General features: G+C 47.9%; 23 protein-coding genes across 23 annotated transcripts; 8 read left to right on the top strand and 15 right to left on the bottom strand.

Moving 5' to 3' along the window:
- Positions 1-5,025: 5,025 nt before the first annotated feature.
- On the bottom strand, positions 5,026-5,448 carry PtA15_7A285 (uncharacterized protein; the record flags this gene model as incomplete). Its single annotated transcript, XM_053170876.1, has 1 exon — positions 5,026-5,448. One exon carries the CDS (start codon positions 5,446-5,448, stop codon positions 5,026-5,028), a length of 423 nt encoding a protein of 140 aa, XP_053022114.1.
- A 138-nt stretch (positions 5,449-5,586) lies between these two features.
- PtA15_7A284 (uncharacterized protein) lies at positions 5,587-7,957 on the top strand (the record flags this gene model as incomplete). Its single annotated transcript, XM_053170875.1, has 3 exons — positions 5,587-5,772; positions 5,871-5,923; positions 7,558-7,957. 3 exons carry the CDS (start codon positions 5,587-5,589, stop codon positions 7,955-7,957), a joined length of 639 nt encoding a protein of 212 aa, XP_053022113.1.
- A 4,073-nt stretch (positions 7,958-12,030) lies between these two features.
- On the bottom strand, positions 12,031-12,249 carry PtA15_7A283 (uncharacterized protein; the record flags this gene model as incomplete). Its single annotated transcript, XM_053170874.1, has 1 exon — positions 12,031-12,249. One exon carries the CDS (start codon positions 12,247-12,249, stop codon positions 12,031-12,033), a length of 219 nt encoding a protein of 72 aa, XP_053022112.1.
- A 6,936-nt stretch (positions 12,250-19,185) lies between these two features.
- PtA15_7A282 (uncharacterized protein) lies at positions 19,186-19,812 on the bottom strand (the record flags this gene model as incomplete). Its single annotated transcript, XM_053170873.1, has 3 exons — positions 19,186-19,286; positions 19,339-19,570; positions 19,621-19,812. The coding sequence occupies 3 exons, from the start codon at positions 19,810-19,812 to the stop codon at positions 19,186-19,188; spliced, it is 525 nt and encodes a 174-aa protein (XP_053022111.1).
- Positions 19,813-22,422: 2,610 nt separating this feature from the next.
- On the bottom strand, positions 22,423-22,785 carry PtA15_7A281 (uncharacterized protein; the record flags this gene model as incomplete). Its single annotated transcript, XM_053170872.1, has 3 exons — positions 22,423-22,553; positions 22,625-22,666; positions 22,743-22,785. 3 exons carry the CDS (start codon positions 22,783-22,785, stop codon positions 22,423-22,425), a joined length of 216 nt encoding a protein of 71 aa, XP_053022110.1.
- Positions 22,786-23,142: 357 nt separating this feature from the next.
- PtA15_7A280 (uncharacterized protein) lies at positions 23,143-28,484 on the top strand (the record flags this gene model as incomplete). The annotated part of the gene is made up of 9 exons (XM_053170871.1): positions 23,143-23,478; positions 23,552-23,706; positions 23,791-24,091; positions 24,266-24,429; positions 24,500-24,599; positions 24,676-25,632; positions 25,706-25,871; positions 25,946-26,993; positions 28,319-28,484. 9 exons carry the CDS (start codon positions 23,143-23,145, stop codon positions 28,482-28,484), a joined length of 3,393 nt encoding a protein of 1,130 aa, XP_053022109.1.
- Positions 28,485-29,403: 919 nt separating this feature from the next.
- Positions 29,404-30,660, bottom strand: PtA15_7A279 (uncharacterized protein; the record flags this gene model as incomplete). Its single annotated transcript, XM_053170869.1, has 9 exons — positions 29,404-29,446; positions 29,524-29,594; positions 29,674-29,735; positions 29,819-29,874; positions 29,946-29,975; positions 30,041-30,141; positions 30,215-30,241; positions 30,343-30,396; positions 30,475-30,660. 9 exons carry the CDS (start codon positions 30,658-30,660, stop codon positions 29,404-29,406), a joined length of 630 nt encoding a protein of 209 aa, XP_053022108.1.
- A 387-nt stretch (positions 30,661-31,047) lies between these two features.
- Positions 31,048-31,913, top strand: PtA15_7A278 (uncharacterized protein; the record flags this gene model as incomplete). The annotated part of the gene is made up of 3 exons (XM_053170868.1): positions 31,048-31,064; positions 31,303-31,372; positions 31,575-31,913. 3 exons carry the CDS (start codon positions 31,048-31,050, stop codon positions 31,911-31,913), a joined length of 426 nt encoding a protein of 141 aa, XP_053022107.1.
- A 7,126-nt stretch (positions 31,914-39,039) lies between these two features.
- On the bottom strand, positions 39,040-40,584 carry PtA15_7A277 (uncharacterized protein; the record flags this gene model as incomplete). The annotated part of the gene is made up of 2 exons (XM_053170867.1): positions 39,040-39,111; positions 40,303-40,584. The coding sequence occupies 2 exons, from the start codon at positions 40,582-40,584 to the stop codon at positions 39,040-39,042; spliced, it is 354 nt and encodes a 117-aa protein (XP_053022106.1).
- Positions 40,585-42,091: 1,507 nt separating this feature from the next.
- PtA15_7A276 (uncharacterized protein) lies at positions 42,092-42,445 on the top strand (the record flags this gene model as incomplete). The annotated part of the gene is made up of 3 exons (XM_053170866.1): positions 42,092-42,096; positions 42,202-42,316; positions 42,395-42,445. The coding sequence occupies 3 exons, from the start codon at positions 42,092-42,094 to the stop codon at positions 42,443-42,445; spliced, it is 171 nt and encodes a 56-aa protein (XP_053022105.1).
- Positions 42,446-45,272: 2,827 nt separating this feature from the next.
- Positions 45,273-46,104, bottom strand: PtA15_7A275 (uncharacterized protein; the record flags this gene model as incomplete). The annotated part of the gene is made up of 4 exons (XM_053170865.1): positions 45,273-45,379; positions 45,479-45,607; positions 45,678-45,738; positions 45,811-46,104. The coding sequence occupies 4 exons, from the start codon at positions 46,102-46,104 to the stop codon at positions 45,273-45,275; spliced, it is 591 nt and encodes a 196-aa protein (XP_053022104.1).
- A 460-nt stretch (positions 46,105-46,564) lies between these two features.
- PtA15_7A274 (uncharacterized protein) lies at positions 46,565-47,399 on the top strand (the record flags this gene model as incomplete). The annotated part of the gene is made up of 5 exons (XM_053170864.1): positions 46,565-46,567; positions 46,656-46,710; positions 46,791-46,837; positions 46,925-47,181; positions 47,243-47,399. 5 exons carry the CDS (start codon positions 46,565-46,567, stop codon positions 47,397-47,399), a joined length of 519 nt encoding a protein of 172 aa, XP_053022103.1.
- A 7,338-nt stretch (positions 47,400-54,737) lies between these two features.
- PtA15_7A273 (uncharacterized protein) lies at positions 54,738-55,094 on the top strand (the record flags this gene model as incomplete). The annotated part of the gene is made up of 1 exon (XM_053170863.1): positions 54,738-55,094. One exon carries the CDS (start codon positions 54,738-54,740, stop codon positions 55,092-55,094), a length of 357 nt encoding a protein of 118 aa, XP_053022102.1.
- A 7,608-nt stretch (positions 55,095-62,702) lies between these two features.
- PtA15_7A272 (uncharacterized protein) lies at positions 62,703-65,016 on the bottom strand (the record flags this gene model as incomplete). The annotated part of the gene is made up of 2 exons (XM_053170862.1): positions 62,703-62,855; positions 64,786-65,016. 2 exons carry the CDS (start codon positions 65,014-65,016, stop codon positions 62,703-62,705), a joined length of 384 nt encoding a protein of 127 aa, XP_053022101.1.
- Positions 65,017-74,029: 9,013 nt separating this feature from the next.
- PtA15_7A271 (uncharacterized protein) lies at positions 74,030-81,289 on the bottom strand (the record flags this gene model as incomplete). Its single annotated transcript, XM_053170861.1, has 7 exons — positions 74,030-74,034; positions 76,507-77,052; positions 77,146-78,106; positions 78,185-78,534; positions 78,618-79,585; positions 79,666-81,121; positions 81,184-81,289. 7 exons carry the CDS (start codon positions 81,287-81,289, stop codon positions 74,030-74,032), a joined length of 4,392 nt encoding a protein of 1,463 aa, XP_053022100.1.
- A 2,489-nt stretch (positions 81,290-83,778) lies between these two features.
- PtA15_7A270 (uncharacterized protein) lies at positions 83,779-85,491 on the bottom strand (the record flags this gene model as incomplete). Its single annotated transcript, XM_053170860.1, has 6 exons — positions 83,779-83,789; positions 83,881-84,561; positions 84,625-84,846; positions 84,968-84,991; positions 85,073-85,213; positions 85,305-85,491. The coding sequence occupies 6 exons, from the start codon at positions 85,489-85,491 to the stop codon at positions 83,779-83,781; spliced, it is 1,266 nt and encodes a 421-aa protein (XP_053022099.1).
- A 4,598-nt stretch (positions 85,492-90,089) lies between these two features.
- PtA15_7A269 (uncharacterized protein) lies at positions 90,090-91,997 on the bottom strand (the record flags this gene model as incomplete). The annotated part of the gene is made up of 9 exons (XM_053170858.1): positions 90,090-90,167; positions 90,269-90,398; positions 90,492-90,778; positions 90,857-91,009; positions 91,091-91,418; positions 91,493-91,557; positions 91,657-91,701; positions 91,829-91,902; positions 91,994-91,997. 9 exons carry the CDS (start codon positions 91,995-91,997, stop codon positions 90,090-90,092), a joined length of 1,164 nt encoding a protein of 387 aa, XP_053022098.1.
- A 342-nt stretch (positions 91,998-92,339) lies between these two features.
- On the top strand, positions 92,340-93,999 carry PtA15_7A268 (uncharacterized protein; the record flags this gene model as incomplete). The annotated part of the gene is made up of 7 exons (XM_053170857.1): positions 92,340-92,531; positions 92,598-92,759; positions 92,902-92,954; positions 93,033-93,082; positions 93,159-93,366; positions 93,455-93,640; positions 93,747-93,999. 7 exons carry the CDS (start codon positions 92,340-92,342, stop codon positions 93,997-93,999), a joined length of 1,104 nt encoding a protein of 367 aa, XP_053022097.1.
- Positions 94,000-94,685: 686 nt separating this feature from the next.
- On the bottom strand, positions 94,686-95,920 carry PtA15_7A267 (uncharacterized protein; the record flags this gene model as incomplete). Its single annotated transcript, XM_053170856.1, has 5 exons — positions 94,686-94,955; positions 95,056-95,228; positions 95,306-95,385; positions 95,462-95,575; positions 95,682-95,920. 5 exons carry the CDS (start codon positions 95,918-95,920, stop codon positions 94,686-94,688), a joined length of 876 nt encoding a protein of 291 aa, XP_053022096.1.
- A 5,375-nt stretch (positions 95,921-101,295) lies between these two features.
- On the bottom strand, positions 101,296-102,611 carry PtA15_7A266 (uncharacterized protein; the record flags this gene model as incomplete). Its single annotated transcript, XM_053170855.1, has 4 exons — positions 101,296-101,483; positions 101,564-102,173; positions 102,355-102,426; positions 102,504-102,611. The coding sequence occupies 4 exons, from the start codon at positions 102,609-102,611 to the stop codon at positions 101,296-101,298; spliced, it is 978 nt and encodes a 325-aa protein (XP_053022095.1).
- Positions 102,612-102,978: 367 nt separating this feature from the next.
- On the top strand, positions 102,979-103,725 carry PtA15_7A265 (uncharacterized protein; the record flags this gene model as incomplete). The annotated part of the gene is made up of 1 exon (XM_053170854.1): positions 102,979-103,725. One exon carries the CDS (start codon positions 102,979-102,981, stop codon positions 103,723-103,725), a length of 747 nt encoding a protein of 248 aa, XP_053022094.1.
- Positions 103,726-104,715: 990 nt separating this feature from the next.
- Positions 104,716-110,327, bottom strand: PtA15_7A264 (uncharacterized protein; the record flags this gene model as incomplete). The annotated part of the gene is made up of 12 exons (XM_053170853.1): positions 104,716-105,521; positions 105,590-105,708; positions 105,804-106,087; positions 106,163-106,419; positions 106,501-106,792; positions 106,879-107,127; positions 107,208-107,609; positions 107,676-108,860; positions 108,926-109,070; positions 109,144-109,383; positions 109,531-109,950; positions 110,032-110,327. 12 exons carry the CDS (start codon positions 110,325-110,327, stop codon positions 104,716-104,718), a joined length of 4,695 nt encoding a protein of 1,564 aa, XP_053022093.1.
- A 1,070-nt stretch (positions 110,328-111,397) lies between these two features.
- PtA15_7A263 (uncharacterized protein) lies at positions 111,398-113,337 on the bottom strand (the record flags this gene model as incomplete). Its single annotated transcript, XM_053170852.1, has 5 exons — positions 111,398-112,108; positions 112,199-112,337; positions 112,403-112,538; positions 112,604-112,750; positions 113,310-113,337. The coding sequence occupies 5 exons, from the start codon at positions 113,335-113,337 to the stop codon at positions 111,398-111,400; spliced, it is 1,161 nt and encodes a 386-aa protein (XP_053022092.1).
- Positions 113,338-121,896: the final 8,559 nt, after the last annotated feature.

Raw genomic sequence — 121,896 nt, 5'->3', positions numbered from 1 at the left:
CAGAACCGGTCTGCTTCAGCGCTCGGAGGGCTCGTTCCGCCTTTGCCTTCTTTTCCGGGTCGAAAAACATGCCCCGGAAGGCCGCCGTGAACTCCGCGTAGGTCAGGGTGGGTGGGTCCACTGCTGCCTGGTCAAGAAACGGGGCTGCCCACACGCCCGCGGGTCCGTTCATGTACGAGGACACAAAGAGGATTCATGTCGTGTCGTTCGGGAACAAGTGCTTGTTCACAGTCATATAGATGCCAACCTGGCGGGCAAACGTCTCCGCCACCGCTCTGCGTTCTCCATTGAACTTGTCGGGTTGAGCGATCTTGGGGGTCTTGGTTGCGGTTGGGGGAGGGGGTGGATTTGGAGTGCGGAGTGCGTCCTCCAACTTGGCCTCGGCCTGGCGGCGTTTTTCCTCCTCGTTGTTGGCCTTCTTAGTAATGTCCGCCAGTTGTTGTCGGAGTTTGGCGGCTTCGGAGGCATCCATCGTATTGCTGTGTGATGTCGGAGCGGGATATTCAAGGTTTCTAGGAGTGGATTACGGGATATTCAAGGTTTCGGAGTCGGGATGTTCAAGGTTTCGGAGTCGGAGCGATCTGGCTCTTGTTGGTCTGTTGGGTTCTTGGTCTTCGTCTCCGTTAAGTAGATCCTGCAATATGTTAAGGTCTGTTCTGTGGAGAGGAAGATGGAGTCTGGGTTCTGGGGTTCTGGGGGTTCTGGATCCAAGATGGTAGATTGCAGGATGAGGAAGAGGCTTGGATCTCCAGCCTTTCAAACCTTGAGTATGGTCCGTGACATGTACGTGTAGTCTATGTACATGTGAGTCTGCGCTGCGGAGCCCGCGCTATGGCTCATAACAGAGTTGATTTATTAATTCCTGGGAGTCGATTTTTCAACTCCCAAAATTTATGCAAGGATGAGCAAAATGAGCAGGGAAATGAACCTCAATGACCAGAATCCTTCAAGTGAAAAAAACACAAGTAAAAAAGTGGGACCAAAATGAAGTCACCAAAGATTGAATAATTCTAGTCCAAGGGTACCCATCAACAGAAGCTTTCTGCTGTTAATTTATGAGCAAGCTAAATTAGATACATACTACAGTCCCGCTGCCTTGCAGTTTGAAGTCACACAGAAAAACTATATTGTGTTGGCGCAAGAGGGTGAGAGGCACAATTTTTGACTGAAAAATAAAGAGCATGGCTCAGGTAACACTTAGTCAGTGCCTCTTCTGTGAGCCTGTGTCTCCAAAGTGACAAAAGGACATAAGAAAAATGGGAGGAAACTTCTAAGTTTGATTTCTGGGATAAGAAATACAGCTAGAGGTAGAGAGAAAAAGGAAGAGAGAAATAGAGAATGATCTGGTCTGAGAATTTAAAGTCTTTTGATTTAAATATCAGGGCCATGGTTAGGCTAGGAAAGTTTGCTGCCAGCTGTGCTAGACCAATGAGTGCAACAGCCTTCACTCACACCAAGGAAACAGTGTCAGGACAACAGAATTAGTAGAACTAATCTCCCCTAGTTTTCAGACTAAGTCTAGGTTGAAGAGGGTAAAATTTGATCTTTTGATTTTGTTTGAGAAACAGAGATTTGGGAGAGAAAAAATCAAGAGACACAGAGTTTCACTCTGATATCAATGGTGAAACTGCTGTGCTGCACTGACATCAGTGGCACCTTTAGCGCAGCGCAACGGTCTACTGCTGATCCTCCAGCCCAATCAGTGTTAGTGCAGTGGTTAGAGCGCTGTGCAAACACTGAATTCAGCGGTTTGGCTTGGATGCCTGCTGTTGATCAGCGTTAGCGCAGCGCCGCTGAAGGGCGCTAACACTGAAAATCAGTGCAGCGCAGCGGAATGAACACTGAATGACCGATTTTTCAGCGTCAGCACACTGATTTTGCTGCGCCCCACTAGGCGCTGAACATGGCTGCAGTGACAGCGGCGCTGCCAGCGCGTTACCTACATAGTTTCATTCACTCAATCAACCTCCCCACCACCTGTTCGCCCCCCATTGGGCCTCACCTGTTCCTTATGACCATGTTGGGGCACCACAAAATTAGTGCACTGACGCTGAAAAAGTGGTCAGCGGTTGTCAGTGGTCATTCAGCGGTCATTCCGCTGCGCTGTGCTGATTTTCAGAGGTTTTCCGCTGAAAACAGTGTCAGCGCAGCGGTTGACCGCTGATTCAGCGGCACTAGAATCTGCAGGTTTTTGTGGTGAAAATATTCAGCGGTTAGTGCAGTGCTTGTCCCACTGATTTTCAGCGCAGCACAGCACTCCCAAAAACCGCTGCGCTGTTTGCAGAGCGGTGGTTTCCCCGTTGCTGATATAGACAAGCTTCAGTGAAAGAGTTAACTTACTGTCAATATCCTAAATGCCTGTGATGGTAGGTACAGCACGGGGTGCATATCTGGAAATTTGCTGCATCCCGTTAGGGATGCCAATCAGGCGGGTCAGCTGGTGGGCCGCCCGAACCCGGCCGGGTTCAGGCCGGGCTTGGGTCGGCTTATTGAGGAAATTTGTGAAGTCGGCCCCACCCAACAGACCCGCGACTGAAGCCCGGCGGGTTCGGTTAGCCCGCCGGGCGCCTGTTGGGCCGATCCCCGGTCAGCCCCGGCAGCCCCCCGCTCAGCGTTCAGCCATGAGGGGCTGATTTTTTGACCCTGTAGCACCCTCTGGCATCCTCAATTTGAATTCAATGTCTTTGGCGGCCTGTGGACAGGCCACATTCCAATGCCGGGGATATTGGCATTGGTATTAATCCTCAGATATCTGAGTTTATAGGTCATTTGGCGGCGACCCGCGGGCCGCCCGTGGGCTACCCGTGGGCTGCCCGCGGGCAAATTGGGTTCAGGGGCCCGCGGGCTGCCCGCGAGCTAAACAGGTTCGGAGCGGGCGGCAATTTGAGACAAATTGACCCGGCCCGACCCGCCCGTTTATTCTGCGGCCCGACACGGGCTGCCCGTGGGCGGCCCGAACCCGCCCGATTGCCATGCCTACATCCCGTGGACAATTTTGATTGAGAAGCATCCAGAGGATGCCTCGGGAGCATCCAGGAAACGTAAGGTGTGCTGCAAATCACTTGGACACTTCTGCAAGCCTCCAAGTGATGCTTGGCACTCAAAACTGTCTTTTGGACATCAAAAATTTCTGTCCATTCGACAATCCTAATTGAGAGTGTCCAATGGACATCTCGACAGTGCAAAAAGTTCAACATCCATTGTAAACCCCAGCCAGAGTGTCTGATGGAAACCAGACAAAGCTTTCCACCAGAAAACCTTGGTTGGGAGTGTCTGATGGACACCAAATAACCCTGTCACACGGGCATCTGAGCAAGAGTGTCCAAGTTTGGTCAAGTTATGGGGGTGCACACTCGGCCATAGAAGAAGAAGGCTACACGGAAACCACTGTAAAAATCACAATTCTTGATAGAATTTCTTAAAGGGTCAGGCTTTAGGTATGCCAAAAAAATCCCAGATGCACACCACAAATGGAGTGAACACGCGTTCACTCCATCTTTATTGGAATGAACACTAGTTCACTCCAACTTTACTGGAGTGGAAACTAGTTCACTCAAAAACCTGGTCTTTTTTGGAGTGCACAGCCCTGCACTCCAGGTTGGTTTGGAGTGAACAGCTTGGCACTCCAATTACTCCCCTCAATGGCCAGTCTGCGCCGGCCATACCCGCCCAATTGCCTACCCAGATGCGGCAGGGGCTGGAGCCCGTGCCAAATACATAACACCCGGCGAGCTGGACTTTGACCAGCTCGCCGAGAGGAATACACACCTCTCGGCGAGATGGATTTGTACCAGCTCGCCAAGAAGAATACATCCCTCCCGGCGAGCTGGACTTGCCAAAAGAAATATGCACCTCTCGGCCAGATGGATTCGTACTAGCTCGCCAAGAGGAATACATCCCTCCCGGCCAATTGGACTTTGATCAGCTTGCCTAAAGGAATATGCACCTCCCGGCGAGATCGGTTCGCACCAGCTCGCCGAGAAGAATACATGTCTCCCGGAGAGCTGGACTTTGACCAGCTTCCGAGAGCAATATATACCTCTCGGCGAGCTGGTAGCTCGGCGCGAGGGATGTATTCCTATTGGCGAGCTGGTGCAAATCCATCTCGCCGAGAGGTATGTCTCTTGGCGAGCTGGTCAAAGTCCATCTTGTTGAGAGGAATACACGCCTCCTGGCAAGCTGAATTTTTACACCAGCTCGCCAAGGGTATTCTTCCTGTTGAGCTGTCAAAGCCCAGCCCGCCAAGAGGTGTGTCACTCAATTTTAGGTAGAACTTTGGCCAAACTCCAGGTCCTATTGGTACAAGGTAAAAATGACTCACAGGGATGCCATGAAGATGGTAGACCGGTCCCTAAAACATCTCTGTGACTCAGACAAACCGTTGGCGGAATTTAGGTTGTATTTGGGGGCAATTTCCGGCAAATGTTGCCTGTGCTTTGCGGGGGCAACATACATATTTCAAGGTTCAACTTCTGCCAGTCTCATTGTGACATATTTGTAGCCAATGGTCAATTGGTACAGTTTGACGGGTAACATGCGCCTGAATCATTGGCAAATGAGCTTCTGCTTCAATTCAATTCACGCGGCGCAGCCGCGATTTCCCAGCTACATACTGTTTTAGATAAATGCACGACTTTCAGCAAAGGAGATGGAACAACCAGATTGATTTTCGGATCATTTGAAACCCTAACTAAAAGAATGAGGAAGGTATAATACTGGTCGTAGTCAAGATAGAAAAAAAATCGGGTCTGGACATGCTAAAGCCATGATAATTTTCTAGGCAGTAAGTAGGGAGAGCTATGACAAGATCAAAAAATTAATGAACATGACTTGTTATTATCTACAAAGTGATCCCTATTACGCTCGACGATAGTGAGAAAAGTAGGAAATTGGGCTGAAGAGAGGTAAATGTGGATGTAGATATATGTCTAAGATCCGGTTCTGTCCGCAAGAAAACTTGATAAGAAAGTAACAGTAATTCCATAACGATTTTGCGGAGCGGGCCGTTGTAGTATGCGCCCCAGTTTAACGGTTTGATGATGATGCTACCGGTTCCGATGGGAAAAGGTCGAATCCTACCGGTTGTTTTCTCTTCCCTGGGGGTACGTACCATCCGCGTTCGACGAATTGTGTGTGGCCGCCGTGACACCCGTGCCCGTTTGTGTTGAATGCGAAAACGTGGTTTAGATCGTCCGGCTCCGAGTATCTGCAGCACGGGCAGGCATAATACGCTTTCTGCCTGTCCTTTTTACATTTTTTTCTTAATTTACCGGTTTCGTGTCCACATTGGTCTACCTGTGGGAGCTGGAGTTTCTCCGTGTAGTCCGTAAAGTCTATAACAATGCCATCGTTTCTACACCTAGGACATTTCGGGAAGCGCTGGGCGAGGATCATGGTAGATAGGATGAGAGCCATCAAGGGGCCGTAAAAAAGAATTGAGATTTTCATCTGGCAGATGCTGCAAATTTAGCCGGTTGAGCAGGTTTGGACTGGCGTCAGGGTAGAATGCTGATGTGTGCGATGGTGTCTTGCTGATGTAGACAGTGATCCCTGGGAGCTAGGCAGCTGGCTTTATACCCTGCCGCCATGACTAGCAACAGACAAGAGAACAGCGATACAGCCTCAGAAGAGAAACCAGGAGAAACCCTGCTGAGGTGTCTGAGACAAGTAGGAACACACGATCAAGGCCCACTACCCACCGTTACGGAACAACCAAACGGGCTTAGCTTCAACCCGAAGAAATTGAAGCTATGTACCCACCAGTACCCACCGGTACGGAACGTACTAGCTTCAAACCGACGTATGGCGAGGTGCTGACAGTGAAGATTGTGGGCGAGTGCACGTGGCTGTACTCATCGGCAACTACATAGGAATTACTCCTACACATGAGCATGTCCCTCGTCACAGCCTCCACCACCTACCGGTACAGAACAGCCCAACGGACTTAGCCCCAAACTGAAGGTTTCTGAGACAAGCAGCAACAGACGGGCAAGGCCAAAACAAACGTGCTTAGCTTCAAACCAAAGATAAAAAGAGGGTTTCAACCCACCTCCAGGTTTTCTAGGTCGGACTTTCTAGGAAAAATTCCCCCTGCCACAAAAAAAAACTCCTGGGACCTGGAGTTTTAATTCCCCCTTGAAATGCTCAAGAACAGGAAATTAATTGGACCCAGGAATCACTCCCATGACCGTGCGGTGGGAAGATGGCAAGAAAAAAGCCCCGGGGGTTCAGTTCTGTGTGGGGCTAAGGTCCATGATGGGTTTGCTTCCTTGTTTTGGACTGGTTTTTCCTGATTTCCTGGACCTCCTGGAGGGTCTTGCCGGTCAGGAATCCAGGTGCGCAGGAGACGTTCCAGGAGGTGTTTTTTTCCTGGAAAGTCCGACCTGGAAGACTGGAGGTGGTTTGAAACCCTCTTTTTATCTTTGGTTTGAAGCTAAGTGCGTTTGTTTCGGCCTTGCCCATCTGTTGCTGCTTGTCTCAGAAACCTTCAGTTTGGGGCTAATTCCGTTGGGTTGTTCTGTACCGGCAGGTGGTGCACCTGACCGGTCCGCATATTCCCTCCTTGAAGGATCGTTCCCGCTGCGGACCGGTCAGGTGTCGCATGCACCCCCGGCAGTCCCGGACGAACTTAACACAACGCTCGGGGGGGCCCGAGGGGCCCGCCTCCCGAGGCTGTGACAAGGGAGAGGCTTCTAATCAACCAAGTCCCACCCTCCTACCCGTGGAGTGGCAAAACACAGCCAAGCTCAACAACGCCCTCTCCCCACTCACCATCCTCTAAGGTTCCGATCCGGAACCCGCAGATCCGGAGAAATCCGGAAACCCCGCAGGCCGGATCAGGGTTCGGGACTGAGCTCGAGAGATCCGGAATCCGGTCGGATAGCGAAAAGCGCTCCAAAAGCAAGATTTATGCGGGTAAACCTCAGAAAACACCCGAAAATACGGGTTTTTCTCGGAATACCCGTCAAACCCGCATGAGTCGGGATCTCTGCCGGGGATTCCCCGGCATACCCAATCAAATTGGCACTTTTTTTGGGAAATGCCCCTTGCTTTCAGATCCGGGAAAATCCGGCCGGATTCTGGATAAGACCAGGGTCAGGGTGCGGGATGGGTGATATCCGGCTCCGGGGCACCGGATTGGAACCTTACCATCCTCAGCCGCTCGTCGAACTTGCCCGACACGCCCAGCGCTGGGACTGTTGAGGAGTGTTGAAGACTATGTAGTTAGCTGTACAAACCTTGCATAGAAGGTTATGGAACCTTGTAGGGTGATATCCGGCTCCGGGGCACCGGATTGGAACCTTACCATCCTCAGCCGCTCGTCGAACTTGCCCGACACGCCCAGCGCTGGGACTGTTGAGGAGTGTTGAAGACTATGTAGTTAGCTGTACAAACCTTGCATAGAAGGTTATGGAACCTTGTAGTAGTTTCTGCCAGTCATGTACATATATACCATAGTTTTTGCCCATGCAATATCATTAAGGTTGTTTTCTCTTTCTCTTTCTCAATAGGGACCTCGCCCGCCATCTTCCTCGACATTGAACCCTTGATCATCAGCCACCCATCCTGCCACCGCTTGGGCCAGCTCACACCGCCCTGCTCAACTTCCTCCAACACCACCATCCGCCCTTGGAGCCCATCCTCAACCCTGATCCTCAGCGGTGGTCGATCCACGTCATCTGCCAGAGTATCGAATCCAAAATCAGTTCTGCTCCTCATCACTCACAACACCAGTGGAGGCAACCGACTCAACTTGGACTTCCTGGCCCACATCGCCTCCATGTCCATCGGACTTGATCGCCGGCTGAAGCACCAACACCCAAAAACAACACCACAAACTTACCCCTGCCTTGATCTCAAACACTACCGGCCGGCGAACCCAAATCTACCCTCCAAAAGCGCGCAGAACACTTCAAGCAACTACCCAGTAAACTTGCCCGGGTCACCATCCCACTGACCCCATCAAGCCAGCCGTGGACAACATGCAGTGCGCCCTAGCTGCGACTGATGCTTGCGGTCTACACCGTAATTTTTATTGCGCTGCCACTCGAAACTTTGAGTAATTGAAACAATCAGTTGTGTCAGTTTAAGCTAGTGTCACCTCCTAGCAGGAAGAGTACTTACAGAGCGGTATTAAACCTGATGATCCTGTTGATTTGTGCACTGGTTGAGTTCCATCTGGTGCATACGTCTCTTTTGATGTTATGTGGGGTATCACACCCTTTCTCCCGACAAATCTTGCCAAAATGTGCCTTGGAATTCGGAGAGAACCACAATTTCTTAGCGATTGATCAAAACTGAATCAAAATCATCTTCAAGAGACAACACAGCTCAAAAGTAACAAGACAAAATAGGCTTACTTTGGCCAAAGTCAGCCTGCAAGATGCCAAAGTGTAGCAATCAGTGTCGTCTTCTTTGCTCGCATTTTCAATATCTGCCTTGCTGAGTGATTCAGCGTCTCTGTCTGATCCGAAAAGCGATTTGATATCACTTGAATCTTCCACTTCTGAGGGTGGATCATTATTGCTGTGTGTAAGTCTAGAAAAATTGGTTGAATCAATGTCAAGGTATCAAAAAACAGAGGTCTGAAAGAATGCCAATCCAGCTTACATTCTGATTTGCGCCTCAGCATCAACTTCTGAATCTGACTTGTCCAAATACAACCTATTGGTATCAAACATTGATCTAGTATTGGACATTGGCCTTGTCTTCTTTTGACTTCCAAATGGACGGAGGATTGCCTGGACAATCAAATTGAGGATGTGGGCGAAGCAACGGATCCATTGTGGCTCGCCTTTAAATTGGAGCCACTTGAGCTTCTTGAGCTTGCGTACCATCACCTTGTTATTCTTTGCGTTGTTGCTCACGATACCGCATATCTTATCTTGAACTTGAAACTTCTCAACAACCAAGTGGACTGTATCAGCCAAATACTCACCAGTATGCCTTTTAGAGAGGCATATGAAGTCAAGTGGTATAGCCTCAAGAGTTATATCTGCCGTCTGGCTTTCTACTAGTCAATATATGACTACGCCCAAGATATCAAACCCATTGGGAGACTGCCATGCGTCCATGCCTAGATATAATGCGCCCTGGTGATCGTTCAACAAAACTTGGTATTTGCTTTGTATAGCGGAGTACAGACGCTGGATGTCCTTCGAAACTGCCGTCAGAGTTGGTAAGTTTTTGATAATTGTTTGGTGGAGGAGTGCTTTGTGGCTGGCATCAACAAGCGCCAAAAAAGGCCTTGCGGCTTCTGCGCACCATATAGCGCATAGTTGAGGAACCTACAATGATGTAATTTTCATTAATTTTCACTTTGTTGATCTCAAATCTGAAGGAAAGGGAAAGAACAAATGTAACTTACCTCGCTTGGGAGCACATCCCTAGTTCCCATTATTCCAAATGAAGCCAAAGTTTGGTTATTCGCTTCCACGTGTTTGCGGGAGCAGATATATACATGTTTGACAAGGTTACTGCAAGATGATTCGGAGGTTGGCCTATTTATCTTGGTGCAACATCTAGGAACATATATTGATGTCAGCTAAAAAGGAGATCTGAGAAAAAATAATCAGATTGGAACAAAATCTGACTTACACTTTGCAAGGGTAAGCAATCATGCGCCTACCGTGCTTGTCTGTTTGATTCGAAAGCTCCAGTGGTTGGTCCGATTGATAGCTTGAACTGACGGCGGCTTGGGCAACTTTTTGAGCTCTCACTATAAAGAAATTTGTGTTCAGAACAAAGACAGGAATAACTAACGAAATAAACAAAGATAACACTCACATAGCTCCTGATCATCTGTCAATCCTCTGGGCTGAGTGCTTCTTGGGGTGCTTGATTCAGTTGCTCTGGTCGGTTCTTGACTGCCGGGATCATCTGGGGGTGAAGATGCACGATAAGACTGAGTTCTGTGGTGCTTGCAAAACCGAGGCATTGTAGTGGGGCAGTTTTGCAGGAGGGAGTGGATATGATAGGAGCCAACCCAGCAGGGATATCAATCTGGCTGGTGCGGGAGTCCGGGATTTGGGAGCCCCTATGGGGTGTGGGGAAGGAGCCCCGGCCCAACCCCCGCCCGTCTCATGCAGAGCTGGGGCGGTACCTGGGAGGGTACCCGGGTGCCGCACCGCTTTTTTCCAAAAAACAGGCACCCGGCACCGCATCCGGCACCCTCCGGCAGGTGCGAGGCGGGTGCGGGGGGTACCCCCCAACCGGTGCCAGGTACCTGCCCCGGGTGCGCCGGCAGATTCTCTAGTTGCAGTGTCTGTTGGATTTTCATTTCTTCCCTCTGCCCTTTTTCTCCCCAGAAGTTCTTGGTTGTCATCTTCACATCTTATGCTTGTCTCCACCTGTGTTTTCTCATGTTATGTGGTCATATTAGCTTGTCTTGACAGCCTTGTGACATTTATCCCTGCCTGTACTTGCCTGATTAGTTTTCCATTGTGTTTGACTTCTCTTGTGCGCACGCTCTGCTTGTGATATCCTGCATGTCACCTGATCTCTCCATGAGTTCCATCTGGTTCCATCTCCTTCTATTCACTTTGCCTTCTTATTCAATTTGCTCCCTACCACAACTTGATCCTGTGTACATAGTCTATACTAACCCAGCCTAGACACAGAAATCAAAACTTCATTGGTTCCTCTTCTTTATTATCCGCGCCTCCAATCCAAGCCAATCCAGTGAGCTCTCATCCCCTCACTGTCCCTTCTTGAGCCCAAAGGCTCATCTCTGTGCTTTCTTCGTGCGGCGGTCTTCAATTGAAATCCCTTCAGTGTCTCTGTAATTGAAACAAAGTTTTAACATTCATTGCATTAATCTCTTTTCACCATTTCTACAATGTGGGCAACTTATCCCAGAAACATTGGTGCACGGGAGTGGCAGGACGTCTGCTGGCCTGCACTACATGCACAATTCATCTTGGTAATGGTGTGCGTTGGATTGGTAGCTCACACTCATAGGTGTTGAAACTGCAACCACCCAGGGTCCATTTCTCTCCCTGTCACAAATCTGTCACTCTTTTTTTTCCCTCCAGATGAATATACTTGTTTACCTTCCGCCCACAACTTTTCCCTCAGTTGTAATAGCTACAAAGTCTGCTCATCTGGATAATCAAAACATCATCAGTCTTCTGTGCCTTTTCCCTGAGACCCTTTGAGTCTCTTGTAGTGAGGATCCTTTTTCCTCCTTGCAGGCTAGCAGCTTTAGCCCTCAATTCTCCACCTCTGAGTTTTTTTCCTCAAGGCCTTTTTCTCACATCCTCGCCACATTTCATTGCAGCTTCAAAAACAGGAATGATGATTTTATTACTATGGCCCCGTTTGGCTGCCGTGTTATACTTCATAAATGGTTGAATTTATGACACGCAACCCCCGGGGGTTTCAAAGTTTTGGTGGCAACGGGGGGCAAACTTTGGGTCGCGGCGTCATAAATTCAACCATTTATGACGTATAACACGGCAGCCAAACAGGGCCTATGTAATAAAACCATAACTTATACTATCTCCAAAGAAGTCTGTGACAGTTTTTGCTGTCAAGGTCAAGAACTACATACATGTCACAACTGTGTGCAAAAAAATGGAGTATGAGTTTTGGAAAAGAAATATATTAAGAAGATAAAGAAAAGTACAAAGGTGAATAGGAAGAGGAAGCAGAGGGAGAAGCAGAACAAGAAGTGTTGCAGTTGAGCACAAACACATGGGCCCAAGAGCAACTACAAGTGCCGAATTTGCTAGGTCTGGCCCTCCCATCCAGAGCCTCCAGCCGCCCTCCAGCCTGTCAAAGATGGGGGACAAGGCACGGAAGGAGAGGATGTGAATAACAGAGGCAGGTGATCAGGCTGCCTTGAGCATTCTTCCAGTGGAACAGGAAGCAGAAGAAGCTGTGTTGGAGGGCAATGTTGTCAAGCATCCGCCTCACCCACCAATTATCAGAGCTCTGTGCGGCAGTGCAGTTGATGTTGTTGTTGTGATGGTGGTGGTGGCAGTGGAGGAAAGTGCTTTGAGATGGGCCAGGCAAAGCAAGAGGATGATCTCAAGGTGTTCTTGGAGAGGAGGGATGAGAGGACAGCCTCAGAGCCGTTGAGGTCTCTGTGTGGCCTAACAAAGCTGTGTTTGAGTGCGCGGCGTATAGCGCGTACTGGGTGGAGGTCTTCTTGTGCCCGGGGAGCCAAGGGGGCTCAATCTTGAGATGGAGGACGAGATGGGTGCGCGCGTTGGCTGACCATGATGAGACTGCATCTGCGTTTGTCATTGGGCCAGATCAGTTCGGGGTTAATCCGCCAGACTGCTGAACCTGCGCACACCGGGCAGGCTTGGGAGTGGATGGGTGCTGGCTAGGGGGGGGGGGGGGGGGGGGGGGGGCTGTAGGAGACTGTGCGGAACTGTTCCTGGAGGCCCTGCAGGGCAAGATATGCAAGCACTTGGATAAGTCGGAAATGGTCTTGGCTCGCGATTTGGCTGAAGTCCTGAACATTTTTCACGAAATCACTCTTCAGCTATCAACAGCAGGCTCGGCTCGCATATTGAACATAGTCTTGTACATCGACCAAATTACGGAGCACTTATCAACCATTATCAGCGAGCACAAATATGCACCGGCATTGAGGAATGCCTGCCGTGCAGGATTGATAATAACCAACAAATACTACAGCTTGACCAACACCTCACCCCTTTACCGGATAGCTATATGTTTGTTTATTTCATTTTAATCTGCTTTTACCATCTTTGCTGACACATTTATGTTTTTTAGTGCTTCACCCGTCTTTCAAAGATGAGTACTTCAAGTTGGCAAAATGGGAAGATGATTGGATAGCGGAGGCAATTTGACTGGCCCGCGACATGTGGGTATCACATTACAAGCCACGCCCAATAACTCCTGCTTCTTCCGCACAAACTTCTAGCTCAAAGGTCAGTTAATCCCGCCAATCTACCTGCTGACCTTGGCTAATTTGATTTCTTCAATCTTTGCGCAGCCCAAGACTGGTATGCTTGCCAGCCTCGGAAGTGCTGCTGCTGCCCGAGGCGGAGATTGCTCATCCAACCCTTTAGACATGTGGCTAGCCGGAGGAATTGTGCTCAACGGTAACGACCCTGTCAACCCTCTTGCATTGTGGATTCAACAGAAACGTGCTGGTAACATGCACAGGGGCCTTGTACACATGGCTCTAGATGTTTTAGGATGCCCAGGTAAGTTGAATATTCTCATCAAGATGAACTCAACTGTATCTGACAGACATATCTTTCATTACACTCTGTAGCAACATCTGTTGATGTTGAACAAGCTTTTAGCTTTGGTCAAGATTACGTTTCAGAAAAAAGGCACCAACTAGCGCCTCAGTCAATCAGTAGAGGTATGACAGTTGCGTTCTACTCGAAGAAAGATAAGATCAACGGAGGCGCCTTGAACAAATGGAAGCAGGCTCTCAAAGACCAGAAGAAGTCCCGCGTGAAGTCCAAAAGGCAAGTTATCAAACTGGGCGATGATGACGAGTCGTCCTGATGGGTAATAGCATGTGTAACTAGTTAAAGTAGATCAATTATTAGGGGGGTTCACAATAGGATAAAAATAAAACTTTAGAGCTAATTTTGAGGCCTTTATGATCCACTTTTTAAAAAATGAAGAATTTGCTTTGATTCTCAGGGGACAACCAGTCCTGTACAACTTGCCAGATTTAAAAAAAAATCTTGATAAAGGCCTTAAAATTGACTCTAAAGTTTTATTTTTATCCTATTGTGAACCCCCCTATTATATATAAATACATATGCCTTAGTTTCCGTAGTACAGGGATTGATCTGACGCGCAAAACTAGGCAAAGTACCGCTGGTACACCACCGGTACACCGCCGGCACCCGCCAGGCGGTGCCAGATGCGGTGCCGGGTGCCACTTTTTCTGAAAAAAGCGGTGCGGTACCTGGGTACCTCTTGCACCCGGGTGACGCGGCAGATTCTCTAACTGCAACTATCTCTGAAAGATTTAATCATAAGCAACAAGTTACTTTTTTTTGCTTCTTGAGTTTAGGTTGCTACATGGTGACAAAGGTAGCTGAATTTGTTTGGCAACTGGAAGCACAGATGGTTTTCAAGCTGAGCTTTGGGGTAATTCTGGTCTGTAGTCTTGTAAAGGCTTCAAGACTTGGCAAGTGAGGCCCCACGCGTCTGTAGGAGGCAGCATGAAGCAGCTCTTCATATTGAGAATAATTTTCACATGGACATCAGCAGCTTTTTTGAGCTTGCAAAGAGTGTGATTTGTAATGAATGACATGAAGCAGAATAACGAGTACATAAGGAAGAAAGAAGAATAAAATATGTACAGGGAAAAGTGGGGAAGTATAAATGAAGAAAGTAGCGGAATGTCAAAGGGCAAGGAAAGGAAGAAGAAGAATGTAATATGTACAGGGAAAAGGGAACAAGTTCAAGATAGAAATAATTGAAGTGGATTCTAGTATTTTAATTTCTGCTTGGTGAGCGCAGTCTAAAGATGGCAATGTGGATGAGGGTACTACTACAAGTACCCTCTTTTTTCAGCAATTACTTGATACCCATACCTGGACACAGACACGCGGTGGCGGGCACTGGCAGTACCACCCAAGTCGTTTTTTGTAGGTACTATGTACCTTCTTGCTGAGAGGGATCTCTCTCTGCCCTCGGGGAGCTGGTATCAGTATACCTGCCGCTGTGTTGGTTATAGGTACTATGTACCTGCTTGCCAAGAGGGATCCCTCTCTGCCATTGGCAAGCTGGTATCAGTATACCTGCCGCCAAGAGGGGATTTGTCTTGGTGAGCAAGTATACATTTGTTGAGAGGGATTCCTCTTGGAGAGCACTGGTATACACACACCAGCTTGCCAAGAGGGATTACTCCCGGCAAGCACTGGTATACACAACAGTACTATCCTACAGGCCAATGGAGCATCCTGCTTTCCAGGGTTGATTACTGAACAGCCAGGAACGGTTTCTCATCACAAATTTAGCTAGCAAATTCACTCAATTGATTTGCAGGCACACGGGCGGTGCCGCAAAGCAACACTTTGAAGGAGGGACTGAGGCTTACCCGCTCCATTGCATGTGTTGACAGGGTATCACTGGAGGGTACCCTGACAAAAAATCATGAAATCCAGATACCCATACCTGTACTTGGTACATGTGGAGCGGGTACCCATCAGAGCAATGAGTACCTGGTACCCACTAACGGGTACCCATGTGCCATCTTTAGCGCAGTCAATTGTGCCTTCAGTTCCAAGTTGTTGGACTTGAATTGCAAGTTGTGATACTTAAATTCAAAAATTTAAGCTTGCAATTTATTAAATTTACTTATCAGTTTTGGATCATCTACAAAAGAAAAGAAAAAAGTAAAATTAAACAAATGTGCTGCATCCAAATCAAGCACAACCACAAACTAGATGATTGAGGTCCTTGATGAATGAAAAGCTTTTTTTAAATGTTTTTTATTGTATCCCCCTTTCTGTTGTGGTTAGGTTTGCAGCCCTGGTGCTGAGCTTGCTTTCTGGATCTACACTCAGCTGTAATCCCAATAGGAGAATTGTAAGGCACATCAAACATGTGTGGGAGGAAATTGTTATTCTGGCCATGGTGCCCATTTGGTATGGAAAACACATACGAATGCTACTCATGTTAAGACCAATAATCCCAATAGGAGAATTGTAAGGTACATCAACTGTGTGCGGGAGGAAATTGTTATGGTGGCCATGGTGCCCATTTGGTATGGAAAACACATGCGGATGCTACCCATGTTAAGACCAACAATTATGTCGGATAGTGAATTTATTGGACAGCCTTTCCACCAGGGGGTCAGTTCCCCCTGGGGTTAAATTCCTTTCCCAAAAAGAAGGTAGTTTGCCGTAATATTAGAACAGAGAATTCAGTGGAGCAGTGAATTTTTTTGGACAGCATTTGCTGCCCAGGGGTGAATATCCTGTCTCAAAAAATAGCCAAAAATGCTAAGAATTGCCAAAAGGGATTCTTGATAGAAGGTGTGCAGGAGCAGGGAGCAAGGGAAAGCAAGTTATGGCGCCCTAAACCAAACTATGATACATGAATGTATACAGTGTGAGGATGAACAGCTCAGTACAAGGTGTACTGGTGGGGAAGAAAAATAGAGAGTATTAAATTATGGGCGGGTTTGTAAATATTAGAAAGGAAAGTGGATGAATAAATCAAGAAAAGTAAATCCAGGCAGTGTGAAACTGTGAGCAGGATAGTGGGTTTATTTAGCAGTAGTGGCAGCCTTTTGAAGTTTTTTCTAAATCCTGAGGCATTTCTGGAGGTCAACATGGATATCCCTGGTGGAGAGCTTGATGTGGATAGAGCAATGGACGGCAAAGGGGGGCCAGTGAGGTGGGTGGTCAGTGTTAAAACTCAACGTCAATCCCCGTCAACTGCACGTATCTGTCCGTGAAACCTATAGCTGCGGACCACTTGAGATCTGAATATCACCTACTCAAACCTAGACAATCAGGATCAAAAAGCTCACCTGAAGACACTCTCCACCGCTTCTCCAGTCATCCCTTCCTTCTCAACCCGCCAACAAAAAACCATCCCCCTATTCCTTTTCTTTTTTCCCTTCAAAATAAAACCTCAACTCAATCTCCACAATAATCCTTGCCTAAAGACATCATTGGTCTTCTTCGATTCTCTCAAATCGCTCTTTGGCAACTCAATGCCAATCTCTTCTTCTCTTGGACGTCTCGTCCTTGCTCCACCTTGGTGAGAAGAAAACTTGACCATCTTTCGGCCTCTTTCTTTATCTCTTCATCCCTTCTCTATCAATCACTAACCCTGTCTCATCTCACTCTCAGTCCATCCCTCTTTTGGTGTCCTGTCCTTTGTCTACATGGTCTAGTTGTTTGCTATCTCTACATCTCAATCATTGGGTATGCTATTTCTGTTTTCTTTATTGCTATAGTTCTTAATCTCATCTCATCTAACTCCTTGTTGTCTTCCAGATTTGGCTTTTGTTTCTCAGTAATAAAATCTTTAGGGTTCTTTATGCAGCGGGCTGGAGACAAAGAGGTTGTTCCAATACTCCAGCTGGACTTTGCCCAGATCAAGGAAAACCTGGTTCCACCCGTCTTGAGGAACGTCTGCACACTCAGTGTTGGCTGGGATTGGGCATGTTTTTGTGAGAATTCCAGCTCAGGGGAGCAGTGCCGACCTCATAAAATGAGAAAGGTGCCGGGAACCAAACCAGCTGCGGAAATTGGTAAGCAAACGCGAACCACTTCTGCAGTCCAAATCAGCGTAGTGGGAGTTGTGAAACTTAACTCATTTTCTGATGTTACAGTTCCAGCGAAAGTGAGCAACAATATTAGGCTCAAGGAAAATCGTGGCCCACAATCACTCTTCAAGAGAATCTCAGTTAGCGCCAAAGGTAAGCAACTGTAGGGATCTCAAGATAAGCTGACCAGATAGACACTAACGTGCTATTGCTTCTTTTAGACAGAACTGTCAAGAGCAACCAGACCAATCAACCCAATACTGCTCAAAGAGCAGGAGAAACTATTGGTAAGAGTATCAAGTCCTTAGCCAGGCAAAGCGGTAAAAAAAAGGCAGTGGCTGACAAAATGGTGTTCTATAAACAGACAATGTTGCATTGCTTCTTAGCTGTTTCGCCGAAGCCACATGAGGAAACCCTCAGTTCAAAAGACCACCTTGAGTAAGGAGATGCTGCACCTTGAGAGAAGAGAAAAGAAAGGTGGGGAACTAAGGCCGAGATGATGTTTGTCTAGATAAGAACGAGTCGACCACTACTTGACCTATCTCCTCATTTACTATTCCCATCTATATATTCTTAATTATCAGTAGAGTGCGGCCTTTTTCCTGCTCTTAGGTAATTCTATCTTACATCAAGATTTCTTTCATTTCTATTCATCAGTCAGTTGTAGTCACTAGAGTAGAAAGTCTGATGAAGGAACAATTCTTAGTTCTTTGGAGTTTTTCAGTTTTCTGGCAGCTGTGGGACCATTTTGGCCTTCAGGGCTTTGTGCTCAACTGCCTTGTTCTTCTGGCTTGCCGATCACCTTGGTTTCTGGTCCACTGCTGGTCCGGGAAAGCTTTGGGAATGCAGATGGGCCATAAGGTTCATGAATGTAACCCAGAAGTCAAAGACAAACGTGTCTGATTACATGAGCTGGTTTTCAATAGGAAGAGGTCAGCTCAAATCTTTGGCTCAACAAACACCGTTGCAAGATAAACTCACACGTGTGTTTCAGCTACTCTCCATATTTCATCAACATCAGGCTTGGTGGATGGGTCCAAAAATGCATCATAATCCAGCCAATATCTGCGCAAATTAACATTTAGATAGACAGCAATTGTTGGGAAGAGTCTGGTCTACTCGGTTCAGGTATTGTAGAAGTACAGACTCGCCAAAACATTGACGCCTTTGTCATGCGCTACAAGCTAATTCTGGCGAACTGATCTTTTAACCAGCAAGTGGTCAATCTCAATAGTCAGAGTTAAACACAATTGACTGATGGACGCCGTGTTTCTTTCATAAAACTACAGTCTGAATTGTACAAAAACTTTCTTTGAGAATCAAACACAGAAGGGGAAGTAGGAAGAATGATGTGATCATTTATCCATAGGGTGAGAGGTGTGAGACCAAGGTGAAACAAGGGCACTGTGAAAATCAGCTTGAGCGGGATCAGCGAGGTTGGAGGTGTCCAGCTTGACCTGGTTAGGCACCTGTTCCTTGCTGAAATAGAGCGGATCAGGATGATTGTGGCATAGCTGAAGAATGGGAGGCCAAAGGGTCCCGGGCAATGGGAGGGAAGAGCCGGTGGATAAAAATGGCATGGTGCAAGAGAGCAACTTGTTCTAAAATTTCCGCCGGTGTGTCTCCAAGAACTTGTAGAGACTGTAAAATGAAGATGTGTCTGGTGAGAGTCAAAATCACGACCTCAGCTATGCTGAGAGAGATCCTAGAGTGCTGCCTTTACCAACTAGGCTACTGATGCTTGTGGCTGCCAGCTGAGTGGTTGGTTGGTAGTGCTCATGGGTCAATCCAACAGCCCTCCATACTGTGGTGATACATCATGGTAGTAGACTAACAGACAACTCAACAGAACTTGCGCGGCGTGGACGGCCAGGTAGAAGAGTCTGTCTGATGGATGCAAGTGGGCCGCCTTGTTGGAGGGCTGGGCTATCAGGCGTTAGAAAAAACACCTATCAATTGACTTGGTTGCGTGGTAAGAGGATGGACTCAATATTTGTGGTGGTTTTCTTGGAGAGGAGGAGGGATGAGAGGGCAGCCTCAGGGGTATTGAGGTCTCTGTGTGGGCCGAGAAAGGTGTGTTAGAGTGCGCAGAGGATAGCACATACTTGGTGGAGGTCTTCTTGTGCCCGGGGAGCCAAGGGGGCTCTTCCTAGAGGCTGAGTGCAAGGGGAGTTGGGGGTAGCAGAAGAGCAGGAGCATGTAGATGTGAATCTGACTGTGGTGGTCGCCGGTCAGACTGGCGAGATGGATGTCAAGAATGGTCTGGAGGGTGTTGAGGGGCTGGCGGGGACAGAGAGTGCAGTAGATGATTGGATGCGGTTTGGCCTCCTGGTTGAGCTGGGAGGATGAGCTTGGGTTTAAGCTGCCAGACTTCCAAACCTGCGCACACCAAGCAGGATGATCCGGGCCAGCTTGTGATGATGAGCAGAGGTGATTTTGGATTCAATACTCTGGTAGATAAAGTGGATCAAGCAGGGTGGTGTGAGCTGGCCTGAGCAGTGGCAGGAGAGCCACGGGTTGCTGATGATCAAGGGTTTGATGTCAAGGAAGATGGCAGGCAAGGTCCCAGCGCTGGGCATGTCGGGAAAGTTTGATGAGCGGTTGAGGATGGTGAGTGGGGAGAGGGCATTGTTGAGCTTGGCTGCAAAGAGGCTGGGGGTGAATGAGGTTTGGTGTTTGGACTGTGTAAGTTTGAGGGGCACTTGGCTAGAATATGCTTACATTATCTTTGGTTTGAAGCTATGTAAGCACATTTTTTTGTTCCATAACATTGGGTAGTGAAGCCGGCCTTTCCCATCTGTTTCTGTTTGTCTCAGAAGCCTTCAGTTTGGGCTAGTCCTTTGGGTTGTTCTGTACCATCAGTTGGTGGATGTGTAGGAGTAATTCCTATGGAGTTGCCAATGAGTACAGCCAGGTGCACTCACCCACAATCTCAGCCGCAATGTCTTCAGTTTGAAGCTACTTGTATATTTTTTTACGGACTTACTTCGCGCACTGCGGAAAACTCTTCGCGCACTGTAGGGGTCGTCTTCTTGACGTCCCGCCCCCAGTGCGCGCTTTCGCCACAGCTCTTTTGTAAATAAAAAAACGGACTTACTTTGCGCACTGCGGAAAACTCTTTGCGCACTGTGGGGGTCGTCTTCTCGACGTCCCGCCCCCAGTGCGCGCTTTCACCACGGCTCTTTGCGCACTGTGCATTCCCCCAAAAAAACGGCATGCATTTCTTGAGATATTTTTTGATGAATCAATAGAATAACTTTTTATGATCCCCCTAAAAAATAATCAAGTCATTTAGGGGTCTCCTTGAGCCTAGAGAAAATTGACATGAAAAAATCATATTTTAACGCGGCAGGGACCTGTAATATCGCTTCCTGTGCCCCAGCAGCCCCAAAAATTTCACATTATCATGGTAAATGTGCAAATTCATGACCTTATGATTTTCAGAATTTTCACTAGCTTTTCTGTAGCCCAAATAGGTATTGCGTTTATTATTTTGCGTATATGTATAACTTTTTTGTTACACACACCAAAGGCACAAAATTTTGAGAGCACAGAGAGATATGCTTCAAATTAATTGCCTGAAATTTCTAGCAATAGTGTGTCATTATAAAATGAGATATAAGGGGTGCGCAGCAGGCTTAGTAGGAAAATTACTGCTAACTTTATAGCTTTTTTGTTTCACACCCAAACAGTCCCAAAATTTCAGAAATGTTTTCATTGTGGATATTCTCCGCGCCATAAATTTCTTGGCAATATTGTGTCATGATAACATGAGATATAAGGGGTGCGCGGCGGGCTTAGTAGGAAAATGGCTGCTACATGTATAGATTTTTTGTTACACACTGAAACAGTCTGAAATTTTCAGGAATGTTTCAATTTTGCATATTCTCCGCGCCATAAAGCTCTTAGCAATATTGTGTCATTAAAACATGAGATAAGTTAGCAGTAATTTTCCAACTAAGCCCGCCGCACTACATCTCATGTTATCATGACACACCATTGCCAAGAAATTTATGGCGCGGAGAATATTCACAATGCAAACATTTCTTAAATTTTGGGACTGTTTGGGTGTGTAACAAAAAAGCTATACAGTTAGCAGTAATTTTCCTACTAAGCCTGCCGCGCACCCCTTATATCTCTGGGAAAAATTGTGAAAACTATCAGGTCATGAATTTGCACATGTGCCATGATACTGTGAAATTTTTGGGGCTACTGGGGCACAGGAAGCGATATTACAGGTCTCTGCCGCGTTAAAATATGATTTTTTCATGTCAGTTTTCTCTAGGCTCAAGGAGACCCCTAAATGACTTGATTATTTTTTAGGGGGATCATAAAAAGTTATTCTATTGATTCATCAAAAAATATCTCAAGAAATGCATGCCGTTTTTTTGGGGGAATGCACAGTGCGCAAAGAGCCGTGGTGAAAGCGCGCACTGGGGGCGGGACGTCGAGAAGACGACCCCCACAGTGCGCAAAGAGTTTTCCGCAGTGCGCAAAGTAAGTCCGTTTTTTTATTTACATTCCGCACCAGTTGGTACATAGCTTCAATTTCTTTGGGTTGAAGCAAGGCAGTGTGAAAAAGCTTTTCATGTTGAGATGAGACTAAGGCCCTGTTTGGCACTGATATAAATATAGGTGATATAATCACTGGTTAATTCAATAAGAAATACAAAATTCAACATAAAGCCTCCAAAATTTTCTTGTAGGCAACCTACGGTGCTGGTCTCTTCAACTGTGAACCCATAATCAACTTATTCAGCCATCTTCAGCACCATCATACCATTATATCACTTCATATTGGTCAAAAGCGATATAATGGTATTATGGTGCTGAAGATGGCTGAATTAGTTGAATCTGATTTGAAAGTCAAAGAGACCAGCACTGTAGGTTGCCTACAAAAAAAATTTGGAGGCTTTATGATGAATTTTCTATTTTTCATTGAATTAATCAGCAATTATATCACCTAGAATTATATTGGTGCCAAACGGGGCCTTAAGTACATTTTCACGCAGACATGAGCGGGTTTGAGGAGAGTGTGAAGTGTGAGATGTGTAATGAACAACATGAAGCAGAATGGGAAACAGGAAGAAAGAAGAAAAAAATATGTACAGGGCAAAGAAAGGAAGAAGGTGAATGTATGTACAGGGAAAAGGGAAAGTCGAGTTGAAGAGAGGAATAAGCAAAGAGGTCTAGTTTTGTTGCTTGGAGATCTCAGTCAATTTTGCCTTCAGTTCCATGTTGTCCAACTTGAATTGCAGGTTGTCCAACTTCAATTCAAGAACTTCGGCTCGCAATTTCTGATTTTTGGTTATCAGATCATCTAAAAAAAAGGAAAGAAAAAAGGATAAGTATGTACACAAATGTGCTGCATTGAAATCAAGCACAACAAACCTGCAGGTGATTGAGGTCCTGGACGGCTGAAAAGCTTCTCGACTTTTCCAAATGTTGAGTTAGGATGTTAGTGTTATACAATGGATCGACTTGCAAAGGATCAACCAAAAAAACTAACTGAGTAACGCCAGGATAAACGAGCCAGCAAAATCAAAAAGCATGGTATCTTGAAAGAATAAAAAAGAATGATACATAATCAGCACTTACATACTCGAAGGTCTTGGGTTTTGGAAAGACTAACCTGGGTTACTCCGCTTCAGGATTTCTTTTAAGAAAGTGGTGATCTTCTCAAGGTTTTGGTCAGACAATGGGTAGTTTGTCTGGGAGAGAAAAGAGCAAGCCTTAAATGATAAGATTTTTTATTTCCAACCAGCCAAAGAAAGAGAGCCAACTGGAGAAAACTGTTGCTAACATAACCTTCACCCAGCCCAGGCCTTGGTTGTTACAAGCAGCCATGGCTTTAAGGATGTAAAGGGGAAAAAAATATACAGATTGTTGACAGTGGGAAGAAGCTGGGGATGCGAAAGAGGATTATTGGCTTCCTTCATTGCTCTCATTGCTCTCATGAAGGAGGACGAGTCGAGTGCACAGACTACCATCTCTATCTTGCTGGTGGTCTGGCAATCAAGAAGTACGGCCAGCCCTGCAAAAGAGCATCAGGCTCGACGAGTGCTTGGACTGCCCTCGTCCGTCGGACTTGGCTGTCCGCTGGGTGGCGTTCATTTCGCGCCAGCATTATGACTCCCTCGAACTTAACACAAGTTCACCCCGCGAGCACCCTCCCGCCAGCAGCTTGCTTGCATGAGCTGAGGAGATCGGCAAGTCTGCAGTTTCGCCTCAGCGTATACTGGCTGGTGAGCCATGGTGCTTTAGGGGGTCGCCACCCCAACAGTGAGTTGATCTCCCCTGGTGGTGGTCGCCCGGAAGGAGCATCCACCGGGGATCGCTTCCGATCATCGGCACAGGCTCATCTGTCGTGCGCGAGTGCCCTTGGCAGTCCAGCTCACTGCCCGTCTCTCCTTCAAAAGCCAGCCAGCTCGGGCGGGGCCAAGCCGAGGCACCCAGCGTCCTGTCCATGAACAGTGCGTGCTCGTTGGCAGCTTGGCCGTGTCAATAAACAGGGCTGTTTTTTCCCGTCCTTTTGTTTCTCATAACCCCATACTCAGCCCGGCTCTCTATCTCCATACCCGCAAGCACCCATCCTCCCTCCGATATCCTCCCCTCTACCACCTCACCCACAGCAGCACGGCAAGACTCGAGCAGAAGGACAACGGGCGACGACAAGCGACTCAGCCGGCGCAGATGGCTGAAACCTACCAGACCTCGCGACTCACCGGCAAACAGCTCCCCCACTTCTACATCCACTCAGACACCCGCCACTTCAAGGACACCTCAGGAAGGACCCTGATTCTCCGAGGCGTCAACCTCTCCGGCTCGGCCAAAATACCCCGAGACCATCCCCAGCACGTGCTCCACAACTTCTGGGAGTCTGCCGAGCAGGACGGCCAGCCCATCCAGCCGGGCCGCTCCAACTCATACACCCAGGCCCACTCCGACTCCTCCAACACCTCCGACTCCTCCTCCTTCAACTTCGAGACCCAGAACCTGACCCCCTCCACCCATGACACCCCCCTCTCTCAGCACAACCCCTCTGCCAGTAAGAACTCCGCCGGGATCAGCTACATCGGCCAGAACTTGAACCTCCAGGACGGCTCCGCGGATGTCCACCTCACTCGGCTGCGCCAATGGGGCTTCAACTGCTTGCGCTTTGTCACCGTCTGGGAAGCTCTTGAGCACCAAGGCCCGTGAGTATCGATCTAACTCAAAAATCGGAACAAAACATTTGTAATGACTTTCCCCTTCGCCCTCTTCCAGTGGTCAATATGACGACGATTACATGGAATACGTCGTTGCCATGCTGCGGAAATGTAAGGAATACGGCTTCCGTGTCTACATGGATCCTCATCAAGACCTGGTAAGCTGAACCGTCTCTTCTTGGCCAAATGGGACACGAAGGCCTCTGACACGAGCTTGTATGTGTGTTTGTGAAGTTTTCGCGATTCTGTGGAGGGTCGGGTGCGCCTCTATGGACGCTGTACGCCTGCGGGCTGAATCCACGGAACTTCACGGTGACGGGGGCGGCGTATCTCCAGTCAGAATGGCCGCACCCGGACAGCCCGGACCCGTCGACGTTTCCGGCGATGATCTGGGCGACGAACTACAACCGGCTAGCGTGTCAGACGGTCAACACGATGTTCTGGGCGGGGCGGGACTACGCGCCGAAGTGTGTGATCGACGGGGTGAACATCCAGGACTATCTGCAGTACCATTTCCTGGAGGCGTATCGGCGCTTGGCGATGAAGCTGGCGAGCGCGGGCGACCTGCTCGACGAGACGGTGATCGGCTGGGACAGTCTCAACGAGCCCAACCACGGCTATCTAGGACTCCACAACCTCACGGCCATCCCGGACGAGGTGCCCCTGCGGATCGGGCCCACCCCGACCGGCTTCCAGGGGCTCAAGATGGGCATGGGCGGCGCATGCAAGCTGGAGAACTACAAGTTCGGGCCCCTTGGGCCCCAGCGCGACGGCAGTGTGGTCGTGGACCCCAAGGGGAAGAGGGCCTGGCTCCATCCGAGCGCCGAGCCTAACGGCCTGTCCGGCTACGGCTGGCGCAGAGATCCCGGCTGGCGATTGGGCACCTGCATCTGGGCCCAACACGGCATCTGGGACCCCGACACCGACACCGTCCTCAAGCCGCACTACTTCAATCAGTCCCGCCAGGACCCCACCAAGCCTGCCGACTTCGCTGGGCTCTACTGGCGCCCCCACCTTAACGCTTATTGTCACATGATCCGCCAGATCCATCCCGAGGCTATCCTCTTCGTCCACCCCCCCGTCTTCGAAATCCCCCCCAACCTTAGCCCCTCCGTCTTGCCTATCCTCCAACATCGCTCCGTCTTCAGCAGTCATTTCTATGACGGCTTGACTTTGGTCACCAAACATTGGGTACCTTCTTCTCCCCTCGGCAAATATCTTTTTTTTTTTCAGTACACTAACTGATCTTTCCCTTTTCTTATAGAATTGGTTCAATGCAGATGCCCTGGGAATCCTTCGTGGTAAATATCCCTCGGTCGTTTTTGGCCTGAAGATCGGTGAAACAGCTATCAGGAAATGCATGCGAGCGCAATTGGGAATGCTCAAGCAAGATGGACTCGAGAAGATGGGAGAGTTTCCGACGATGATGGGTAAACAAACTCTCATCTCGCTTGCTTCTCTCAGCGCACTGCTCACGAAAAATGTTTCCCTTTCTCTGGACTAGGTGAGATCGGAATTCCGTACGATTTGGACAAGTCGAAAGCGTACAAAGACGGCGATTACAGCAACCAAATCAAGGCGATGGATGCCTCATTGAACGCCTGCGATGGCGAGAATATGTTGAACTACACGCTGTGGACGTACTGCCCCTCGAACACGCACCAATGGGGCGATCTCTGGAACGGGGAGGATTTGAGTCTGTGGAGCGCGGACGACGCGATGTATCAAGGCTCGACGTACGCGGAGAAGTCGAGCCGACACGGGAAGGTTCTCGGGCGGCCGTTCCAGTACAACTACGGAGCGCAATCGGCAGGGCCGACGCCGAATGCCTCAGCAGTGACGTTGAACCATCGGACGCCGGAAGTGTCGGAGACCGATCTAGTGCGCAAAGGGATGTACACGTCTGTAGGAGGAGGAGGGGGAGGCTCGGGCTCGGAGACGAGTCTGGAGCTAGGAATGATGAACTTGAACGACGGCGCGCGGGCCCTGCCGGCCTTTTGTCGCCCGTTCCCCGTGGCCACGGTCGGTGTGCCGAGCTACTTCAACTTCGACATCCACACCGCCAGCTTCGAGATGACGGTGGAGGTAGATACGGAGAAGGATGGCGGGACGGGGTGGGGCAACGAGGAGCTCCCGACGGAGATCTATGTCCCGGCGGTCCACTTCGGATCCGCGTCTGCTGATCCGGGCGGGCTCAAGCGTCGCGTGGCCTCGGAAAACGATGCCCGCGAGCCGCAGAATTGGCCCGTCGGCCGCTCCTCAGACGCGTCCCTTCCTCTCCCCGTCTCCAATCGTCACCAACATCAGCATCAAGACCACACCCTCCTCAACCCCGACTCCGCTCAGGGCCTCGCCTTCGACCCGAATCGGTTCAAGGACACCCTCCAATTAGACGTCTCTGTCTCCGCAGGCAGATGGGAAACTGACGGCCAGATCCTCCGTTGGTATTACCCTCGAAAACCCCTCAATGGTAACCAAACCGCGACGTACACCCTCAAGGTTCGCCGGAAATTCGGGCCCATCCTATGGACTGATGGCCATTCCAACCTCTGGTTAGTCCTACATTCCCTCTCTTCCTAATCTTCGGCTCTTTTCTCCCCTCTCTCTTCTCTTCTCTTTCTCTTTCTCTTTCTCTGCGTGCTTTTTCTTTTTTCCGTCTCGGTGTTTCGTTTGCAACAGAGATTTTGGAGACGTGATACGGGTTGATTTATTTGATGTCAACTCGATATGTCTGGTCCCGAAATAGGCATTGGTGTTGCTTTTCCGGACCGCTATCCTAACCATACACCCCTCTTGGAAATATTTCCGCTGAAATCGGTACCACTACTGCTGCGAGATTTCAATTCCTTATTCTTGTTTTAAAAACGCGTATTTATGAGACTCACCACAATCCTTCTCCTTCTCTCTCCTGCTTCTCCCTGATCGTCTCATCTTTCATTCTCCCTCTTTTTCCACCTGGTCATCATCGATGGCACGTTTCTCCCGTGTGTCTTTCCTTGCCATATCAACTCACCTCGACACTGTTGATTGATATGCACATATCCACGTATCTCCCCGTCCGCCACCTGTGCTGGCTCAATGAACCCGGCCCCGCCGCACATTTTTCTATCCCATATATATGCACACAACCCCTAAAACGGTCGATCTACACTATAGTCACAGTGAGCTATCTGGACAGGCCAAGATAAGCACCAGTGGCGGGAGTAGACTCGGCGTCGGCTACCAACACCCTGACCGAAAGAGTAAGAGCGCCGAGAGCTTCGGGCGCACCAAGAAAGCCCTCAGCTCCCTCGAACAACATGCCCGTCTACGCGCGCTTTGGAAAGAACATGTCGCCGCTAATCCTTCCTCGACCAACCTTCCCCCCGCAGTCTCTTCCTATCCTCAATCCTCCTCTTCCAGATCTTCTTCTAGACCCGTCTTCTTTTGATCCTCTTCCGTCTCTCCGTCCTTTTTCTCCGTGACGCCGATTGTTGTATAAAGATCTGGCCTCATCGAACTGGACAATCTTCTTTTATTCTCTTTCAATCGTTCCTATCTTTTTCTTTTGGCTTCTTCTGTCGCTTTGCTTCGGGCTCACTTTTTCTTCCGGAGACGAAAATCGCTTGGCTTGAATTCCTCTGCCCCCTATCGGGTCCAGAATTTCTTCCTAATCGACCCACTCCTCTTATGCTTTATCTTTTTTTTTGTATCTGTGTATGTCATTCAAGGATGACAATGATGATCAAATACTAACCTGGGTTCTTCTTTTCCTTTTGTTCTGGGCAATTGCTTTTGAACGTGTGGCGATGATAAATCAATATTCTAACAAAACCTGTTTTTTTAATGATTGCTTGGGCGGATGCGTGCTTGGATTTCGGGTTGAAAACAAAAACAGGATGCGAATGTGGCAAAGCATTATCAACTTCGTCGTCTTCTTTGCCAACCTCTCTTGGCCTTCCTCCTCTACTCCTTCAACCTCGGCAGACTCTTCTTTCTCTTCTTCTCCTTACATGAGAAATCCTAAGGAAAACAATCATCCTACCCAATTCAAAAAACTCTAGCATGTCCATACTAACACCCTCCTATTGTATTCTTTTGGCTGGTTTGTTGTTATTTATTATTGGGCCTCGTTCATGTTGTTTTACTCTCGTTCCTGAATTAGATAGCTTGTCTTATCATCCTCGTTCAACCAGCAGATACTGTTTTTCTCTCCTGATTCCAATGATTGATTCATACTTCTACTAGTGCTATCGTACCGCAATCAGTCACTCGACCATCCGACATCTTGTTTGGTTCTCTTTATTCTTTACTCGTTGTTTTTCTTTCATATTCAGATCGCTTGGTCGGTTCCTATATTCCCATCTCTCTCTTTCTCTCTCCAGCTGCACAATAACGTGACATGTATGAAACCATACTCATTTCCTCTTGAGTGGCGGGAGTCAGCATAGCAATGTGAGGTGTTCAATCACACTTATCCGCTTTGGAGTCGTTCTCATGGACCTCTCCCCTGATGGGGCACCGTATCGCTGGCTAATTCCGCGCGAGCTAAAGGACTTGGCCTTTAGGCACCCAACTCAACCCCACCGGTTCAAGGTGACTCGGAGATAAGTGGGAACGATCTTGGCTAACAGCTCATGAATCTACCTGCGCGCACGAGTCGGCACCGCGCAAGTCACACCGATAAGAACTCACCTGACCGATTAAAGATCCTTACACTTAAATTTGGGAAAGTTGCAAGTTTTTCAGTGAACTGGTCCATGACGTTGATGTATTTCTTATAAATATAAATGTTATCTGGTCCAAAGAGATTTAGACTGTACTCGAAGGTCCACAGATTGAAACAAAAACATGATAATAGCTGACTCGGAAACTATTTTTTTTGTTTATTTTAATCAAATCGCGTGGAGAACGGGATTGCGAAAAAATGGGGCTGAAGATCGGAAGCGAGAGGGATTCGAGCTCAAGCATGCGAGAATGCACTCAGAACGCTGCATTCTCTGGTTTGTCAAACTTGAGGTTGTTGCTGTTCGTTCCACAAAAAAAAACTAGCATTAGCAAAGCAAAAGCGAAAGAGATCAGACAGAGATTTCTCGGACGCACAAGTCCCAGGACACTTCGGCAATTTCTTGGCTGGCCCTCTCGGGAGCTGTGGGGTTGAATAATTCGAAGAGCTGGTAGAATGCAATCAGTCAGTCAGTCTTGCTCATAACTACCGCTCTGAATTTGGGGTCAATCAAGCTATTCATTTACCGGCTGGTTCATCGCAATCTGGAAGCATCCTACGGAGGCGTCCGAATTTCCGAAATCACAGCCTACGGTAAAGCGGAATAAGGGACAATGATTAAGAACCCGACGGAATTGGTTGGGCAGAAGATTACGAAAGCGATTGACGTACCACCAGTAATAATGGCATACTTGGCTTGCCCAGGTTGACGTTGTCTTTGGATGTAACTAGATTGTAGTTTGGATTGATCGCATGGATTAGTCGCGGCAGACAGATATATGGTTAAATTGCCACTCACACTTGTTTCCCGCAGTTATTTTGGTTGGTCCTGTTGGATTCAAGGCACGTTAGTTGGGGTGTGGATTAAGTATTTAAGCTCGTAGCAGCACCCACACGTCGAGCCAACCAGTTTTGCTGCGCCCAAAGGCATCTCCAGCCCAGACACACACTTCAGGCCTCCTACCCGTAGGGTCGGGTTTGATCTTGGGACAACTCTGAAAGTCCGGCAGTTATTTTGTAAGTCAAAATCCGGCTGGGTTTGGGCGCGCTTCATAGAATCCGACTTACCCAGACTAAGCGGGCTTGCGTGATGACCTGCCAGAAACAACAACAAAAAGGAACAAAACAAAGAGCAAGCAGTATAAATTAATTGCTGCTCACGGCCATAGAAAACCAAGCAAGTTAATGTGACAAACCCTGGCCGGCCCATCGTAACGGCGCTCCAAGCGCGACCCCTGCTGTATAGTCATCTACGAAAGGGACACATGAAGATGAGTGGATACCAAGATGCTATCAAGTGATTCCATCATAATCAAGGCTCGACTTACCAGTCGGGCTGATTTTGGGTGGTGCGACGGCTTCCGAGCTGGACATCTGTCGTACTTGTGGCCGGTAGCCTGGACACAACCGTCTTTGTACATGAAGTAATTGTAACATTGTGTGTTGTCAACGGCAGCCATTACGCCAGAAAGGGCAAAGGCAGCCATAAGGATAACAACTGCGGTAGCTTGCATTTTGGTAACGATTTGAGGATTGATGAGTGATAACCGAGTTTAGACGCTAGACAGAGTGGATGGATTGGAGGATGAGGCGTTGCTCAACCTTCGATGGACTCTTTATACATAAAATTAATTGGAGCTGGTCTGAAGGTCTTGTCTGCGGATTGCACCGACAGCTTCATACAGCTCCGCCACATATTTCAATCAGCTTCCATGGGGCAGTGGTCCATACAGCAGCCGGGTAATCCCAACCGCCAGTGGGTCTTCATTCACAGCTCAAAGCTATGTATGTATGTACAATGCACGCCATGAACGCCGGCTCGGGAAGGCCAAGGCCGAAAGAGGCTCATGAATACATAAGACAAACATACCTGTACATCTCATTCGCCGCAGCCCACCGCCATGGTCGTCAAGCCCAAGTAAGCCGGACAACTGTGAGCCCATGGGTATTCCGTGATTCACAGACAGCGGCTATGGGGCGTGACGCGCGGCCGAGCAGAAGATGTGACGCCAAGACACGAGTCTAACCAAGCCTCTCCATGTATGTACCACAAGGAGCACTGCCAGCCATCTCTGCCAATAAAAAAAACATCCAAGTGGTACAAAATTCCTGGTTTGGTTTGTTGAGAGTCATATGTAAATCATGCTGGTACACAGCGGGACGAATCGAGAAGGGGCGGTGCGCCCCGCCGGCGTCCCAGCCCCAAAGCGCCCCCTGCACGCCACAGTAACCACACTACACCCGGGAGTTAGCGCTCCCTTAACGCACCCAGGGCTAACCAGGGTGGCCCACGGGGCCGGTGGCGACACATGCACGCCCTGACGACCGCTCAGGTACCCGTGGCGGCCAGGGGGCGCCACCGGTCGCTACCCCGGAGACGCTTCGGGTGTGTCGCCCTCAGGGCCCTATGCTCGCCGAGCCCCCCCAGGGCGCCACCGGCCCCCGGGGCGGGTCTAGCTCTGACGCCGACCGGTACGGTCCAGAGGGGCCCCTGGGTCGTCACAAACCATCCCACAAGCATGGATTCCCACCCACGGACACGCGCGGACTTGTTCAGCGGACTAACCCTAACCATATTTCAACCCTCTGGGCAAAAGGAGGCTGGGGCAAACCCGCAGGTGGGCCACCAGCTTGCTTGCCAGGATCTAGCCGAGGTCTCGCACGGTGCCGGACAGTCAAACTCTCCCGCCTCGGGTCGGAAATGTTTGGCAACACTGGGGACAAGACCCCTGGAGGTCCAGTAGTGCCCGCCAAGCCGAGGGCTTGACCCAATCTTCCCGCCGCCGCCGAAGAGCATCCAGTGAACCAGATAACTTTGTAGAATTCTCATAAACCATCATTGCAACCCAACCCTATCCAATAGTCTAAATACGTCTGCTGCATATTTTTGATAGAATCCGCCTCAGGACACCGACATGGGACCCGGGAATCACACGGTAACTTTTTAGATTCTACTCCACTCCTCATGCACCTTGTCTTGGCTTATCTGAATCACAGCTCACCATGTTGGAACAAAGTGAAGCCACAAGCAGCCACAATCACAATGATCAGGGCTACAAGACCAAGTGCCAATGTTCCAGGGAACCCTCCGGCTGTGCCAACTCCAGCTGTGCGTCCCCCCCCCCCCCCCACTGGTCAAGTGGAAGCTCGCCACCGCAGGACCCTTTTTGTTTACGGCCTACCTCCGGTTGGCTACCCTATTCAACTACTTCAATCCGGTGTCTCAAAACATGTCCCTGTGGCATCAAAGCATCTCCCATTCCCAATGGGAGGCTTATGAGTTCCCGGCATTTTCCGTGTGAGAGCCTTGGCAAAATTGTGGCTTTTGGCCAACTTTTTGAATCAAAGTGACATTACACTTATGGTTATGGTATTCAAAATTTATGGTGTTCAAAGTTGGTTTGCATAATTTTATGCATGCATAAATCATAAAATCATAAAATATTTTTTGCAGGGGATATGACTGTCTGATTATGTAATACAAAATTTCCTCACCAAAATATTTCTATGATTTTATGATTTATGCATGCATAAAATTATGCAAACCAACTTTGAACACCATAATTGCATAAGATTCTTTTACATAAAATCATAAACTGCAATTTTGGCTGGGAGATGTCACTTTAGGTTTTATGCATGCTGACATCTCCCAGCCAAAATTCTTTATGATTTTATGTAAACAGTGACATATGCATATTATGCAATTTTGAATACCATAGGTGTTCAAAGTTGGTTTGCATAATTTTATGCATGCATAAATCATAAAATCATAAAAATGTTTTGGTGAGGAAATTTTGTATTACATAATCAGACAGTCATATCCCCTGCAAAATTATTTTTATGATTTTATGATTTATGCATGCATAAAATTATGCAAACCAACTTTGAACACCATAATTGCATAAGATTCTTTTACATAAAATCATAAACTGCAATTTTGGCTGGGAGATGTCACTTTAGGTTTTATGCATGCTGACATCTCCCAGCCAAAATTCTTTATGATTTTATGTAAACAGTGACATATGCATATTATGCAATTTTGAATACCATAGGTGTTCAAAGTTGGTTTGCATAATTTTATGCATGCATAAATCATAAAATCATAAAAATGTTTTGGTGAGGAAATTTTGTATTACATAATCAGACAGTCATATCCCCTGCAAAATTATTTTTATGATTTTATGATTTATGCATGCATAAAATTATGCAAACCAACTTTGAACACCATAACTGCGCGCACTCATTTTGAGACAGAGGAAGGAAAATGTTCTGATTGACTCCAAAAGGAAGAGAAATTTTGAGGCCTTCCATCTGGTACCACAGGCATGAAGTATTTGTTGGGGGAAGACACTGGAAAGGGGGACAGAAAAAAACTCACACCAAAAGAGCAGATGTCAGCTAGCTACTGTATCAGAGCCAGCTGAACAATAAAACATAAAAAGTGCTTCACTTGAGCGTACAAAAAATCTAATTATAAATAAGAAAAACTACTTAAAATAAGAAAGGGTGCGCCTCCTTAACAAAAAATCAATAAAGGAGGCGCAACTACAAATTGAAAGAATCCATACGCCAAAATTTAAAAGTCTGCGACTATGACCGCACATTATGAACACACTGCGACTAAGACCACAAACTAATGCTAAACTGTAGCTTGAAAGACTAAAAATATGACCCTGAATTAATATCGCAACTATGTTTGCGATATTGCGAGTGCTCATCCTAGTTTAAAGTAAGTAGCACTCATCTTAGGGACAAGAATTATGTTGAAAAGATGAGAAGAGAAGCGCTCATCTTTGTGACAAATGTGATGACGGGAATATGAGCTCCCAGACTAGCCTTAGAGACTTATATCTCTACGGTAAAGAAGGCTCTGACCTTAGACTACAAAAGGACAAACCTTTTTTGCTAAGAAAGGGCTCCCCATCTTCATCCACCCCGACTCCTGACACAGTACCATCTTTTCCTCAACCCTTTCCTTGAAAAACCTATACAGTTTCAGAAGCCCGTATCAGATCAAAGTTCAAAAACTTCACAACACCTCTCAGTGCGCACCCTTTCGACATGTCTCTTTTCTTTACTCTAAGAAAGAGGACTTGGGTATTACGAGTGAGTTCCCCTTTCCTTAGTTATCCTCAGGAATCTTCCTAGATTCCAGACGGGGTTATCCCAGAGAACTACACCTGTTCAGGCCCCCGCTGCTTCAGTCAATTCAAAACACCCCTGCCCTGCAGGCCCTAAAATTCTAACGGAGGGCACTTAAATACCCTTGAATTTTCACCAAGTCAAGCCCCTCCGTAATAAAATATATAAAAATTATTTCACTCTTGAAGCTTCCATTGGTGTTAGTATCTACCAACCACCGCACTCTTTCCTATCTAGTTATCATCATAACTACTCTTTGCAGCTGGCGTAGCTAGAAGACAGTAGTCTTGGTATTGCCGCGGCTGACAGCAGAAGCCCCCACGTCAAAATTTTGGGATTACCTGCAAGTCCCTCCTTCAAAGGTCGCGCTTTGCGCCAGCCCAGGCCACCAGGGCCCTCCAAAGCAAGGGACTTATGCTAAGTCAGATGCAAAGAATCTCCAATTCCCATTGGGAGGCTTATGGGTGATGGTGTCTACCCTAACTTAGCTAACTTCAGAGGGTCCTTGGAGGACAGCGTCCCCCCCTTGACTTAGTCAAGTTAGGCGTCTAGCCAGTTTGGGTCTTCTGGTCCAACTTTGAAACAAAATAAGATTGCAAACTGTGCACTTATTTGGCCAAAATGAAAATTCCCGGACCCTGGTGGAGGACTTTCTGCTGCCTAAATGGCTTGATTTATGTAGTGGGAGGTGCTAAAACTTGTTTGCTGGTGAAAACTTTCTTGATCAATTAGAGCATCTCCACCGCAGGTACCAAACCGGGTTGCTAAACCAAATACAGCACCCCAAACCCCTTTAGCAACACCACCATGAGTGCCAAAGCCTGGTCAAATTGGCAAATTTGCATTCTGTAATTTGCAACTCACCTTCTCCCCCAGCAACAGGCCCAAACTAAACATTTCACAACTGCAAGCTGCCAATTATGGCAACTCATGGTGCAAAGCTGCCTTGCTGCAGGTGGCTAAAACTGCACCCCAGTTGCCAAACTCAAAGATTTGGCAACGCATTTTACCACCTGCAGTGGAGATGCTCTTAGGGGGTTTACGCATAGCGGATTTGGAAATTGGTCATCAAAACTTATTGGCTGCAGCTTTTACTTATCCTGAGAAAGCAACAAGTTGTTGGTAGGCATCTCCCCTTTGGAAGCAGCTTACATACCAATACCACCCATTCTCTGTTCCACCTTAAACAACAAACTGCCACCCACAATTTACAAACAAACACAAAACCACAGGGGTTTGACTGCAAGACCACCATCAACAATGGGAAATTGCATTATCCATAACAAAAAGTAATGGATAACGTAACTGAATTGGTGCCGTTATTGTTGCGCTAACGGCGTGGAACTCCGACCGGTGCTGGGCCGTTGGCAGTTACTGGAAGGGAATGTTGCGGTGCGCGCTGCCTTCGTGGTGGTCCGGGGAAGATTCTAGGATTCGAGTGATAGCGGAAATTTGAGGGGGGGGATTTTGGTTTGAGATAACGGGGGGTAGATTCCCGTCGGCGGTGGTTTGTTTGCTGAGAATCTGGGGAAAAGGGCCGGCGAACTGGACCGGGGACAGTGATCTTAAAGGACAGGAATCTGGAAGAGGATCAGCGCGGGGGCTGAGAGGAGAAACTCAGAAGCTCCCGCAAGTATATCGGCGAACAAAGATCAATAAACTTTTGATTCGAGTTGATGAGATGATCTGACAAACAAAATTTTGGTTCAGACGAAATCCCATGCCGCCCCATCATCTGAGTTCGAGCTGAACTCAGACTCCGGGGCTGTGACATGCTGTGGACAAGTCATCATACACCCGCGCGCGCAAGCGCGCCACAACAACAAGAGGAGGGGAGAAAAGAACAGAAAAGAAACAACACCAAAGAAAGAAAACCAACCCTCCGCATACAAAACCATCCAACACGCGCATTTAAGAAACAGAAGAACATCAGACTGGGAGAGAAAAGAAGGAAAAAGCAACAAAAACAAGCACAAAGAGAACCGGGGACCTGCTCCTGAAACATCTTGATGATCCCGCCGCGCGCGTCGCGCGCTGATTGATCTTGATGCCCTGTGATTTGTTGTCTTGATGGCTGAAAAAAAAACTCGAGGAATCCTCCGCGCCATGAGCGCCACGAAAAAGGCCACCACAACGGCAGCGTTGTTTTAGTTACGTTATTTTTTGTCTTTTTTTCTAGACACGTTATGTTATTCCCCGCAATCTGAGGAGGATAACGTGCAGATAACACGGTTTTTTTTGGCAATTTTACTGTGCTTGTAGGCCAGATAACGCGGTTAACGCGTTATCGGCGTTATTTTTTTGCGGCATCAAGGCGGAAAGTCCCCTCTGTTACGTTATCCAAACAAGCGCAGGAATGTTTCACCAGATAACAATAACAGGTTATCTGGTAACGGTGGGAAGTTACGTTACGAAAATACCGCTGGATAACGTAACGTAAGTAACTTCCCATTGTTGCCACCATGTGAGAGACATTTAATCCTCACTGGATCTGCGGTGAGCTGTTCCAGTCAGAAAATAAGGGCAAGGGCAAGTGTAACTTAAAGCCATGATGAGATGGTAGCCCCATGGAAAGATGCACAAAAATTGGAGCTTTCACCTGGTTGCACAGGGGCAATAAGGTTTTTGGGGGCAGAGACCGGATAGAGGGGAGGAAAAAAATCCCACCTAAAATGCTGAAAGCTCTCACCCCAAACATGAAGGTTGTGCCAGCCCAGGCTGAACAAGGAGCCTCCAATCTGAGACTGAGAGCATCTGCATCAGGTGCTAGGATTAGGCTAGGTTAAACCTCCAGGTTTAGCCCGGACTAGCACTAATCCAGATGGTCAACCGCATTGGCTGAGATCATCTCTGCAAATCAAACAGCTAATCTAGTCTAACACTTGCACCCGCATCAATCAATTCCACTGGCTCCCTACCTCCATGGACAAAAGAGAAGAAAGCTCATTAATACAACATCATCTCCAGGTTGGTTGGCAGATGATTCAAGATCTCCTCAATGATGCAGAAACAGTCCAAACCCTCATCGATGAACTTGATTCTGACTCAGATGGAGAAGTTGAAGAAACCACCAGACAAAGGCCAAACATTGACCGTGACCAATATGATTTCCACAATAAGCTCATGGCTGATTACCTTAACGAGAATGCAAGGTATGATAGTGAATTTTTTTTCATGTTCATTGTATGGAAGACAATGCTGATCATTATTGACACTGCTGCTAGGTATAGCAACAAGGACTTTTTGTGACGGTTTTGACTTGACAAGGAAGTCTTCAGGCAGATTCTTCACGACCTGACCTCAAATTACCTGTACTTTGTCCAGAAAGCAGACTGTACCGGAAAGCTCGGACTCAGCCCAGAAAAGAAAATAACTGCTTTCCTCCAACAGTTAGGCTATGTGATGCCATTTGATGCAACCAACAAATATTGCTGCCTGGGCAAAACGACGGCTTGACAAAATATGTCTGTCTTCTGCGGTGCAATCCAAGAACTCTACGGCCTGGTATACTTGCGAAGCCCAACAGAGGAGGATCTGGAGAGGATTCTCAGTCAAAATGCTGCACAAGGATTTCCAGGATGCCTGGGAAGCCTTGATTGCATGCATTGGGGTTGGAAGAACTGTCCAACCGCGCATGCTGGGCAGTTTAAAGGAAAAGAGAAGGGGCCGACACTGGTTTTGGAGGCAGTTGCAACGAAAGACACCTGGATATGGCATTCCTTTTTTGGAACACCAGGCGCACTTAACAATATCAATGTTCTCAACCGATCACCCCTTTTTCAATCATCACTAGCCGGCACATCCTGGAATGTTCAATTTGAGGTTCAAGGACAGAAATACAAAAATGCGTACTATCTAGTTGATGGGATTTATCACCGCTGGTCAACGCTGATTGAGTCAAAATGCTTGTTGGCCCGCAATCAAGCAACAAAATACTATACCAAGAGTCAGGAAGCTGCTTGGAAAGATGTTGAACGCGCTTTTGGGATCTTGAAGGGTAGATGGAAAATCTTCACAAAGCCAGCGCTCCAGTGGTATCCAGGCGACATTGCCGCCATCATGAGCACGTGCATAATTCTGCACAATATGTTGGTTGAACATTGCTATCCACCCAGGCCATACAAGCTTGATCACTTGTTCCAACTTATTCCACCTTGCGCAAATCCTTTCCCTCTTTGACAGCAGCTCATTTGAACGATTGAAATGAAGTCGCTAGCAATCCATGACAACCTCCTCAGGGACCTCATTGCACATACTTGGAGTCTCAGTGGTAGATCCAAGGACGAGGAAACCAGCAATTATGAATTTGACTCAGATGAATTCAGCAAGTCTGATGCAGACTCCGATTCCAAATAACCATTTAGTTTTCCTTTTTTCTAATACATTGATTGGTTTTAGAAGAAATGAATGGTTTATTTGCAATTTTTTTTTGCATTGCCAGAGTGAGCTCTGTAATAATAATATGAAGTGAGATAAAAAATAGTAAGGAAACATGCATGAAGATAAATTGAGATGAAATGCATGAAGAAAATTGTTTTTAAAATAAGTAAGGGTTGATATTTGGGTTGCGTCCGGCCAAAGGGGACAAAAGCTCAAGGCTCCCCTTGCAAAAGGGATCTTGGGAACTTTCATTGCCAGCTTTGCCAAGAGGAAGTTGTTGTCGGTGTTGTGAAGGAATTGGAGTACCCAGTGTATTGTTGTCCTGAGTCTGGGCTGGATCGTTCAGTTGATCTTCTCTTTCGTTTGTACCATTAGCCGAAGTCAATACCAAAGCATTTGAGGCGGAGGGGCGGGGATTTCTGATCTTCTCCATAATATCCTTCCTGCGAGCACAGAGATATTCTCGAAGCTCTTCATCTGCACAGGAACACCAGGATAAAAAAATAGTCACTTGATGACAAGTGACATCATGCCAGCTCCAGCGGGCTACCCACCATCTACCCATCATCTACCCATCATCTACCCACCATCTACCCACCATGTAAACAGTTTAAGAATTTCCACAGGAGATCCTCAGTTTTTGCTGGGCACCACTGATCCCCATTTCTGGTCAGCTGATACTCAGCTTTAGCTCCCAGCTTATGCTCAGCTTTGGTGCCCAGCTCATGCTCAGCTTTGTTGCCCAGATCAGAACCAGTCCTGGCCCAGCTTATTTTCAGCTTTATTCCATTCATGGCTCAGCTTAGACTCCGATTAGGACTATCATTGGCCCAGCCAATGCTCAGCTTTGGACCAGTATTGGCTCAGCTGATTTTCAGCTTTGGATAAATCTTGGCCCAGCCTATGCTCAGATTCTGAGTCTAACCACTCCTGTAACAGCTTATGCTCATCTGTGGACCAGCCTTGGCTCAGCTGATGCTCAGCTGTGGACCAACCTTGGCTAAGACAATGCTCAGCTGTGGACCAGCCTTGGCTCAGCTGATGCTCAGCTGATGCTCAGCTGTGGACCAGCCTTGGCTCAGCTGATGCTCAGCTGATGCTCAGCTGTGGACCAGCCTTGGCTCAGCTGATGCTCAGCTGTGGACCAGCCTTGGCTCAGCTGATGCTCAGCTGTGGAACAGCCTTGGCTCAGGTGATATTAATCTTTTGAATAGTCTCAAAACGTCTGATACTCAGCTTTAGAACAGCCTTGGCTCAGCCAATGCTCAGCTTTGGACCATTGTTGGCTAAGCTGATGCTCAGATTTGGAATATTCTTGGTCCAGCTGACACTTGGATTTGTTTCAGGCTTGGAATATCCAATGCTCAGCTGTGGCCCAGGCTCAGCCAATGCTCAGCTTTGGCCCAGGCTCAGTCAATGCCTACTGCTCAGCTGTTCCTGGGAAAAAATTAGGATCAGCTGACTGTGCCACATTGAGTGCTCTGGTGCAGTCCGGCAAGCTCTACAAGTGCTGGTGGAGCAGACTTGGAGCAGCGCTGGAGTAGCTCTGGAGCAGAAACCAAAGCTGCATCATGTCACTTGCCATCAAGTGAATATTTTTTTTTCCTGGTGGAAGCAACATTCTGTAACATCACCCTGAGCTCAGCGTTCTGCTCTTCGGTGGCTGCAAGTCGCTCTTGAATGTCATTCAGACGCATTGCTGCTGTGATTCTTTGGTCGGCATCCTTTGTGGCTTTCTCGAGGAGTTTCAACTTTTGACGCCGGAATTCGCTTTCCTCAACCCGTTGTTTCTCTTTCTTGATGCCATCGGGCCGTTTATACTGAGAAAGAGGAGAAGCAGTAGTCTGACTGGCTTCTTGCAATGCTATGTTGGAGTCTCCAGGCGGTGAGAATTGTGAGTCAAGATGATTGGACATCGGCGCTGGCGCGGGGTTTACCAAAGAGGTTGCCGAGGGTCGGGCGCCGTTTTTTGCTTTTCCGTCAAGGATTGTCCGCCACTTTGGTGACACCTTGAGGAGATTCCACTTTCATAAATGAAAAGCTTCTTTTCCGTGCGGAAAAACATCTCCTTCGTGTCCTTTAACCAATCAGCGGGCGCGGATCCGGACGCAGGATTCTTGGAGATTTGATCATGGATTGCCCCGAATTGCAGGATTGCAGGTTGAATGATCTTCCACCTAGATAGATCTGCCAGCCCAAAAGATGTCAGGACATGAATGAATCAACAAGAAGAGACAAAAAAAACACCTCGACTGCAGCTGATTAGCATCTCTCTGAGCTCCCGAAGTGTAGGTGTTGTAATCTTCGGCAATCCGAGCAAAGAATTTGTCTTTGCTCTGTTGATTTGATCAAATAGCATCCTCGGAGATGACAACCCAGCTCTTTGCAAGTTGGACATCCTCTTTGGAAGTGAAATTTGGCGCCCGTTTTTTTTTCGATGAGTCTTGCTCGTTGTTGTTGCCAGACATCGATTGTTCTTGGATGTGATTGAGGAGTATGGTTGATTTTTTCAAATGCAATATTTTGAAGATACAGGGTGTATGGACTTGGAGGAGGATAATCTGCCTTTATCCTGCCGGTGTTCAATATTCATTTTGATTTAAGTCCCAGGATTACCTGGGGCTAGATTTATACCTGGCTAGCTCCACAGGGAGCTCTGGGTCAAGTTGATCCTGTCTTAATCTGGCCCAATGCGGTTGCCGGGTTGGGCTAAGTGCCCTAATCCGGGCTAACTTAGCGCCCGGTGCGGATGGTCTGAGGTACTTGAAGTTGCGGTAGGTCAGATAAACCCTAGCTTATCTGAGCCTCTTCAAGCTCTGGGGGGAGCGGTGCATCAAAGAGACTCTCCGTTGGAGAGGCCCATAACTTTAAGTATGTACATGTGTGGTACTACATTAAAACCACTAACAGGGAGTCTTATCCTGTCAATTAGAGTTGGCTGCGTTGATTTCCACGAGCTCCAACAGGCATAGTGCCTGCTTGGATACACGGCAGTTGCACGGATTAGGGTTTTGGCCGTCAAAACTGCCGTCAGAGCCAAGTGACAGTCAGGTTGACCGCTCACCTAACGGCCTCCCATCAGCCGTCAAACTGCCAGCCGAATTAACAGCCGAACCGCCGGCACTTGACTCCAGGCAAGTTTAACATAACTTGCCTGGGGCCGGTTTGCTGACAAACGCGCTTGACCCGGTGGGAACAGTGGCAAGCTCCAGGCTAACCCCAAAAAAAGGGCAGAGGGGGCCAAGACAAAGTCCGCCCATCAGAGGGACACGTCACCCTTGGCCCTCATCCATCCACCCGCCTCATTTTTTCTAAGTCGGCTCATTGGATCACCGCCACCCTCCATCTCCCCCACCCTACTCTTCTCTTTCCCACAGAAAACGCTCAGTGCCGAAGATGAATCAAAAGCTTTCGTGTGCCACGATGCAGTGTGTGGGAAGCCATACAAAGAGTGCGTATTCACCGAGATTCACCGCCTCCAAGCCCCTTCCGATCGATCGCGTGTCTCTGACCTGCTGTTGTGTGTGGTGCAGTATCAACGGATTACGATACCATTACCAGCACACGGGGCCGCATGGCCGGACGGGTCTCCACCTGCTCTCCCTCGGCCACCACCCCTCCGGCCCCGCCCTCAACCTCTCCTCTCTCGTTGGCACCAACAACCACCCTCATCGCCACCCTCTGCTCACCAGCAGCACCGCCAGTAGCTGCATCAGCAGCAGCCAGGACGGCGGGAGCATCGACGGCCTGGCTTCCACCGACTCCATGGACGATTAACTTCTCCCCTAACACCTCACAAAACCCTGCCGCTTCTCAACTCTCGTCTATTTATGTCTATCGCTCTCGGCCTGCCCCCGCACCCGGGAACCCCCACCACTTGTTGTCCACCACCACCATCCACCACCCCAAAAAAAGCCATGCGCACCCAACCAAACACACCCTTAATTTAAACATCCAAAAAAAACACGGCCTTGTCGGTTCCCGGACCGGCGCCTGTTGTCCTTGCACCCTCTCTACTGCATCCACAAAAAAAGCCCACTTCCGGCCCAAAAGAAGGCGCCCGCCGACCCCGACTGTTTTGGGCGGCTCGACCGTACTTACATATATCTTGGGGCTCAATGTCCAGCCCGCGTCCGTCTCTTTCCTTCTTCATCTGATATTCCGCGCCGCCAGGGGGCCCCGGCCCTCGCGTATCTCCATCGTCGGGCGTCGTTAGTTTCCTTCTTCTTCATTATGTGTACTTGTGTCTCGCCGTCGCTTTCATCCCCCTCCCTCCAGCCCTCGCTACTTCTTTCCTGATTCCCTCCTGTCACACACACACATATACACACAAACCACCACTCCACGTCCGAGTTGTCAAGCGAGGCCTTGGGCAGCTCGATTGTCGCTGTCTCCAACTAATGGTTTGCACCCGCTGAATCCCTGCTCAAGCCTCTCTTTTCATTATCTCTCCTTCCCTCCCTAGCATGTATTCAGAAAAAGAAAAGATTAAAAAAACAATAAAAGATCAAAAAAAAAAACCAATATATAAAAAAACGATTTAAAATGCAATAAAATACAAAAAAAGTGCCCTGGTGGCCGTTAAACCAAAACTGAAAGTGCCCGTGAGTAATGTGATCGGCCGGCAAATTGCTGGTGGTGTGTGGTTGAATGGTGGTCGAACGGTGGGCAAGCGGCCCTGACCGCTTTTGTAGGGGGGCTCGGGTTGGACGGCGTGTTGCCGGACGGGTCGATGTGCCCTTACATTTGCCAGCGGGTTGTCCGCTTGCGCATTGGCGGGGGTGAGACTACACTCAGTGGTTCCACATCGCCGCCAATCCGGCCAAAGTTTGGCCGTCAATTTGACGGTTCCCCCCCAGCCAGTGTTGACCGTTCGCATGCCGGCCTCCCGTCAACCATCAAGCGGACCGCCGAACTTGACGGCACCCCCGCCAATGCGCAAGCGGACAACCCGCTGGCAAATGTAAGGGCACATCGACCCGTCCGGCAACACGCCGTCCAACCCAAGCCCCCCTACAAAAGCGGTCAGGGCCGTTTACCCACTGTTTGACCACAAAAAGCCCTCGTTCTCCGATAGCTTTTGGCACACCTCTTGGGCCAACTCACAAGACACACTCAATTAGGTTTTAGGGCCACCTGGGCACTTTTTTTGTTTTTTTATTGCATGGTACAGTGTTTTTTGGTTTTGTTTTTCATCTCTTTTTTTCTTCGTTTGGTCTGCTTTTATGGCTGGCTAGAGAAGAGAAGAGGGGAGAGAGGAAGAGAGGGAATTTATCTACCAGAGCTTTGACACTCCGGGTCTCGTCTCGCAACTTGATCTCGGCAGGTGTCGGCTTACGTTTGGACTGCCGCCTTTCACTTGGTACACTGGAATGACGTCGGTCGACGCTCGAGCTTGTTGACAAGGCGCCTCCGGATGCAGAGTAGCTGGGCGAGGCGATGGAGACGGCCAATGAGGAGTTAGTCAAATGATGAAAATGAGGAAGATCATCAGTCGACGGGTTGACAGGCTGCTCAATTCAAGCCTCTTTCATTCTTTTTCCCATCAGGAGATGCCAGGTGTCAGCCTTTGCAATTTGGTGAGCCCCTCTTCCCATTGAACTAGAACTTACCAGTTCTGCCAAGTTCGTGGGCTTTGAAGGCCTTTCTACCTTCGGGCGCGCCGATCGGAGCACGTTGCTTGTGAGATACGGAATGAGAGGATAAAGTTGAAGGTCTGGCTGAGGTTGTGGGTTGGTGAGGGTGGGGGAGATGGAGGGTGAAGTGTCCTCCGATGAGGGGACTTGGGAAAAAATGAGGAGTGCGGATGGGTGAGCCCTGAGGGCCAAGGCCCCAAGGGTGATGTATCTCCGATAAGCGGAGTTGTCTTGGGCCCCTTTTGGGTTAGGGCTGTTCTGACAGCATTTTGTGTTCCAGCTGGCGGGTGTCTGGTCAACCATGTTCGTCGGCAAACCGACCCCAGGCAAGTTACATATGTTAAACTTGCCTGGAGTCAAGTGCCGGCGGTTCGGCTGTTAATTCGGCTGGCAGTTTGACGGCTGACGGGAGGCCGTTAGGTGAGCGGTCAATCTGACTGTCACTTGGCTCTGACGGCAGTTTTGACGGCCGAAACCCTAATCCGTGCAACTGCCGTGTAAGTGACAAATGTGACTTTTTCTTTTCCCCGCATCAACGGGTTTACTTTTGTTAAGGGTTTCACCATCTTGAACATGGCCTTCTCTATTCCTCTATGGTTTAAAGTTAAGATCGGGATCGCTTTCTTGTTTCATTTTCCAGTTCTATCAGAAGGCTACTTCAGACTAGCACTCAGTTTACATCGTATATCAACCAGAAAAAAGAAAAAAAGGCTTTTCATTTTCCTCTTTTTGATTTTCTTTTTCATCCTTCAACTTATTTTCAGACGGAAAGCGTTTTGCCATTGTTTTTTTTGCTCCAGGATTTAAGGGAGAAACGCGTTGGTCATCCAAATCATTGGATTACCTCCTGACAACCTTGCAAAAAGATCATAGCAGTTTAACATCCTTACATTACAGTTTTTTTGCCCCCGTCCTGAAAGAAACGAGCGCCGACAGCGACAGAACTTTCAACCAGTCTTCAAATTCTTCTACTGGAAAGATTGTCCACCGTGGAAGCCGGGAGGGGGAGCTTGACCGGGAGGGCCGAAGCCTGGGGGCGCATTACCCATGAAAGGTGGGCCCCTTGGATTGAAACCTGCAGATAACCAAAAATGAAAATAGGAACGAAAACGGAACCCATCAGTTACAATCAAGTCAAAATAGTCAAAGGCACGATTGATGTTATGAGAAAGACCTGGTGGGGGTGGCATGCCCATGCCAGGTGGTGGCATTCCCATGCCAGGTGGAGGCATGCCAGGAGGCGGACCACCTGGACGAGGGAAAGACATTGGTTGTCCTCGCATCATTGGGGGTGGGGCACCGGCTGTTAAAACAAGACAACTTTGTTATGATCATCCCTCTGAAGAAAAAAGCCGATGTACAGGGTGCCTTACGCGGTGGGGCAAGACCAACTCCACGTCCAGCGGGAACGCCAGCTCCTCGACCAGGGGCGATCTAAGGACGGAGACAAGAATATTTAATCAACGTGTTCCCCACGATTCGCGTTCCATCTCCGCAGAAACCCACCGTCGGTCCTTTCTCGTCGGCAACTGCTGGCGGAGGGCCTTCGACGCTGAGACTGACGATAGTTTCTCCCCGAAGGATAACCAAGCCGAGTGCCCTCTTCATCTCTAGTTCTTCATTCTCGTCGGCATTTGAATTGGCTGGAAGACCTTTCTTCTTCTTCTGTTTGATGAATCGAAACTCTTCGCAATCAGCTAGGACTAGGTTGAGATGTCGATCGAATGCTAGCATCTGTCCGGTCAAAGTTCGCGAGTCATTCAGGGTCACTCGTAGCCGATAGTTGATGAGAGCAAGCATCTTGCTTTGTTTGGGCGCCTGTCAGTCATCGATCGGTCACACATTCCAATCGAGAAAGATATCAGTTCGTGATTCCGAATTTTAGCTGTCGACTGAGACGACGAGAAAGATGCAAAAGCCACAGACCATCGTGAAGGGTGTTGAATGGGTTAAGTTGACCAAGCGAGACGTTGATGCTTGATGATCGGGGCAGCCACGTTACCTGGCTGCGGGGGTCGCGCGACCGGCCGGCGCGGACTGAGCACTGGCGCCACCTGCGCACGGCGCGGGTTGTAAATAGATACATGAACCCCCAAAAAGTCTTCTAGGGGGGCACGCCTTGGGGCACTGAAACCTAACCCTACGCTGGTGAGACCACCCCCATAGCCAAACCGCTCGGCGGCCCGGCAGGCAGCTCCGTTAGACTGGCACGAGCACACCCGACCAGCACCTCAAGACACGACGAGTTCGGCCAACGAAGATGGTAAATTCCCTCTCGAGCTCCCATGGCCCGCCCCACATTTCCATCAATAATATGCCTCTGACTGACTTCGACCGCCGTTGGTATCCAGGCTGACACCAAGACAAACCCCATGCGCGAGCTCCGGATCGAAAAGCTGGTCATCAGTGAGCCACAGCTTGTCAAACCCAGGCACGCAGGACAAATAGTTTTACTCATTCAAGTTTTCCCCTCCTTGCGCCGAAAGACATCTCGGTCGGTGAATCTGGTGATCGTCTCACCCGAGCTTCCAAGGTATTAAATCATTCATAGCAAATCCAAAAGGTGCTGTTTCATGATTTTTGACTGCCTTATGGATAACTTCTTTGCACATCGACATAGGTCTTGGAACAACTCACCGGACAAACCCCGGTCACTTCCAAGGCTCGTTACACTGTCCGTCACTTCGGAATCCGAAGGAACGAGAAGATCGCCTGCCATGTGACCATCCGTGGACCCAAGGCCGAAGAAATCCTGGAGCGTGGCCTCAAGGTCAAGGAGTACGAACTCCGCAAGCGAAACTTCTCCGAGACCGGTAACTTCGGCTTCGGTATCACTGAACACATCGACTTGGGCATCAAATACGACCCCGGAATTGGGTACGCGAAACCCTTCCTGGTTATCTATCCTGAGACTGATGATCTCATGCCTAGTAATTAGTATTTTCGGTATGGACTTCTTCGTCGTCATGGGCCGACCTGGCTACCGAGTTTCTCGACGAAAGCACGCCACCAACCGTGTAGGCTTTAAGCACCGTGTCAAGAAGGAGGAGACTATGACATGGTTCCGATCACGTTTCGATGGTATGCTCGTCTAAACTGCCTCTCCAACAAACTCCGCACAATACTGATAGCCTCCATAACCGCAGGTATCCTTTCACGATGAGCTGTATAATGCAAATGATGATAATATGGGGCCGGAGTAGGGAAGCAGCTCGCCAGTGAATGGTCAATCTACTCGGTAGCTCTTGTTAGATCTCGGCTCCATGTCCAAAAGGGGGCTCATCTTCATGTTCCATTTCTACCCCAGATAAGGGTAGCCTCCGCTTTAGGCTTCTAGTTGTAGTATTTCATTCCCTACCCCCATGGAATACATTCCGCACTGTTCCTGAACCCTATCTTGACACAGTCTCCCCCCAGGAGTTTTTTTTTGGGCTTAGTTGTCAAGGCAAGATGAATGGTTGAGTCCGCTGGTGGATCTTGAGGGCTGTGCCAGGTGGTGCCGAGTTGAATATAAAAAGAGGTGTCAGCTTTCTTGCTTGTGTCTCCCAGGGCGGTCTCTGCTGCTGTACTTCCAGTCGTCCTCAACCCCCTCCGCTGTTGCACTTGCGCAGTTTGAGGGGCTAAACTCGTTGGCCCCCCTTTGGATAATGCCTTCAATGCGGCGCGCTGGGGGCCATCCACCCACTATTTTAAACCCTGCTAGACAGGGATGGATAGTGGGTCCAGTTTGTGGTGTTTGTATTTGGTCCTAAGAAGGCTTATTTTTGTGATTTGCTTTTTTTTGAGAGGGGGAACCCTTGCATTTTTTTTTGTGATTTGTTTAATTTGTAGGGGGAACCCTTGATCTTTGTTTCTGTGTTTCTCTGTCTTTAATAAACTTGGATAAGATATTACCTCTCTTGATCAAATGTTACTAGACACATATAACCAAGTTGTACAGATTCTAACTAAGCAATAAATCTTAGTCGTCTGAAATCTTTCAATCACCATTATAAAAATGGGGTGATAGAACGTTTCAACAGGACTATCGCTGACACGGGCAGGACAATCCTGATTGACAGTCCTCTGGGCAAGGAATTCTGGCCGTACGCTGTTCTTTGGGCGGCTTGTTCTCAATCAGTTGCCAAACAAGGCGTGTGGAGACGTCACACCCTATGAAGCTCTTTTTCAACAGAAGCCACAGTACAACAGTTTTTGAGTTTTTGGAAGTACAGCTTACATTCACATTCCGCCGGAAAAATGCAAGAAGCCAGACAAGCAAGCAGTCAGAGGTCTCGTCATTGCGCATCTAGAACAAAGTAAGGGGTGGCTGTTCTACATCCCAGAAACTTAGAAGTTTTTGACTTCAGCCATGGTTTGATTTCCGGCGGATCTGTCAGATGTCCCAGTGGCGCCCAGGGACTCGAAGCAGACCAAAGAGAAATCTACGACATCAGAGGTACAAGCATCAAAACTCTCTGTTGACTACATAATGAACCTTCTGCAGTTAGGCAACTTCTCACAGGAAATTGAATTCACCAACCAGGAGCTTATAGTTGATAAGATCCTGGATCTATGTCAATTTTATGCCATCTTGGTGCCAAAATCTTTCAAACAAGCTATGAACTTGCCGGATAAAGAAGCCTGGTTGAAAGCTATAGCAATTAAATTGAGCAATCTGGAACAGATGCGGGTTTGGATCCTTCAACTGAAGCCACAAGACAAGAAAGCTTTAGGGGGGCGCTGGGTTTTTGCAACAAAACCGGAGGCAAATGGCAACGGTCTACGTTTCAAGGCAAGATATGTTGCAAAGGGTTTCACTCAGATCAAAGGGGAGGATTTCAACACCACTTTTGCACCAACGGCGACTTTTGTCTCATTACGTCTCCTTCTTGTGGTTGCGGCAGCACATGGATGGCCGGTTCAGAGCTTTGATCTCGTGGCGGCTTACCTCAACTCACTACCAAGATGGATGAATTTGTGATGTTGTATATTGATCAATATAGCGTATATTGATCAATTTATATTGATCAATATAGCGTATATTGATCAATTTATATTGATCAATATAGCATATATTGATCAATTTATATTGATCAATATAGCATATATTGATCAATTTATATTGATCAATATAGCGTATATTGATCAATTTATATTGATCAATTTTTTTTATTCCTCTGGATACATTTGTCTGTGTTCCATGTCTCCTTAATACTCTTCTATAATCTCTCTCCTTCCCCCTGCATTTGCTTCAAGCCACAGGAATTTTTTTTTTTTTGCCTGATAACATTCATAAATTTCTACATACACCATTCAATTCTTCATGAAAAAAAAAATTGCAAGTTTCAGGATTAATCCAGGGTGGCTGAGGGGTCTCAATTTTTTCTTTCTTTTTTTTACTTCAACAATTGATGTTATCAGAAGTCTCCAAATCTACTTTTTTTCAAAAAAGGAAAAACATTGACCCCTGACCTCTCTCATGATACCATCCTGCACACATTGTTAATTTGGTTGGTTTAACTTCCTCAAGATATTGCATATCCAAGTTTATTAAAGCCTTGGAATCACAAAACAAAAATTCAAGGGTTTCCCCTACAAATCTCCAAAAATCACAAAAAAAAAATCAAGGGTTTCCCCTCCACAACTTCCAGAAAAAAAAACTTAAAGGGTTTCCCCTCTACAAATGCCAAAAAAAAAACAAAAAAAACAATGAAAACCAAAAACAAAACAATAATCTGCACCAACATCAGCAAGCTGATGCACCGTGGCCCACCATCCATCCCTGTCTAGCAGGGTTAAAAAATGGTGAGAGGATGACCCCCAGCGCGCCGCATTGAAGGCATTATGCAAAGGGGGGGCCACCGAGTAGAGCCCCTCAAACTGCGCAAGTGCAACAGCGGAGGGGGTGAGGACAAACCACACGCTGGAATTACAGCGGCAGAGGACGTCCTGGGGATTAATCAAACCCATAATGACCGGCTTTTATATCCAACTCTGGTTAGCCTTGCCCTTCCCCTCGCCTCCGCCTATCGTTGAAGACCATCTGCAACCGCCCCACCGCTACTGTATGTTTGACCTGCATGGCACTGACTATGTACATGTACATCAAACCCTGACAGCAGATCGTGTCACAGTGAGGCGTATGTACTCACTCATCATCATCTTGCTCTACGAGACCCTTGGTCCAATGGTAGTGAAGTAAATCTTTACTTGGAAGGTGACTGCCACCGGGGAAGTCACCAAAGCCCAAGCACACCTAACTCGTTGCTGGTAGCTACCACTCAACACTGCCTGCCCCTCACCGTGTCTCCACCGCCTCGCCTGTGGCCAGTCGCTATTTCCACCATTCATTCAGCCTTTCTTCCTGCCCAGCTAAGGCCTCCCATATGTACATATCACCTTGGCGATAACACTCAGCGCCCCCATCCGAATACCATGACAAGCTCTCCTGAATATCGCGCGAAAAAATCAAAACAGTTGGCCACTGCGTTCCCCATCCAGTATTGCCAATGAAGGGTCCAGCGGTTCTCATCCGCGTTTGTGTGGCCATGGGGGGTGGCCAAGCCCTGAACTGTCAAAGTATTCCAGCTTGTTATGCAACCTCATCAATCTTGTCTTTGTGAATTCTGTCTTCCAAAAACAAACGCTGATTTCTATGTTTTTGGGGTTTGATAGATAGTCGAATTACTTGTTGTCACCACCCTGCTCATCACCAAACAACACTGCTGATGAGGTCGCTACAACATTCATGTTCCAGATGCGAGCGGCACCGGCCTCATGCCTCTTGGCTCCGTACGTCTCTCCCTGCCCCGACCTGCTTGATGTCTTTGGTCAGCCACCATGACCCTTTCAAACCAGCTGACGCTTACCAACCTTTACTAACCCGCACAGTGCAAAAATTCCCCGATTTGATCTACACCATGATCTACACCACAGGAGAACGCCGAGTTCAGCTTGTCCGTCGTTTTTGCCGGTAATATGACCCTCCCCAACCTCCGCTAAACTTTGATGGTGGCCGCCCTTGTGCTGTTGAGGTTTGCAGCCAGTATGTCGGCCAGTCAACAAACGCTGCCGCATGTCCGACGCCAGCAGGGGCAGGCCGTCGACAGTGTCTCAGCAACTCTTCAAGGTCCTGTGATTATGTTTTTGTGCAGCCAAGATCAGGCCGTCGGCAAACAGCCGTCGAACCACCCGTACAGCGGTCATGTGATGGGTGCGTGAGATCATGAACGTGCATGACCTCAGCCGTGAGAGCCCAGTCTTGAGACACTTGGCACATTATAAATTGCACCCATTAAGATGTGCCCGCAAGCAGGCATCCAATCAAACTGTGGAGCTCGGGATTGAACCCACACCTGCGACGGGTCAGGACTCCCAGTCGCTGTGCGTGCCAACTCGGCCACAGGCAAATCCCTTTGTACTGAGCGCCATGTGTCACAACCGGTGTAACCTGCTCAAGATGGGCCAATCCATTTTTTTGCAAAGTCATTTCTTGTCAAAAAAAAGCATGTTCATTTTTTTTCTCGAGCTCTCAAAGGAACACATGAGCTCTGAGATGAGTGGGAAAAACTGTGCTGGGCCGGGAGGCCTCGACGGCAAGCCGGCGGCAAAAACCGATCATGAGATCATCCCGACCCGGGTGAGCCTTGGCGAGACAGCTTCCGGGTTAGTTTGACAGCCCTGCCAGCTCAAGTCTCCAGCGAGTGGCTGGAGGTGCAGGTTTCCCAGGGTTTTCTTGAGTTGCAGCCATCATGCTATCAGATGTTTAGGAACAACTCTCACCCATCTGAAAGCGCGATGGGGCAGCTGACAGACAGCCCAAGGTAGGTCCAGCCACAGAGTGGCTGCCCGGCAACAGACCGGCAGACTGAACGTCGCGAGACCCCAACGATGTGCTGCCCTACATCCGCACGGCAGCCCGACAGGGTGGCATCTGTCGTCGGATTGTCGGTCCGAGGGAGCCCAGGACAAGGTCAGCGATTGGGCGGCGGACAGTCAGCCCAAGGTGGGTCGAGCCATCGACTGTCCGCACGGCAACAGACCGGGAGACCTGCGATGGATCGACCAGGGTCATGCCACCGAGTGTCCGCCCGGCAACAGAGCGGTAGGCCTGCGATGGATCAACCATGGTCCTGCCGCCGCGCTGGAGTCTTGGCCACTGTTCATTAGAGATTGGTGTATGTTGTCACCCATTGACAAGAGGAGAGCTGGCCTCCAGCCTTGATTCCTTGGGGCAGAGACCATCCATCTTGCACAGTAAGGCCAGGTCCTGTCTGATGCTCCCATCAGAACCTCCTGATGGCACCAGAAAATCTTACACTGTTTTCTTTGCCCAAAAATCATCAGGCAAAGTTTTCTAGACTTTCTCCTGTCTCAAAAATCCTCAGTTATTTACAAATAAATTTCTCTTTTGAACACAAGAATGCTGCAGTGATACTGGGCGCTCAGCTGGAGGGTGATCCTTGATAAGGTCCAGGGAGGGTTTTCAAGTTTGAATCTTATCTGAAAGGCCAGGTTGAAGGATGTGGCCAAACATTTACTGGAGCTTAAGCATAGGGTTTGCAGCGGCGAAGCCGCCTTGGCCTCTAGTTTGTAAACTAATTTCAAAAAGGCCTTCTATGCATGTAGCACTTCAAGTATGACTAGAGGCCAAGGCGGCTTTGGGGGCCTCTAAAAATTTTGATAACCATCAGTCAAAAGGATTCCCACCCTGGGATGAGATATTGTGGCAAAAACACCAAGAAACTACCAAAGTAGTGATATTTGGGAACTGATCAGACTGTAGCTGCTACATTTGGGGGTTGTGTGGTCATTAAAGGTACATAATGAATTTTTGGGGGCCTCTCAACATTTTGGTAACCATATGGCAGAAGGATTCCCACGCTGGGATGAGACATAGTGGCAGAAACACCAAGAAACTACCAAAGTAGTGATATTTGGGAACTGATCAGACTGTAGCTGCTGCATAACAGATGTGAACCCAAATACAATATTTCTGGATTTTATATGCAGAACAATTTTCGGATGAAAATTTTATGTGGAAATATCCAAGTATATTAAAGTCTCAGGTTTGTAGAAAAAAAATTCAAGGGTTCTCCCTACAATTTGCCAAAATGCAAAAAAAAGATTAAAGGTTCTGCCTTTTATAAAACATGCTCCAAAAGGCCGTGAGTTGGCACCCAAACAGACTAAATAAATAAAAAAGCGCCCACAAAAGCCCCAAAGAACCCCCCCAGCCACCTAGCCCAGCAAGCTGACACACCGTGGCCCAACGCCCATCCCTGTCTAGCAGGGTTAGAAAGTGTTGGGAAGAGGACCCCCAGCCCTAAAGCACAAGGGGAGCCCCCAAATATCCCCCGCTGGGCTGCGCAATTGCAACAGCGGACGGGGGTGAGACGACCCAGGGGCTGGAATTACAGCTCGTGAGTCGTCTGAAGTAAACCTACTCCTAAATCAACCCCCCTTTTATAGTCAACTCCCTAGCTCGCACCCAACAATAACCACCTCAAACCACGACCCCCCACATCACCTGCTACCGCGGTCCTGATTCAGACAAGCGTTGCCCCACCAACCGCCAGAACGCCATCACCCTCCAATCGCCACTGGCCCCCGCCGCCGTTACCGTTCAGACGACCGCGGCCTCACCTACACCGCGGGGCGAATTCAAAAAGGCCGTGGCGCCACAATTGCGCGGCCGTATTCTTCAGTCCCCACGACGCCACAAGGACTACAATTTGCGCCACCATGGCGAAGAGGTGACCCATGATGAGGTGGCGCCACAACGGTCGCCTCCTGGGCGCCACGGCCGTCTGGGCGGCACCGAGTCGCCGGCGAGACCATTGAATGACTCAGCGTCACAGGGGCGGCCCCGGGGTCGCCCACCTTGCGCCCCCATCCAAGGCGGCTGTGAGACCATCACGCCCCGGAGACTTCATGGCTGTCCGCCGCCGCGGCGTCCCGGAAGCGACCCCCGGCGGCCACCAAGATGCACTCAGGCCACGCCCCCAAGACACCATGGCTGCCTGTGCCTGTGGCAGCCCGGAGGCGACACCTGGCGGCCACCATGCTGCCCTCGGGCCCTAGAGAGCCTGGGCTAAAGTGATGGCTCACTGGGATCCGGCCATGCCGGCCGTCATTGCTTACCCCTCCAGGAGTTATTATGACTGATGGTGAAGCCATCTCGGTCACATTATACATGGGGCTGTTACAATGACCCCATGTTTCATGTTCCAGCCCAGAGGAGCAATCTGATCCAAGCCACGGACGCCCCTCCCCCCCCCCCCCCGCAAAAGCGTGGCTGCATTCATAACCAACCCAATCGTATCATGGAGGAGGGCAACCAGCGCATCGAGACAGATGGTAAGGTTGCATCAGTGAATCACACTACCAGTCGTCCTCACGCCCTTTCGGCTGGCGCCGTGGGCGACCTGCATCCCCCATCGTCGTGCACGATGTCGCAGCAGCTGGCGCCCGGCGGCCAGCCAGGCCCCACATGGCCAGCTCACCCGCGCCCTTGGCCCCGCCCTCTATCGGGCCCGCCTACGTCCTACCCAACGGGACTAAGCCAGGCATCAGGCGGCAAGGCAAGCGTTGATGGGAAGCCAATTGGTCAGCCCAGAGGCCGCCCAAATGATACCCTAACCGACGACCCCCAGGCCCTGGGAGAGCTGCCCGCCACCCGCCCCCAAGAGGTCAGAGCCCATGTCATCATGCGGCCAGCCACCCGCCATGCAGGCATCATCCGAACGACCTCAGCGGGCGTGCGCCCGTCGTGGATTTGCCACATGCCTCTGCGTTGCAAGTTCTAGGTGTCGCCCAATGGCTGTATGGGGGGCGCCTGACCTGTACCACATATGAACGGTGGGTGGCGACGCCCAGCCTACATGTGGCAAAATCACGCCATGCAGGCGTAAATCTATTGCAGAGGCAGCCGGGCGCCACGGAGGACGATTGGTGGGCGACCCACTTGTCCCGGTGTGTAAATAACCGGCATCGCTGCCGCCTCTTGTTGGAAGGACTGGTGATGCCCGAGTAACCTGAGCCGAGTCCGGGTTGTCAATCCCATGCAGCTTCATCCAATGGCGCAGCGTGCTCAAAAGTCTTCCCCGCGGGCTAAATTTCATCGAGAGGGGCATTGGTCCGGATGATGAATCATCACACCTGCCCCAAAACTCACCAAGCGGAAACCACTTGTCAAGATCTGCGGGATCAAAACTGTAAAGGCAGCTGTTCACGCAGCCGGAATTGCTAGGTTTGAGCCATTGTTTTAAGGTGATCACTCAAAAAATTGGACGGCCTTGTCACCTTGCCAGTCTTATTCCGTATTAAAACTTAACCCAAGGTGAGCATAATTATGATAAATTGGATAAGACAACTTAAACAATTGGTGTTGGCTAATGAAGCTCACATAAATCGGCCTTAACTATAAGGCGGAAGGCTCCTGACAAAATAATTTTAACCCCGATTTTTCATTGAGGCAGGCTTGCCAGGACGGGAAGAGTCTCACCCAACGGCAAAGATGAAGTACAGCCTCTCCACTTTATACAACTTTCCTCTTGACTCAAGCTTGTCGTTGGCGCTTACGCTTTATGGATTCACATTTGAATGATCATGTTTAAATTCCTACAGTCCGCCAACCGTTCAAGCAACAGTAAAATAAACAGAAACACAATCAACACGCGCGCAAGCAATTCTCCATGTGGGGCCGGAGGTAGTGGGGTGATAAATTGTATTTATGAAAAATCCCTACGCGACGTGGTCAATTATAGCGTTCCTGGAACTCTCTGGTTGTCCGCGGACAAGTGCAGTGGCTGCGGTTCAGTTCACTGGAAAGACAAGGTGGGGGTTGGTGGCGGGCATCAAGGCTTGCATCAGGATAGATTGTGCTTGCAGAAGACCCAGGCTGTGATAGGCTTGGCTCACGCTTGATTTCATAACTATGGGGGTGGAGTCAATGTTTTACTTGATATGAAGGATAAAGGTTAGGTCCCCCTGGGCTCTTATTTGTAGCGTGTATTGACATGTGTCAAATAAATAGAAGCAATTAAGGTCAAGACTTTGCCCTGGTTGGTTGAATGGTGGTCCACTGGCATCTTCGGGGGCAGGGTTGGGTAGTCCAAAGATGGTGCGCAAGGTTTGACAGATGGTTTCTTGTTCATGTGCTGGAAGATGAACTGGCTGCAACCAAGTGTATGAGCTTGGCTTGGCCTGTGTTATTGATAGCTCAATCATATTCTGATAGCCTGGATTGGGAAGGAAAATAGTTGTGTGATTATTGGGCATATTTTTAGTCAAATATATTTACAAGAATGTTAATTATTGCAGGAGGATTGACAAAATAATTTGCAGGATTTGTGGTTGAAAGTATGTGTCATTGCGGCTTTCTGTGGATGTGGGGTACTCTTGGTATCATCCTAGGTTGACCATCAGGGTGACTGGGTTCTAGCAATGTAAATAAAAATTCAGGTCATGTCAATGGTCTGGGTGATGTACAAGCGCCTGCCTGCTGGGTTGATGCTGAGGGCGTCCCTGCAGCGTCGAAGCCGCTTGGCCTCTAGTTCCTCATTAATCTGTGGTTGATAACAAAAGTAGATAAAAAAAAGAACCTGACAAAAATATGCTAAACCATGGTAAACTAATTTCAAAAAGGCCTTCTATGCATGTTGCACTTCAAGTATGATGTGCAATATCTTCAGGAAGTTCAATCAACCAAATTAAAAATGTTTGCAGGATGGTATCATGAGAGAGGTCAGGGGTCAATGTTTTTCCTTTTTTGGAAAAAAGTAGATTTGGAGACTTCTGTTAACATCAATTGTTGAAGTAAAAAAAAAAAGAAACAAACTTTGAGACCCCTTAGCCACCCTGGATTAATCCTAAAAATTGCAATGTCTTTTTTTCATGAAGAATTGAATGGTGTATGTAGAAATTTATGAATGTTATCAGGCAAAAAAAAAAAAAAAAATCCTGTGGCTTGAAGCTAACACAGGGGGAAGGAGAGAGATTTTTGAAGAGTATTAAGGAGAAATGGAACACAGACAAAGGTTATATCAAGAGGAATAAAAAAAATGATCAATATAAATTGATCAATATATGCTATATTGATCAATATGCGACATCACAAACTCATCCATCTTGGTAGTGATTCTCCCATAGACAAAGAGGTGTGGGTCAAACCTCCTGAAGGTATGAAGACTCCGCCCGGGCACGCCTTCCTGCTAAATAAGGCGCTGTATGGAACTAGGCAGGCTTCCCGGTGTTGGTGGCTGCACCTCATGGACAAGTTTGGATACTCGCCCTTGCAATACGACAACAGCCTCTACGTCCTCCAACATCCCAATGAGAACAGAGTGGTTTGGCTCCATGTAGATGATGGTGTTGTGACAGCTTCCAGCCTGGCACTTCTCAAGAGACTAGAAGGCGATCTGAAGGACATTCTCAAGATCAAGTGGTCTGACAGACTTGACTCAATTGTAGGGCTGAATGTTTCCCGCTCAGAAAAAGGCTTTCAACTTTTTCAACTGGAATTGGTCAACGGCATTCTGGAAGAGCACTGGGATGGAGTCAGGACAGCAACTACTCCGCTTCCTGTGTGTTTCAATGCGGTCACGGATGAAAATGGAGTAACAGCGGACTTGGGAAAGTTTCTCTCTGTCATAGGGTCCCTCAGCTACTTGGCAGTGGGGACACGACCTGACATCTGCCATGCGGTGAATTTCTTGGCCCGCTTTGCAGCCAAACCAGGTGTCAACCACTGGAAAGGAGTGAGACACCTGTTAAATTATGTGGCTGGCAGCAGAGATCTACAGCTCTCTTTATTCCTGAGTACTGACAGTAAACCTTTGAAGACATTCGCAGATGCCTTGTGGGGTGGAGAATTCTCCAGATTGTCATATGGGGTCCTAATTACCTTTCTCAACTGCCCTGTTCTGTGGATTTCGCGTAGGCAGCAGTCGGTAGCTTCCTTGACTTGCCACGCGGAATACATGGCACTCGGGGCAGCTACCAGGCAGACATTGTGGGTTCGCCATCTCCTGCGCGCTGTCCTGAAAAAGGATTTTGTAGGTTTCCTTTTCTGTGACAACCAATCTGCTATAAAATTTTCCACTGACAATGTGTTGAATAAGAGGACGCGTCATACTGATCAAGATTTTTATATTACTAATGAATCACTATTTCAGAAGAAAGCACAGCTGGAATGGGTGTGCACAAGAGACCAGCTTGCTGACATCTTCACCAAGTGCATGCCCCCAGGTAGTTTTGCAGATTTAAGGCGAAGGATAATGGATTGTTAATGTCTAGATATTTTTTCCAAAAGCTTTATCATGTTTTTTTTTTCTTTCTTTTGCTTTTTACTGTTTTTCTTGTTTTCTGTATCTTGTTATACCGGGTCTGCAGCGAGAGGGGGGGTGTTGTAGCCCAGAGTGGCTACGCGCTCTGAGACTCGCCGCAGTCGCGGTATCACTCCCATCCCGGACCTGAGTCCGGGCTGAGTTTTGATGGAATGGAACTATCATCTTGTTCCCAAACCTTGTGTCCCATTCTGGTCACTTCACAAACCAGTATCTAACTGAGATCCAACAAAATCTATAACTGAGTTCAGAGATGGCACTTGCACACAAGTGCTGAGCAAACTCCCATGGTGTGAGGATGAGAAAAATAGTAGAAAGAAGGGGACAGCTTAAGCCATGCCAGAAATGTAAAGGGAGTTGAAAAATTGACTCCCAAGAATTAATAAATCCACTCCCAAAAGTCTTTTATGTTGCGCAGACCACCTCAGGACGTCTTTCCCCGGTCCGCGGGACCAAATTTTGACCCGCGCGCATTTTGGGAGTCGGAAAATTAATTCTGCTATCCAGAATGGGAGTTGGAATTTTAATTTCACAAAAAAATGTCGGAAAATAAAGAAAAATTTATACCTCTAGTGTGGGGCACCTAAAGCCCCCCAAAATTTTACAGCGGCCATAAAGCACTCTGAATAGCACCTGATGAGCTTCACAGCATTGGCACACCCCAGGAAAGGGGTGTGCCACTGTGGGTCTAATTTGGTGGATTTCCTACTAAGGAAATCCCCCAAAGCCCCCCAAAATTTCACAGTGGGAATATAAGCCTCTAAAAGGCAAATGGTGAAATTCTTGGCCGTAGGAAACCCCAGGAAAGGGATGTGCTACTGTGGGTCTAATTTGGCCAATTTCCTACTAAGGAAATCTGCCAAAGCCTTTGCCACAGTGCCCCAAAGTGCACCAAAGTTTTGGATCATGAAATAAAATACTCTTTACCCAAATGAATAGCTGCAATGCAGTAGAACACCAGCATAAAATAGTTTTGAGGCAGCTGGGGCTTTTGGTCATATCTGCTACTAATTGCCTCCGCGACAGATAATAGTGCCTCCGCCACAGTTGATAGTGCCTCCGCCACAGTTGATAGTGCCTCCGCCACAGTTGATAGTGCCTCCGCCACAGTTGATAGCGCCTCTGCAAGAGTTAATAGTGCCTCCATGAAAGTTAATAGTGCCTCTGCCACAGTTAATAGTGCCTCTGCCACAGTTAATAGTGCCTCTGCCACAGTTAATAGTGCCTCCGCCATGGTTAATAGTGCCTCCGCCACAGTTATAAATAGTGCCTCCGCCACAGTTAATAGTGCCTCCGCCACAGTTATTAGTCCCTCTGCCACAGTTAATAGTTCCTCTGCCACAGTTATGTGGCAGAAGCATTATTAACCGTGGCAGAGGGACTAATAACTGTGGTATTAACTGTGGCGGAGGCACTATTAACTGTGGCGGAGGCACTATTAACTGTGGCGGAGGCACTATTAACTGTGGCGGAGGCACTATTAACTGTGGCGGAGGCACTATTAACTGTGGCGGAGGCACTATTAACTGTGGCGGAGGCACTATTAACTGTGGCGGAGGCACTATTAACTGTGGCGGAGGCACTATTAACTGTGGCGGAGGCACTATTAACTGTGGTTGAGGCACTATTAACTTTCATGGAGGCACTATTTGTCGGAATACTGCTTCTGATGCGCAAAACGCCAAGAGGCGCAGGGGAGAAACTGACTTCGATGCACTGCCTCGTAAGCCAGTCAGTTTCATCCCTCCAGACAACAAGCCACAGCTAACCCCATCGTCTCGTTGCCTCTACAACAGGTGAAACGTGCAACAAGTCCCCGAGGGCGCAGAAATTGGCACAAGAACTTAGCAACACCAGGGCAGCTCCAGGATCCGGATTCCCAACCCTGTTAGTATTTAAGGAGCAGCTGAAGCTAGGAGTCGGTTCATCAGACTAATCATCATCTGACTTCCATAGCTCGCTTTCCCAAAGAATAACAAACAGCCCCAACAGTCTCACTACTCGCATCAGTCAATCGACCAACGAGTAAGCTCTTCCAAATCTCAGTTGTGTAGATGGTCAAGCGCACAGACGCTGACATAGGTGTTTTGCAATTCCAGTCTTAACAGGACCAGTCTGCCTTTATCCTAATTGAAACCGTCAACGCCAGTGCGCAGAACAAAAGAGGTATTTAGCCTTCATCCAGTCGTATCAACAATCACACCATCATGCTAACATGATGTGCGAATTGCATCTTCAGTTTCAACTCTCACCGTGTTCTTAGCCGATCCCATATTCTTCCATCCTCTCTTCATCATCAAGACTCTTTGTCTCCTTCTCTTATTTCATCCACTAGACTCAGAAGTACGGCTAAGTTGCCTGCTCTTAGGTGAATAAGATGTTTCACTCCAAGCTGTTAACAATCAATTGTAAATAGTCTTCGATCTAACATGAAAAAAATAAATCTTAGTTGTCCATAATTTTATACTATTAACTCTTGTAGAGGCGCTATCAACTGTGGCAGAGGCACTATTATCTGTTGCGGAGGCAATTAGTAGCAGATATGACCAAAAGCCCCAGCTGCCTCAAAATTATTTTATGCTGGTGTTCTACTGCATTGCAGTAGACCAATTGGGTAAAGATTATTTTATTTCATGATCCAAAACTTTGGTGCACTTTGGGGAACTGTGGCAAAGGCTTTGGCGGATTTCCTTAGTAGGAAATTGGCCAAATTAGACCCACAGTAGCACACCCCTTTCCTGGGATTTCCTACGGCCAAGAAGTTCACCATTTGCCTTTCAGAGGATTATATTCCCACTGTGAAATTTTGGGGGGCTTTGGATCACTGTAGCTAAGGCTTTGGGGGATTTCCTTAGTAGGAAATCCACCAAATTAGACCCACAGTAGCACACCCCTTTCCTGGGGTGTGCCGATGCTGTGAAGCTCATCAGGTGCTATTCAGAGTGCTTTATGGCCGCTGTAAAATTTTGGGGGGCTTTAGGTGCCCCACACTATGAAAAAACTCAGGAAAGTGCTGTCAGTTGACATGCAGCACAGCTGAGTTCATTCCTAGATGAGACCAGGCCCATACAAATGAATCCCAGGGTGGTACACCCTGGAAAGTTTGGAATTTCCTCAGCTTAAGTCCATAGTGCAAAATGCACTAGACTGAGGTACAGGAAGCTTGGTCTGAGGTGCACAGACTCAGTCCTGAGGCAAATGCTCAGCTGCCCCTGAACAACGCTGAAAAAGATACAATACAATACAGTATTGCCCAATACTTTTGTATTGTATTGCTTTTCAGATATATTGTATATTCAGGAAATGTATTGTATTGGTAAATCAGATACAATGTATCTGTTCTGAATGTATTGTATCTGAGTCCCAATACAATACTGAGAGGGTCCCACAGGTATCTATTTTTGCGGGTATTATTTCTAATTAAATATCACCTTTTTTGTGTTTGATGAGGGGAGGAAGTTACATGGTGAGGGAGAAATACAAATAGAGTATTTGAGTGTATCAATACTGCTTAAATAAGCCTCTATTGAGCTCAGCAATATGACTAGATAGAACAAGAGAAATTAAAAAAAAATGGGATAGGGAACATTCACCCCTTCAAGTGATCAGGGATACCTTTCTCTTCTTCATGAGCCTTGTTTTTGGCAGCCTGGGTGATGACACTCTGTGCAGCTTTGAAAGCGCCATCGGGCTCAACTTGTTGAACCAACCACTGGTGTGAGCTTACACACCTTTCAATTGTCTTTGCGGCTAGACTTCCTTGATCGTAACCACAAGTATCTGCTGCTGCTGAAAAACACCTCTCCACGCTGGCAGAGGTGGCCGAACACGCCAGGTAGTCCCTAGCCAGAAGCGCTAAGACTGGGAATTCTTCCGCATGATCCTTTCAAAAGAAAAAAATTAAAACCTCATAATAACTCACATGAAGCACAAGAGAAAGAACACATACCTTCCATCCCAAGCACTCACTAGCTTTAGAAGAAGGGAGCTTGTGCTGACCCCCAATATAAATAGTGAGCTCTTCTTCCAATGGTGCCTTGACTTCTTCAAAAAGTAGTCAATGTCCACTCAATTCATGTTGCTTGATTTAGATTTATTTCCGACGGGTGTGGTGTGTTCCTCCAGCGAGGTTGAAGAAGCCGCAATAACTTGAGCTTTCCTGGTGTTGAAGAGTCCGGGGATTAAATCGTGGGCATACTTGTAGTGACTGGGAAACATGACCTGGAATATCAAGAGGCGGAAACTGGGATTGATTTGGTTAGCATGGCCAAAAGCATCTTCTTGAATTCCGGTTCAGTCAACATGGTGATGTTCTTCTTGATGAACGTCATGATATGCTGGTACTCGGATATCATCAAGTACACTGAGGAGTTGTTGCCTTCCATCTTCTTGGTGAAATAGTAGAACTCCTGCGCAAAATAATCACAAAACACTTGGTCTTTAGTGGAAATAAAATGGACATGGTGAAGAAATTATTGGCGGACTTACACCTATAATTTTGTTTAATTGATTGACGACTTCCCACTCATCTCGACTTATCTGAGTGTTGTTATAGTAGTTCTTTCCCCCCTCTACTTCCTGTCAATCTTTTTTGTTTTCAATAAGTTTTTGAATGATTGTCCGAGCTCAATACTCTCGATTGCGGCTCTGGAACTTTATGTTCCAGCAAATACCATACCCAGCAATGAGGCTGGGTCCATTGATCTCCAGTTTTTTTGACCATGTGTTGTACTCCGCGCGTTTTGCTGCTGAGGATGTAATTCTCTGAATAACAAAGTCAACCTAAATAGGATTATTTGAGATTAGTAACAATTGATTTTTGTTGTATATCAGAAAAAATCAAAATTATGCAGTGATTAATCTACCTTTTTTAAGATTGCATCAAGTGGATTTTTCCCTTCTTCAGGTTCTTCCCAGGAATCCGGATCATCACTATTGATCTCATTGATAACCTCATCTTTGTTTATCTCATGCCCAACTTGATCTTTGTCTTGCGCTCCTAAAATAACATCTTTGACGGTAAACTGCAGATCCTCTTTGATCTCTTCCGATTCTTCAAGGACTGGTGTAAGTCCAGGGATAAATCCGAGTGTTTCAACTTGACAAGGCACTAATCCCTTTGATGATAGTTGAACCGCCTTAAGACCTGCATTGAGGATGAGTGCTATTTTGTGGCAAAAACAGCGAATGTGGTTCTCGGAAAGGTTTGGATTGATGCCAGTATTCTTAATCATGAGCCGGTCAACCTCGGATGCCATTGTAAAGTTGTTTGATCCCAAGTCGGTGGTCTGGGCCAATATGTATTGGAATAAACAGAATATTGTGTTATTTCATCTTATGAAAGAATGAAAAGTAAAACAACCCATCTTTTCTTGGAGTTTTGATTTCTTTAGGATGTTTGCAAATGGGATCGGTAAGAGCTTTCCCTTGTGGCTGGATGCAATGTATTTCATACCAAGATGTGATATTTTGAATGTCCAATTGTGGGTGATGTAGCCAACCAATATCCCAAGGAATGCATGGTGATTGCCTCGAGTTGTCCAGACATCATGGATCAACAAAATTTTAGAGCTGAGTTGCTAGAAAATAAAATTTGCACAAGATCAGCTGTACAGTTGAAAATCAAAACATGTGAAACAAGTTACCAACCTGTAAGTTTAAAATTACTTGACTCTGCAAGTTGAGATAGAGTCAATGGGCCTCAGTGGCTGCCCAAATTTGCAAATAAATTTTGATACTGTGTTGGACATAATTGAAAGTTACACTTAGTAAAAGTTGTCAAAGCGGCTCCACGGCAGAGAGAACCAAATCAGCCATATGACTAAGAGCTGATTGAATATTTGGTTGTCAAAAGTGGCATGCTAAAGAGAGCCCCGGACGTTGCCTTGGTTCCGGTGATCGTCTTTTTCTTTTATTTCTTGCTTGCTCAGCGGTAATTTACACCCTGCCTTGATGGCTTCTGATTGGCCTGGACAGTGTGCGCGCGCAGAATTTCTGTCGCAATGCTTGTAGAGGTTTGAGTTTGTCCCAAGACCCTTCTTGTAAACGCTTGAGCACCACTTGCAAGTGAACATCAGTTCCTCTCCCTAATAAAGGAGGAATTAATCGTGAGTACATTCATTTAAAAATTTGATTAGAAAGAAAAACTTACTGTATCAGTTGGTTTGGCATGAAATGGGGCCTTGAAGTAATCTCGGATCGTATCAAATGGAGATGTTTTCTTCTTGGTTGGTTTCTGGACCTTTGAGTTTTCTGCATCTGAGTCTTGAGTATGATTGATGATAGCATCCACTTCTTCGTAATTGTCCTCCGCATTTAATTTGATGCCTGTTTTCTTTTTCTTGCGCTGCGAATTCTTCTGGTTTTGACGAGGATGGTACATGCACTTATGGTTGGAGGGCCGACTGCGTTGGCTTTGGAAAAGGGATTTGGTTTCGCTATTGGGATCAATACTGTTTTCTGTGTTTTGAGTGTGACTGATCTGTGTATCCAATCTTTGAACGGATTTTTGCGAGTCACGGCTGGGCCTGATATAGTTCAAATGGGATCTTACCGTAGTGGTAATCCGAGTAGACTGAAGAGAGGGTGGTTGAGAGGGGCTTTGGGGAGTCGCAGAGAATGTTGCCATTTCCACAAGACCCGAGCAATATGACCAGTACTTGACCGACTTGAAAAGATCAACCAACTGCAAGCTCAGAAGAACAAAAAAGAGAAGAGGACCCCTGATCAGCAAGGTGGAAGAAGCTCACAAAGCAGATTTTAGATGAAAGACAGATCAATCAATCAGGATAGAAAAGAGACCAACCAGAAGACCGGAGATGTGTGTCTGGGTTGATTGATCAATCAATCAGGAAAAATTTCAGCCGTGCAGTTGATAATGAGAGAAACGGTTGTTGTGTCAGTTGGAGAGGCGGGTCGGGGTGGTTTTGGTTGTTTGAGCAGAAGAGGGATTGCCGGTTGTTTTTTGAGGGTTGAACACCAATAGGCCCCAATCCAATCAGCTTGAAAGACTGTATTGTATTGGAAGGGCCAATACAGCCAGCCAAAATACTGTGTACTGTATTGCCTGCACCAATTACACAGGGCTGTCAATATTATGTATTGTGACGGGGCCCAATAAGATACTGGGACGGGATATTGAGTATTATTTCAGGGCAATACCTGTCACAGATTGGTTTCGCCATTGCCCTGACTCATCCAAAGTCCCTTGCAGTGGAGGTCACAGGTATATGCTTGACCTCCCCATCCCTCCGGGTCAACAAGAGTAAGCGCCCTTGTTGACAAAGAGGAATCCCACGTGGTCAAAAGCTATATACAACAACTTTGACTGGGAGGAATCCCTCCCAGTCGATAATGTTACCGGGAGGAGGGGAGGAGTCCCTCCCGGTCAACTGCCATATTGAGCAGTTGACTGGGAGGAGGGGAGTAGTCCCTCCCGGTTGACTGCCATATTGAGCAGTTGACTGGGAGGAGGGGAGGAGTCCCTCCCGGTTGACTGCCATATCAAGCAGTCCCTCCCGGTCAACTGCCATATCAAGCAGTTGGCTGGGAGGAGTCCCTCCCGACCGGGATTCCTCCCGGTGGAATGCTGTGTATGGCAGTCAACCGGGAGGGACTCCTCCCAGTCAACTGTGAGGGACTCCTCCCAGTCAACTGTGAGGGACTCCTCCCAGTCAACTGTGAGGGACTCCTCCCAGTCAGCTGTGAGGGACTCCTCCCAGTTGACTGCAAGGGACTCCTCCCAGTTGACTGCAAGGGACTCCTCCCAGTTGACTGCAAGGGACTACTCCCAGTTGACTGCAAGGGACTCCTCCCAGTCGACTGCTTGATATGGCAGTCGACTGGGAGGGACTTCTCCCCTCCTCCCAGTTGACTGCTTGATATGGCAGTTGACCGGGAGGGACTCCTCCCAGTCGACTGCTGTGTATGGCAGTCAAACAGGAGGGACTCCTCCCAGTAATGTTATTGAACAGGAGGGATTCCTCCCAGTCAAAGTTGTTTTATAGCAGTAGACTGCAAGGGATTACTCCCAGTAAACTGTTGTATCATGTTGTGGACTGGTCTCCCTTGCAGTTAACATGGGCCCCAAGTATGACCTTGTTGACCACAAGGCATTCCTCCTAGTTGACATAGGCACTTATTCTTGTTGATGGGGAGGAATCCTTCCCAAGGCTGGTCAACAAGGAGTAAACACCCTTGTTGATGATCAATGAGCACCAGTACTGTGCAGGTGTTGAGCAGATGGCTCAGGGACCCTAGGCAGATGCAAAGACTGTGTGCCAAGTCCAACACTGAGCTACAGTCTTAAACCATACTCACTATCTTCTTTTGATGCTGAGCTACTCCGTGATATATCATGGAATGAACATGGATGAACTTAGGGCCTGTACCATATGGCATGAAAATTGAAATTTTCCAAATTTATTTGCCTCAAAATTTCTTGGGACAAAAACTGAGCCTGGCCAAAATGTAGGCTTGAGCCCAAATGTGAAGAATTTCAACATTTGAACCCTCCGCTAGTTTTCAATTTTTGTGTACAGGGCAAAAAAAGTTGAAATTTTTCAAAATTGGGGCCCATGGTACAGGCCCTTACAGTCTCACCCTGGATTGCGCATGTCAACTGACAGCAACTGCTTGATTTTTTTTCAGTGCCAGTGCGGAGGTATAATTTTTTTTATTTTCCGTCATTTTTTGTGAAATTAAAATTCCGACTGCCATTCTGGATAGCGGAATTAGTTTTCCGACTCCCAGAATGCGCTCGGGTTGAAATTTGGTCCCGCGGACTGGGGAGGGACGTCCTGAGGTGGTCCGCGCAACGTAAACAACTTTTGGGAGTCAATTAATTAATTTATGGGAGCCTATTTTTCAACTCCCAATGTAAATTAGAGCCAAAAAGGTTCAGCAACTCATGTGGGAGATTGGTTTTAAAAAGTTACCAACCAAAATGCCTAATTCTCTACTGCCGCGGGGTGGACATAGCGCGTAAGTCCCTCCTTTGGAGGTTGCTTTGCTCCCCCAAGGAGGCAATTAGCCAAGTTAGAGGCCAAACCTTCCAACAACCTGGCACGAGTTGGATTGGTTTGCTTGAAAGGCCAGATTGCTACCAACCACTTCACCTGCAGCACAACCTCTCCAGCTTTGCGACGTTACCACCTGCTATCACCAAACACAAACGAAATCGACATGCCGGCCCAAAAGACCTTGTTTGCTTTGATCTTAGTTATCTCGGCGCTTGCTGGACTTGCGTCGGCCGCCCCAACCCCCGACACTCCCAACGATACAGATGTAGGCCCTCTTAACAGGCCAGGCGTCGCCGCCCATGTCTCCAAGCCCCTTGCGCATCCAAAACTGACCAGAATTCCTAATTTTCAGGCTAAGCACCATGCCGTGAATTAATGGAAACCAAGCCGGTGGACCTTTGAGGACAGCAGAAGTGCTGTGAGCAATGCAAACGGCACGGAAGTGGACTTAGGTGGAGGCACACCTGCGGACGACCGAGTGGAGGAATGGATTGAATTTTAATTATTAATGAATTAAACAATGATGAATGAGAAGGAAACATGAAGACTATAATACCAACCTTTGAGGACAGCAGAAGTGCTGTGAGCAATGCGAACGGCACGGAAGTGGACTTAGGTGGAGGCACACCTGACAACAATGAACACAATAGTGAGATGAGGAATAATACACAGGAATGAGAGAAATGAGTAGAGGCATACCTGCAGACGACCGAGTGGAGGAATGGATTGAATGTTAATGATTAATGAATTAAACAATGATGAATAAGGTACAACGGTGTGGAAGAGAGTTGAACTAAGTACATCAGTGTTAGGTTTCGAGTATCATTAACTAGGTTTCAGTCCGCAGCGGGATGCTCCGGCGGCCGTGTCGATATGGGCCTCAATCCCCCTCTCTCATTGCCGGTGGATTTTGAGATCGGCAATGACCTTCAGGTGCTTTTGTCTTCCGAGTGCCTTTGTGCACATGTCAGCCTTCATTCTTTGATTTGGTACGTAGTTGATGTGAATGAAGCCCGTATTGTGAATTTCGCGAAGCCAGTGATATATGATGTCAATGTGTTTTGACCGTTGTTGGAAGATTGGATTAGTTGCAAGTGCAATAGCGCTTTGATTGTCAACATGTATTTCAAATTGTTTGTCTGGTTTTACCGATAAGCTTGTGAATAGATATTTTAGCCAGACTGATTCTTGAACCCCTTCAAAGAGCGCGTGATATTCAGCTTCGGTGGTTGACATCAAAACTGTTTGCTGTTTTTTAGAACGCCAGGAAAGTAGATTTCCACCAAGCAGTGTGACGTAACCAGAGTATGAACGGCGATCGTCTGTGCAGTTGGCAAAGTCTTCATCAGTGTAGACTGATATGTCATTGAGATTTTCGGTGCCTTCAAGAAGGATTCCATGAGATTTGGTCCCCGCTAAGTACCGGAGGAGGTGCTGAACTGCCTTCCAGTGTGCGATGCCGGGTTTTTCCAAGTGTTGTGATAATTGTGACACCGTAAAGGAGATGCCAGGACGGGTCAAAACTGAGAGGTAGTTGAGGAGGCCAAGCGCCTCACAATAGTTGATCTTGAGTTGAAGAAAAGCCTGATGCTCCTGATCCAAACATTTGACAAGCCGTGTGTTTTGGACCATTGGAGTTGATGCCGTGCAACAGTCTGCAAAACCATAATTGTCCAGAATCTATTGTGTGTAGACCTCTTGGCTTAGTAGAATACTGGAGGTCAATGGTCTAGTCAATTTGATACCCAGGATATGTGAGGCTTCTCCTAGATCTTCCATGTGGAATTTCGCCGAAATGAGTTTCTTGAAGCGGTTGATGTCATGGCTTATTATGATCATGTCATCAACATAGACGTGCACAAAGCATTCCCAGCCCTTGACCAGGGATGTGAAGAGACAAGGATCGGCGGGACATGGTTTGAAGTTGATTGAGATAAAGAAAGCTTTTAATTCCGCGTACCAGACCCTCGGAGCCTGTTTCAGGCCGTAGATGGCTTTGTGGAGTTTAAGGCAGTAGCCTTTAGGAACTTCAAGGCCCGGCGGAGGGCGAAGATATACGGACTCTTGCAATTTGCCGTTAAGAAAGGCATTTTTAGCGTCCATTTGATGGATAGAATAGCCACAAGATAAACCAACTATCAAGGCTGCTCTCAGGCTGGTAGACCTGCCGGTTGGGGCGTAAGTGAATCCGTATCCATCCTTTTGCTGAGATCCTTGAGCGCAAAGTCGAGCTTTGAATTTTACGACAACACCTTCAGAATCTCTTTTCTTGCGAAATACCCAGACGGTGCCTAGCAGCGACTCATCGCCAGGCATGATCTCGAGGGATCAGACTTTGAGGTCTTTCATAGCTGAGAGCTCTGATTCAACGGTATGGAGCTCCGCTTGGTGCTAGGCCGGCGGCAGCGCTGGGAGGGGAATGGTGTCAAGTGACTGCCCTCACGGATGGTCCGGATGAGTCGTAGGGATTCGAATTGATAGCTGGGGGGGGGAAGTGGTTTTGATTTGTTTCGCCGGGGTTTGGATCCTCGGCGGCGGTTGGTTTTGTTGATAGGATTCTTGATGGTTGCAAGGGACTCAGGGATCAGGACTCTTCGGACTCGGATTCGGAAAAAAAAAGATCAATAGATTGATAACCCCTGACTTGGATCAGAACAGGTGCTATGGCCTCCCATCCTCCAAGTTCGCCGGGAACTTGGATTCCTGGAGGCCTTTCACAAGCATGTCATCCTCTCCTCGCGCGCCGTGCGCGCGCACACACCAAAGACAACAGAAAAGAAGAAAAGAAACACAACACAAAAATGAAGCAGAAAACAGACAAATATGTGAGACATGATAAATGAAAGAGTGAGAGAAGAAAATAATCCAGAAATAAGAAACCTGACAGAGAGGAAAAGAGAGGGAAACAGAACCAGAAGAAACAAAACAAGCAAATCAAAATAACAAAATAAACCCACAGATAATCTGTGTTAGGACCAAGAAATGTGAAAATAAGTGAGTGGGAAAGGGGGAAGAAAGAGGATCTGAGAGAAATTAAGGAAATCTTGAGGGTTGGAACTTGAAGCTTGAGTCATCTTGAGAGCTGATCTTGAGGATTGAAAATGAACTTGGCTACCATTTTGACCACCACAACGGCCTGTGTCCAAGAGGATGCTTCCAATGAAAGCATTGCTTCCCGGTGAGTTTTGGGAATGTCGGAAGCAGCAAGAGCCATTGCCAAGTTGGCCCTACGCTTGGTGTGCAGAATGTGCGAGGGATTGATGTCAGAACTAATGTTCTTTGGAGCAATGTTTGACGTTAGGAGTATGTCATAGCCAGGACGAGGAAGAGCTGCCGATGTTGGTGAGTCAGACGCTGAAGTGATTGCATTCAATGACGGCTGGGGATCAATCCTGTGATTTGAGTTTCTTTCATTGAAGAAAGACGTGGCATCAATGAGGGAAGAGTCAGGAACCAGTTCGTCCTCGGCAGATCTCCAGTCAAGTACGTCCTGCATTGAGTCAGACAATTGGGAAAGTTTGTCGGAGGGCGAATCAATGATTTCGTCAAATTCCGATGGGGTGAGAGGATCAAATTGGAATGACGGATCAGCTGGGGAGAAGGTGGAGACTCCTGGGAAGTCTGTCACGTTGAAGGTTACGTCGTGACAGTGCTCCACTTTCCCCCCTGGGAGGAGGAAGCGCCAGTTGTGCGTCCCCAGCTGATAACCAACGAGCAGACCTTTCTTTGCTGTGTCTCCGAACTTGCCGTCGCGGAGCTGCTTGGGGATGTTGTTGTAGGCTTGACATCCGAAAGGTTTTAGGCGTGACACATTGAAGGGTGATCCAAACCACTTGTTGTGGGGAGTGTCCCATTTCAGTTTGCACATGGGGGTGATGTTTTCAAGAAGGACTGCTGTGGAGACCGCTTCCGCCCAGTATTCCGACGGTAGTTTTGCTTGCTTGAGGAGGCATCGAGCTTTTTCGGAGGTGGATTGGTTTCCTTGTTCGGCAACAGAGTTCTGTTGAGGAGTGTAAGGAGCTGTTACTTGGAACGTAATGCCTTTATCTCTCAGAAAATCGAGAAATTCGTTTGAGTTGAACTCCTCCCCCGTCAAATATAACAGTTTTGATGGTGGTGTAATGATGATTGGTGACTTCATTATAGTATTGCAGAAAAAATGAAAAAGTCTTGGATTTCTTAGAAAGTAGGTACACGTGACGATATCGGGTGTAGTAATCAGTGATTTTGAAATAATATTCCTTGCCGCCGAATGATTTTGGGTTGATTCGAGCGCTGAGGTCCATAAAGACGTACTCAAGCGGCCGAGTAGCTTCAGGAAGTGATCCGGGAAAGGGTAGCCAATGAGATTTGGATAGTGAGCACGCCTCGCAGTTGATCTTTGAGGCACAGATCCCAGGAAAAATTTTCTTTAGAGCCTTGAGGTTGCAGTGGCCTGCGGATCTGTGAAGTGAGTCAATGTCAGTTGAGATAGCTTGCTTGGCGAGAACAGTGGGAGACTGACCTTGAGAACCAGTGGCTAGCTTGATGTTGCAAACTCCGCCGATGATTGCGGCTGACAAGATTGTTGCGTTGTTTCGGACTAGATTGAATGTAGTAGGTCCTGTCCTGGAAACGTCACAGCCTTCCATAGCTTATGAGTGTACCAGCTAGGTCGGGTACGTGGAGAGCTTTCAGTTTGAGCGAGGAGCCGTTGTTGGCAATAATAGCTACATAGCCTTCTCCAGTCGATTCGAGGGTGTTTCCGTTGGCTAGTGAGATGAGGGTGGATCTTGGTTGATAGTCGGAGAATTGTGAGCAATCGCTGAACATATGGTGACTTGCGCCACTGTCCAGAAAGCAGACGTCGTTGGATTTGACTGCCCCGAGAGCTTGACGGATGCAAAGTAATCCGCTGCTAGTGGTGCTGACGGAGGAAGATTCCTTGTTGTCGTGAGGAGTTGTCGAAGTTGCTGCGTTGGCTGCCGGCTTCTTTTTCTTGAGTTGAAGACACTTGGAGGCTGAATGTTTGGTCTTTGGATTGTGATAACCAGGAGAACAGACTGGCCAGGAGGGAGCCTTTCCAGACGATGCGGAAGGGGGTTTTCTGGTTGATGATGCTGCAAGGGCTGATTCCTGCTTGATGACTGGAGCTGTGGATGAAGATGAAATTGGTGCTTGATCTTGTTGTTTGCCTTCTAGTAGATCTTGAAGAATGTCGAGAGTGAGAGGACACTTGGTGATGAGGATGTCTCTAAGGTTAAGTGACAAGGGAAGTCGAGAAAGCAGAAATTCGGACATCCACGTTTCATGGAGAGTAAATTCTACAGGAGCTTTTACAATTTTGACTCTGACTGCTTCGATGCTGCTGAGACGATCATTGAGGTCGGTGAGGAAGCCAGCGACGTCATCGCGTTTGAACGTGATCAAGAAGATCTTGTACCACCTTGGCTTGGTTGTCACCTGTCTTCGCTTCAAAGTGCGCTTCGATGAGGAGCCAGATATCTCTAGGATCATTCTCGTTAGCGGGTTTGACAAACTGAGTGCAATACTTGGTCCCGAGATAGAGAGATAGGATTCCGGCGGCTTTTCCCATCTCTTTGCTGTGAGTGAGTGCGGCAGAGGCATCGGTAGGTGCGGCAATTGTGCTGTCAATGTACATTTTGAGACCTTGTACTTGAAGATACGCCTTAATCTGTCCCTTCCAGGTAGAGAATGGGACATTGTCAAGGGATTGCAGGGCACTCTTGTGTTCAGACATGATGAAGATCTCGTTCTGTCGTTGTTTGTGGTAGGTCCGGTTACGCTTCTGGGCTCATAACCTAATGGAAACCAAGCCGGTGGACCTTTGAGGACAGCAGAAGTGCTGTGAGCAACGCGAACGGCACGGAAGTGGACTTAGGTGGAGGCACACCTTTGAGGACAGCAGAAGTGCTGTGAGCAACGCGAACGGCACGGAAGTGGACTTAGGTGTAGGCACACCTGACAACAATGAACACAATAGTGAGATGAGGAAGAATACACAGGAATGAGAGAAATGAGTAGAGGCATACCTGCGGACGACCGAGTGGAGGAATGGATTGAATGTTAATGATTAATGAATTAAACAATGATGAATAAGGTACAACGGTGTGGAAGAGAGTTGAACTAAGTACATCAGTGTTAGGTTTCGAGTATCATTAACTAGGTTTCAGTCCGCAGCGGGATGCTCCGGCGGCCGTGTCGATATGTGCCTCAATATGAATCAGCTCCAGTGCGGAGATAAGCCACCTCCCAATAAGCGAAGTGAGGAAACTCCTCCTGAAGTACGCCATCTCTTCAATGACACCCTAGGCGTCGCCGCGCATGTCTCCAGGTCCTTCATGCCAACCCGAGACTTACCAGAATTTCATATTTTCAGGCTAAGCCCCATGCCGTGAATCAGCTTGCCTGTGGCGGTGATGCCAACGCCGCCGCTCCCACCACCAACCCTTAGACCCCTGTGATCCCTAGCAGCCTCCAAGAGAGTGCTCCTCAGATCCCACAATTCAGTCTCAGAAACAGTCACATTGTGTATATTCACGATGTACCACAATATTTCCTGTTTATCTATTCCTCTCTTTATGTTTCCCATGATCTGTCTGAAGAAGTTGTAAATTGGTTTCAACACAAGTTATTTATTTATCCTTCAGAGGATGTCTCATATTTTACTTGAGTCGCTCAAGGGACCCTGAGAGAGAGAGAAAAAAAAAGAGTGCTGTTGGAGGAAACCAGCCATGGGGCACCGAACCGAAGTTTACACGCCTTCGAACTTCAATAAACCGTCTCATCCATTCCATGCCTAATCAAGCTGCGAATGACCTCTTCGTTTTCTCTTTCCAAGATTTATATGCCTGAAACCTTTGCTTCGATCTTATCCCGAGAGTCTTTTTGGGGTGCCGCCGGCTTAATGAGAAAGAGATTGCCGGGGTTCTTCGATTCCAATGGCGAGCCCAGCTCAATCAGCTTTAAGGGCCTTTTTAATTGTTGTACATACTTTATTTGACGAGTAGGAGGGCGATCTTTAGATAAATGTCCAAACTTAGTACAGTTGTAGCAGCGCGCTTTGATAGCGTGCACAGGGGCTTGTCCGGAAAACTGGTAGATGATGTTGATTGGTCGGCGATGATGGTGAGAAGGGAAGTCCATGTAGCCGGAGCTGGGAGCGCGCCTTAGCCTTAGGGAGGCTGGACCTCTGCGATGTTTCCTGCTCCTGGCCGATCCGGGCGAGTTATAAAGACTGGCACAAGTCGTCCAGCGTCTCGCATTTGTCGCCAAGAATCGTGTTTCGGAGATGGTCGGGAAGTGAAAGGTCTTATCTTCTTTGCACATTGTACTAGCGGAAAGTCTGAGAGTTGCGGTTTCTTCGCTTAGTATGCCTCAAGAACTGCATCTCACGTCGAGCGTCATACTGTCTGCGGGTGTGATCGAAGTATTTGGTTAATTTTTGCTTGAAGGTCGGCCAGGGGATATCGGTGGTTCCTAAGTCACAGGTTAGGTTGTACCAGAAAGCCTCGGCATGATCTTGGAGACACATGACGATCGTACCCATCCAACTTTCCATTGGATGGTTAAGAGCAGTGAGGATGCACTCGATTTTTTTGATCCAAATATCTACATTGCTTTCGCCTGCAAAGTCTGGTAATTGGATGGTGATGGGTTCGACACAGGGTTGCGCCTGCTGATTCAACGTGTTAGTCAATTGCTGGACTTGTTGTTGGAGGTTGATGATCATCTCATCTCGGGTGGCATCTCGGGCCGCCTTGACCTGCGCTTCGGTCATTTGAGCATCCATTTTTTCAGTATGGTCTGGTTCAACGAGTCGCGGATTATCTAAAATTAAAATACCTTATATCTTTTTGGTTCACGGATAGCTGTTTGGAGGAAGAGAACTTGTTTTTAAAAAGGAAAAATAGGGCACACTTAACGGTTCGCAACGCCGGCCGGTGAGATTATATGAGTAAGGAAGTTTTGTTGGAGCGGGGTTTGTGTTGGGGTGGTTTAAAGAACACGCATGCAAGGTTTGTTTTAAGGCTTCATAAGAATTGAGGGATATGAGTGTTCGGAATTCTCTGATCTACTAGGGTCTTATATAAAAATGAGCCACGAAATTTATCGATGATGTTCGCCGGTTTCAGTTTCAAAAGAGGAGAGAGCAACTACGAGCAAACTATTAACTGCCGTCTCATTGCAGGGAGAGAGTGGTCTATTTATAGACAGCGGGAGAACCACGAACATGCGATAAGGAAATCAGGATACATGAAAGCATGAAAGGATTGGTCTCATGGGATACCGGACTTGGAGAAGTCCAGCCCAATTGAGGGAAACTGATTTATCCCGAGAGTGGCGAGCATAGAAGATACAAGACAAGCCGGGAGCGGCATCAGCCGGGAGCGGCGCACAAAAGGGACAATAGGTGGCGAGAATTACCTCAAGTGGAAGTGGAGGACTTGGCAACAGTGGTGCACTCCCAATATGGAGTGCATTGAGCCAGCCCCATTTTGTTCTATTGTTGTTTTTCTCTTTTGTCCTCCAGACATCAACATCACTGTTTCCTTAACCTCAGAGCTTATGTGGTTGTTGCAGGTATGCATCTCTTCTAGACAAGGTTAGCACAGCCTGCAGTGTCCCCCTTTGGGCCTTTCCGCGCTTGTTCAGTCATGCCCGCCGAGCGATTCATTAACCTGCCGAGTGAGTGTACTTGGACACAAAAATGGATGCCGGGTATGCCGGTTACTAAGCACAAAAAGAGACAAGGAAAAGAGACATATGTCACAAGGAGAGGGAACAGACAGAGAGAAAGAGTGAGAGTAAGAGAGAAGGGAAAGGCAGAGAGGACTAAGAAGAGTTCTGACTTCCTCTGCGATTAGAAGTAAGCGCAGCCAGCCGTTCATTGAGCGGGATCTTCCGGGGCTCGTTCGAGGCCTGAGCGTTCATCTCTGGAGCAGCCGTGCCACCATTTGGGGCCGACACTTCCTCAGGTGTAGTAGCAGCAGCGGCGGTATCGGTAGATGTCTCGGCGGGTGTCTCAGTGGATGTCTCGGCAGGTGCATCGGCGGATATCTCGGCGGGTATCTCAGTGGATGTCTCGACGGGTGCATCGGCGGATGTTTCGTCGGGTGTCTCGGTGGATGCCTCGGTGGATGCCTCGGTGAATGCCTCGGTGGATATCTCGGTGGATGCCTCGGCGGATGTCTCGGCAGGTGCATCGGCTGGTGCATCGGCTGGTGTCTCGACTGGTGCGTCGGCGGTTTTCTCGCCGGGTGTATCGGCCGGTGTCTTGGTGGATGTCTCGACGAGTGCATCGGCAGGTGCATCGGCGCCCGCATCATTCTCATCCCCCGCCTCCGCCGGCACGGCCACAGACCCCACCGCGTCAACCACCGGCGACCCTTCTTCTTCTTCTTCAACATCAGCAACAGCAACAGCAACAACAACAGGCGCCGCAGCGGACCCACAGTTGGCCTCAGAAGACACAGATGCCGACCCCCTACGCTTCGACGCCAGTGCAGCGAGCCGTTCACTGAGCGAGATCTTGCGCGGCTCGGGCGTCGTTACTGAGGGGGCCATTTCTGTGGATTCTGTGTTGTTAACCAGGGGTGGGTCTTCTGGAGGTGCAGCCGCGGCGGCGGGTATCTCGGTGGATGTATCGACGAGTGCATCGGCCCCCGCGTCATCCTCAGCCGCCGCCGCAACGCCTGCAGACCCAGCCGGATCTACCGGCGGGCCTTCCTCTTCTTCAGGAACAGCGACGGGCGACCTTACGGCTGGGTTGTTAGCCTCGGAAGATACGGATGCCGACGCCCTGCGACTAGAAGCGAGCGCCGCGAGCCGTTCAGAGAGCGAGATCTTGCGCGGCTCGGTCGTCGATACTTCTGCTTTCATCTCTGGTGCTGGCGATATAACTTGTGGAGAAATAGTCGTGCCGGGATCGATGGGGGTAGCAGCGGATCCTTCAGCCTCGGTGTCCACGACTACAGTGCCCGCGGGAGACAGCGCACCGGCCGACGGGGGTTGGTCGTCAGCAGCGACAGGCGATGGGATGGCGGCAGCAGCGTTGACGACTTCGGATACCAAGGACGGCGGGGGCTCGACGGCGCGTCCTCTGGGAGATAGGAACCTGAACTTATTGCGGAAGCTGGTACTTCGTTCGGTCAAGGGGGAGGGGGGGAGAGGGCACTCAGTGGCATCGGGACTCTTCTTCGCATCACTTCCACTCTCCTTAGTCGACGCCCCCCCCGTCTCGTTCGCGAAAAACCGCGTCTGAACAAGCGCTTCCAAAGCTTTTCCTTGGGCTTGACACGCGTCAGAGGCGTTCAACTCGGCCAACTTCGTCGAGAAGTGTTGCGCATCCCGTAGCACGCGCTGTTTTGCCGCGACAGACTTCAGGTCTACGCGGCTAAACTCGTCGTGCAGGACGCCGTGGATGGCCCCGAACACTTGCGATAAGATGTCCTACAGAAAGCGAAGAGAAAAGATGAATTAGATGTGCGAAGTTCAACGGCGAGTAGCGTGTAGATCGGAGGGTCTGACCTGGAGAGTGGAAGATGAGAGATATCGACCAAGGACGCGATGCAGAGTGCCGACTTCTTTAAGCAAGCTTTCGAGATACGGATTAGGATTGGGAGGTTGCTCGGTCGACTTGTTATCATCAGCCTTCTCCCAGTCGATGTTCTGCAACGTCTGTTGATGGACGGCGAGTCGTTCAGCCATGATCGAGACCAGCTTCGCATGCACCTCGTTCTGATGCTCCTGGTAATCGCGCTTCAGTTTATCGAAATCGACGAGCATCACCGCTTGTTTCATGTTCAGATGTCGGCGCAGACATTCGCGGATGTATGGGATCAGACTGATCATCGTCGACAGCGTCTGTGACGCAAGAGCTAAATAAACAGAAAATACACCCGAGCAAAAAACAGTCAGCATTTGGTTATTTCTCCACGAGTTGAATAAAAAAAAGACTTACCGAGATGTTTGGCGGTGATGTTTTTCAGCCCGGCCGACCGGATCGCCCCGGCGCCGAGGACGACCTGACAAGTCCTGGAGTTAAAAGCCTTCAAGAACTCGATGATCCTGCCCATAAGGTCGGTTGTCAAGAGCGAGCAATTGACGACGACCTGCACGTACTCTGCAATGGTCTTCATGGTCTGCAAGCTAGCGCCAACGGGATGATAGAGGGTACCTTCAATCTCCAGCATCTTGGACGATGGACCACCACCAGTAGTAGTAGTAGTAGCGTTGTCTTCACCAAGCCGGGGTGAGGACTGGTTCCGATTGATGACCAGTGATGCTGGGTCTTCCATTGCACTCCTAATGATCGAGTTGACAGTCTCTTGGATCTGGCGGGGCACCTCGACCGGGCTCCATTGTTCCTGCTCGACGATCCTCGCACTTTGTGTGATTTTCTCCTGGTGGAAGCTTTGGAGGAACGCCTTGGCCTGGTTAACCATGACCCCTCTGAGGGCGATGATCATCCGTCGACTGATCGTCTCGCATTCGACCACAAATCGCCAGCTCGAATCGAAGATCCCGAAGAATTCGCTAAAGCTCAGCTGGGCATGCACTTCCGTTCTCACGCCGATCACTTTCGCAAACCGCGCATTCGCTAGCTCGGCTGATGCTTGAACCACTTCGACCAGCTTTAGAGTAACTGCCTCGACATCGATCACCGATACCGTGCTTGATTGATCGGCTTCAGCAATCGGCTCCAGATCGGATGAATTATTTGTAGTCCCTGAATTCGACCCTGAAGGTGGATCTTCTGGGTGCGTTGCTGGGCTACTTCGGTCTTTGAATTCTTCGGTTAGTTCGAGTAGTGCTTGTGATTGAGTGTCGACCAGTTCGATGCATCCTAGCAGATCCCGATACGTTGTTTCAGCTATCTTCAAAAACGCATCGTGTTTGAGAGCCTTGAGGTTGCGGGCCAAACTCATTCTAAAACCCTACCACGAGGTTTGAGGTGCGTTAGCGCAATCGACAATGAACATATCCAGAGAGAGAGGCAAAACACGTACGTCTTGTCAGACAGCGCATTCCGTTTTTCTTTTGAGCTGAACTGTGAAATATCAGATGAATCATCCCTATCATCCAGATCGCCCTCGATCACGTCGGATAGAGCGTTCTTGACGATTTCTCTGATTTGTTTGACCACGCCTTCTCTCCAAGCAGCCAAAGCTTTGTCTATCCCGCCCGCCCTGATCAGTCCATCAAGCGTAGAGCGGACCCGTTCTTTCAGTCTTTCTCGGGCCAGGCCTTTCAGTTGATCATGCGTTTGTGATCCATCTGACACCAGGGGGCTGGATGAAGGAGATTTGCGCGGTTGATCTGGGTGGTGATGACTTGCGAATTCCGCAAGATGAGTTTTGAGGTCATGAGAGAGAATCGAGCTCAATTCAGCCACCAAGGCTTTCGAGATCGTGCTACGAAAGACCGAGAGGCGTTTGGGGAGAGCTGCGAGGGCTTTGATCTTGCTTAGCCGGAGCTTGATCGGCCGAGCGGGTGATGGGGCGAAAGACTGGGTGTTGGAATCAACAGGGTTAAGTGGCAATGGTGGTGAAAGCAGAGTGGAAGAATGCCATAGCTGTTCTAATTCTTGGATGAGCCCCAGTGCTGATTGCCACTCGCCACTCTGGATGAGTTGCTCTATTCCGTGTACGGTTTGCCAGACATCGTTGAGTTTGGTGAGGGCTAGTTCGATGCTGGTGATATTCCTACGCCGGATGCCAAATCTGATGATTTGTAAGGCTTTGTCAGAGACGGTCAGTTTGAGTTGATCGAGTTGGTTTTTGAGAGATTCGATCTGGGCCACCGAGGATGAAGTCTGTGCGTGTAGGGATTGGAGGTTGCCGAGGGCAGAGAAGAAGTCTGAACTGCGCAGGCTGATTTCCTGGACTAGATGGAGTTCGACCAGATCAAGATAGTGAGACAGTTTGTCGAGCAGGATGTGGTCGGTGGTCAGATCAGGCTTGGTAGATGATGTGCTAGGCTTGGGATGAGTTTCTGATTTGGTGGGGCTGGTTGGTATTGTTGATGACTGAGGAGGCTGTTGTTGGGTGAGCAGGTCGAATGTGAGAGGATCGTTGAGGGAGAATTTCTGATCGAAGAAGACATCTGGGACGGAGGAGAGTGCGGGGAGGGTGAGCGGTTGTGAGGGTGATTGGCTGGTTTGATCGATGGGATGAGTTGAGTGGATATTTGTCTGCTGCCAGCGCTCGTATTGAACCTGGACCTGTTCGAGATAGGAGTCGAAGTCTGAGAGTGGGATGGCTGGGGGACGTGAGAGCTTGATGGGTGAGGGGGCCGATCGCTTGTTGGATGGGGCGAGTACGGAGTGCTGCTGGGTGTAGGGTAGTTTGACGAATGAGGATAGTGGGGGCGGTTTGAGGTTGATGGGGATTGATGAGCGGATGGCGTTGAGTGCAGTGAGGGTGATATTCTGGGATGAGACCTGGTTCATGACGGTTGAGATGGCTGTTGGGGAGTTTGTTAGTATGGGTTATTGGGATCGGATGGGGGATGGGATGGCTGCTTACGGTAGTTTGGCTGGTAGTGTGCATCTGGTCTGAGTCTCAGTGCTTCGTTCTGCTTGCTGCTGCTGTTCGCGCGTGGGTTGGGGTTGCCTGGTGGGGGTGTTGCCATCGTCGTTGTTCGTGGTTGGTGGCTGGTTTTTGTTTTGGTTTTCGTTTTCGGGATGGTCAACAGCAGATTGAGAGATTGTGGATGTATGCTCCGATCGATCGACTTGTGAACTCCGGGTGACCAGTGACGAGTGACGAGTGACGTCAGAGTCTCCGCTCAGACCAATTCTCATGCCAGTGACACCCAAGTGACACCCTCCAATATGCTACCTGTCTCAGAAGTATAAAAAAAAGTGAAAGATGGTGGTGCAAGGCTTGTTTTATAAGCTGGTAAATAAAAAACCCTGTATTCTCTCGGCCCCCAGTGTGAGGGGCCCCCTATTACTCTTACTTCTTGAATGGCTATGAATAAACTCAAGAGAGAGTATTGCCTATGTTCAGATGTAATAATGGTAGTTTATCCTTGAAGAGGAATAAACTCTTGAAGTGGATTGAGTTGAGAAAGCTTTAAGATACGATTTCTTTTGGATAATGATAATGATGAAAACAAAAATATCGCGATGAGGAAAAAGAAAGAAGAGGGGAGAAAGGAAACAATCTCTAATAACTATCCTCGAAAGAAAATTACATGCGCATAACAAACAATATAATAAAATAAGAACGTAACAATCAAAATTAATAAGTCAAAACGGCATACAAAACCACCTAGCGTCGTAACATCAGCCAAATGAATGAAAAACGTTACACCCAGGCTCAAACATGCTTGTTGAAACTTCCTCCCTCTGGTTGGCACAATCCAACAAGTGTTTTGCCAATCTGGCCAGTAAAATCCAAGTACTGCAAGTGCAAGTGTTTTGGCAGTCTGCATGAGGAGGAGGGGTAATTGGGTAAGTTGGTCCCAACCAGGCTTCTCTAGTAGAGAACTTCCACTGAAGCTATTGATAGGTATGTTCAAGTAGTTTTTTTTCTTCTTCAAAATTGGCAGGCAGGAAATTCAGGACTTTATAGAGCAGAATCACATTTTTAAACAAGTTGATGGAAACTTGAAGAGAAGAAACCTTTCAATCAAGATTCAAATGTAAAAAAGAAAAAAAGACAGGAACTCAGGCAAAAGATTGACTTGAAATTTGGTTAACATTAGGACAAAACATGCTAATCATACAAACTAAGAGATATTAAAATAAGCAAGAGACACAGAAAGAGAAGTAAAGAGGCAGGAGATAAACTGTTGTATTGGTTGTTATGAGTTGATAATGATATTCAATTAAATTAGCTATTATTCTTTGTTTGAATAAAGAGAAGTTGAGGCTACCAAGCAAAAAATATTGAGCTGAGTAAATTTGACTAGAAAATAGTCTTAATGAGGAGCTTATGGGAATGATTCATATGTCAGCTATGTATGTACTGTTACCCATGAATCTATTTTCAAGGTATCAGACTTCTTGTAGAGATATTCTTCTACTTTTTCTGAAAGACTATTTCTGTGATACACTAATTGGTTATCCCATGGGAATAGAGATACTGATTTGAAGTCCGGAAGAATTGAGGTCTTGTAGAGATCAATTTTTTTAGAAAATTCTTCCTCTCTCAATCGGATCAAAAATCCAAAGAGTTCTTCATCATCTCTGAAAAGGAAGTGCCATTTGAAATAGTTCCTTTGCTTGTAAAGATTTCCAAAGATATAGACGGCAAGCTGTGTCATAACCAATTCTTCCTTTGTTACATATGTGAAGCCATCCAATATATCAATTGAGTTTTGAATACGAAAAAGTTTTCTGTTTAGATCTTTGGAAAGGAAGAACTGTGACAGTAACTTATCTATTTGAAAGACTCCTGGCATGTTATATTGAATCTTGTTAATGTTCTTTCCCCTGGTCTGGGAAGAAATTAAAGCAGAAAAGAATCTTTCAAATACTATCTGCTCCTTCATCATCACTTCTCCAGTAACTTCACATCCAAGAGCTTCAACAATTGAAAAATGAAACACCAAGAGATGATGTATTAACCTATCCAGTTTTCCTGGAAATTCATTTTGATGGGTGAATATATAGGTATTCAATTGATTGCTTAGCGGGAATTTCCTGCCTAAACTTGTGAGATATTCTATAATAATCCTCAAAGTTTCAGAACTTCCTGACCTAGAAAATTGCTGCGGAATCTCATCATTTGGTTTCATCTTTGATAAGAAAGCCCATTGGTTTTCACTTTTTTCTCCCAGAAGAAACATTTCTTCATTTCCGAATTGAACACGTTCAATTTGGGGTTTCAAAGCAATTTTTTTTATAAAACGTTGGAAATCAAAATGTACCTTTCTAGGAAGGAGATTCATGTATCTGAGATCTTTCTCCTCACCACTCGCCAAGGGTATAATGACATCATGAGTCATTTGGTGTGGCCTTTTATCCCACCTATGGCCAACCTTTGATAGTGTGATTGGAAAGTATTTATCTATTTTATAAAGATACATCCACTTTTTACGAAACCTGGTTTTATAGTAAGATCCTATGAAATAAACGGCCGCTTCCATCATCAATGATTCTCTTTCTAGAACTAAGATTGGTCTTTTGGTTATGTTTTCCCAAGATGTTTCGTAGAAAAAACCGTCTTCCTTGAAGTGAAGAGCTCGCATGGTTTTTTCATAAACCAATTTACCCTGAGACCCAAAGGTTGAGGGATCCTCACGAGACTTCAACATGAACAGTATAAACGATCGGATTAATTTTTTTTGTTCTTCAATGTAACGCGCGCCTGAAGAAGGTTGAACGCCCAATGTTTCCAAATTTCTGCAATTCAAGGCCCACATTGCCACCATGAATTGTTTCCCCTGTTTTTGCAATGAGAATTTTCCTTGAGGGTCTTGGTATAGCTCAATTCTTTGATGGCTTTTATGCTTCGGAATGCATGCAGCCATCAAAGTTAGTACGAATGGATCGATGTGTTCTTTCACCTCATTCGCTACAGCTTTGTAAAGCTTCTCCGTGATGATCGGAATCCAAGCCCATACCAGTGGGTTCATATCGTCCACCTGAAACGTTGCGAGAGAGTTTGCTTTTTCCGATCGAACAAGATTGGATGGACTGCCGAGACCGGCTTGTCGAGAGGAACCAACTCGCTCGCTGGAGTTAATCGGCACATTTTTACACTCATAACCCCTAATTGGCAAAGGTTTGACAACCCCATGGTGTTCAGGCACATTGAATCCGTTGCTTCCTGAGACTCCTTCTGACTTGACTGTGATTGGCTTTTTAACACTTGGGGGATTATAATTCTCCAATGCGTTTTTCTTCCCATTTCTTTGGGGGTTTCCCGGCTGTAGATGGTTTTGACCTATCGCTTGGAGAGTAAAAGAATATCAGGAAGCTGAACCCTCTTGGATCAAGACTAATTTTTGCTTACCATCAATTTCCTCTTTTGGAAATCGGGGAAGAGGGAAAAGATAATATGGGTCATCTTTTCGGCCCGGTGAACGCAGTCCTACATTCAGACTCAAATCCAGATCCAGCTTCGCTTTTTTTGAGTTTGACTGATCGATTCCACTTGCTTCTTTCAAGTCATGACTTGAGGAGGAAGTGTATGCTGCATTTCCGCTCCTGTTACCATCTCCCAATACAGGATGTCCTGGAAAATGTGACGTCTCAGTCCGCTATATCTAAGTTCGAAGCACAGAAGACTAGACACACTCATAAGAAGATCCAGTTTCACTTCACGGTTTTGACCATTCCCTTTCAATGTTACAAACCTATCAGATTTTGAACATTATAGCCTATAGGTCGAGAAAAAGAGATATATGATTTACATTTTATTTGGCCAGCGGGAGATCCTGCCAGCGGAGAACTGGACGAACATGCCAGATCATTTCCCCGCTCCGGCAAACCTAAGGAAAGATTCAATGCCAAATCGGATTGCTTTGAACCTTGATGATCCATTCCAACATCTTGATCAAAGTTGTGCTCTACATTATCAAATTTCCTTTTGGCGGCATGGTCTGGACATTTGGTTAATGTCCGTTGTTTTGATCCGTCAACTTCTGAATCATCCGTTACATCCTAAGCTTCAAACGGGCGAAGTAGACTGACCGACAAAATCCATCGTTTGACTCTGAGGAACCCCTTGTGATATTTCCATTGGGTCCATTAATGGATGTGAACTGCTGCTTGGTGCCAGCGGATCATTTGAAAAAGTGCGAAACCGGTGAGCCATGGACGCATGGCTAGAGGCCAGTCCCAGACTCAACTCATCTGATGGCTCTTCTTTGATTGACATTGCAAATGACGTTGGTGATGCTGAGAGGAAGCGGAAGTAAGGCCATATTATGAGCACAAATCTCACCAAAAAAAACATTGTTGAAGCGCAGAAGACGGGTTCAGATTTTCAGATGGTGGCAAAGAGTCACACAAGTCTGTCCTTTTTATGCTGTTATTCTCTATGACAAACCTATCTAATCCCAGTATTATAAAGTATCAATACCAAACTTTCATTTCTTTGTTTCCCTGGATGATAAAACTGGGTAAAACGGGAGACTCCAGTCAAGGAACCGCTGAGACATGTCATGAATAACATTCATCTGCTACCACCATGATCATTTGCCCTTACTTTTGTGTAAGTTTACAGCTGGTGTATGATTTTTTTAATTGAATACAAATTTTCTGCTTCTGTACAACTTGAAAGGCCACTGATTTGCTTTTGGATGTCACAACTAAGGTTCTGATCTGGACTCCGAAGATCTGGCAATACACAACCAGATACCGGGTTGGTTTGGGTCACGGGATGGGTCCAGAGATACAGGGATCAGTGGGTATCATTGTCTGGTTGAACATGCTTTCTGCAAGTCTTGACTGGAGTGACCATTTGGTTAGTGTCAGCCTTAGAGCCAGCACAACTGACCTAAAGTCTGCCTTTTATGCACTTTTGCACCTAAATCTTCATCTTAAGAGCTACCTTTGTTTTGACTTCAGATTCTGTTTCCTCATGCAATTTTAACCCTAGTTACAACTCACCACTTCTTTGTAACTCTACTCCTTCCCTGAGTTCTTGGGTTATGGCACGCATGCACAGCTGTGATGTGGCAGCGCTACCAGGCGCGCCAACCACTTGTACATATGTAATTATGTAAGCAAACTCTGAAGGTTTTCAAATTCAGGATCCCCCATGCCTGAGGAGGATCTAGGGATGCCAATCGGGCGGGCTTGGGGCGCCCGTGGGCCAGCCCGAGTTGGGCCGACTTTTTATCGGGCGGGCCAGGCCGGGTCATTTTCTGCCAAATGGCTGCCCGCCCCAAACCCGTTCAGCTCCCGGGCAGGTCACGGGCCCCAGCCAAAAATTTGAAAATTTGAAAATATTTATTTTTTTCTTCAGGGTGGTGTGCAGATAAACAAAATAAAAGAATATACTTATTAGCCTCATAGGCATAAAAAAAAGAAATACATGTAGTGAATCATTCCTTGCGAGCTTGCTTGTGTGCCTTGGACCAATCTTGAGTGCAGATGAACGCCTCAACAGAATCCTTGCTTAAGCGCATTGCTTTGGGGTTGCCCAGTGTTAGAAGCCGCCATGTCCACTTTGACCAGCAAAAATGGTGACTGATTTGACTGTGTGATAGTCGAACCGGTGGGAAACCAGCTGGCAATCGGGATGGTGACCGGCTCCGGTCCGGAGTTGAACTACATCCTGGCACTGGTCACAACTGCCCCCCCCCCCCCCGGGGCGGGGACCGGGGAAGCCCATCGGGCGCCCAACAGGCTGCCCGCGCCGGCCCGATTTCTCTCACGGGTCTGCCAGGCCGGGCTGACATCCGTATTTTCTATGAAAAGGCGGCCCACACCCGGCCCAAACCCGGCCGGGTTTGGGCGGCCTGTTGGCAAGCCCGCCCAATTGGCATCCCTAGGAGGATCCACAGACTTCAGCATACTAGAACCACACCCCAGAGACACCCAGGATCACTAACCAGAGGCCAATTCACTCCCAGTATCACCACAGGATATTGAAATTAAGTACCCTATTTCACTGAACTTGTTTATCTCATAGGAAACACTGTTGCTCTTCACTTCTCTCTCTCTTTCTCTCTTCCTCTCTTCAAACATCAAAATATCTATAGGTTATCTCTTGTTAAGACCTTAAGAACCAGAGCAGAGAAGTAACCCTACTTCTGATTCCCACCACTGTTTCCTTGGTGTGAGTGGAGAATGTTGCACTCCTTCAGCACATTTGGAAGCCTAATTTTCCAGGTAGAGCTTGGCCCATATTAAATCATAACATAACAAATCTCTTTTCTCTCTCTCTACTGCTTGTATTCCTTTATCCCAAGAAATTCAATTGGTGTACCCCCAAATTCCTTGTGTCCTGCTGTCACATAAGAGACTCAGGCTCACAGTTAGACTGATGGGACAGAGGCTGGGATGTGTTGTGGTGTGGTGAAGGAGAATTCCAAGCTGGATGTAGAGAAGGTCACTTCAAAACCACTGCAGTTATCCGCTATCCACTGGCGGGTACCCACCAAGGCTGGCAGGTACCTGACAGTGTATGCAGATTTCTGAGATCCTGGGTAAAATCCAGCGGATACCTGGGTATATGGCTGGGTATTCAATCACCCTAGGGTATGTGAGCTGCAGCTGTGCAACACACAATCTCTGCACTGGCTTACCCTTGGCCCCAAAACCCTTGCTCCCCCTTCACATGACACAAGGGGTGCCTGGGAGGCTTTGTGAATCACAGTGCACACACCGTAAGCAGCTGGCAAAAAGCAGAGCTTGCTGTGCTGATGTTTTATTCCAGCGCAACTGTGCACTGCTATTCAAGATTCTCTGGACTCTGGAAGAGGCCCCCAGCACACCTTTCTGGAAAATAATTGTTATGTATACCCCGTCAATCACCGGAGTGTTGTTAATCAGAATCTAAAACACTAAATCCGCCACTTTGCCTGAGAATTCTGCAGCGTCATGTGGTGCATGGGCTCCAGGCAGCTTCAGACCAAATGGTCTTGCTATCTGTATGTACTAGCAGAGATAAGGACTGGTTATTATCCAGTTTTGAGTCTTGTTCACAATGGTATCCTCTATTATGTTTCTTATTAAATTAAATATTTTGTGTCTTGATCTTGTTTTGAGGGGCGGGTATCTGCAGATGCCCGCCAAGGCCAGCGGGTATCCATCCGCCTTTGGATGAGGATGTGGATGTGGATGTTGGGGATTGGCAAAAATATGTGGAAGGTATCCAAACACGTGCAGGTACCCAGATGTGAAGTGACAATCTCTAGCTGGATGTGTAAGAGCCATTGTAATTGGATCTTGGGACTTGGACAGAGTCTGACTACAGATTGAGGGATACAAGACACATCTAAGGAGATGTGGAGTATCCGGGATTCAATATGTATATGTATGATATCCAGTAATATCTGGAATTGAAAAAATATGACCCCATAGTAGGGTTAGATTATGAATATTTGGGGTGAATCCATAGGTATGCCTTTAACCTCCCCTAACCCAATACAATCTGATAGGATCTGGTATAGGTACTGTATAGGATTGGGGAACACTATACATGATTCCAAAATATAATGTATTTCATTGGGTACCTCAATACAATATTCTCCAAAACCAAGGGATTGGAGTGCTCCAGTCCAAAGATTGCCTGGTCTCTTCCTCTGAGCTATTTCCCAATAAAATTACATGGATTGTATTAGTTGCAGTGTTGGTGGAGGCCTAGTAGTTGTGGTTACCGATACCCAGCTCGTGTGAGTTTATCTGTAGATAATGGTGAAGAACACCTACATAGCAATTCTAGTAACATGATTTTACTATTTTGTATGACTTTCTGCGTAGTCATGGCCTGTGCTGAACCTTTGAGTGTCAATATCTCCTAAAATAACAGAGCTAGCCGGGTGGTTAAAGTGGGTGACTGGGGTTAAATTTGTATTTAAATTAGGGTGTAAGATGAGGGTTTAAAATTTTTGTTGCATGCAACATATGTTTTCAAAGAAAATCACATGACCCTAACCCAACCCAACCCAACTTGTAAATTTTTTGGGTTGGGTTTCATTTTTGAACTCTGTTTTAGTATTAGGCTGTTGAATTGAATGTATACCTAGCAAAAGTTGAGCTAGATTTTCTTTGACATTTGCTTTAGATTTTGACAGTGTGCCAGGTTGAGAACCATGTTAACACATCAATCTTCTTGTTTGGACATATGTCTACAATGAAACATTTTCTGCTTTTGGTTTCAAACAAGCAGTGTGGGGGGCAAGGAAAATTATTTAGGAATTCAATGGTATTTCTTTGTGTTCAAGCATCCATCACTCATTAGGGGGGTTCACAATAAAATTTTATTCAAGCATTCATCACTCTGCACACAACGCTGAAACCAATCCGATACATGTATTGGTATTTATTGATATTGGATCAGTTTTGTTTCCAATACATTGTATCTGTATTGGATCTGCAAACCAATACAATCCAGATGCATTGAGATACGTGGATTGGGTCCCCGATCCAATCCAATATTCAATAAATTGCTCGGGTGGGCCATTGGATTTTGTCCGAATGGCCCAGAAAAGAAAGAGAAAAAAATCAATACAATACCATCATATCGTATCTGTTTGTCAATACGATACATGGTATCAAATTCTTGTGTATTGAAAAAACAATATGATCCATGGTATTGCCAATACCTGTCTCGGATCGGATCAGTTTCAGCGTTGCTGCACATCATATCTGTTTTTGTCAGTGATGGGTCATTCAGTTCATTTCCATTGATTAAAATAAATATAACTATCAGTTATGGTCACAACAAAATAAAGAACAAAGATTTGATGGAAAGGCTTATGTATCCTTGAACAAATAAGAAGTCTGCAAACAATGCTTTCTCATTTATGATTTCTTCTTAGTGGTAGAAGAATTAGATTTGGCTTTTTTGCCTTTTGTTGTGCTTTTTTTGTCATCATCGCCCTAGACAAAAACAACAACATCCCAATGTGAATCGCTTGTATTCAGCAAGAGAAGAAGGCTGCTTCGAAAGGGAGTCTTCGACAAAAAAAAAGGTTATTCACCTTGCGTTTCTTGGTCGAAGACTGGTCAGCCTGGGGTGCCATTGGCTTGAAAAATCCGTCTAGTCGGCCTTGCTGTTTCTGAGTCATCGCTAGCGTGAGTTTAGCCGCTCCTTTTTTGATGCGTTCCTCACTAAGCAGACCAAGGCAAGAAGATGAGTAATCTCAGCCCTGTACTGAATTGGAGCTATTTTTTTTCTTCTCCTTCTTCCCCCAATCACTCAACTCGAATCCCTTCTCCTTGACCAAAAACTCCACCAGTCCGTCAACGTCGGGCTTCTTCCACTCTAGTTTAAGCTCCGAGGCGGGCGTCACTTCGGGTTTCTGAAACAGCGCTCGGGCTTCTTCCCAGGGCCAATCCTCAGGCGGCGGATTCTTGCTCGACTCCCGTAGATGCTCGACCACTTTCTCTAACGAACCGTGTTCCATCATCAATTTGTGGGCAGTTTTGGCCGCAACTCCTTTCAATGGATCTACGTAATCACAGCCACATAACACGCAAAATTCGATAAACTACCACCCATGTCAATCAATCAGTAATTTCGAAAGAAAAAAAAGGAAGAAAGATAGACGCGACGGAAGATGAAGCACCTGTTCCATTGTCAGCTTCAGTCCCGATAAGACCTTGTCCAGATGCACTGTGAGGATCGGCATCTTCCGGGCCTCAGAGAACGTTAGATGTCTGAGAAGAACAGGCGTTCCGAATGTCAAGGTGTCCATGTCCTCCGAGCCAGCGCCATAAACCTGCAAAGCAGCAAGTGAGAAAAAGGTTACACAGTTTCCACCTTGAACCAGGCGTGGATTTGGGATGATCAAGGGACCAACCAAGCCGCCCCGACAGAGCTCCGCACATTGGGCCTCAGCCTCACTGGGCGCAACGACCCAAGGAATCCCCATCAATGTCAGCAGTCTCCGGCATTCCTCGTTGTGTTCGCGAGTAACTTTGACCGTCCGACGAGACAGCTTGTCGATCTCCTCCATCGTCCCGGTCTCCTTGGCCTCTTCTCCCTCCTCCTTCGCTTCTTGACGCCGCTCGAATCGCTTGCTTAGCACTCCCGCCTTCATCGCTGGGGGTTTGCCGTCAAACACATAGGCCGGCTTGATCCCGTTGTCAACCATTCGTATTGTTCGGTAGAATAGACCCATTAAATGCCTGTGGTTATGAATAATTCAAAAAAAAAAGCTCAGATAATCTTGGATTTCATGGACTGCCAAAGCTGAACGGACGATGTCGTTTCCCCTGCCTCATTCATTAATTGTTGTCCGTCCTGTTGCCGGACGGCTATGAGAAACTGGAAGAAAGGAGGCAGGATAAGTAAATTAATCGGTGCTGATCGTTGGGGAGGGTGGCTCCCAAGATACTAATACACGAAAGCGGGAAACACTCTGACTTGATAGATAGACATGCTAGCATCAATGGCGACCTTCCTTCCAAACTACGACCATTTTGACACGGAAAGAGAGAAAAATTCTTGGATTAGTTTGGTCTTGCTCCATCGGGTGGAGGTTTGTGATGAGAGGCCGATCGGCTGAAGAAGGACAAGACAAGGATACGTGACTTACGAGGGTTTTAATTTCTGATTGAGTGATAGCCTGTGGAGCGACATCGTTAATCAAAGCAGTTAAACCCTTAATACCTGTGTCCCAAAACAAAAATGTTAGTTAAAAGAGTAGGGAGCAAGCAGACAATTTATTGCCCTTTGGAAGAACGAGAGCATGATTGCTTACCCATTTTTTATAAGTTTTTAGTACGTTTTCCAGCGACCTTCGATAATTTAGATGCCTGTCTCTCGTCGCGTCTCGGCTCTGGAACGTAGTAGTTGAGGTGTTCAACGAGGAATGACGCGCCCGCCCATGAAGCGGACGCAGAGGAGCTCGCTACGGGCCCGAGGCCCGACCGGAGTACATGTACTGCTCGTTGGGCCTGAGCCACCGCCGTGGGCGCGCTCATCGTAGCCGGAATGAGCCGGCCGGGTGAGCCATGGCCAAGCCATCCGACCCGATTAACACCCAATGGGGAAGCCAACGCTTCCGGCATGGCACGTCGGCTGGGTTGGCCCGCCCGCTGACTCGGATGCAGGTCAACGGGGGGTCCGACTGTTCCCGGGCCGTGGTGCCCGCCCGCACCAACCCCACAGATTTGAGCGGTGGTGTATGCAGCTACACGTGGACGCAGGGGACACACCAGCAGACCTTCAGCTCAGTCTCCACCCAACAAGAACCACTTGGGCACTCAGGAGAAGAAAGCAACCTTTCCTTGAGAATGGTAAGTGTTTCCGTTTTCCGACCGTCAGCCCAATATTTATCTTGTCGGTCTTACCTCCGATTATAGGCTACTACAACCACCGGTGGAACCAGGGACTCCAACTTGCCTCCGGCTAGCTTGCCTCGGGACCAGCAGCGTCAACTGGACCAACATGGCGGGGCGATCAGTGGTTCCCAATCCACCGACATTGGCTATCTCAAGAAACTCGTCTCGGAGTTGTCGTTGAAGGTCCGTCCACATCATCCTCCAAAATTAACCCACCATCTTTCTTCCGAACGAGACCTCCGCTCACCAGTCATGCATGACCTTTCTGTTGTGGTGCTCCGATCGATTGATCGCTCGATCTGTGGATTGCTTGGTACCTGCGCAGATTGAAAACTTGGAAAAGCAAGCTAGTTCGGCTATCTCGGAAACCATCAAGCCGTGGGTTTTTCTTTCTTTGGAAACTTTACGCCCACAGGGAATAGAAAGATAACAATGCCTGTTTTAAACAAAATCTAGATCACCAGCCGATCAGCTTCGACTTGTTTTAATGGGACCACCTGGCTCTGGTGAGTGTATATTTTTCCGCTTAGCAAATCAAAGCATGTAACAAATAGTGACCCAACACGTATACGGGAAACATAGGTAAAGGGACCCAAGCCCCTAGGATCAAGGACAAGTACTGCGTATGTCATTTGGCCACTGGCGATATGCTACGTGATCAGGTATCCAAGGGAACTGCCCTCGGCAAAGAGGCCAAGAAAATCATGGATGGTGGGGGCTTGGTCAGCGATGAAATCATGGTCAACATGATCAAAGACCAACTCGAGAGCAACAAAGATTGTGCCAAAGGGTAAGCAGCTTGGCATATACCTGCTCTGCAAGAGGACATCGGGTGAACAGAAGGCTAAGACCACTGATATACTTTTTTACGAAAATAGCTTCATCTTGGACGGCTTCCCTCGAACGATTGCGCAAGCCGAAAAGTTGGACGAGATGTTGGCGAACAAGAAGCAAAACCTCGACCTGGCAGCCGAGCTAGTGATCGATGATAACCTCCTAGTTAGCCGAATCACTGGCCGTCTTATCCATCCAGCCAGTGGTCGGTCTTACCACCGAGAGTTTGCGTAAGTCTTTTGACTCCTTCAAAATCCCCCCTCAGATTCGTTGTTCGATCATCCCTGCGCCGATGATCATTTGACTCACCAATCCACTCCATCCCACCCCAAACAGTCCGCCAAAATCTCCCATGAAGGATGACATCACTGGGGAACCCTTGATCGCCCGATCGGATGACAACGCAGACACCTTGCGAAAACGTCTTCTGGGATACCACAAGCAGACCGATCTCGTCGCCCAATACTACAAGAAGCGCGGGATCTGGGTCGGCGTAGATGCTGCCCAGAGCCAAACTACCGTTTGGAATAGTCTCTTGGCCGCCTTCAAGAAATGCCACGAGCAACAAAAACAAGAAGCCCGAAAATAATCGCACATCTTGTGCTTATCTATCTAGAAATCTGGCATGCTTTTACATAATGAATACTACAGCGACGATTGAAAGCTAAATAATAATATTTCGATCAATCCGTTCTTCATGACGATCATTTTTGTTTCTCTCTCACCCTCCCTCTTCCTCTATTGATGAGCATGGCTGATGATGACGATGGCACATGGTCTACAAAAATACAATAAAAAAGTAAATATACCTTCAAGCCAACTCGATTTGGAGCGCCTACTGCTGTCAAGTATATCTGCGCAAGATGATCAAAATCATCAGGTCTTGGTGGGGTATTCATATCCCAACGAACCCAGCTGCAGCATATCCTATTTTTAAAACATTCCCAGATGTCTCAGTGGCTGCTTAAAGCTGGTATTATTTGGCTAGTCTGGTCTCACGATTGCTGCCAAGTTCTGCCTTCGGATTCAGCTGCTATTCAGTTTTCCTCTGTCTATTTATGGATGTACATCCTACACTCAATTATAAGATATTACCAATCAGAATGCCACAGGAAATGATCAGCTGAGGGGAAGCTTGAAAAACAAAAAATCCAGCCAAGCCAGGACCGAAAAAGAGAGTTTGAAAAACATTACAAAGAAACAAAAGTCCACGAACAATTTCCCTCGAATTTATAAATAAAGGACAGTAATTAAAACACTAAGGACAGAGAATGGTCAAGATTCCTTGGGGACGATTGATTGACCCTTGACTTTGAGTAAGCCGACGAGCTCCTTTTGGACGCCCAATCTCTGCCTCAACTCTCCCAGATTATTGACCGATCTGAGATCATTAACGACGTCCCTGGTCTTGCTGAAGTAGACCTCCTTCAAGAGGTTCCTCATCTTCAACTCCATCTCTTCGATCAATCTCCCGATATTTGGGAGATGCGTCGGCGAGAGTGTCGATGATGTGGATGGTGTCACTAGCGGATACGTTTGCTCGGACTATCATACCAAAATCAAGACCAAAATAATTCTTTGTCAGAGGAGAGTCAAACTTTTTTGTTGTTGTTGTTTAGAAAGTGAATGTTTTCTGTTACTCAACTTGGCGAGTCATACTACCAGCCAAACTGATCTTGCCAAGTATTGGGTGAGATTGAACAAGATGCAGCATGACAGTCGATGTCAGTTTGTAATGAGCATTCCGTCCACGCTCGGTGGTTTCAAAGACATGGATAGAATCCCAAGTTCCACTGAGGTTGTCGCTTGGTTGGATAGCTGATTGAAACATAGAGACGTGGTGAGCGCATCAGAACTTAATTATATATTCTAATAAGTGAGCATCAGTCGCGTACTCTTCTTCAGTAATACTACCCCTGCAAAATCCTCATCGAGATCCCACAGATAAACCGAAGAAACTCCTCCCTCGTAATACCTGAAAAATCCTTGTCGTCAGCTTGAAGATAGGTATTGCAAATCTGATCGTGAGAATGGTCAAATGAATAACACACATTTCTCGGTAGACATCAAACCCATCATTGAGGAGTATCTCTAATTTCCTTAGCTTTGGTCCAGGGGAGGTTCCATCTGCCAAAGGTGGATCGTATTCGTTGGACCAAGGGCTCCTGATTAGTGGGAAGCATTGGAAGTAGGTTAGAAAACAAAACAAAAAGCCAACATCGAAGGAAAACATATTATATAGGAAGAACCGTTGGATGAAGATGGGCGGACCGGTATGAATCTTGGTCTCTGTTATAGTCGCAATTCAAGAACTCTCTACCGGAGGAAGGGTCGACCTGGATTTTGAGTGGGAGATCGATCGAGGTGAGCAAGTCGTCGGTGTACTCGGGCAGGACGAACAAGAGGCTCTGCAAGTTGCTGTCGATCTTTTCCGGGGGCAACCGACGCATGAGATCGAGGAGGAGGTCGAGCTCGGATGTGTCGGAGGCTTGGGCAAGTATCTGGTCCATGGCTGCTTGACTTTCTTGTTGGTTGCTGATGAGGATGTTGATGTCAGTGAGGTCACTTGGTCTTGACAAGGCCTACTGGGCCGCCCGACTCAGAGCATCTCCAGCCGAGCCGCGATCGGGCGTTCGGGGGTTGCCTCCCAGCCGCAATATTGAGCACACACCTCCATCCGCTTGACTTCATACCCGCAAAGATGGAAGTATCAACACATGCACCAACTCCTACTCCCAGCTCATCAAGCAAGAAAAAAAAACTGCATCAATTGAATCAACGAGACTCCTCTCAATAACCGCGTCTGTTCCAGTTATTGAAAGGAGTAAATACTCCTCTTGATGAGTGATGACTGGTTCTCTCCAGTCAAGGATTAAACACTCCCATTGATGACTGGTTCCATTCTGTTCATTTAGAAGAGTTTAATATAATAACATGGGTTTTGATTAATCAACTCCCTACTTTTCGACTCATGACTCCCAAGTCCCAAACGGCATGTACATTGGGAGGATGGCTTCTCAACGTTGCACCCGGTTGTGTAGACAAAAAATTGACCCGGGAGCATTTTGGGAGTTGGAATGTGAATTTATAAACATTTTTTGGGAATTGGAAATTTAATTTTTGCAAAAATGTCAAAAATTAGAAAAAAAATTATAACTCCTCACTGCTGTGCCCAAGCCCCACCAAAATTTTACCGAGGGCAGAAACCTCTCTCAAGAGCACATGCTGAACTTCATTTCATTATCTCACCCCAGGAATGGGGTGTGCTACTGTGCACCCATTTTGTCAGGTGTCCTACTAAGGAACACCACCAAAACCTTAGCCACGGTGCCCCAAAGGGTCCCAAAATTTTACAGCGGGCAGAATAAGCTCTGAAAGCAAGATGGTGAGATTCATGGCATTATTAAACCTCAGGAAAGGGGTGTGCTACTGTGTGCCCATTTTGGCAGGTGTCATACTAAGGAACACCACCAAACCCTTAGCCAAAGTGACCCAAAGGGTCCCAAATTTCACAGCACACAGAATATCACAGTTTCCTCATATAGTCAGTTGCTAGGCACCAACAGAAACTATTTACAAGGTGGTGGGGGCTTTTGGTTACATCTTCTACTAAGAAAGAGTGCCATATCTCTTGCATGGTGTGGTATGATGTTATATTAGTATTTAATTGCCTACATTTTTTCCATTAAATAGTTTTGCACACATCCAACTTTATTAAAACCACAATATTCTGAAAAAAAAACAAGGGTTCCCCCTGAAATAGAGAAAAATCACCCAAAAATGAGAGAGTTTGCCCCATAAGACAACAAAGTACAAAAAAAATTGAAAGGGTTTTCCCACTAAATAAATACAAGAAAAGTTGATGTGACCTCTATTAAAGTACATTGAAAATTAAAATTAAAATCTCAACCAGAAACCTAGCCCCCTAACCCCAGCATAGGTGCTGCACTCAGGCTCACACTCTAGCAGCAATGACTGAAGGGATGTGAGTAAATAACTGGATAGTATCAAAGTGTATTATACTATCATTCTTGAAGTTGGGCCCTAAAAGAATACCAATGACTAAGAGTGTTTTATTTCTTATTAGACTTAATACAATGTAGTTTAAGATAGAAATAACACAGTCTGTCAAGTGTTTGGGGGTATTTACCTAAGAGAAGGCAATGGGCCGCTCTCTACTGAAGAGAGATAGAAAAACTGGAGAGTAATGAAACTGGTTTCGATAGAGCTAGTCTGTGCAAAAGCGTGGCACATTAGTTCTCTTTTCTTCAACAGCTCTGTTGTAAGGTTCTCTTACGCTCTTTGAGCCTTTTTAGCCCTTAGGGTCCTTTTGCTTTAGCGTTGGTGAAACAGTGTAGGAGGAGTGTGGCATTATCTGTGTCATGATTGCACTCCATGTTAGCCTATAGTTTCTCCTCTTGGTTTGGATACAGATACTTACCAATGGAGTTTCCTTCACTTTGTGGGGAATTGGTAGTGCTGATCTTTTTTGGGTTGACTTTGTCTACCGGAGGGTTTGGATAGAGCGTTAGCTCATATCTTATCACGTGAAAGCTTAAACATCATCTACACACCTTTGGTGATAGCTGATATCCTAGTTTTCAGTGACTTGGGGCCGGGATTTTCCGCAAGCCTGATTTTGCTGATCGTTGGAGCCAAGTCTGCATACATCAAGTTATGAGTCAGTTTTTTGACTCTGCAGAACCAGATTTGGACTGCGGAACTGGTTTGCTTTGCTTACCAGTTGCCGCAGCTGTTGGGGATCCCAGCCGCTTTCCCAATTTATGGGTCTGCGGCCTTTCACCTAGACTTGAAGTCTCACAGGCCCAACAGGACAACATTTCTCAACTTCTGAATGGATCTGCACCTGTTGTTGACATCAAGCAGCCACAGCAGGGTGGAAATAAAAATGGGAGTAGAGATGGCCCTGGCAAACCTGTTGCAGGTACCCTCTGTGATGCTAAAAACCTGGTTGCGGACCCAAAGTGTCCGTACAGGTTTGCAGAGGTTGCAGGCTGCGGATTCCGCAAGGCTGTCGCGGCGCAGCACAGTGCGGAATGTGTCCACAAGGCGGAGCGCGGGGCTATGTTCACGGCACGGCGGCGGCGGCGGCGGAGCTGGACTTGACTTAAGCAGGCCTGGGCGGACTGGATAGTAGGGGGTTTCAAAGTTGGCCAGATGCTACTTGCATGCACTTTTGAAAGCGGGTGTTCAAGTTCATTCTTGAACACTGAGTTGCAAAAGTGCATGCAAGCCACACTGTACTACACTCCCTAAGCCTGCTTGAATGTTTTTTTGAAATTTGGTGTTCAATAAAAGCCTTGAACACCAACTTGCAAAAGTGCATGCAAGTCGTACATGGCCAACTTTGAATCCCCCTAGTATAGGCTGTGACTGGGGGAAGCCGTGGCAGCCAAAGCAGACTACGTCAGCGGGCATAGCTGGGGCGGAGGCAGCGTGTAGGTCCTGGCATTGAAGGCTAGACAGGGGTGAGGAAGCAAAGGCAAGAGGAGTCCGACGGTGGGCAATGACGTGTGGCAATGTTGACAGAAGACCCGTGTGAGAGCGGAATGAGCGGATGACGTGTGTGCTTGTGGGAGCAGGGCTTGGCGGATGGCGGGCGGAGGAGGATGGTTTCTTTCTCATGATTTTGTTTTTCCTTTTGTATGAAGGAGGGTGTGGGGAGTTTTATCCCCATTCATCCATCATCTCATGTTTGTTTTTCTTTACGGATTCTAGACTTCTTGTTACTCTGGTTACTCTGGTACGGACTCTTTACGGTGGAGATGTTATACTTGCAGAGTTTATATTTTGTGTACTTTATGGTGGATTTCACAGTGTTTATTGCGGATTTTCTGTGTGTTTTGTGGTTATGTATACATTAACTTACTGGCTCTTTGATCATTGCACCCCTACACGTACTTGCAGAGCGGAACGGAGTTTTCCAGATCACCCAACTTTACCCGGGAAACATCTTGGAGCAGCGGAGATCCTGAAATTTCTACGCAGTGACCTCTTTTTTTCACCACACCGCCAATGGGTGTGGATGCCAGAGATTCTGGGAAAAAGCCGGCGGGTACCCGTGTAATTCAATCCGCACCCACCCACCTCTTTGAACAAAAGGCCTGATCCCTTCCGGTTGCCAAGGTTTTACAGCCTTGGCAGCTAGAAAAACCCACCTGGCTTCCAAGGACACACAACCTCATTGACCATGGCAGGATGGATTCCTTCCGGTCGCTGGGACTGCAGCTTGGCGGCCAGAAGGAAAAAATCCTCCTGGTTGCAGAGCCTGAGGTCAAAAAACCTCAGCGACCAGGAGGAGAATATTCTGGTCACAAAGGTTATAAAATCTTGGCTACCAAGAGAAAATTATCCTGGTTGCAGAGGTTAAATAACCTCAACGCACAACCAGCAGGTAGCCTCCTGATTGCAGAGGTTTGACCAGAAGGCAACCTCCTGGTTGCCAAATTAACCTTGGCGCCCAGAAGACAACCTCCTTGTTGCTGAAGTTGGCTTGGCAAATAGAAGGGTTGAACCTCCTGGGGGCCGGAGTTACCTTGGTGACCAGAGGGAAACCTCCTGGTGGCTGAAGTTCACTCAGCAACCAGAAGGAAACCTCCTGGTGGCCAAGATTCACTTGGCAACCAGAAGGAAACCTTGCAGAGGTCCTATTGCAATCAGAAGGGCTTCCTTCTGGTCGCCAAGGTCCCAAAAGGGGTCCCTTCCGGTCGCCAAAGTGAGTTTCAAGGGGCAGGTATCCGCGGGTATCCGCGCAGGCCAACGGGTATGGACAGTGACCGGACCGCTAGGGGAGGTCACCAAGGTCCAAGAACGCAAGCTGTGGAGCCAGGCTAGACTGGGGGGGAATCAGGGGAGGTTTGACTTGAGTTGAAGGGACCAAGCTCAGTTGTTGGGGAGTTTCCAGTCACCTAAAGTACCAGCCCCCTCCCACCCCCTATCCTGAGTTTCCCCATCATTGCGTCACCTCATCCTTACTGCTCCTCAAATCACAGCTTCCCCCATCTCCGTCTCCTGCGGGTTTTCCTCCCCAGCACCGCACCTTTTTCAGACCACCCGCCGGCCCTCATGTTTGGGGGAAAAAGATTGTGTGGTTTTCCAGGGGGACTAGCAGGCACCTGCCGTGTGGTGTAGCGCTAGCCCCTATCTTCTCAGCTGCCATGATGGCAGTGCCTATTTCTCTCTGCCCCAGGAGGAGAAATACTCACCCGCCACTGGGCCTCAGGCACAGGGTTTCCACCCATGGTCTGAGGCTTTGCAAGGTGTCATAGTTACCTACACGGTTTCTAGGTGAGGCTCTCCGCCAAGACCCAAACACCGGCCCTAGTGAAAACCTACAGTAAAGGTAGGGACCACAAGGACCTACGGATAAGACCTAGCTAATGCAGCATGAAACAGCTAGGGATTATCCAGAAACGTGTGCTAAGAGAAATAGCAGAGACGGCTTGGACCCACCAACAAGTGCAGATGCAGATGGGGATGTCTGGATTCAGTCAAAACAGGCTGTGGGTACCCAGGTGCAACAGAGCCATCTCTAAATGGGAGATCCAAACTAAAAACAACGAGAAACAAGAAACAAGCAGGAAATGTGAGGAAAGAAACATGGGCAGCACTAGAAGAAAAAGCCAAGCAAGTGCCACCAGTTGACATGCAACATACTCCTGTGTAAATTCCATTCTAGCTCTGCTCAAGCAAGCATCAGTTTTTTTGCACTGCATTGAAGCTTGGCCAAAGGCAACCTATGACAAAGGTTTAAGTTCCATAACAGATTCCTTAGAGTTCTTGCATTTCAACTGGTGGCACTTGCTTGACTTTTTCTTGTAGTGCGGGGGATGATAGAGTTCAAGCAGGAGATGATTATTTTTTTTCAATCATGTCGAGTCAAGTTAACGACTCGCTGGAAGCCAGCCAACTGTTTCTTGGACTTGAGTTCTTGGAGTGCAAAGACAGACTCGACTTCGTTCCAGGAAGACCAAGTAGAGTTATGTTTGATGGGAGTGAGCGCGTAGTTGATTTCGAGAGCGGTCAGAGGGCCACCATAAGCCGATGAAATACCTAGCATACCACCATGGGAGACAATGAGTACATACACTACAAAGTGGTGTGTAGAGAGGGGGGGAGGAAGGATGGTATACCTGTATCTATCAATAAAATCTTGCCCCCACACCTGCTAGTGATCCCTTTGAATTGAGGAGTATGGCCCATGACCATCCTTCTAACGTGGAGGCGTTCAGTAGCCTTCTCGATCTGCCTACAGATGATGGCTTCGTCATCCTCGAGTGCGTAGGAGCGTTCCCAAAGCGGGCCATGTTCGGCGTAAAGTTGCGCTTCTTCGGCAGGAGTGTGAGGGGGCAGATGGTGGTAGGGAATCTGGCCGTCGAGGGCGCGATGGAGGAGGGACTGGCCGATCCGGTTGATCTCCGAGACGCCCACGGCCGCATACTCGGGTGTGATCCCGCCGTGGACGAAGACGGTAGCGGCGTCGAGGAACGGGTCCAGCGCGCGCTCCTCCGCCGGCTCGAAGCTCTCGGTGAACCGCCGAGTCGTCGATGTCTCGGATGAGACCATTGGTAAATCTCCAAAGCCGAGAGGATACGGTACCCTCGCCGTTACCGAGTAGTTCGCTATCCAGCTCTTCCCGATCCATCCCTGCGTAGACATCACCTTTCGTCGGCTCTCAGCACTTCCAAATGTCTCGATATCTTCCTTCGTCACATATCTCCAATCTCCTAGCGCGTTCATGTACTGTCATCCGCCCCGATCATCAGTCAATTGTACTCATATAAAAATCAATCTCCAGAAAAAAAACGATGGGTGAATCATGATTACAGTCGGGTATCCAAGGTGAGTTTTATTCTTGTGGGGAGGGGAGGTAGTGGGTTCGGAGTGATATTGACGGCTCTTGCGAACGATCGGGTCAACTAACTTCATGATTCCCCAGTAGGCTCACTACTGCTCCACCAGCGAGTTGGGCTTCCGTCCGTAATGCATCCATCCACTGCAGAAGGAAGAAGCAGGGCAAGTGAGCATTGAGAAGATGTTTATTTCTTATTAGAGGGTAGAATACGTGCTCACTTTATACAACAGGATTGTATCCTTGCCTCTGTCGACGATGTCCCCCGTCTGGACTAACACTGATGCGCCGCCGATCCATTGGTTCCTCAAGTCGACCAGACCAGCCATCCTAAGCACACGGGTGGCATGCTCCAAATCTCCGTGCAGATCGCCTACGGCTACGACCCGGCTGGAGAACTTCTTGGATGATGATGATGATGATGATGATGAGGGCGCCCGGTCTTGGCTCTGATGGTTCCCCGACCGACTGGTCTTCTTCGGTGCTGCGCTCCTGCTTGAGTCTCGATGGAAATATTTGTAGGTCAGCACCAGGCAGAGTACGAGTAGGAGCAGCCTCTTCTGACGATATAAGATGGCCAACATCGTAGAAACCAAGAGAGGCCGGAGTGAAGAGCCTTGAGTTGTATTGTGTGATTCTTGGTGGCCCCGTGTATGGGGTTATGGAGGTCCCTGGTCTTGGCGCATCTGTAATCCCATGCTTGCTGCCTCGGATTCCGCGCGGCGACCTGGCTGCAGTGCATGGATATTTGCGACGAGCCGAATTAATCGACAACAAGGGAACACGGCAGCACAGTCAACAATGGACTTCCGGGGATCCAGCCGGAAGCCGTTCGAGGAAGTTTTCGTCCGATTGGACGGCCTACCAGTCTATGCAAGTTCCCTGGCCCTTCAGGCGTTCATCGCGTCTATCCGGGCCGATCAGACGCTACTGTTCCCGGAGGCGAGCTTGGTCGCCCTAGTCCGACTCCCCTCAGCGACACATGCGATCATACGGCTCACCCGTCCCGCCGAGCTCGCCGAGGAGCGCTGGTTTCCGGAGCTCATTGAGGCCTGTCGCCGGCTCAAGAAAGCCCGACTCTCGATGGGTAGAGGGCCCCCAGACTCGTCAGCTCCGATCGAGCCCGTCTTACTCTGTGCTCCCTCGCCCGCCCCAACTACCCCGCCGTCCATCGCCGCCCAGCAACTCCCTTTGAGTACCCCTGACCACTACCATCCCCTGGTCCCCAAGCTTGAATCCTCCACCAAAATCCGTCACCCGAGGAAACGCAGCCGCATACTTCCACCCGTGCCCGTTCCGTCACGCTCTGATAAAATCGCTCACGCTACTCGCGACCTCGCCAAAGCTAAGCAAAGCGAAAGTGACTGCATAGCCGCAAAGAAACTTATCCAGGAGCGCTCCAATCGAATCTCACCTTTTCAACGATTCCGCAACAACTTATGAAGAGCTTCGGCATTTCTTTCTCTAGCACTTGCCAGCCAACGTTAGGCAATGTTGACCAATTTTTAGATTGTATTATGAGAGCCCAAAGAAAAAAGGGATTGACACCGGTGTTCCTCCCAAGAAACGTACTCCGTTAGTTCTATGTAGATATCCTCTCCAACAATCCTGGAGCGAACCCCCCTTTCTTCTTCTAGATATGATCTGCCATATTTGTCTTGTATCTCTAGATCGTAGTTTAACCTAACTTAACACAAGTCCCCCACATTGGAGGGCCCTGGTACAGCCTGGGTCTCCTAAGGAGAGTCCCTTCGGGACGCGGGTGTCCCCCCCTCCGTTCAAGAGGCTCAGTTAGGCTAGTAGTTTAACCTGGCCGTCTGTTTACCGAAGTAACACTAATCATTTATCGATCAAGTAAACCGTAAGCAGACTCTAGATGAACTGTCCAAGAAGTTCAGTTTGCACGTGGGTACTTTGTCGAGGAAGTATTGCGCACTTAGCTCTGTGTCAAGAATCTGGCCTTAGTTTGCACCCATCTCATGTCCCTTTGATGTATTATCCTGATGACAAAAGATGAAGGATACATCATTCTTGATATTAACGATACATATAACGAAACCTGTTTTTAAAAGACAAAAGAATAATGGTCGGCAGTAAGGATTGATTTAGTCTACTTTAAATGTTTCATTGGTCAATGCAAAACATAATAACTTGACAAGCTTTTCATTGAATTAATGTGATATAATAGAGATGAAAAGAATTATTCAACATGTATATGGTAGAGCAGTGATCACACATCTAGGCACAGAGAGAAAGAATAATATAAGGCCTAAATATTTATAGCTATATAGGAAGAAGTCCTGTGATTCTAATGGGATAATGTGAGAGAGCAAGAGCAACTTCGAGGTGACAGAAGGAAGAGCAGAAGCTCGTACTGGTATGCACATCAGTCCGAAATCCTCCGAGGAAGAGGAGAAAGAGGAGAAATGCCATCTATTTTTGAAGTTGGCGACGGGATTGACGTTTGACGGCAGCAAGACTCATTTCTGATCCGGAAGGGCTGGAATTGGGAGGGCGGGGAGTAGAATCACGCGGGGTGGAGTTGCGAGGCTGGTGGTCGGAAGCAGGAAGACGATCGAGGGGCGAGGAGGGCCTGAAGCTTCTCCCGGATGGGAGTGATTCGAGGGGGGCGCGGGAGGAGGAGGAGAGGGGAAGACTGGGCTCGTGAGAGGAGTGGACGCCTTGGTTGCGGGACTTCCTGCGCTCTTGGTCGGGCATCTTCTCGATCACCACCGCGGAGAGACGCATGCGTTTGTGGGAGGACCCGCCGGGCGTCGAGCCAGACTCGCTGGGCTGGGGTCGATGCTCCGAGAGCAGTCTTTTCCGCTTCGAGATCATCGGAATCACCACCGACACCACCGACGATTCCCGGCGGTTGCGCGAGACCGCCGAGCTAGGCACACGGGACGACACAGGCGAGCGAGACCGCAGCCGTCTGGGCCGTTCCGCTGATTTCTCAGCCCTTCCTTTCCCCCGCGTTATTTGCGGGGCTCGTTCGTCACTCGATTCCGAACTCTCCTCTCGCGCCTTCGCCTTGAGTTTCTTCGGCCGAGGCCGAGGCTGAGACTTCCGTTTCGTCTTGCCAGTCACTGCTTTTGGCGGACCCATCTCGGCTTCATCTCCATCATCATTAACAGCTAACTGACGGCGACTGGTTCCGTTTACAGCGCCATCTTCCCCAGCCGGGTCTATATTAGCACTCCGTTTCTCTAACGCAAGCCTTGCCGCACGCTTAATATCTGAAGAAAAAAAAGTTTGGCTGTCACTAAGAGTGCGGAAGATGACATAGCATCGAAAAAAGCCTTACTTGGATCTTTGGCCATCGCGGATATTAACCGTTTCATGTAAAGTTGATAAGGATCCCAGGACTTGGACGTTGGTATCGAAAGTTCACGTTCTTCGATCAGACGCTCAGTTTCGGCTTTTCTGAAACCCCAAAAAGACGATCAGCTTTAAATTTCTGTGCTAGTCGAAAATCTAATTTGTTCCAAGTGAAACAACGTGAAGAAGAGGGAGCGCACATTTGGAGACATGAGCGACCGTCGATGCCGATCAGCAGGAGTGCCAGGCCCCTAAACATGGCCCCTAGTTTATTCATCAGTGGCGGTTCGGGTTCGGGGTCAGTGGCTTTACCGATGAGCCATTGGATGCAATCGAGATGTAACTTGGCAGCGGATGAGGAATCGAATCGGGCTTTGTAGCTCATCCGGGGACCTCGGAGGATAAGAACCGACTGCAATAATCGGCAAAGGCGAATGAACTGCTCCTCTGTGTAGTCATCACTCCCAAGATATAATTCAAACGACTAAAGATATAAAACTTGTGACATTATTATGTTTGTTTATACACATGTGGACGCAAATAGGAGGTTATGACGTACCACTTTGAACACATCAGTTAAGCATGTTATCACCACACCAATCTGGTCTGGTGTATTCGAAACGCTGTCATTGAGGGCAGCTACGAGCAGCTCGACGGAGATATCGAAGATTTTAGTAAACCGAGTGAAATGCTGAATGATCACTACCGAATGCTGAAAATGTATCAATCCACATCGAATCGATTTCGCGAAGGTAGTGATCAACAGATCAAACTCTTCTATCCGGTGAAGTTCCTCGACACTGAGCACTTTCAATTCTTTTTGGAGAAGATGGTGAAAACAGGGAGTCAGAGGTGTTTTTTTTTACCGGAGGTCCTGAATATGGCAAAATGCTCAACTGGTGGGATCAGCTAGCGATGCAAGTTTAGGCTTGAGAGGCGGATTTGTCTTCGATTTTTTGCTATTCCTTGATGTGCCAGCATCATCCCTATCCACATGATTCTCCCCATCGTCGTTATATTCTTCGATCTGATTTTTTTCATCCTTTTTCTCATCTATGAAGTTTTGAATCTCGAGCTCGATGAAGCTAGCACATTTCGCCTGGGTCTCGTCGGTACATCTCAACCGCAGATCTTCTGGGATTAGAGTGCCTTGACAGAGTAAATAGGTGTTCAAGAGATGAATAAATGCCTAGGAGGAACCCCCGTCAGCCATGGATCCCAAGAGTTCCCTGGAGCGAGGAATACGTCCCCGATATATTTGGTTACTGAACTTACAGCTCGCTTGATTGACCGATTGACGCGGCTATTTGGAGAGATAGCGTATTCAGCCAAGAGATTGACCAAGTTATCCCGGGCCATAACCCCGTACTCCAGTTTAGCCGACAGGGCTGAAGTTCCTCCAGCCTCGGGCCCTGGCGGTGGATCAGCACCGATGGATGTTTCGTTTGCGAGCGTCAATCGATATATAGATGCGCTCGTCCAAGTAAAGTTTAATTGAAGGATTTCCATCGCAACCTCGACCAGCTGGAAAGAACAGATAAACCATCAATCAGGTCGCTCGCTGAAAGTGGGACTGTCTATTTCGATCAGGATGTCGTTCTTACCTTAACTTCGGTCGGATGTGCTAGATGAGCCCGTTTGGCAAGAGCATTAATCAATTCATAAGGACTGGTCGAACCTGTTGTATCCGAGTCGGTACTTTTAATGCTTGATGACATATCGCTCTGGCGAAAGAGACGAGCAATCTTCGTGAGCAGGAGGGTGAGAGAAACAATTTCATCCTCCCTCAATTGATCTTTCTCGATGTCTGATCGATTAGCCGTTAGATCCTTAAGACTTGATAGCAAAGCTCCATGGAGCTTGACAATCTTAGCTTGGCTGACATGCTCCAGAGACTTGGATTCGCTCAGCACATGTGCAATCGTAGAAGAAATCACTTGGATGGTACCAAGATGCTGTTGTTTGAGATACTGTTTGATCATCGTGTCCCATAGCTTTTCAAATGCCTGCGGTCGGGAAAGAGGATATCAACTGTCTAACCGGGGTTCAGCGAGAACAATCATAGCACTTACAGATACCATCCTCAAATCCAGATAAATGTTCAGGGACATCAGCTTGGGAATCCGGAAGACTTCGGCCAGCTTCACTGGATCAGTCATGAATTTCGACCAAAGCTTCGGCAACAAGCTGATCATCACTCGAGTCAGCTCAGCCTTGTTTTCCGGTTCATCCTCGGTGGACTCTTGCAGGCGACGAGAAACGGTTGCCTCATCCTCCGTTGGTTCCCCTTCTTCGTCTGTTGCTTCAGGGTGCAAACGCTTCTTCTTCCTTTTCCTCATCTTCATAGTTTCTGCTGCCGTCAGGGTTGAACCGAACTTTCTAAGAGAGGCCACGAATACTTCGACCAATATGTTTTCCTCTGCTTCACTCAATTGACAGGCATCGTCAATCACTCCAAGATTTGTATCTGGGTCTTGTTGAGATCCTTCATCAGCCGAGTCGTCATTGTCGGTGTTGGCCAAGGAGACACTACTACGGCCAGGTTGAACAGGTTTGGACGATGCCTGGGGGCGATTGGTTGACGTGGTGTGATCCAAGAGGAGGTACTGACAGAGAGCCTGCCAGTCATGTAGGACTTCCACTCGTGGCCAAAGATCCTCAATAGCGAAATCGATTCTTCCCTTTTCCAAATCGTTCTGGTACAGCGAGCCGGAGTGCTGACCAGCGATTTGAGGGTCATCTTCATCATGGTCAAATTCGTCTTCCGAGCTGCTCGATTGGCCGTCACCCCCTGCGGCGGTGTCTGATTTCGATTCTCGTTCCAACTTGATCAACAGATGGGCTAGACACTTAAATGCTATTTGTGTTTCCAATTCAGCAGCACGCGATTTCTGTTTGGGGTTTCTGCTCTTACTCGGTGATTGAGTGACGGCATCGAGGCGCGTCTTTCGAGCCTCAAAGGCTTCTTCGAACATATTAGCGAAGAACGCGCTAGCAGCTTTTCGGACCCTGGAATCTTCATGATAGATCAGCCGTCCAAGTTGCTTCCTTTGCCTTGAATCTAACAGTCCATGCCGATCGATCTGAGTCACGATATTGATAGACAGGCATCGTGTAGTGAAGTCGCTCTCTCCCGTTGCCATCTCTATCAGTCTCGGCCTGAAACGCGAAGTGAAATGCTGCATGACCCCGATGTTCTCTTCCTTGGAATAAAGGGTACATAGAGCTCTCAAGGCTTCGTTCCGGGCATCCTTGTGCTAACAGGCTCAAAGGGAAAAGGAGTAAGCTGGGTATTCTGGGTTTCATTCGGTGGCCAACTTACACTGTCAGTTAAAACCCATCCAATGTATCGTAGGTAGTTGCCCTCGAGGAAATAGTCCGGTACCATGGCCATCCACTGCCCGAGGGCTTGGATACAATCTACCCGGATGTTCGGATCTGCGTCGCGATATCGGTGAACAAAAACCCTGGGTGACGAAAAAGAGAGAGAAAAAATCAATCAATAACCTTGTAGTTTCGAGAGTGATAAACTAAACGAACCCATCAAAAAACTCGCTGATAAAATTTTCAAGCGCGGTTTTTTCTTGAAGCACGTGCTTTTTCCGTTTCTGCCATTCGGCTAGTTGCTCGAGTTTAGATGAACCGGCATGTTTTTTCGCAGCTTCGACTTCGACTTTTCTACTCAGGCTAGTCAATTCCTTCCTGGCACTAACTAGTATTTCGCACATTGGACTAACGAAGCCGAACAAACTGATTACAGTAGAAGTGTGTCTGAAGGATCTGAGGGTCGAAGAGCTCATCGAGACCAAATAGGCTTGAACCAGAGGGATGAAATGATCATCATACAGGATCGAATTTGACTGGGCTAGTAGAAGCAGTTGGTGGCTCAAACTGACCAGATTTTTGCGGAAGTTCTTAGAAACTGACTTTCCGGACTTGACGATGAGAGGATAAGCTTGGCTTGGGACTTTCTTGAAATTTTCTTGGATAGTATCGAGAGTCTCAGTGACTGCATCGATATCCAATGCTTTGTGCTTGTCAATACTGCAGTTGCATCCGCAACACCGTAGGATAAAGTTGATCAACTGAGAGATAGCCTGGCCCTTCGCGTCTTCATCATCTTCTCCCGAGCCTTGATAAACTTCGATCCAATCTTCGAGGGTCGGTTGGATGGCAGAAGCACCCATGCGGATCGTATTGAAGAGGTCATTATCTTGGTTGATTTCATATTCTGCTTGAGGCATCGCAGCGCGTCCTGGATTATCCTGATTGGTTTCATTGCCGTCTTGTTCAACTTGAGCATTTTGTTTCGGATCTTTCGAAGTGCTTGGCCGTGGTTTCGTGGCTCTGGGTGATTTGGGGGCTGTTCGTCCAGCGCCTCCGCCTCTGCCTCTGCCTCTGCCTCTGCCTCTGCCTCTGCCTGCTGACTTTGCGGTAGATTTTGGGGTGAAGTCTTGGTCCTCGTTAGACGAAGCGGAATGATGATCGCTCAGGCCACTTTCTTCATTATGATTAGGATGGTCGTGATCGGATGTCGATTCGTTGTGATCTGATGAATCCGCATCGATCGACGTCCTCCGGCCTGACTTCTTCTTCCTCTTCTCGACCTTCTCTTTGATCGCAGGGGGGAGTGCTTTGGGAGCATTAAGTTTTTCTTTTGATGCTGGTTGGGCTGATGAGGTGGGCTTCCTCCGCGTCGAGACTCTCTTCTTGGTGCTACTCATCGTGAAAAGAATGGGTGTTTCCTGGTGGCTGCTCCACAATGGGATCACCCGCGACCCAAATTTGGCAGCTCGCGCCTCGCCGCGGGGGTTCCCCCGGACAGTCAGTCTCCGAGTCCAAGCCCCGAATCAGACCCACTTTGTTCAAGTTTTCAACGCTTGTTCAGGAATCAAAATCCATCCAATTATGTAAATACTTCATGACTGGAGTAAAGATGATTCATACTTACTCTTGTCGTGTTTTGAAAAGAAAACGCCGCAATGATTTTCATTGATGACAAATTCCTCCGAGCTAAACAGCACGATACTGACCAACATCCACAGCAAGGGAGACAGATTGAAATCAGATAGCCATGAAAAACCTGATTGACAATATTTGAATCCTAGATAGGCATCTAAATATTAGGGGGTTTCAAAGTAGACCCGCGCGTACATGCAGGTCACTTTGCATAACCCGGTTTTGCGGGGAGACTGCAAGTCGACGTTCAACATTTGAGTTGAACGCCGGCTTGCCTTGCCTTGCAAGTGGCATGCGTGGGTCTACTTTGAACCCCGCTATTATCACACGTACTTGTAACACTCGATATCAAAAAAACTACGATGCTCCGGTAAGCTTTATTCTTTTCTGCGTATAATCCAAGGAAGCATACTGATTTTGTTGTGACCTGGTTCAGTCTTCTCGTCTGCGGCTCTCTGCTGCGGAGTAGACATCTCGCTGGAGGCACATGATCATCATCATTACCATCATCATAACCGCATCATCAGTGTTTCCGGAGCCCAACTCTCCACATAAATGGATAAATATTTCACTTCTTGAACGACTTCCTTTCCCCGGCACACATAAGTTTCCGGCATGATATACTGATTTTAAAATTCAGCCAGTGCAAACAGATTATCCTTCTGCGGACGTCACAACTATCACCGTAAATAAATAGAAACATAAAGCTAGTTTAGCAACAAAAAACGTTTGTTTTCATATGAAATTTATATACAACTGTTTGCAATCTAAGGGGACTTAGCCAACACAGTGGGTGGTCCGCACTAGACAAAACGATCGAAGCGATACATCAAGCTCACATTCTATCCCTGGCCCACACGTCATGGGCAGGGCCAGCTACGATTGACATGGAATCTAGGTGCACCATAGGTGGGAGGACAGGTTTTGGAAGTGCGCGTGTCTTTCCATTCCTGGAGTTGAGTTGCTCGATCGTAGGGACGGATACTTGGCCGGTGTGGTGCATTCGAACGTCCCAGTCGAACTTGCGATCGTAAGTGAAGCTCCGTCGGATAAAGAGATCGCGGAAGATTCCACGTAGGAGGCCATAATCCGGCTTGTCCATGAATCTGAGCGAGTTGGCGTAGCTGACCAAGAACTCGAACTCTGAAGGGAGACCGTGGCAGAGAGCTTCGACCGCCGTAGACTGCTTAACTCCTAAAATTTTCTTGTATCGTTTCTCCTTCGTCTCGGCCGTCACTCCTTGCCACGGTAAACTGCCTCGCATGAAGTAGATCAGCATGTAGCTCAGAGACACTAAATCATCCCGACGAGATTGTTCGATTCCTTGATGAGTGCGCATGGACGCGTAACGCGCCGTACCCGTCAACGTCAAATTTTCCGCGTAGGGGATATGATCCAGTGACGATGCATCCCGATATCTCTTGGAAAGCCCGAAGTCGATGATAAAGAATTGATTCGCGCGTCTCCCAAGCCCAAGCAAAAAGTTCTCCGGCTTGATATCACGATGAAGGAAGCCGCGCGAGTGGATTTGCTCCAGACGGCAAAGCTTACAACGTTCAAGTCAAATTAACAAAAAACAAAAAAAGTTATCTACGCATTGCCACTTCAAAGACGTGAAACTGCAGAAAATACTCACAAGCTGTTCGGCGATAAGTAAAACAGTCTTCAAGCTGAAACTACGATTGCAATAGTTGAACAAGTCCTCCAGACTTGGTCCGAGCATGTCCAAGACCAAGGCACTATATCCATGTTGGACCCCAAACCACCTCAAAGTGCTTAACAGAAGAATTTCAATAATCAGCCTCAGATTCTACCATGACAAAAAAGAGAGACCGCTTACGGGACACCGACCATGCCGGTCACATGCCTGTAGACATGCGCTTCTTGTGGAAGGACGGGGTGCCCAGCGGTGACACTTTCAAGCTTGATGGCGACCTCTTCACCCGTCTGGATATTATGTCCGAGGTAGATTTCACCTGAAAGAGTCCACAATTATTGGTCAGTACACTCGTTTACATAGATTCATTCAACATTCACTTACCAAATGATCCGTTTCCGATTCTCTTGGAGAGACGATATTTACTGGTGTTTCCAAACGTCAATGCCATTTTTTCTCCAGAAGAGGATATGTTCGTTGGTTCCCGGCGTCTGGTGTTGTGTGCGAGTTTCTTAAATGAGAAGGAAAGTCCTACCCGGGCAAGAAGGGAGAAAGAATCAGTCGCAACATCCTACATAGGTTCAATGTTGACCCAAGAGACAAATCTCCACAAGAAAATGACAGCCAATTGGGGGAGAGATCGTTTAACGATCGGTCGGCGTTACATGTAGCCGGTCACACCACGTACAACTAAGCAGCTAAAGCTCTGGTCGGAAAAGCACTGAGCGGCTATAGAATCAGAATCTCTCGACGAACAAAGGAGAAGACGAGCTGCATGGTAGTGTGAAAAAGCAGTCCGATATAGCTTCACAGATAGCAACACAAGCAAAAGATCCAAGACAAAATCGATGATCACCTGGAAGGGATATAGAGGCAATGTCCAATCAATCACCTATGAGAGGCTTTCGGCCTTTGATCAAGTCAATAAGCAAGAGCGTAATCCAGTACAACTTGATTCTGAGTGTACAGGAATCCTAATGAAAGCGATGAGTAGCGAACAGAGCAAGACTTGGGAGGAGGGCTGAAGGATAAAATTGGCGATGGTTATAGATATTTATTTAGCCAAGAGAGAAAGAGAGAGTCGCCTGACTGTTGCGGTACCACACATCCCCTTTCATCGCCTCCTTGGATGAATGTCCATCAACAAATCACGATTTTTTTGTTGCCGTCTGTTGCCGTATGTGTATGTACGATGAAGGGCCTGGCTCAGTCTAGCCAAGAATCGGCGGTGGTGTTCGCTGGGCTTTAGGGCAGGGTCAGCAGCTGAGGCGCAAAGGAAGACGATTTTCCAACCCAAACTCTCCGTCTTGATTAGTTTGGCCAGATATGTATGGGCCTCAGTTATTCAATCTTACTAAGACAAAGGGCAACTGCCTGCTGTATGTAAAACCTTGCTGAACGTAGTCTACATTTGCGATTTGAATAATAATGTAAGTCCTTCAGGGGCTTCTTGTTTTGTTTCCCATGTAACATCACTTTTATTCATTTATTTATGTAGAACGAACTCAGGAGACACTTCAGCCCTTAGCTGGTATATCCGGTAGATAATCCGGGGGACCGCGGATCAAGCCAGATATCTGAAACCCGAGGTTCCGAAACCTGCGGATATGGGTGGATATTTCTGGATCTGACAGGATGCAGACAAACTTCCCTCGCCTGCCGGGCGCGGCGCGAAGTGCGACCTCCCGTCAGGGAGGGACTTGCATGGAATCCCTGAGAGCATCTCCACCGCGGGTGCTAAACCGGGTTGCTAAACCAGATATTCTTACGCTCTGGCCTGGGATGCCGGTGAATAGAGAGCAAAAAGAGTATATGATTTCAATCAACAATATCTGAAATAGAAAAGAGAAAAGAAAACAATACTAGAGAGAAGTCAAAGAAATAACATCACAGTGCTTACCTGGGATGCCGGTGAATAGAGAGCAAAAAGAGTGAAGAAAAGAAGGTTCACCGGCACCACAGGGAGGAGACTTTTAGAGAAACAGAAACACAGAATACAAGCATAATCTAAGTACATATGCTAATAGTGAGATATGATCCATAACAGATATAGCACCCCAAACCCGCTTTAGCAACGCCACCGCGGGTGCCAAACACACATCAAATCTGCCAACTCGCCTCTCGGGAGCTATCTTGTTTGCAAATTTGGAAACAGGATAGCACCCCAACCTCGCGCCACCCTTGCGAGTATCACACATCTCTCATGTGATACTCTCACCTTCTCCCCCGACAGCAACACAAAACCACACATTTCACAACCGCAAGCTGCCAATCATGGCAACTCGCAGTGCAGAGCTGCCTTGCTGAACTCAAAGATTTGGCAACGCAGTTTAGAACCCGCGGTGGAGATGCTCTGATCCAAGCCGTCTCCAATTGTCCATTGTCTGCACACATTCCGAGGAGAACCTTGCTGCGGCCGCAGCTGCCAACAGGTCTCCCCGTAGGCTCCGGTGGTCCCTACCTGTCAGTAGGTTTTCACCGGGGCCAGTGTTTGAGTCTCGGCGAAGAGCCTCGAGCTTGCTGAGCTTCTTCATACCCGTGGAGTATCCCTACCTGGAAGGTAGGAGCTCCTAGGTGAGAGCCAGTATGTCTTGACGACTCTCCTCCTGAAGCAGAGAGGGAGTGGCTGCCGTTGGAAGGTGTGGAAAAGGGGTTTGGGCTACACCCTTCTACACTCTGTGATGTGCCCCACAGCAATTTGGGTGGGTGGGAGGCTCAAAAAAAGATCTGTCAGCAATAGGCCATGGAGAACTGATGAGGATGGTGCGAGATGAGTAGTGGTATGGGGCAAGAGGAGTCTGGTGCTGGGTTATGAGGGTTCTTGGGATGGGCGCACAAGCCTAGTCTCAAACCTAAACCCTCATAATCAGGCTCTAAATCTTTTGCCCAGTCCGGGCTCCCTCATTCGCGTGCTTGGACCTCGGCGACCTACCCCTGTGGGTCCAGTCACTGTCTATTCCTGGCATGAGAGCCCCGCGTACAGCTCTTTGTTTTTGCAGGTGGCCAACTTTGTGCCCCCAAAATCTCCACTTCCCAAAAGAACTGAGTCCCGCCCCGGAAATCAAAGTAAGGCCTGCTTCTCCTCTTTCATTTGGCGGCAGTCACAGGCTGATAGCACTTGTTTCATGGCCTGGAGAGCAGTTTGAAAAAGGCCTCTTTTTGAGACACATTCCTAGGATCAGGCCTTATACCAGAAGCTACAATGCCTAAATTGCATTTGAAGAAGCGCACTCCCAAGCACTTCTTAAGTCCAGAGGGGCAGCCTCAGCGGGTTTACGGTTTATTTACAAACAAGGAAAAAGCGAAAAAGCCTGATACAGGCTAATATTCCTTGGGCTCTCAGGCCGGATACAGGTTTTTGCAGGTAAGCCTCTCTGTGAGACAGAGACCCTGTGGGGCTGCCTCACTGGGATGCTTTGTTAAGCTTGGGATGCAGAAGCTCAGCAGAATAGACACGCACACAAGCCATATTCTTCACCCCCCAAGACGCCACATGGACCCCGATTTGTGCCACCATGGCATAGAGGTGACCCATGGTGATGTGGCGTCCCCACCGTGCACCCCTGGGCGCCACGGTCCCCAGAGTGGCCCCAAGGCCTGAGCAAGAACGGCCCGGCGTCCAAGGGGCGGGCCAGCGGTCGGACCCTGGGCGCGCCGGCCGGGCTGCCATTGTGACCACCACACAGTGATGGTGGCAAGTCCTTGTGAGGTTGGATGCACCCCTTGGCCACCTCTATGCCGCCCTTGGGACTAACACCTTGGGCTTCCAACAACTATCTCAAAACTTAAAGGCTCCATCCCAGCTGAGAGCCCAGGAAAACAACTCGTGATTTTTTTCTTTTTTGGACTTGAAATATTTATTCTGCATGAAAAGGGAGTCATTGATCACTACAGGCAAACAGGTGATGTTCCTGCATGCAGTTACTGCGGCCACCAAAATTAGGTGATGCTGCACGCAGGAGCAACATGTGTCTTCCTGTGGTGTGATTGTATATTTACCCCAATGTGGACAGCCCTTTATCAATGCAGCTGTCAGAGAGCTCAATGGGTGGGCTCAAACCCCACTTGTGGAGTTCTTTTTGTTGGGAGTGGAGCTCGCAATAATGTATGATTTTACGATCATAGAGAGGAAATCAGACTATGTACTGTAGCTACATAACCTGTGACAGGTGGCGCAGTCGAGAACTACCACTGTGTCACAACATCCCCGCCTCAACCAGAACCTGGCAAACAGCGGAAAAGAGAGAAAAGAGAAAGAAAAAAAAAATAGAAGGGAGAAAAGAAAAAATATGTAGTCACAAAGAAAAACAAGTAATAAATCAGATTGTTAAGATGAAAACCCTTGAACCGCCATCCCACATTTGCTATGTGCCAGTCGGCCTAAAGATTTCGTAAGGACGTCGGCAATTTGATCTTTGCCCGGGATCCATTGAAGATTGGTCTTCTTTTCAAAAATTGCCTGGTTTGTTACATAAAAGTCGCGTTCAATATGATGAGTCCTTTTGTTTGACGAGTCTTCACATCCTATCTTCACCGCCGACTGATTGTCGCAAAAAATCCGGACGACAAAATCCACACCAATTATATTGGAAAGCAGATTCCTAATCCAAAGTGTGTGGCGAGTAGCATGTCCTAGGGCCATGTACTCGGCCTGGCAAGTGGAGCTGGCTACGGTCACAAAACGAAGGGACACCCACATAATTGGCGTGCCATATAAATGTATGATGACACCGTAGGAAGACCGAGAGTTTGGCCCTCCCCAGTTGGCATCAATGTAGCACTCGACTGGGGAAACGTCGGATTTAGTCGGGTTGATTTTCAGCGGTGTGTCTTTGGAGTTTGCGAGGTACCCGAGCAGATGCTTCAGCCCCTTCCAGTGCAGTGCGGAGGGATTCACAGAGAACCGTGCTAGGTAGTTGACGCTATAGGCAATATCAGGGTGTGTCCCTACAGTTACATAGCTGAGACCGCCCACTGTAGACAAGTAAGCGGAGCTGTTGATTCCTTCATCGCTTGTGTCCGAGTTCGCTGAGTAGCCCTCAGGGAGGGGAGTGGTATGAAGAGTTGTCCCGTCCCATCGTTCCTGCAGTATTTTTGATATCAGGTTGGGCTGAGTCAATTCAAAACCTTCCGTGGTGCGCTTGATCTTTACCCCTACCATACTGGTGAGGCCCTCCTCCCACTTGATCTCCAGGCTACCTTTCAGTTGCGCCTCTATTTGTCTCAGAGCTTTGTCGGAGGAACCGGTAACTATCCCGTCATCCACATGGACCCAAATGATAGACCGGTCTTTCTTGTTGCTGAGCGTGTAGACACTAGAATCGTAGTAACTAGACGTGTAGCCAAGTTCTGCCAAAGTCCCGCTGAGATGCTTCCACCAGCATCTTGCAGCTTGTTTTGTCCCGTAGAGCGCTCGGCCTAGTAGACAGGCTTCTCCGGCGTTCACTTCTAGGCCTTCAGGGGCTTGTACCCACACTTCTTTGTTGATGGGTGCATTGAGATAAGCTGCCACAAAGTCAAAATTGTATATCGGCCAGTCGTGCCTGGCTGCTAGCGTGAGGAGTACGCGCATTGACGTGAAAATTGCTGTGGGGGCAAACGTGTGCGCAAAATCCGTGCCCTCTTTCTGGTTAAACCCTTTCGCAACGTAACAAGCTTTGAACTTGGTAGACCCATCAGCATTGGTCTTTCTTGCGAATACCCATTGCGCGCCCGGTTTTCGTCTGTTAGAGGGCAGCTTCTTCACGGTCCATACCAACTTGCGTCGGAGGTTCTCAAGCTCGGTGTGAATTGCTTCTTTCCAGTGAGTGGCGTCCTTTGATTTCATCGCGGCCTTAAAAGTCATTGGGACAGAATCCAAGTCGTCAGCACAGTTGGCAAGGCAAGTATCAACAGCTTCCTCTTGAGCCTGAACCCTGAGCTCTTCGGTGAATTTGTTCAACTTCAGATGTTTGGACTCGGTCACTTCAGGTGTGGGCGTATTGCTGGCGGGGGGAGGTGTGTCACTGGATTTTCTGTTGGTCACAGGAGCCGGTAGTGCGTTCCTGCCAAAGTCTGCCCACGCAGATGAAACCAGCTTTTTTGTCTTGGGGATCCAGAAAGTCCATCCCTTGGATTCAGCGAGGTGACCGACAACCAGTCCTTCAATTGCCCTGTTGTCCAACTTTTTCCGCTTTTCCGGGGCCACAAGGACATACGCACAAGAACCAAAAACCCAAGTCCTGTCGAGTTGAGGTTTGTCACCAAAGAAGCATTCAAAAGGTGTCTTGTCTTTGGTCACACGGTTAGGGATTCGGTTCAGAGTCCACGCGGACCACATGAATGCATAGCCCCAAAACTCTTGACCTAACTCGCTATTGTAGAGTATGCTGCGTCCCATGTCTGACACAGTGCGGTTGTATCTTTCAGCCGCACTGTTTTGGAAATGGTGGTAGGGAAGGGAACGTTCCGCAGTAATTCCCTTATTGGCAAAGAACTTACCAAGGATTTTCGAGTCGAATTCACCTCCGTTATCCGATCGAAGAATTTTGACCTTTGAGTTGCTCTGATTTTCCCAACGGATGATGGTTTGCATCAGGGCTTCAGCTGCCTCCGCTTTGGTCTTGAGGATTTTCACTTCACTGTAAGATGTAAAGACGTCCCGGATGGTAAGCGCATACTTTCCACCTGTCATGGTGGGTGTGTCAAAAGGTCCCATGAGATCGACACATGCGACAGAAAGGCAGTCTAAACATCGATTTGTCGGTCCTAGTGCTGATGTTCTGGTGGCTTTTCAGATGGAACATACAGGAAACTTGATAGATCCAGCGGGCATTGTCGTTGGGAGCCCGTAGCCTAACTGCATCTTCACCATGCACCTAATTTTTCTTAGACTCGCATGACCAAAGAGTCTATGCCAAAACAGAAGGGTTTTTTCATCTGCTGTCAGATCCTCCGCATGCCAAGTGAATTGGCTGTGTTTGACAGCATTGGGGGACTTGAAAACAGTAAGGGTCTCAATTGCACTTTGAAGAGAAGAAACACAAGTTTGAGGCAGAGAGGTTGGAGAAAAATTGTACGCCCGCATCGGTCGTGGCAGAGGCCAAGTGTTGGTCCGGGGTTCAAACTTGCTGTCCCTAGAAAGCAGGTTGATAGAGTCAAAATTACCGTTGACTCTAAACTTGGCATTAGACTTCTTGAAGGCGGCTACGGAGAGTAAAGTTGATCTAGCGCGCTCACAGAAGTAGACGTTTTTAACAACGATGGTTGTTTTCCTCATCCCAGCAAATTTCAAGGTACCCGTGCCTGTGATGAAGTCACAACCTGAGTCAGTCGCTACTTTGACTGCGATTGGCCGGTCAAGAGGGGCGAAGTCAAATAGAGCATACCTATCACCTGTAACATTGTCAGATGCTCCAGAATCCCAAATGACTTCCTGTCCAGCCTGGTCAATAGTCATTTCGCGGAGGTCAAAACGATGGCCCGTTGGCTCAGCAGAGAGGTTCTCGTTTTCAAAAACAAATTTGGTTTCTTCATCTTCTTCCGCAAAAAGCTCTGGGTTGAACTGTTTGGTCTCAATGTGCTTGGTGTTCTGTTGAGATCCTGCCGGCTTGGTCTGAGGGGGGCGCAAGTTCCTGGGTGGTCCATTGAAGGATCCCATGGGTTTGACGTCTGGTTGCAACGGTTTGATGTACGGTATCTTGTCAAAATTGTATGTGACGGAGCAGGGTGGAAAGGATGGGTTCGACTCCGGTCGGGAGGAGATTGGGCGCTGGTTGTTGGTGTTTTTTCGACTGTGCGGACAATTCGGAGACATGTGGTCTGGATGCTTACAGATGTAGCAGTACGGCGACTTAGTTAGTGCCAACACTGAGACGTTAGCTGAGTCATCCTGAGATCCTGAGACGGCTCCTGAAACGCTAGACGTAGATCGGCTAGCTAGTTCAACATTTGAGATCAATGTTTCTCCAGCACCGCTGTCTTCCAATAGTTTCTGTTCAATTTGTGCCGCATCCCAAAACCTGAGTACATTGCCAGATGCCGGGATCTCAAAGTTGTGAGTCTCCATAAAAAGGTCAACTTTACGGTCAATGGGGTTCCGCATGTGATTGTGGAGATTAGACTGCATGATTAGACTGATAACATTATCCCAGGTGAAGTCAATCCCCTGTTCAACAAATGTACGTGCGCAGCGATCAAAAGCTGTGATGGCTTCGGCAGAGCTGCTGTAGTCACTGAGGTTGATCTTTTTGAGGCTCTCCCAGGCCTGGATTTGTTTTGCGCGATTAATGATTCGAAATTTGGAGACAAGGTGATCATATGCCTCAGCAGAGCTGTTCATGTCAAGGAGATCGTACGCCAGGGAGCTATGGACCAAGGAGTGCAGTACAGACCTGGCAATCTGCTCGTGATAAGGGTCAATGAATTTGTCCGCCGTCGGGGTGAAGAAGAATTTGTCTTGGAATCGCTGGAACGCAAAGACTCCGAGCGCTTCAGTCCATTCTTGAACATTCGAGCCGTCTGGTTTTAGTATGCTCTGCTCTGTGAAGTTCTTGATGGCATTCCCGGTGATCAACGAGATTTTTGACTCCTTGTCAAGATAAGAACGTTGGCGCGCTTGGTTGTTGTCGGCTTCACGTCTTGCAAGGTAGTCCAGGTGGCGTGCGCGATCATCCTCTCGTTGCAGCCTCATTGCTTCGAGAACACTGGCGAGGTCGGCCTGAGTGACTGGTTGGGATTGTTCATCTTGATGGCCTTGTCTTGATGTCTGAGCACGGTCCTGGATGGATGTATGCGGTGCCGGTTCGGTGCGTCTCCAGTTGTTGGCCGAAGATCCAATGTTTCGAGCCGTCAGGCAGGGTTGGAATGTTGTTTCTTCAGGAACATTGTTGGAGAACGCTGGACTCTTGCCTTTATCGACGCCAATGTTCAAAGGGCCACTCTCTTGATTATTGCTCGAGGGAACGCGGCCAATTTTTTGTTGAAAAAAGTCGTTTGTCAAGACTTGGGGTCCGAGGATGTTTTTGTGGGTGGGGTTCTTGGGGGTGGTGCGGTCAATGGTTTGAAGCCCGGGAATGGGTCCAGTTCGGGTGACTGTTTGAGGAACAAAACGACCGGGAGGGAGTTTACCGTTGGACATCGTTGATGCGGAGAAGATGTGAGATGGAGGATTGAGAGATAGAAAAAAGGGAAAGGTGTCCACAGTCGGCGTAGGCAATCCAAGGTCGAGTAGAACCACGACCCGACTTTCTGGGCTACCCACAAAGTTTAAACTCAGTCTACAACTCTTTCAGCGGCACCGTGGCTATGGTTGATCAGTCCAACGTAAATATCTGCAGGATATTCACCACGGGCTTGCTTAAAGAGTAGTAAACCAAGAATCTACCCGTGAGCGTTACCACACAAGACTAGGAATTACGAGAGAACTAAAACTCCCGAGGCCGAGTTTGGTTGGATAATCGATCAGAAAGAAGAGAAAAGAAAAGAACTGTTTTTTTTTTTTTTTTTTTTGTTTGTTTTAGGGATATGTATGATTCAAAGCTTGATGACGGTTGGTGATTAAAGAAGAAGAGAAGAAACCGAGTGATGATAGAGAAAGAATGAACGGTGAGTGACTCGCCGGCGGACTACTATTGCTCGTCAAATATGACTACGATGCTCGTTTCTTGACGAAACTACTAGGAATGGACTCGTCCTGG

This window comes from Puccinia triticina, chromosome 7A, assembly GCF_026914185.1.
Source record: "Puccinia triticina chromosome 7A, complete sequence".
NCBI classification, from domain to species: domain Eukaryota; kingdom Fungi; phylum Basidiomycota; class Pucciniomycetes; order Pucciniales; family Pucciniaceae; genus Puccinia; species Puccinia triticina.
Note: the sequence above shows the minus strand (reverse complement) of the source record. Positions and strands in the feature narration are given on the sequence as shown.